General features: G+C 42.0%; 1 protein-coding gene across 2 annotated transcripts; it reads right to left on the minus strand.

Moving 5' to 3' along the window:
* Positions 1–49413: 49413 nt before the first annotated feature.
* On the minus strand, positions 49414–121692 carry FUT10 (fucosyltransferase 10). Of its 2 annotated transcripts, XM_070407384.1 has the most exons (7): positions 121658–121692; positions 120635–120806; positions 111888–112241; positions 104476–104770; positions 57447–58282; positions 50890–50965; positions 49414–49959 (listed from the first exon to the last, which is right to left on the minus strand). In XM_070407384.1, exons 3-7 carry the CDS (start codon positions 111966–111968, stop codon positions 49787–49789), a joined length of 1461 nt encoding a protein of 486 aa, XP_070263485.1. In that variant the 5' UTR covers positions 111969–112241; positions 120635–120806; positions 121658–121692; the 3' UTR covers positions 49414–49786. The 2 variants fall into 2 exon arrangements, with proteins under 2 accessions (XP_070263485.1, XP_070263486.1); XM_070407385.1 differs by lacking the exon at positions 50890–50965.
* Between the last annotated feature and the right edge of the window lie 204 nt (positions 121693–121896).

The following is a 121896-nucleotide window of genomic DNA, read 5'->3' on the forward strand; positions in this document are numbered from 1 at the left end:
TCTTCACCTGAGGATACTTTTTGTATTGACTTTTAGAGAGAGAGGGGGAGAGAGAGATGTGAGAAAGAAACATCGATCGGTTGCCTCCCATTTGCGCCCTGACAGAGAACAAACCCACAACCTAGGTATGTGCCCTGACTGGGAATCAAACCCACAACCTTTTGGTGTACAGAACAATGTTCTAACCAACTCAGCCACCCGGCCAGGGCGGATTATTTTTGAAGAAGAGAACTTCATCATCCTAATGCTACAAAGAGACCTCGGCTCCTGACGCCTTTTCTAACAAGGGGCCATTTCTCTTGCCCTGGCTGTCCAGGTTTTATGAGACATAGGTTATCTTTCCCTTCTAGCCCGTAAGCTCCCTGGAGCTCCATACTATGATATCCTCACCCACGGTGACTCCCTTTACCAATAGCCCATCCATTATTTAAACCCTCTTCCAAATCTGGCATCCATGCAGTAAAGCTTTCCCAATGATGATGGGCTTATGGGTTACCCTTTCTGATTTATTAACTGTAAGGGCTTTTTGTGGAAGAGCATCAAGAGAGTGGGCACATCAGGCACTGGGACAGGATTAACAAGAGTGGGAAGCATGATGTTTCACAGACAACTCAGCCATGAAAGTACATTGCCAAGTAGGTCCTGTAACTGGTGTGTACAGAATTCTTTGACTGTCTTAGAAAAAATAGCGCTACACAAGTGCAGCATTCTGTTTCTGACTGCATCAGTTTTTCTCTTGATGCTTTGATGATAGTAGTCTGCAGCTATACTTGTAAAGTGGAAGAACAGAATCACTCCTGCCACATGCCTCACTTTGTACACAGATACACTTAGAAGGGCCGTGACTTGTCCATGTCACGAACGGAAGGAATGACGGAGCCCTGGTCCCAACTCTGGGTCTATCATTCTTCCCACTGCATCACACAACCTCCTATTCCTGCTGATCCTTGGGATTTGATATCTTTACAACAGTGATGCAGATATTTTTCTTCTTTTATAAATTCAGGTCCTTTTAGTACACTTAAAGAAAATAATTACTTTAAGTGTGTAAAACCGAGGTCAAAATGCTTCTAGTAGCTAATCCAGCAACTAGTCTTTCCCAAGAAATGCTTTTACTATCCTGTCTTCCTTGAATCACTCAAAATGAACATATGCCCTTTTTCATCTAATTTTCCAAGTAAACACCATCAGTCACCTTGAAACAGGTTACTTCCTGCTGATAAGCAGCCTTGACGAGGCTATAAGCAATCCGTTTTAACCACCTGGTCATTAATCCCTAGAAATGCCCTGTATCCAAATTCTTAATTGCTGAAACAAATGGTTTCCATGGGTGATTAAACATCCGAGCAAATCCGCTGCATTTGCTAATGGCAAGAGTAGTTCTTTGTGCCACTATTCCCACACTTCCCCCCCCTCCTCAATCCCAGGGGAGGCTGATTGACAAGTTAAGAGAACAATGATGGTCGCAAAGAAGAGTTTTGAGGGTGAGGGGACAGTGTTCTCATCCCCTCCTCAGATGCATCCTGAGACAGCAGGTGAAATGATGAAGTATGGGCATGTAAGAAAGAAAGATCTGGTGGGGAAACGCTTCAGTGAAGTATCTGTCATGGCTAAATGAGGGTCTCTGCTGGGAAGCTTTAAATAGAGGGAGACACATGATTTGGGGACACAGTTCTTGTAGAAATGGTCTCTTAGCAGTCATGGTATACCCACATCACCGTTTAGATCTGCCTTTCTCTACTGGCTCTATCACCTATCTGCCCAGCTCTTTGGTTTTTCTGGAGGCTGTACCCTCCCTTCCCCTCACTTCTACTCCCACAGTCACCATTCATATAGTTCCCTCAGGAGCAGCCAGTTTACACTGTGTGACTCTAGCCCCAGGTTGACTGGTCCCGCTGTGAACCCTGATCTTACCTAAGCCAATCATAGCCCCTTCATACAATTTTGGACTTGAAGCCAAATCTGAAAGCCAATATCTTTTCATTGCCTAAAACATACGTGCTAAAGCTCAGAGCACTTCAGGACTGTTTCCTGTCTTGCCTTCAGGGGAAAAGGAGACAGTCAATTTGGAGAGAAACTGGGATTAATAAATGAAAAGGGAAGACAGAGATGGTTGTCATGATCTTTATTGCTTATTCCAGTTGTTCCTGGAGTCTGCAACCCTGACCTTAGACTCTTGAGAGCCCCTGGCATCTGAAAAATAAGTTCTTTTTTTTTCCATTAAGCTAACTAGGAACCTGTCACTGCAATCCAAAAAAATCCCAACAAATATGTTCGTTTCTTCCCTTTGATGGTGCCTTTATGGTGGATCATTTAAGTCCAGGGCCTCTCCTTTTAAGTAATATATATATATTACAGTTAGAGATGCTAGTATTAGTTTTCTTGCAATGTTGGTTTTTCCAGTGTCTACTTGTGCGGAGGTGGATTATCTTTGCTGCCAAATGTCAAGAACACTCAGCTCTACGTGGCAGCATAGCCAGTGCTAATAGGCAGGTGATGTTAGGAGTGCAGGCTTTTTCATCTTCTACCTCCTGTCACCAACCTACTACTTATTGTGTGATCTGGGTCATTATGGGGATCAGAGAGGTTCTCTATGAATGGATAACCTTTGACCTGAGCTTGAAAAGGCACTTTGCCTACTATGAAGCTGCTGGCAATCATGAGAACAGGAGAGATTTCTAAGATTCCCTATGCATGACTAGTTTCCATCTTCTCTACTTTGCCTTGGTAAGCACAGAGCGATTGTGGCTACTAAGGGGAAGCATCTCCTCCCTGAGGTGACAGCTATGGTCAGTAAGTGAAAATAATATGGAACGGTCTAATGGGTCTTGAAAACTGTTTTACTGAAGCACATGTTTGTGAATATGAGAAAAGGTGACAAAGATTAAAGTATAACAATGAATTCCATGTTTTTTCCACCATCCCCTGCCACACACACACACACACACACACACACACACACACACACACTGAGTGGCCAGATTATTATGACCACCTGACGTTTGTAGGCAAATTAGCTATAATTTCACGCTGAAGTTGCTAGAGGGCCAGACCATTATAAATAGGGAAGCAGGTTGTTTAGCACAACAGTAGAAGTGATTTTTTTTCTGAAGATATGGGTAAACAACACGATTTAACAGCCTTTGAACGTAGGATATATATATATATACTGAGTGGCCAGATTATTATGACCACCCCATCAGTACTTCGTTGGGTCACCTTTTGCCTTCAATACTGCGGCGATTCTTCTTGGCATGGACTCCACGAGATGTTGAAAGGTGATGCGAGGAACCTGACACCATGCCTGATGAATAGCACTGTCCAGTTCTGTGAGGTTTGATGGTTGTGGAACCAGCTGCCTGACGGCTCTTTTAACTTTGTCCCACAAATGCTCAAGTGGATTGAGATCTGGTGATTGTGGGGGCCACCTAAGCAAGGTAAAGTCTCCCTCCTGTTCTTGAAACCACTCCTGAACAATACGAGCACCATGGCATGGCGCATTGTCTTGTTGGAAGAAGCCATTTCCATTGGGATATGCCATGAACCTGACAGGATGAACGTGATCATCAACGATACTTAGGTATGTTGTGCTATTCAGACGTTGTTCCACACGAATTAAAGGGCCCAAATCATGCCAGGAAGACATGCCCCAAACCATAACACTGCCCCCACCAGCTTGAAGGGTTGTACTCATGCATGAGGGGTGCATGCTTCCATGCTGTTTCCACCAAATTCTCATTGCCATCTGCATGATGCAACTGGAAACGTGATACATCGGACCACATGACTTTTTTCCAATGCCCGACTGTCCAATCCTTGTGTCCTGTGCAAATTGGAGACGTTTTATCTTGGTAACTGCAGACAGCAAAGGAGTTCAAACAGGTCTTCGGCTTCCATATCCTATATGATGCAGTGTACGGCTAATTTGCCTACAAACTTCAGGTGGTCATAATAATCTGGCCACTTAGTGTGTGTGTGTGTGTGTGTGTGTGTGTGTGTGTGTGTATCCCATGTTCAAAGGCTGTTAAATCGTGTTGTTTACCTATATCTTCAGAAAAAAATCACTTCTACTGTCGTGGTAAATAACCTGCTTCCCTATTTCTAATGGTCTGGCCCTCTAGCAACTTCAGCACGAAATTATAGCTAATTTGCCTACAAACATCAGGTGGTCATAATAATCTGGCCAGTCAGTGTATAAAGACAGAAATGAGATGCCATTGTATGTTTGGCATTAGCTGGAGCAGCTGGGGCTGGTGGATCATGTCCAAGATGGCTTCTTCACTCACATCTGGGGTCATGGTACCACCTGGTCTGTCTGTCTTTCTCTCTTTCTCTCTCTCTCCCACCCTCCCTCCCTCCCTCCATGGCATACCTTCACATGATTTTGGCTTCTCACAGCAGGGTGGTCTCAGAATAGCTGGACTTCTTACTTGGTCACTGGATTTCCCCAAAGATGTTCTTAAAAGTTCCAGAATATCGGAGGAGACCAAGATGGCGGCGTAGGTAAACACCGGAGACCGCTGCCGCAAACAACCATTTCAAAAATACAACTAAAAGACGGAACGGACATCACCCAGAACCACAGGAAGGCTGGCTGAAGAGAGACTCTACAACTAGAAGGAAAGAGAACAGCAAATCGAGGCTCAGAGGCGGCGCAGTGTGGAAAATACAAAGGTACCGAGGTGCGCGCGCAAAGCGGGCTGGTGGCTGAGGGCGCGGTTGTTGTTTTCTGTCAGGAGTGAGTCTCAGACTCTGGGCTCCGGATCCGGGCGAGTCTCTAGGGACCCAGACTCAAACGGGAGAAGCGGGATTATCCGGCATCAGTTGGAACCTGAGGGCAGCTTTCTCTCCGAGGTTTGCAGCGGCTGCCGGGGTTCTGAGAAGCAGAGCCTCTGGGAACGGGACTGAGCGCGGCCATAACTGCTCCCTCCGCCCGCCCTGTTGATCCCGCCCCACCCAAACCCTGCGTACAGCCATTTGCCGATCGCCTCAGGCAAAGGCTGGATTAGCGCCTCCCCAGAAGGCAGACGTTTTCCATACAGCTGATTCCTATAGCCAGTCGGCCTGGTGGTCAAATCCCTCTAGTGTTAACTACAACAATTAAGGCTTGGCTAGAACAAGACTGTGCACAGAGACCACAAAGGGGTGCACCAAGAAAGCATAAAAGATGCGGAGACAAAAAAACATGACAGAAATGGAGGATATGGAGCTAAGAATCGCAATTTTGAGGGCTTGCCATAAATTTGTGCAGAGCCTCACGAAAACTAATGAGACCCTCGATGCTACGATAAAGAAATTAGAATGTAAGCATACACGGACTGAAATAAAGAATATTATACCCAATAGCAGACCAGAGGAGCACAATAATCAAACCAAAGATTCCACAAAAAACACCCAATTGGAAAAGCAAAATGAAAAAAGAATCCGAAAGTGTGAAGATAGTGTAAGGAGCCTCTGGGACAGCTTTAAGCGGTCTAATATCAGAATTATTGGAGTGCCAGAAGATGAGAGACAGCAAGATATTGAAAACCTATTTCAAGAAATAATGGCAGAAAACTTCCCCCATCTGGAGAAAGAAATGGACTTACAGGTCCAAGAAGCGCAGAGAACCCCAAACAAAAGGAATCCAAAGAGGACCACACCAAGACACATCATCATTAAAATGCCAAGAGCAAAAGACAAAGAGAAAATCTTAAAAGCAGCAAGAGAAGGAAACTCAGTTACCTACAAGGGAATACCCATACGACTGTCAGCTGATTTCTCAACAGAAACTTTGCAGGCCAGAAGGGAATGGCAAGAAATATTCAAAGTGCTGAATACCAAGAACCTACAACCAAGAGTACTTTATCCAGCAAAGCTATCATTCAGAATTGAAGGTCAGATAAAGAGCTTCACAGATAAGGAAAAGCTAAAGGAGTTCATCACCACCAAACCAGTATTATATGAAATGCTGAAAGGTATCCTTTAAGAAGAGGAAGAAGAAGAAAAAGGTAAAGATACAAATTATGAACAACAAACATGCATCTATCAACAAATGAATCTAAGAATCAAGTGAATAAATAACCTGATGTACAGAATGAACTGGTGATTATAATAGAATCAGGGACATAGAAAGGGAATAGAATGACTATTCTTGGGGGGAAAAGGGGCGTGGGAGATGCGGGAAGTGACTGGACAAAAATCATGCACCTATGGTTGAACACAGTGGGTGGGGAGTGAGGGTGGAGGGTGGGGTGGGAGCTGGAAGGAGGGGAGTTATGGGGGGAAAAAAGAGGAACAAATGTAATAATCTGAACAATAAAGATTTAATTAAAAAAAAAAAAAAAAGTTCCAGAATATCACTCCTGCCATGTTACATTATCAAGCCAAGTCACTAATACCAGCCCAAACTCAAGGGGAAGGAAATAGACTGTACTTCTCAATGCCTGTGAATGAGGAAAGGAATTGAAGGTGGCCATCCGGAGAAAAGCTACAAGTGTTCCTTACTACCTTTCAAAAACAAAGAGCTCTCCTGGAATTCTTCCACCACTCCACCACATCTCAGCCTAAATGTCATTTCCTCAAAGTGGCTTTCCTTGATTGTCCTATGTACATGGTTATTTATAATAAGAAATATATACTTGGTTTTCACACTGTTTCTGGTACAGAGATCCTAAAAACCTTAAAAATTCCCAATGAGAGAGATCAATGTGTCTTTTGTTATGTTAATGAGTGGCTCCTGGACCATACACAAGCACAGGGACTGGTTGCCAGGACAGCTAACCAGTTGATTAGGGGGCTGGAATTTTCATTCCTATCCCCTAACCCCCATGGAGGGAAGAGGGACTAAAGTTAAGTGAATCACCAATGGCCAATAAATTTTATCAATCATGCCTTTGTGATGAAGCCTCCATAAAAACCCAAAAGGAAAAGGACAGGATTCAGAGAACTTCCAGATTGGTGAACCCTTGGATTCACCAGTAATGGTGCCCAGAGAGAGCATGGAAGCCCCACTTCCTTTCCTCATAACTTGTCCAATGGATCTCTTTCCTCTGGCTATTCCTGAGTTACATCCTTTTATAATAAACTGATAATCTAGTAAGTAAAATGTTATCTGAGTTCCATGAGCAGCCCTACCAAATTAACTGAACCTAAGGAGGGCTTAGAACACCTGATTTAGAGCTAATCAGTTAGAAGCACAAGTGACAACCTGAACTTGCAATCAGCAACTGAAGGGAGTGGGGGGAAGTCTTGGGGAACTGAGCCCTTAACTTTAGTATCTGATACTGCGTCTGAGCAGATAGTGTCAGAATTGAGTTGAATTTTAGGAGATCTAGCTGGTGTCTGAGAATTGCTTGGTGGTGTGTGGAAACCTCCCCCACCCCCCGCATGCATGAGCGCGCGCGCGCGCGCACACACACACACACACACACATACATACACAAATACACACACACACATTGGAATTGGGTCTAGAGCCTCCTTTAGCCTAGAATACATTAGGTACTCCTTCTGAATGCTCAAATAAAAAATGCACATATAGGAGGAACCAAAATGGTGGCACAGGTGAACACCTATACTTGCTGCCTCACAACCACATCAAAATAACAACTAAAAGGCAGAACAACTACCACCCAGAACCGCGGGAAACCTGGCTGAGTTAAAGATCCACAACTAAAGAGATGAAGAAAGCACATTGAGTCTGGTAAGTGGTACGGAGGCGCAGAAAGTGCTGGCACCTGGATGTGCTGCTCTTTTAATCGGGAGGGAGATACAACCTCCCGCTTGCTCTGAACTTCAGTTCCGGGCGAGACTCTGGGGGACTCAGACACATACAGGGAGAAACTGGACTGTCTGGCATTGGGACAGGAATGTGAGGGTGGCTTTCTCTCAGAGGTGCTCACAGCAATCATTGTTCCTGCAAGGGGTGCGGGATGCAGAGACCCGGGGACCTCTCCAGTGCAGGGCTGACTGGCAGCCATTGCTATTTGCTCCACCCTGGTAATTCCCAGAGACCCCGCTCCATCCAATTTACAACCCCACCCAAGCTATGTGCATCGGCTTTTGCATATGAATGTCCTGTCCTCTCTCTGCCTAAAACCTGTCAAACTGCAGCTGGGTCAGAGAGCCCCAGAGCTTCCAAAGGAAGGCCCAAGGCTGGCAGCAGCAGCCTGCTTTGCTTCACAGCTGGGCCTCCTCTGGGCACTTCCAAACCCCATCCAAAGAGGAGGAATCTGCAGCTGTCTCTGTAGCTACTGCTGGAGGCCCCAGACAGTGGCTGACCTTGCACTTCCTTGGTGATCCAAGAGCCAGTGTTCCCAGTGGTCACAGTGAGACCATACAGCTCTTCACATCCATAAGAGACACACTCAAGGGGCAGACTTGGTGAGCACCAAAGCCCCACTGAAGCAAGTCCTGCCCCATAAGGGTGTATCCTGCACAACAGATCTTCCAGTGTAGACACAGCTGGTCATCACAGCCAATTGGCCTGGAGGTCAATTCCTCCCAGTGATACCAACAGCAATCAAGGGTTAACTACAACAAGACTGTGCAAACAGCCCACAAAGGGGTGCACCAAGAGCATCCACCTCAGGTGACTAGAGAGGCTGAGCCACTGGGCCCTATAGGACACCTACCACACAAGGCCACTCTATCAACTCAAGGAGACTTAGCAGCTACCCACTACATAGAAACAAACACAGGGAAGCAGCCAAAATGCGGAGACAAAGAAACAAGTCACAAATGAAAGAAATGGATGAAAGCAAACTACTGGATATAGAGTTCAAAACCATGGTTATAAGGTTACTCAAGAGTCTTGTAGAAACCTCCGAGAAATTTAGTGAGACCCTCTAGGACAGGGGTCCTCAAACTTTTTAAACAGGGGGCCAGTTCACTGTCCCACAGATCGTTGGAGGGCCGGACTATAGTTTAAAAAAAACCTATGAACAAATTCCTATGCACACTGCACATATCTTATTTTGAAGTAAAAAAACAAAATGGGAACAAATACAATATTTGTATTTGCATGTGGCCCGCGGGCCTTAGTTTGAGGACCCCTGCTCTAGGATATGAAAAAGGACCAATCAGAAATTAAGCATACACTGATTGAAATAAAGAACAATATACAGAGATCCAACAGCAGACTAGAGGATCCCAAGAATCAAGGCAAAGATTTGTAATACGAAGAAGCAACAAACACCCAACCAGAAAAGTAAAAAGAAAAAAGAATCCAAAAATATGAAGATAGTGGAAGGAGCCTCTGGGACAACTTCAAGCAAACCAACATCCGAATTATGGGGGTGCCAGAAGATGAGAGACAGCAAGATATTGAAAACCTATTTGAAGAAATAATGACAGAAAACTTCCCCTACTTGGTGAAAGAAATAGACTTACAAGTCCAGGAAGCGCAGAGAATACCAAACAAAAGGAATCCAAAGAGGACCACACCAAGACACATCATAATTAAAATGCCAAGGGCAAAAGACAAAGAGAGAATCTTAAAAGCAGCAAGAGACAAACAGTTACTTACCTACAAGGGAGTACCCATACGATTGTCAGCTGATTTCTCAACAGAAACTATGCAGGCCAGAAGGGAGTGGCAAGGAATATACAAAGTGATGAATAGCAAGAACCTACAACCAAGATTACTCTACCCAGCAAAGCTATCATTCAGAATTGAAGGTCAGATAAAGAGCTTCACAGATAAGAAAAAGCTAAAGGGGTTTATCACCACCAAACCAGTATTATATGAAATGCTGAAGGGTATTCTCTCAGAAGAGGAAGAAGAAGAAGGTAAAGATAAAAAATTATGAACAACAAAGTGACAACAAATACGTATCTATCAACAAGTGAACCTAAAAATCAAATGAATAAAAAACCTAATGAACAGAACAGACTGGTGAATGTAACAGAATCAGGGGCATGGAAAGGGAGCAGACTGACAATTCTTGGGGGGAAGGCGTTGTGGGGGTGCAGGAAAAGATTAGACAAAGAGCTTATACCTATAGACAAGGTCAGTGGGGTGGGGGGAAGGCCTGGAGTGGGATGGGAACTGGGTGGAGGGGAGCTATGGGGGGGGGGGGAGAAGAACATCTGTAATAATCTGAACAATAAAGATTTTTTTTAAAGGCACATATAATAGCAATTGCTACTACCCTTTACTAAGATTACTTGTTTAACTATGTGTCTGGCTCCTTCACTAACTGCTGTTGAAAGCACCTGTGTTGCTCACAACTGCATCCCCAATACCCAGCCTCAATAAATATTAGCCAACCATGGATGCTGATTGTGTCTGTAGTAAACCGTAATGAAACTATCTTTTGACTTCAAGAGTTAAGACTGAACCCATGGTCTTTGTCTCACTCTTTGATTTTTTCCTCCCTTAAACTTTTCCCCAAACATACAGAAGCATGTTTTCAGGTTAATAACACCATCAAGTCCTGAGCTCACTTTTTTTTTCAGCAGCAGCTCCTGTGGGCTTGAGTAGTAATTACCATGCAGAAGACAGAGACGGGGTGGAGGCATAAACTGCTCCTGAAAATGAATCTACCATGATGCACCAGCCAGAAGCTTAATAGGGAGCATGATCTTCAATTTGCTGAGTGTAGCTCTACAAGGAGCCCTGAGCTGGGCTTGTGACATGTCATATCTCAGAGGATTTCAGCTACTGCTGCTGCTGCTGTTGCTACAGGGATGGATTGATGACTCCAATAAGAGATTTGAACACAGTCCTCTTACAAACCAGAAGGGTCATTGGGCTAATTAGGATTGAAGCCATGCGTATGTGTGTGCCATACATAATAATGTATGTATATTATATATGTAGAACAAAGGATAGAATGTTTGAGGATAAAGCAAAAGCCAAAAGGACAAAGACAACAGGCAATCTAATCCACTTAATGGGTCAAGGAGCTCAGATCTGAGCCGCAAATGCATCATTTGATAACGGTAATGAAAAAGACAGCAATCTATATCTACAAATAGCATTAAGGCAGATTTGGTTTAGAGGCCAAACTAAGTTGATGTGAAATTTATGAGACTGGCTGTCTCTCAGAGATGTTTGATGGGGGTGGAGGGAGTGTGCATTGAATCCCTTCGTTTCTCCTTTGGACCTCAGGGAATTAGGTCTTGTCTCCAAGGTGGGACTTTCAGATGTGGGGCTTTGTTTTGTTTAAATGACAATTAATCATTCTGCCACATAAGCTTGTCTTAATGCTGAGGATGTAAATTTTACAAGTGGGTGAGGAAGTGGTCCCTTTGGACATTACATTTCCCTGTGCAAACTGTGATTCTCCTGCTCGCAGGGGAGTGCATGCACACACACACACACACACACACACACACACACATGCATACACAGAGTTAAAAGTTGCAGGTGCTTGCGCTGGAATTTGCAGTAAGGCATGTGTCTGAATCATGACTCAGCAGCTAGCCCTAGGAAATATCTGAAATGTGTATCCTAATGTCTTATAAAGTATGTTTTGTGTCTGTGAATCCCATTACAATATTCCTGTGCAAGATGCTATTGGAAAGGTACTTTATTTTCAACCCAAGTTCTCATACATCCTCTACAGTAATCACAGTACACTGCATTGCAAAATATGCAGGATGCATTAAGCTTTTTCCTCCTTAGGATGCCTCAGTCAATATCAGGTAGCGCTCACAAAGGGTAATGAAGTCTGCTTTCAACACAGCAATGTTCCTGCAATTATGTGCTGATTGACCTTCACTTTGTGCTGTGCCTGCAAAGAAAGGGGACCCTGATATATTGTACAGAGCAGAGCTTGTCCCTGAAGCATGGGATAGGAGTTTCACTCTAGACTTGCTCCTAATTCAAGGTACAGCAGACCAAACCAGAAGTTTAAGAATGGATTTGGACAGAGACAGAGAAGCATCAATCAGATCGTCAAAACCTCAGAGGGAACGCAGGAAAGGGTGAGAGGGAGGGGGAGAGATCAACCAAAGGACTTGTATGCATGCATATAAGCATAACCAATGGACACAGACACTAGGGGGGTGAGGCCGGGTGAGGGGGCACTGGGGAGATAAGGACACATATGTAATACCTTAATCAATAAAGAAAAAAAATAAATTAAAACGAATGAATTTGGGGGAACAGTTTTTAAAAAGTCACCCCAGGATTTAGATCTCCATCTGTTTTATAAGAAATTTTATGAAAAGTGAAGTCACTTTATTGACTTATTCCACAAATCTAACCTAAGAATACATTCCCTCATGAAGGAAATATGAATTCTACATAAGATGCAATTGCATAGATGAGTTCTCGCCCTTTGTAATGCTCCTTACTGTGCAGGTCTCTCTGCTTTGGTTAGGGTAGGTAACTGTGGTAACAAGTAGGCTCACGAGTATATGATTCAAGTAAAATCGGCATGTATTTCTTGCTCACCTAACAGCCTCGGGCAATTTCAAATCATCAGGATTGGTGGTGATGGGAGGCGTTCCCTGCCGTACACAGTTACGCAGAGACCCAGGCTGAGGGAGGTTTTGTCAACAACATATGATAGTCCCCCTGGAGCTCTCCATCTCAGTATGCTGGAAGGGAAAGGAGCATGGAAAACCCCAGGTAAAAAGTTGTACGGACTCTGTCCACATCACTTCTGCTCACACAGTGTAGCTAGAAATCAGCCAGCCACACCTGGCTGCCAGGGAGGCTGGGAGATGTCACCTAACTGGGTGCCCAGAAAGAAGAGAATATGGGTCATGGTCAGCAACTAGTCACTTCTGCTATACTCCTCCCCTCCCTGTTCTTTTTTAAAAAATATATATTTTTATTAATTTCAGAGAGGAAGGGAGAGGGAGAGATAGAAATATCAATGATGAGAGAGAATCATCGATCAGCTACCTCCTGCATGCCTGCCCCCCCGCTCCCCCATTGGGGATCAAGCCGAACCTAGGCATGTGCCCTGACAGGGAATCAAACCATGACCTCCTGGTTCACAGACTGATGCTCAACCACTGAGCCACACCGGCCAGGCTCCTCCCTCTTCTTTTAGTGGTGGAGTTCCCAGCTTCACGGGGTCTGTCTCGGTGTTATAAGATACTTCCATTAAGAGGAAAATAAAAAAAAAAAAAAAAAAAAAAAAAAAAAAAAAAAAAATGCAAAAAAAAAAAAAAAAAAAAAAAAAGATACTTCCAGCCGAAGCCGGTTTGGCTCAGTGGATAGAGCGTCGGCCTGCGGACTGAAGGGTCCCAGGTTCGATTCCGGTCAGGGGCATGTGCCTGGGTTGCGGGCACATCCCCAGTGGGAGATGTGCAGGAGGCGGCTGATCGATGTTTCTCTCTCATCGATGTTTCTAACTCTCTGTCTCTCTCCCTTCCTCTCTGTAAAAAATCAATAAAATATATAAAAAAAAAAAAAAAAAAAAAAGATACTTCCAGGATACAAGGATTACCATCTCTGGGATGCTGTCATGTCCAGCCAAAACTCACCTCCTAAATTCAAGAAGGAGATTTCCAAAACTCCACTATACATCTATCTGATTATCAAATGAGCACTTCAAATTTGACACACATGAAGCCAAGTGTGTTATCTGTGCTCATCTATAAAACAGAGATACTAATAGTATCTATTCATAAGGTTGCTAAGGATTAAATGACTTACTATGTGTAAGCCACTCAGAAAAATGCTGGTGCATAGTGGATGCTTAGTAAATGTTGGTTATTTTTATTATTTTTTCTCCCTTCTTCTTTTCCCACAAATATTTTCCTTCTCATGTTTCATAACAGGATCACCTACTTAATACATAAAGCTGGAAGTCATATTTGACTCCTTCTTACTCAGCTCTGACCATTATCCAGTCATTTTCAAATAACTCTCAGAGCTGGGCCTGACCTCCATTCCCACTGTCGTGTTCTGTCTCAGGCACTCATTACTTCTCAACTGAACTATTGCAAAATCCTGCTGAGGCTCACCCTTTCTGTTGTCTCTTCTTCCCCTACTCTCCCTCCATAATATTGTGAGATAATGTACTTAAAATATTCTAAAATATGTTCTCAAACACTTCAAGGGATTTTTATTGTCAACAAGCATAAAGTCCACAATCCTAAAAGCTGAAAAGGTGGGTTGAGCCAAACTGGGAAGGTCTTGAATTCTAGCCTAGTTCTCACATTCCTCACCCCCTTTCTCTGTTCCAACCACAGCTGACTACTCATGCTCTTCACTCTCTGAGTCGTGTTGATTCTGGTCCTTGTATTTAGAAAAACCACCCTTTTTCTTTTCCTCATATTTCTCAGCCCCAATTCAAATATCACCTCATCAAAATGGCAGTCCACATCTGATTTATCAGGCCTTCCTCCACTTTCCCTAGCACTTTATTCATACCTCTATCACTTGTTAATTGTGATTTGTCCTAAAGTAAATGGGGCCTGTTTCCTCTATGGGATTCTGAGTCCTTGAATGTTCCCAAGCAGAGACAGTCTCACCACCATGATACTTTAACTTAATTTTTAAAGTTTCTCAGCTTACTGGGATATAAATATGAACCTTTTAATTTTTACTCCATTAACTATCTTCAACTGAGTTGTGTTGATTCCCTCTTTCCCTTGGGGCAGTAGCCCCTTAACAACACAGAGCATGTTCAATAATTTCCAGGACCAGTCAGATACCAAAAAGTCTTGGGATCTGGATCCAAGACACTGGCTCCTCCTTTTTCCAGCCTTTTATTCCTCCAGTGTTGGGAAGAGGAGGGAAGGACAAGTCTCCTTGCATGGTAAGGGTTTCTCCCTGGACTCACATTCAGTCAGTCAGTTCAGTTCCCGCCAATGCTGGCTTCCAAGTAAGTGGTATGAATGGTGTTCTTAGAGAGAATTTGGCTTTAGCCCAGCACCCTCTGTAATTGAAGTTCTCTCCCAGAAGGCCACCACCATCTCTGTACACCCCAGCTGCATCTCAGGGTACAGCAGTGTATATGTTTGCTGCAGTGGCTCACTGGGCAAGCCCACAGCTGCTGCTTCTCAATTAAACCTGGTACTCTTCACGTAGAACCGCCTGGATTGCTAGAGTCCTCTCCTACACCCTCTAAGGCAGCGGTTCTCAACCTGTGGGTCGCGACCCCTTTGGCGGTCGAACGACTCTTTCACAGGGGTCGCCAAAGACCATCCTGCATATCAGATACGATTCATAACAGTAGCAAAATTACAGTTATGAAGTAGCAACGAAAATAATTTTATGGTTGGGTCACAACATGAGGAACTGTATTTAAAGGGCCAGAAGGTTGAGAACCACTTAAGGCCTAGAAAGAACTAGGATAAGGGGCAACTTGTCCCATCTCTTCCCCAAACACTTTATACAGGGTTCTACAATCCTTTCTTGTTAATATGGCCTACTCCAGTGGCCTTTCATCCTCAGAAATTTCTAGATTTAAACTCTCTTGTTCAAGTACATCCCCAAACCTTTGGAGATTCTGGGGCTCAAAAGGACATTGTAAGTGCTGCCCTAGGATATTGGCACTCCTCCAGGAACCCTGAAAGCATTCACCTTGAACAGGGGCATCCGAGAGCTTCTGGAAGGCTGACAGCTCAGCACATGCCAGTTGTGGAATGAGATGCCAATCTTCATGTCTTCCAGCCTCCAAGTTATTTCCAGTCATTCAAGAAATTCTCCTAATGGGCTTGGGGCTGTGAGACAGTAGTCTCTCGCCTGGAACTGTGCTGCTCACTTGGTGAAGACTCCCCACATTCCTGTCCCCCTCTCATAACAGGGGGTTGGGGGAGACAACGCCAGCATGGCTCTGGTCCCTCCCAGTAAGTCCTATGGAGACAGTACTGGCCTCACTTTCTCAAGAGGAATGTGCTGTATATAGGGCCTTTCTCTGCTTTGGGCCTTGGCTACAATTCTGGGGCAGATGAAAACCCATTTCACATACTGTTAAGTGCCTAATATGTAGGTACACCTCTGTTGGCCTTATCACTCTTTCTATAATATATTTTTCTAAATGTACATCTCCCTGCAGACACTGGTAACTCTTTAGAAGACTTGATCTTCCTCGTTTTGTTTTGCCATTTCTCAGCACAGTACTGAGCACTGTGTGGGTACACAGTAAATATCTGATGCATTATTTCCTAATCCCCATGAACACTAAAGTCCCAGGACTATGCAATGCCAACCTCATTTTTCAGAAGACAAACCTTAGGTCCAGAAAGATGAGGTCACTTATCCAAGGGCACACTGCAAGTTCAGATTCCATTTCACATACAAATTCATACACTTAATGGTGCAGCAGAAGCAGAAGCAAGCCAAGTCTATTTGATGACTGGCCTTTGGAGAAAAGAAAGTGGGTAATGGAAAACACTGCACAAATTCCAAAAGTTAATTTTTGCAGATGAAGCACATTTCTCTTTCCCTGGTCTGGTAGGTTTGCCAGCATGTGCCGTGACTAATTCCTGTTGGCCCAGCCCAGACTTCCTGTTTTCAGGGCAGCGTGACAGATTTGTTGGTATAATTTGGCTTTAATTCGTTTCAGGCTGATGCTGGAAACCAGAGGCTCTGTCATGTCTTCATTGCAACATTAACTCCATTTTTCTTTCTTCACTTCTTCTATTAATAAGCAGAGGCCACTCAATAGGGCAATCTTAACTGCCCGCTCAAGGTGACAGCCAGAAGTATAAATAACTCTTCTTATTTCGCCTTTTATTCTCTTCCGGGAAAAGTCATGGTTTATTCTCTTATCTCTCCAGTGGATCCAAAGCTGATAAACTCATTCAAGACACTCATTAAATGTTGTTGGGTTTTGCTTGGTTTGTGTTTTGTTTTGTTTTGTTTTGTTTTGGTGAAACAGAATTTGCAGGGCCAGCTGCCAGAGAAGGAGCAACACCCCCACTGCCATCCGATGAATTCACAGAGATTCAGAGTTGAGACAAGGTTTCCTCTGAGCCCCGTTGCGTATACATTTAGCTCCATCTATGAAAGATCCTGAGATATTATCCAGGGAAATTTTTCTTCTGCGTTGTCTGTAAGCACAAAAAGCTGCTCACTTATTCAGAAGTCTCAGAATAGAGGTGAAAAGCAAGAGAGATGGAGAGCAGAAGCCAGATGTGGGTGGGTCCAAAAAGGAACTCCGGACAATCTGTGATGGAGCGTGGTCTCTAGGCACATACTTTTCGGGGAGCAATTCATGAGTCAACAGTCCCTTGGCACAGGTACCTGCCTGCCTTGTGCACCTTCATGCATTGGGTAAGGACTGATCTAAAAATCTACCCCCACCCCCAACCTTCCTTGGTAGAGAAATAAAAGACCCAACCTTTTGTCCCTGGTGAGCCCTTTGCCTAACTATGACTCAATTACCATGTCCAGGGAGGCCCAGAACACCAGTTGGCCGCTCTGTGTCATATACCCACACCCAAGTCTATGAAATAAAGGAGAACTCAGTGAATGGCAGAGGGACACTCAAGATATGGGAGAGCAAGGCAAAGGGTAGGCATTTCCCTGAGAAAGGTATGCTGGGAATATATCTATGCATTAATAGAAACCTCTACACACTTTTAAAAAATGTTTTTATTGATTTTTTAGAGAGAGCAGAAGGGAGAGAGAGATAGAAACATCAATGAGAGAGAAACATCACATCGATCAGCTGCCTCTTGCATGCCCCCTGCTGGGCATCAAGCCCGCAACCCAGGAATGTGCCCCGACAGGAAATCAAACTGGGCCTTGCCAGTGTGGCTCAATGGTTGAGCATCATACCTCTCTGTACATAATCTGACATTCAACCACTGAGCCACACTGATGGGGCCCTACGCACTTTTTTATTCATAATCTTAAACTCACTCATGAACATATTACGTAAGATCGTTTTGATATTTCACCTAACATTTAGGTATCTTATGTAATGTCTAGAGACTCTATTGACTATAATTGTAACTATATTATACTTTTCCAAAGACTGTGAGGCTATATGTACAATACCCAGGAACTGCACTCACTGGCTACCTACTGAGCTTTTCCAGTGATGCACCACATATTAAATTTCTGTGTCAAGTGTCCTGTCTTTTCATTCCCAATTAATTCTTCTCTTCCCATCTCTAGGAGTCACATGGAAAATTTTTAGAAATAAATATTTCAGAATAAAACAGATGGAGAGAATGTATTATAATCAATCAGTCATAGTTATCTATGGAAAAATTTGGAATATAGGACATTTAGAGGGTCTAAGAATAAATTATTATGTTTATATGTTTTCAGAAAGTAAAACAATGGTAGAATTAGACAAAATCTAATCTCATAATGTCTATTAAAAGAGAAGCTGTTATCTTTATGTAGGAGCTGGAAAGCTGGGAATTTCCTTCTTCTTAATACTTCTTATTCCCATTCTGCTACTGGACCAATAACCATTACTTTTATCACACAAATTCTTGATACTGCAAAGGAAACATAAGGCTGATTATCCCATTCCTCACATGATGTGATTTGGAGTCCCCAATGCTTCAAGCAATGTTACAGAAAAACAAGAGCCGACGCACCCGCCTCATTTTCATTTCACTCATAAGCAAATGAGGGCAGCCAAGAATTATGAGTGTTTATAATGAGGTGTTCTTGTAAGATTTAATATGTTTCTAGTCTGCCATCAATATAACACTAGCTGCTTGGTATTTCTTATAAATTGGTCTTTCTTCTTCAAATAACATTTTAGTTGTTTTCTGGCCAAAGATTCACTTAAGCAAAGCATGAAGGGAGAATAAAAGAATAACAATCCTTTTTACCTTCTAAATCACCTCACAGCAAATACTTAACAATAACGGGAGAGATGAGAAGATACTGGGGTTTAGTGATTAGAGGGAGCTCTCATCCTTAAATAGAGGAGCATTGCTTTGAGGAAGGCAAGGGTGGAAAAGGGGAAAAAAGGAACTGCAATTCCTTAAATGGTTGTTTCATTCTAAGCACTCTCTTAGATATGGGATTGACAAAAATAAACACACAAAAAATTTCATCCTTCAAATAAATCACAAACTATGACAGACATACACATTAACTAGAAGAGCACAGAAGATGTCTATTAAATGCCTGTTGGCCTGATAAATTACTTACACTAAAATTCAAATTCTCAGGGAGAAACCAAGATGGCGGCATAGGTAAACACCGGAAATTGTTGCCTCGAACAACCACTTCAAAAATACAACTAAAAGACAAAACGGACATCATCCAGAACCACAGGAAGGCTGGCTGAGTGGAAATTCTACAAGTAGAAGGAAAGAGAAAAGCACACTGAGACTCAGAGGAGGTGCGGAAATAAAGTGCAGAGGTACGGAGGCACATGTGGAAAGGGCTGGCAACTGAGGACACGGTTGTCTTTTTCAATCAGGAGGGAGTCTCAAGCTCCCGACTGCTCTGAACTCCAGTTCCGGGCGAGTCTCTGGGGACCCAGACTCGTACGGGGAGAAACTGGACTGTCTGGCAGCAGGCGAAACTCGAGGGCAGCTTTCTCTCAGAGGTGCTTGCAGCGATTACCGGGAAACTGAAACGCGGGGCCTCTTAGGGTAGTACTGAGGAGCAGCCATAGCTGCTTGCTCCGCCCTGTTGATCCCCTGAGACCCTGCCCCACCCAAGCTGTGTGCAGAGGCTTTTGCATAGGAAAGGCCTGGCCCTTTGCAATCTGAAAATTACCTAACAAACTGCAGCTAGATCAGAGAGACCCAGAACATCCAAAAGAAGGCCCAAGGCCCCACAGCAGCTTGCATTGCTTCACAGCTGGGCCTCATCTGGACACCTCCAAACCCCAAACAAAGAAGAGGAATCTGCAGATCTCTCAGTAGCTCCTGCTGGGTAGCCTCAGGGAGAGGCTAAATTAGCACCTCCTTAGAGATCCAAGTGCCAGTGTACCTAGTGGTCAGAGTGGGACCATTCAGATTATAACTCCTCAGATCCATAAGGGACACACTCAGGGGGCAGACTCAGTGAGCACCAAAGCCCCACTGAAGCAAGTCTTGCCACAAAAGGGTGTCTCCAGCACAGAAGTTCTCCCTCCATAGACACAGCTGATTCTCACAGCCAATTGGCCTGGAGGTCAATTCCTCCCAGTGATACCTACAACAATCAAGGCTTGACTACAACAAGACTGTGCACAAAGCCCACAAAGGGGTGCACCAAGAGTGTCCACCTCAGGTAATTGGGGAGGCTGAGCCACTGGGCCCTATAGGACACCTAGCACACAGAGCCACTCTATCAACACAGGGAAGCAGCCAAAATGCGGAGACAAAGAAACAGATCACAAATGACAGAAATGGAGGAAAGCAAACTACTGGATATAGAGTTCAAAACCACAGTTATAGGGTTTTTCAAGAATTTTCTAGAAACTGCCGATAAATTTAGTGAGACCCTCAAGGATATGAAAAAGGACCAACTAGAAATTAAGCATACACTTACTGAAATAAAGAATATTATACAGAGTTCCAACAGCAGACTAGAGGATCGCAAGAATCAAGTCAAAGATTTGAAATACGAAGAAGCAAAAAACACCCAACCGGAAAAACAAAAAGAAAAAAGAATCCAAAAATATGAAAACAGTGTAAGGAGCCTCTGTGACAACTTCAAGTGAAACAACATCTGAATTATGGGGGTGTCAGAAGAAGAGAGAGAGCAAGATATTGAAAACCTATTTGAAGAAATAATGACAGAAAACTTCCCCTACTTGGTGAAAGAAATAGACTTACAAGTCCAGGAAGCACAGAGAACCCCAAACAAAAGGAATCCAAAGAAGACCACACCAAGACACATCATAATTAAAATGCCAAGAGCAAAAGACAAAGAGAGAATCTTAAAAGCAGAAAGAGAGAAACAGTCAGTTACCTACAAGGGTACCCATACGACTGTCAGCTGATTTCTCAACAGAAACTATGAAGGCCAGAAGGGAGTGGCAAGAAATATTCAAAGTGATGAATACCAAGAACCTACAACCAAGATTACTTTACCCAGCAAAGCTATCATTCAGAATTGAAGGTCAGATAAAGAGCTTCACAGATCAGAAAAAGCTAAAGGAGTTCATCACCACCAAACCAGTATTATATGAAATGCTGAAAGGTATCCTTTAAGAAGAGGAAGAAGAAGAAACAGGTAAAGATAAAAATTATGAACAACAAATACACATCTATCAACAAGTGAATCTAAAAATCAAGTGAATAAATAATCTGATGAACAGAATAAACTGGTAAATATAATAGAATCAGGGGCATAGAAAGGGAGTGGACTGACTATTCTTGGGGGGAAAGGTGTGTGGGGGGTGCGGGAAGAGACTGAACTAAAATCGTACACCTATGGATTAGGACAGTGGGGGGGGGGGTAAGGACAGAGAGTGGCGGGGGCGGGGGAACCAGGTGGAGGGGAGCTATGGGGGGAAAAAAGAGGAACAACTGTAATAATCTGAACAATAAAATAGACAAACATGGTAATTGACCGTAAAAAAAAAATAAAAAATAAAATAAAATTCAAATTCTCATGCCACACCATACCTGTCAAATTCTAGCCCTACCACTAATGAGCTGTGTGTTGTTGCACAGGTTAATAACATCTCTATGCTACTGTGAACTACTTTGCTGGTAGTATTTGCTCAGTGTCTGGAAAATAAATGTAATAGTATTGTTATTGTTGCCTGCCTCTCCCTTCATCTCCCACCATGCTCCTTCTTCCTCCCTTCCTTAAAGCTTACACTCCGGTCAGACCAAACCAGATGCTGATTCCCAGACTCATCATGCTACTTCAAGTCGCTAAGTTTGTGCTTTTCATTCTATTTTGTCCATCTAGAGTGGATTTCCCAAACCAGTTGTGAAGCCTGTGGAGAAGGCATTGTGGTTTTTCACATTTCTAATTCAATCACCTAGCACACTGCCTGGAACAGGGAAGACATTTCACATCTACTTGTTCAGTTGAATTAACTATGTGTTAAACTAAATAGTGTGAATAAAACTATATACATCAAAGTAGGGAAAGAGTGAAGGATTCTTCATATGGAATAAATCATAAAATGTTTCCCACAGGATCAGACAGTTTAACTTGCAAGCTTTGAAGGATAAATTCTTCAGTTGATTGAGGTTTGGTGTGTTTACCTGTTATAGTTGCCTTAAGAAAACACAAGACATTGCATAGCATAGGTGCTCTATGGGCAGGGAGCTGAATGAAGAAAAGAATGGAGACACATCTTTGTTCTCTAAGCAACAAATTCTTTTCTTATTAAGAAAGCACAACTTAAAGGAGACATATGTACTACTCTTTGTAATATTTTAAGCAATAAAACAAAATTTTTTTTTTTAAAAAGCACAACTTGCCTGGCTGGTGTAGCTCAGTGGTTTAGTGTTGACCTATGAACCAGGAGGATTTCCAGTCAGAGCACATGCCCGGTTTTCTAGCTCAGTCCCCTGTGGGGAGCATGCAGGAGGCAACCGGTAAATGACTCCCTCTCATCATTGATCTTTCTATCTCTCTTTCCTAAATATATTTTTTTGAAAGAAAAAGAAAGGAAGGAAGGAAGGAAGGAAGGAAGGAAGGAAGGAAGGAAGGAAGGAAGGAAGGAAAAAAGAAAGAAAGAAAGAAAGAAAGAAAGAAAGAAAGAAAGAAAGAAAGAAAGAAAGAAAGAAAGGAAGGAAGGAAGGAAGGAAGGAAGAAAGGAGGGAGGGAGGGAGGGAGGGAGGGAGGGAGGGAGGTTGGTTAACATGATTGGAAACTTTTGAAAAAAACACTACTTGGATTTTTCAGCTTCATGTTAGTTTTTCCCCTGCATCAATAATATTATTTTTGTAAACTCGTGGGCCTGGAGGAAGGAAGGGGCCTTAGCCATTTCTCAGGCTTTAATAGATAAGCTAAAAAATAACACTCTCACTACCATTAAATTCCTCCATTATCCAAGTCGACTTAGCGCCAGCTCATATTTCCCATAGACAACAGAGATTTCTTCTCCAACTTCTACTTTATCTTCAGGTCTGAGCTTGTACAGAAGCAAACCTTCGCCACCTGATGTTCTGAAAGATGGGACTTTTGACAACCAAACTAGAGCACAACCATCATTCAGAACCTCCTGAAATCTAGTTGAATGGAAGTCCTACAATCAGAGATATAAAGAAGAAGCCATCCCTGGCCAAGCAGCTCAGTTGGTGAGAGCATCATTCCCATACACCAAGGTTAAGGTTCGATTCCCAGTCAGGGCACATACAAGAATCAACCAATGAATGCATAAATAAGTGGAACAACAAATCAATGTTTCTATGTTTCTTTCTATCTATCTATCTATCTATCTATCTATCTATCCAGCTATCTAATCTATCTTTATCTCTATCTCTCCCTAAAAACAATCAGTACATAAAAAAATTTTAAAAAGAAGGAGCCACATCGAAACTGGTAGGAAGGGCAGAGGTATGGAACAAGGCTGGTCCCATACCATGGATAGCTGATGAAAACTGGGAGGGATATCTCAGCTTCAGAGGCCCCCCTAAAAAGTGAAGAATCCCAACCACACACCAGGCCCCCAGCCCAGGGTTCCAGTGTCAGAAGAGAAGTCCCTATAACTTCTGGCTGCAAAAACCAGGGGGCTTAAAAACTTTCAGCAAAGTGGGAATAGAGGGATCATACCTCAACATAATAAAAGCCTTATATGACAAACCTAGAGCCAACATCATACTCAATGGGCAAAAACTAAACTCATTTCCCCTAAGAACGGAACAAGACAGGGATGCCCACTTTCACCACTCCTGTTCAATATAGTACTGGAAGTGCTAGCCATAGAGATCAGACAAGAAGAAGAAATAAAAGGCATCCAAATTGGAAAAGAAGTAAAACTGTCCTTATTCACAGATGACATGATACTGTACGTAGAAAACCCCAAAGACTCCATCAAAAAACTACTAGATCTAATAAATGAATTCGGCAATGTAGCAGGATACAAAATTAACACCCAGAAATCTATGGCTTTTTTATCTATATAATAAAGAGCCAGGGTTGGAACAACTGAAGGCTCGACCAGACTAGAAGTCAGTGCTGGGTGGCAATCCAGCACTGACTGGGGCCACTGCGGGGCCCTGACCCAGCACTGACTGCCTAGGGGGCTGCGGATCAGCCCTGCCTTTCTGATCAGGCCCCGTTAATAGGCCCAGAGACGCTGACTGGCATAGAAACTGACCAATCAGAACAAAATCTGGGTGAATGTAAGAGCCAATGGCTGCCCAGGAGGCAGAGCTTTTGACGCTGACTGGCATAGAAACTGACCAATCAGAATCAAATTTGGAACCAATGGCTGCCTAGGAGGTGGAGCTTTTGACATTGACTGGCATAGAAACTAACTAATCAGAACAAAATCTGGGTCAACTGTAAGGTGCCAATGGCTGCCTAAGAGGCGGAGCTTTGGACGCTGACTGGCATAAAAACTGACCAATCAGAACCAAATTGGCCAGCAGAGTAGGGCAGTAGAGGGCAAGATCAGGCCTGCAGGGGAGGGCAGTTGGGAGCGAGATCAGGTCGCAGGAGAGGGCAGTTAGGGGTGATCAGGGAAATTATACCATTTGCAACAGCATGGTTGGAACTGGAGAGCATTTTGCTAAGCGAAATAAGCCAGTCGGAGAAAGATAAATATCACATGATCTCACTCATATGTGGGATATAATGATCAACATAAACTGATGAATAAAAACAGACCCAGAGACAAATGGCAGGGGATATGGGGGTGGGGGAGGGGTGTTAGAGACTTGTATGCATGCATATTAGCATAACCAATGGACACAGACACTGGGGTGGTGGGGGCTTGCCCATGTGGGAATGGCTGGTGGGGGGGGGGGCAATAAGGGAAAAAGGAGATATATGTAAAACTTTAGACAATTTAAAGAACAAAACAAAACAGGGGCTTGTGGTTGAGTGAGATGAAGGGCTGGTGGAGTCCAGGCAGTTCCTCTTAATGGGCCTGTGCACAGACTTACTCTCCAGTGGTGGGGCAGTAGCTTAAAAGGAACCAGGGACATACAGAGAGGAACTGAATTATCTGGCACCAGGGCAAAGGCTTGGGGGCAACTTTCTTCCAGAAAGAAGTGAAGGCTGAGACCATTGTTCCTTTTCTGAGCCCTCCCCCAACAGAGCAAGAAGGAGGGTACCATATATGAATCTCCATCAGCTAAGCTCAGCTCACATTATTCACCTACTCAGAGCACACTCCACCCAACTTTCTGGTCCACTCAAGCTGTTTCCATACAAATGGCCTGTCTTGGCTCATGCTTCAGACTTTCCTAAAATCTCACAAACAAGCAGCATCTGACCTCAGTGTGTCCAATACCTCTCACTAAGTGGCCCCAAGCCTGGCACTAGCAGCAGCTGGTCTTGTATCACAGCTTGGCTGTGGCTGGACACCTTCAAGCCCAGCACAAGTAATAGCCATCTTCAGAACACTTTGTAGCTCAGGTGGCCTGGGAAGAACAGAGGCGGGGGCTGACCCTGTACTTCCCAGGAGGCCCCATAGCAGTGCACCAGTTTCAGACTACATCAAAGTACCACCCAACCACCTCCATAAGTGACACACTCAAGAGAAAGACTCAGGGGGCACCATACCCCATTAAAGTAAATCCTGCTCTGTAGGATAGGCCCCTGCATAGCTGATCCTCCACGGTGTTTTGTTTGTCTCAGCCAGTCTTTGCAGTTAATCAGCCTGCGTGCAAATCCCTACCATTTATGTGCCAATAGTAATCAAGGCTCAACTACAACAGTGGGGTGTATACAGCCCACATGGGGGTGGAGGGAACCTGGAATGCCCAGCATTGGTGATCAGGGAGGCTGTGTCACTGGACCCTACAGAACACCTACTACATAAGGCCACTCTACCAAGCCCAGGAGACATAGCAGCTCTACCCAATACACAGAAACAAACACAAGAGCTGCCAAATGAGGAAACAAAGAAACATGATTCAAATGAAAGAACAAAACTCCAGAAAACGAATGAAATAAAATGGAGACCAGCAATCTACTAGATGCAGAGTTCAAAAAATTGGTTATAAGAATGCTCAATGAACTCTGAGAAATTCAACATAAAAAAGGACGTGAAACCATAAAAAAGAATCAATCAAAAATGAAGGATACATTAACTGAAATAAAGAATAATTTATCGGGAATCAATAGTAGAGTAGATGAAGCTGAGAATCAAATTAGTGATTTAGAATATAAGAAAACTGCCCAATCATAACAGGAGGAAAAAAAGAATCCAAAAAAATAAAGATACTGCAAGAAGCCTCTGGGACAACTTCAAGTGTATCAACATTTGCATCATGGTGGTACGGAAGGACAAGAGAGAGCAAGAAATTGAAAACCTGATTAAAAAAATAATGACAGAATGTTTCCCAAACCTGGTGAAGAAAACAGATATACTAGGTGTATCAGTTAATAATGCAGGTTTTGTAATCAAAGAAAACACGATAATTTCAAGAGAAACATCAAAAGTGCTTTATTCAAAGCAATGCCCATCGCTAGCTACACAATTCCCCCATCTTTCAGGTAATTTGTGGATACTGTCCCAATAGAACTTTTCTTGTTTTGAGGCAAACCATTCAGAGACCCAATTTTCCACTTCTTCGTATGTTTTGAAGTGCTGCTCAGAAAGTGCGTATGCCATTGATCAAAACAAGTGGTAATCTGAAGGAGCAAGGTCTGGTGAATATAGTGGGTGGGTTAATACTTCCCAGGCAAGATCTTTCAACGTGTCTTTAACTGGTTTTGAAGTGTGTGATGGTGCATTATTATGAAGCAAAATTACTTTGCTGTGTCTTCTGGCCCATTCTGGTGGTTTTACAATCAAAGCGTGGTTAAAATTGATTATTTGTTGTCGGCAGTGATCAGTATTAACAGTTTCACCTGGGTTTAGAAGCTCATAATACACCATACCTTCCTGATCCCACCAAAAGCTGAGCATTGTCTTCTTTCCGAAGTGATTTGGCCTTGCAGTCGATGTTGATGGTTGACCTGGATCAACCCATGACTTTGTGCATTTGGGATTCTCAGAATAAATCCACTTTTCATCACCAGTCACAATTCGATGCAAAAAAGACTTTCTTTCATGCCGTTGAAGCAACATTTTCCTGATGACTTTTCGGTTTTCCATTTGTCTTTCCTTCAGTTGATGTGGCACCCATTTTCCTTCCTTTAAAATCTTTCCCATTGCTTGTAAATGATCAAAAATTGCTGAGCAATGTTTAATCTTTCTGCAAGTTGTTTTTGAGTTTGACACACATCTTCATCCAATAATGCTTGTAATTGTTGGTCTTCAAACTTTTTTGGTTGACCTGGATGTTCTTTGTCTTTCATATCGAAATCATAACTTTTAAAGTGTTTAAACCAGTGTTGACAAGTATCTTGAGATGGAGCATGTTCACCATAAGCTTCCCAAAGTATTCAGCAGCACTTTTCTTCAAAATAAAGTAATGAATTAAAACTTCCCATGTGGGGCGTGGCTACAGTGTTTGGACAGGTTCAAGCCTTGGACTGATGGGAGGGCACAGTCCTCTCATGGCCACATGCAAGTCCCAGCTTGGATGGCAGGGCCCTCCCAGCACAATTATAGCCAACAGGTATGGTTGTAAGCTTGAACCTATGGTCTGAACACGTGGCCCCATGTGCCTGAGTGATGTGGGCTTGATAGAGTTCAGGTGCATGTATTTGAGTAGGATTGAAACCCACGAGAATGTTGTAAACATCTTGATCACACCCTTACTGTGCCTCGTGGCATCTGCTATAAAATAAAGACACAGTTTGTGGGCGTTGGCACTGTCTCTCTCCATCAGAGAGGGCAGCGTCCCACCAAGACCCAGCTTTCATTCTATTGTCTGCCTATTCTTAATCTTTTCATCGCCCCCACTCAGGTTCACCCTTGGCCGTGCTGGTGTAGCACATTCCTACAAATGCTCTTCTTTTTGGCACGAAATTTGACATTTTTAAGTGTAAAAATATCTATGATGTTAACACCTTCAGCAAATTTGACATATGAAGTTTTGAAGCTTGTTGTCAATAAAAAAAATAACATACATATCAAATCACATATATATCAACATATGTGTAACTCCATCTATTGAAAAAAAATCTGCCTTATTAACCAGTACACTTAATACAAGTCCAAGAAGCACAGAGAGTCCCAAACAAGATGAACACAAAGAGGCCCACACCAAGACACATCATATTTAAAATGCCAGTGGTTAAATACAAAGAGAGAATCTTAAAAGCAGCAAGAGATAAGCAGTTAATTACCTACAAGAGACCCCCATAAGATTGTCAGCTGATTTCTCAACAGAAACTTTGCAGGCCAAAAGGGAGCAGCAAGAAATATTCAAAGTGATGAAAAGCAAGGACCTACAATCAAGATAACTCTACCCAGTAAAACTATCATTTAGAATCTAAGGACAGATAAAGAGTTTCCCAGACAAGAAAAAGCTAAAGTAATTCACAGCCACCAAACCAGTATTACATGTAATGTTAAAGGAACTTCTTTAAGAATAATAAGAAAAAAAAGATAAAAAATATGAATAATAAAATGGCAAACATTACATATCTATCAACAAATTGAATCTACAAGAAGATCAGTTCTTTTCTATTTATCAGTGAGCAATAGAGTTATCCATTGAAAGGCAGATGCAGTACAAGACCTAAACCAAGACAAATCACCAAATCCTGCATTAGGTCTGGCTCTAGAGCAGTGGTTCTCAACCTTCTGGCCCTTTAAATACAGTAAATTATTTTCGTTGCTACTTCATAACTGTAATGTTGCAACTGTTATGAATCGTAATGTAAATATAATATGCAGGATGATCTTAGGCAACCCCTGTGAAAGGATCATTCGACCGCCAAAGGGACCGCGACCCACAGGTTGAGAACCGCTGCTAGAGTATGGCTAGGGTTGGACCAGAAGACTTAAAGGTCTGAAAAAAGTGAGCAAGGGGGCCCTTGCAGAAAGATCAACTAGTCCAAAGACCGGTGTCAATAGGAAATTGGTATTTTGTGGGGACAGCAAGGAGAACAAGCAAGAGGAGGAAGCAAGAGTGGCAAAAAGATGATGAAAGCAGAGAGATCAAGGGCAATAGGAGACAGAACCCGACAATCTGGGATGTTGGAGGCCGTTGTAGAGTTTTTGAATGAACAAGGCAGACATACTCCCTTCCTTCATAAAGAAATAGCCTACCAGGGAAAGGAGATATCTAAAACAGAGTTATCGCCAACATGATAAGCATGAGAAATAAAAACACAAGTATTAGAGAATCATATAACGAAGTACTTAGAGCATCTAAGGGGTTTAGAAAAGGCTTATCAAGCTCTTTTAAGAAAGTACCTGTCTGGAAATAGAGGAGCTGGGGCAGGGAGAAGAACATTCCATGGAGAAGCAGCAGAACCCAAGGCCCAGAATCATGAGAGAGTGAGTGCATTTGAGACAAAAATCCCAGTGGAGCTGAGCATTGAGTCTAAGGAGGAAAGAGGTTCTGAGGAGGGAGACCACAAAGTAAGAGAGGACTGGATCTTAGGAGCCCTTGTAAAACATTATAGAGATTTTGGTCCATGTCCTAAGAGCAAGAGGAAGCCACTTAAAGCAGGGGAGTGATATAATCAGACAGGAGTTTTGGCTAATGATTTAGTATGGCTGGATACAGTGTGGAAGAAAGGGAGCTGGCAAAATAAGTTAGCTGGGGTCTGGTTATGCAAGAAAAGACCTAGAAAGCTTCTTCTTTCCAGGAAAAAAAAAAAAAGAAAAAGAAAGAAAGAAAGAAAAATGAATAGGAAATCTAATAGGCACTAAGGAAAATGTCAAACTTCTCTCTCAAAAAGTGTCTCTCTTCCCCACTACTTAGAGCATCTAAGGGGTTTCATTCTTTTGCCCAATGAGGTTGAAAGTTATTTTTTCATCTTGTTTTCAGTTTCACGGGAACTACCAACATACGGGGCTCTTATACTAGTGTTTCTCACACTTGAATGTGCATAAAGATCTTCTGGTGACCTTATTAAAATGCAATTGTTATCCAGTGGGTCTGGGGCAGGGCCTGAGATTCTGCATTTCTAACATGTTCCCCAGTAATGCCTATGATGCTGGTCCATGAACCACACTTTGAACAGCAAAGCTATATACAGTTCTAGAGCTAAACAAAAGGAATTCCAGGCTTTCTGAACATGTATATAATAGAGTTAAAAATACAAAACAAGAAAACAAACAGAACCAGCAGATTACGACTCTGTTATCGTGCTGCCCGTTTTCCGAGAATCTGGATGTGACATGTTTTTCCATAAAGATATTTCAGGAGATGTTCAGTGTGTAACTTAACTGGAAGCACTTCAATTCCAACAATTCTAGGGGAAGTTCAAATCTGGAGGCCTTCTGACTGTGGCCCTACACCACAGCGACACCTGCTGGTAAATTGATGAATATTTAAAGCACATTTATATAAGGAAACACTGAGAAAAATAAAGTGAACAAACTTTTTCACAGTTGTAACTTGGCCTTAAGTGCATCTTCTAGTTGGAAAAGAAATCTTTTAAAATCAGGTGTCTGAGCTACCTTGATAAGAATTAGGATCTGAGCATTGGTATGCTGATAAATGTTTGACAACCAGCTTGCTAGAAAAAAGATACATTAGTAATTACATATAAAATAAATTTTGCTGATATAAAGGATGTGCAGCACATTTTATAAATAATAAAGTGTATAGCATGTTTTGTTGCAAAATCTATACAGAAATTGATTCTCACAGAATCCTTTTGCTTACTAGTACTTTTGCCAAACTCTTGTGTCAGTGGCTAACCTATAATTTCAATTCAACTATGTTTTGACAAAATCAGCCTATGAAAAATGTTCGAGTAGTAGGCAATTTAGCAAAAAGCCATTCATGTCATTGATGGCATAAATGTAGTCCTGGGTAATTGCTGGTTGATGTATTTGTTTATATTAATGAATAAGACAACAGTGAAACACACAAACATGTTAGGACTTCACTCATTAGTCATATGAAAATGATTTCTTTGTGAAACTGGATAATCTGTTTTGAACTCTGGAAGACTATTTCTTCAATTTGGGAGCTATGCATATTGTAACAGCTACAGACATAACACAATTTTAAGTTTAATATGCATTAATAATGTTTTCCCATCGTATTCTTAAGTCTAGACAGTCAACAGAACAATAAACCCAGCCCTGATTTGTGGCATTTTCCAACTTCCATGTTACCATGACTGGTTCCAAGCTACTGATGTGCCATCCCTGACTGTGAAGCTGGGAAGACATGAACATTATTCTATACACACTCGTCTATATTTTTACCATACAGACAATAGATGGAAATCACCTCCAGAGTACAGGGAGCAGGAAGTTGAAGGAAAATAATTAGTAAGTGATACATTTTGAATGCTTTTATTTTTGTTTTTAAATAACTTACTTAATTGTAAATTTCTATCATTTAATTTTTTAATATATTTTATTGATTTTTTACAGTGAGGAAGGGAGAGGGATAGAGAGTTAGAAACATCGATGGGAGAGAAACATCGATGGGAGAGAAACATCGATCAGCTGCCTCCTGCACACCTCCTATTGGGGATGTGCCCACAGCCAAGGTACATGCCCTTGACCGGAATTGAACCTGGGGCCTTCCAGTCTGCAGGCCGACGCTCTATCCACTCAGCCAAACCAGCCAGGGCTATAATATAATTTTTAACAGTGGCTGTTTTTAACAACCAGCTCACAAAATTTCTTTAAAAATTTAACATTTGTCTCACATGAACCAGTAGGAGCCTGCGGCAGCACACCACTAGACCTGTGGCGCGGGACAGTGAGAATAACAGAAAGGGATTCAGGGAGCCTAGGGATTTTGACCTAAAAAAGGTCTATGCCAGCTCTTGACCAGGCAGACAAATGGCAGAGGAAGTCATAGAGTCACAGTGGAATGTAAAAGAACTATTCCTGAAGTGAGAAGAGATCTGAGAGAAGTAAAAACAAGTCCTCCTACCCGACAGTGGACCTTGTTAGGGACATCAAAGGGACAAGGCAGGGGGTGGAGACAATGACAAGGTTGCCAAAAGGGAAAGGAGGGTGGTGAGGAGAGGATCCTGGTGCAGGCACTTGCTCCAGAACCCCTGATGCTAGTACTTAGGCCCCTGTTTGACAATAGGATAACCAAGATGTTAGAAAAGGCAGCAAAAAAATATTTAGCCCGCTGTTTCCCAGCAGTAAGAAAGAGAAAGAAAAGGGGAGATATTGACCTGGGAACTCCACATCTAAGCATGTAGTTTTGGAGAAACGTACGTTTCCTCTAAAAGCAGAGTAGGCTGATGAAGACTCTGCCTTTCGTTTGATACTTGCAATGAGTCTTCATCTATGTACTCCCTACCTAAAGGACAGAGTGGCTATCTTTGCTTAATTAGGACTTAGTCATCTTAAAATTAGAAAATCTGTCCAAAAAACAACTAATCAGGGAAGGATTTTAGAGATAAACTAGTCCAGTTCCCACATTTCACAAGTAACTATAAAAATGAATTGAGACTTCTATGCCCAAGAAGATGGAGAAGTACTTTTACATATTCCTTCTTAAAGGTATAGCTAAAAACCCTTCACACTATATATAAAACAAACATAAAAAGATGCTGGAAGATGGTGAGAAGGTAGAACGGCTAGGAAACTTGACATCCAAGAAATGACACAACAGAGAGTTCCTGAGGTTCCTGTTTTCCTAATGCATCCCAGACTTGGAGCTGAAGAAGCAGGCAACTAGAAAATACCAAAGTACAAGGAAAGGGACAGCCCACCAAGGCAGAAAACTGTTAGAAAAAAAACCTTCTACTCTGCCAACAAACGCAGAAACTGAAATAAAAAATGAGAGAAGAGATATTACTACCAATTTTGTAGAAATAAAAAGGAGTATAAGAGAGTACTATGGAAATTGTATACCAATAAATCAAATTAGACAAAATGAAGTCTCAGAAACATACAAACTACTGACATTAAATCATAAAGAAACAGAAAATCTGAACTGACCTACGAATTAGTTTGCTAAGGCTGCCATAACAAAATATCATAGACTGGGTAACTTAAACAACAGAAATTTATTTTCTCACCGTTCTAGAGGCTGTAAGTCCAAGATCAAGGTGTTGGCAGGGTGTTTTATTTCTAAAGTCTCTCTCCATGGCTTACAGATGGTCAATTTCTTGCTGTGTCCTCGCATGCTCTTTTCTTTGTGTACGTATATATGTACTGTCTTTGTGTGTGTCCTGATCTCTTCTTATAAAGACAACAGTCATATTGGGCTAGGACCCATCCTAATAACCCCTTTTGAACTTAATTAGTACCTAAAAAGGCCCTATCTCCTAATACAGTCACACTCTCAGGTATTAAGGGTGAGGGCTTCAACATATGACTTTTGCAGGAATACAATTCAGCCAATATTAGCCTATTCTATATAATACAGATGTGATATGCAAATTAACCCACATGCCATCACAAGATGGCTGCCTACGACCAGGCCAGCAGGAAGGTTAGTGAGGGACGACCAAAGACGGAACAAGCGGGCTACGTGGGGTGACCAGGCCAGTGGGAGGTTAGTGAGGGATGACCAAATGACTGAATAGCAGGCTGCATGGGGCAACCAGGCCAGCAGAGGGGGCAATAAGAGGCAATCAGGCCGGCAGTGGGGGGGAGGGGGAAGTTAGGGGCAACCAGGCCTGCGGAGGTTGCAGTTGGTGGTGACCAAGCCAGTGGGGTGGGGGCAGTTGGGGGCGATTAGGCAGGTGGCGGGGCAGTGAGGGGCGACTAGGCCAGCAGGGGGGGCAGTTAGGGGCAATCAGGCCAGCATGCAGAAGCAGTGAGGGGAGATCAGGCCGGCGGGGGGGGGGGGGGGGGGGGGGAGGAGGGGGCAGTTAGGGGCGACCAGGCAGGCAGGCAGGTGAGCTATTAGGAGCCAGTGGTCCAGGATTGTGAGAGGGATGTCCGATCCCCGGGATTGTGCCTAAACCGGCAGTCAGACATCCCCCAAGGGGTCCTAGATTGGAGAGAGTGCAGGCTTGGCTGAGGGGACACCCCCCACCCCACCCCCCCGTGCATGAATTTCATGCACCCGGCCTCTAGTCCTATGTAATAGAAGCTTAATATGCTAAGTGTCCGGTCATCCGGTTGTCTATTCAACCAATCAAAGTGTAATAGGCTAATGATATGCTAAGGCCACTCAACTGCTCACTATGATGTGCATTGACCACTAGGAGGCAGACACTCAATGCAGGAGCCAGGCTCATGGCTGGAGCCAGGCTCGTGGCTGGAGCCAGGCTCATGGCTGGAGAGCGCAGCGGCAGTGGCAGGCCTAAGCCATCAGTTGGACACCCCCCGAGGGTTCCTGGACTGCAAAAGGGCACAGGCCAGGCTGAGGGACTCCGCCCCCCCCCAAGTGCATGAATTTCGTGCACCGGGCCTCTAGTAACAAATAAAGAGATTGAATGAGTAATTAAAACTTCTCAAGAAGAAAATAAAAGCCCTAGACCAGATAGAGGGCTTCATTGGTGAATTCTACCAAATACTTTTTTAAGTTAACATGAATATTTCTTAAGCTCATAAACTTGAAGAAAAGGATAAACTTCAAATTCAATCTATAAGGCTAGCCTTACCCTGATACCAAGCCAGAGAAAGACACAAGAAAATAAACTGAAGGCTAATATACCTGGTAAATACAAAAAAAAAATCCCCAACAATATACTAGTAAACAGAATTCAACAACACATTGAAGGGATTATGTACCATGAGGAAGAATAATTTATTTCTGGAATGCAAGGATGGTTCAACATATGAATATAAAGCAAGGTAACATAATACATTAACAAGACTAGGGGAGAGAATCCCAACTGAGGCAGAAAAAGCATTTAACAAAATTCAATACCTTTCATAATAAAAAAAAAATCACCCAACAAATTATGAATAGAAGAAAAATCATCACAATATAATAAAAGCCATTTATTAAAAAAAAATAGCTAACATCATACTCAATGGTGCAAGATTGAAAGCTTTTCTTGTGAGATGAGGAACAAGACAAAAAGACCCACTTTTAGCACCTGTATTCAACATAATATTGGAAATTCTGGTCTGTTTTTTGGCACAATTAGGCAAGAAAAAAATAAACAGTTAAAAATTAAAAAGGAAGAAGTAAAATTATCTATGTTCAAAGATGACATAGATCTTATATGTAGAAATCCTAAATATTTCATAAATAGGAAAACTGTTAGAATTTAGTAATAAACTACTTCAGTAATGTAACAAGATACAAAGTCATCACAAAATTATATACAGTAACAATGAACAATCTAAAAAGGAAATTAAGAAAATTAATCCATTTAAAATAATATATAAAATACTCAGTAAAAGACTTAACCAAGGATACAAAAGACATACACTGAAAACTACAAAACACTACTGAAAGAATGTAAAGACATAAATAAATAGAAACACACTAAATAAGATATGATCAAAAATAAGGTCATAAAATGACAAATTCAAAATAAAAAAACATGTGTTTTGCAAAAGACCTTGTTAAAATGATGAAAAGGCAAGCTACTGAGTGGGAGAAAATGCTTATAAACTACTTATCCACAAAGGACTAGTATCTAGAATATATAAAGAACTCTCAAAACTCGAAGGTAAAAAAGGAAACAATCCAATTAGAAAATGTACTAAAGACATAAAGAGACATTTTCTAGAAGAAGATATAAAGACAATAAAAAAAGCCCATGAAAAGATGTTCAACATTAATGGCCACTAGGGAAATGCAAATTAAAATCACCATGACATTTTACTATGCACCTATCAGGATGGTTAAAAAAAAAATAGTGGGAACACTCAATCCTGGGGAAGATGCAGAAAAACTGGATCACTCATACATGTTTGGTGGGAATGTTAGTCACTCTGAAAAAAATTTGCCAATTTCCTTAAAAACTAAATATGAAACTACCATATAAACCAGAAAACTGCACTTCTGAGCAATTATCCCAGAGAAATGAAAACTTATTGCCACACAAAACACTATGTCAAATTTAATTTTAAAATATTTCATTGACTTTCCAAGGTTACGCAGAAGTGTAAAAGCAGACCTCTGTCCAGTACTCTATTTTGTCACTATACATCCCTGTCCATTATATGTGAAATGACATTTAAGTTTTGTCTTCATCTGATGGGTAGCAGCTGCTTGAAATTCTGTGTTGAGAAATATTCTACGGCCTTGGAGTTCCAAGGTCAGCAGGAAGTTCCCACAATTAATTAGAGGTGTCTGCCATGAATAACCCAGCAAGAACATACACGCTTACTATTTTCCCAAATTGAAATATGCTGCCTCACCAATCATAAAATGTTAAAACCAAAAGAGGTATAACAATTACTTTAATAATGAGGAAACCAAAGGAGTAAAATATGAGAGAGCCAGACCCCAAGTTTATTGCCTGACCTCTCCATTGTGCCAAGTCCATCCTTGCTCTCTCAGAAGTAATTGACTATCAGGGGTGGGCAAACTTTTTGACTCGAGGGCCACAATGGGTTCTTAAACTGGACCGGAGGGCCGGAACAAAAGCATGGATGGAGTGTTTGTGTGAGCTAATATAAATTCAAAGTAAACATCATTACATAAAAGGGTACGGTCTTTTTTTTTTTTTTTAGTTTTATTCATTTCAAACTGGCCGGATCCGGCCCGCGGGCCATAGTTTGCCCACGGCTGGACTAGATAGTTCAAGTCCTTGAGTTTTCTCTTTGTGCAGAGGGTATTTTACTTGTGCAGTTATTTCTCACAAACAGCTGGGGTTGTCCAGGGGAAAATGGGAGCTCATTATAGAAAATATGCAACTCCAAAATTTGGAGCAGATTCACTTTCATACCCAGGCTGAAGTTTCCAGAGAATATCTGGCCTTATTCTAAGAAGTATATTGTGGGAATAAGTAGAGCAGAGAAACATAGAAAATGGTGTGGTAGGATCTTCAAACCCTTCTGCCTACACAAGTCATCACCCCAGAAATAACAGGCTTCATTTTTTCTATGAGTTATTTTTGTCCTGTTACTATCAAAGAGATTACTAAATATGAATAAAGGGAGAGTCAAATTACAATTTCTAGGTTTGGATACTGTCATGTTTTAAAAGGGGGGAAGCAGCAGCTCTTAGGCCCTTTGCCACTGAGAAGAAGCTGTGCGGAGAGATCTGAACTCCCTGCTGGCTGCTTTGGTTCCGTGTGCCCTGAGACCTTGCAGAATCTCTGCCGGGAGCCTCACTGTAACTTCCCTGAGTAACCACATGGGGATGGTCAATGAACATGTAAGGATTTGAGGATAAGGCTGGGGTGAGCAGGCTTGATACTTGATCTTTTGAGTGAAACAATAACAGCTCACAGTGCACCTTCTGAAAGCTTTCCATGGCCCTTACCACTGCCAGCCTCCCACCTTATCGGCAGGCACCAAACGCTTCAAATTACTGCAGCTAATTGGATGAAAACGGAAATGCATCCTTCTAATGTAGTGAGAGATTAATGCCCTGATCTTTTTCCTTCACTCTCTGAAGCAAAACAAAAACACAGATGAATGTTGCGACGCGGAAAAGTAAAGGAGCTCTGCTCCGGAGCCACAAGAGTGAATGAATGTTCCAGCTAAAATCTAAGCTGCTTTTGAGGCTATAGACACACATCAAAAGGACAGAAAACAACCCAAGATAGCAGTTGCCAAATTATCCCAGAGACAATCTGCAAATCCCTTGCTCAGCAAGAGTTAGCAGTACAATTTACCTTCCTAAGTATATGAATAAGTTACTTTGTACCTAAAGATAATTTCATTTATGGCCCGGTTTTATAACATTTTTATAACTGTGACACCCTATATGGGCTCCAGGAATAAATAGAGCTGAATAATAAGAGGCGTCAAAATAAAGATTTAATGTGAAATTGTCTAATGCAGTGGGGACTCGCAATTTAGCCAACAGGGTGTATTTTTCATGAGCATTCTGTTATTCCAGTAGATTTCTTAGGGACTAACATAGTTTTTATTAAAAACACATTTGCCGTTGTTTCAGGAAAGAAGACTCTTTTGACAGCAACCTATTTTATCTAAAGAGATGCAATTAAAAATGTATACAAAGTCATTTCATCATTTTATTAAATTACCCTGAAGAAAAGAGCCGTGTTACCATAGAGTGACTGAGACACTAAAATTCAAAGAAGTTTCAGAGTGAGATAAATTGAATTTGCATCATTTAAAAGAGAGGTCTGAGATCAAGATGCTGGGTGACCTTCTGACAATTCATCACCATGTGTGGTGTATTTTAATATGTTTTTATACTCCATTTTCGAGGAATGACATGTGTGAGTGCCTGAAGGAAGTGTCATCATGATGGCAGGGGGAACAGTAGGGAGTGGAAAGAGAGAAGATGATAATAATGAGGCAATTACAGAACTTGGTATTTATTACATTTTTAAATAATAGCCCACCATTCAGTGCAAAGAAAAGGAAAACAGAAAACTCTGTGATAGGTACTCAAATACCCTAATTGTGAGCTAAATGTCCTTTCTGGAATACGTACCTTACTGTTTTGGACAACTAGATCAACGGATGCCCATCTATAAGCTGAAGGCCTGGTTCACACTGTCAGGAACCTAAGCCATCTCTATTAAGCACCAATTAAAAGCAGAACCTTGAAACTGATGGTTGCCAGAGGGGTGAGGGTAGGGGAGGTGAAAAAGTTGAAGGGATTAAGAAGTACAAACTGGTAGTCACAAAATAGTCATAGGGATGTAAAGTACAGCATAGGGGATATAGTGAATAATATTGTAATAATGATGTACCTTGCCAGGTGGGTACTTGAAATATCAGGGGAGTACTTTGTACAGTAAGTATATGATTGCCTAAGCACTATGCTGTATACCTGAAACTAATACAAAATAGTGTTCTATATAATAAAAGGCCAATATTCAAATAAACCAGACCGCGGGACAACCAAACAATCAGTCGCTATGATGTGTGCTGACCACCGGGGGTGCATGCGGAACATGGCAGGCATTGGCAGCAGGTGGCAGAGCACAGATCATGGCGGGATGGTGGAGCAGGTGAGCAGGGTCACCAGGCCAAGGCGGGGCGCCGGTCGCTGTCATTGGGGCAAGCCTCTGGTGGTTACTGAAAATTCTTTGCTCCCACGCGCTGAGATCCTGCCCGGCGCTCGCACCTGCTGCTGGTGCCCGGCGCCAGCAAAGATAGCTCTGCAACATCAGCAGGTGCAAGCGGAGGCTGTCAGCCCCGATCGCCCCTGAGGGCTTCTCCACCTCCCCCTGCTTCTGAGGGGCAATAGGGGCAGCAGCCGCTGCTCGCACCCGCTGATGGCGCCTGCCCCAATCGCTCCACACAGTCAGTGGGTGTGAGCGGGGCCGGTGCAGTCAGCGTGTGGGAATGGCGGTGACGGAAGCAGGGCTGCCGGCAGACAGGGGACTGGGGGCCGCTGTGGGAGGGACCAGGCAGGGACGTGGAGGATGGGCCGAGACCTGCCCCTGTGCCCACTGCAGCCTCATGGCCCACAGTTCCTTTCAAGGTGCACAAATCCGTGCACTGGGCCCCTAGTTGAATATAAACTGTAATTGAAAAATAAAATTTAAAATATATATTTAATTTTTTTTTAAGTGGAACCTTGGATTATACTCTCCATGAATGACCATGAAATAGACATAGTATTCATATGATATAAAAAATGTACCAATTCCATGACAACAAAATGCTGCCATCCATTTTATTTTGTCAGCTTAATGAAGCATAAGTACGTCCTTTGGAATAAATCTGTCTCTTTAAAAAGTATATTGTAGAACAAAATATCATGAACTTTGATCTAAATCTGGATTCTGCCACTTATTTTCTGGGTAAGTTCAGTTAAGTTACTCGGCACTCTGAATCTGTTTTCCCATTTGCAATATCAGATAATATTTTCACTTCACAAAGTTGCTTTGAGACTCCAACCACATCACAGCCCAGCCATATGTAAAAATGCTTGGAACATGGTCAATACATACTGAGCTATAGAGAGCATGCAAAGACATCAATTCCAGGACAAGATAATCTAGTAGGTGAGATACAATTTGGAAACATCCTAAGGCATCGTATACACACTCATTATAGAAATACAGACGGCCAAGATGAATATTATAGTTATCCAAATCCAGCAAAGGGTTAGGGTTAATTTCTAAAAGGTTTTAGCCCTGACTAGGGAGTATGATCTTGCCATAATATGTGAAATTATAGTACACGGTTGGTATTTCTAAGGCGTACATATCTCCAAAGAACTTCTTGAATGCTTTATCTCACTTTGTGATACAGCAATACAACCTATTCTTCAACAAACATGTATCAAAAGCCAGCTAATTTCCAGGTGTTCCTTCTCCTGAGCCTGTCACCATCTGCACGGAAACATAAGAACCCGTCCAGGCTCTTCTACCCCCTGAGGAAAACAACTATCCCCACCTTGCTCTCTGCAATCAGCACTCTGAACTGACACGGAGCTTACTCTTTCAAATGTGCTTTAAAAAAAGTGTACATTGTTTGGTTGCATTTTCCCTGGTTGTTTAGTTTCTTCTCATTTATTTTCTTCTCTTTTAATGTATCCCAGGTACTACAAATAGTGCTCGGTCCTGTACATTATATCAACATGTCTACCACAAGCAATTAGACTTGACAAATTAATTTTTCAGTCTTGGCTTTAATTTATGTTTTAAAGAGTGATGCGTTGAATGAGAAGCATCAGCCCAGGAAAATATTATCTGTGCTGGGAGCTAATTTTAAATGAAAAATATTTTAAATTCAGACATTTGTAGATATTCAACCATATTTTCACTTACTCATGAGCAGGTTTGTAATTAAGGCAGAACATGCTACTTAACATAAATCATTAACTTTGGTAACAAAGTATAGGCAGGACTCAAATTCATAAATGAGATTCATTTATTAACTGATTTTTCCAGGCACTGTGCTGGGCACTAGGGATATACGGGGGGGAGGAGGGAGGAGGATAGGGGAAGACACCAGTTGATCTTCAAGAAATCTAGTCTGTAGGAGACAAACATGTAACTGGTCATTAAAATTACAATATAATAAGTCCTTTTATAAACATTTCCAGATAGATTTTTCCCATATGTCAAGAGGGTGCTAGACTCAGAAAAGAGAAGGTAACAGGAAATAGGTATCTTGTCAAGATAACCTACAGAACAGGCATATAAGATTGCAGATGCTACTCAGCCCAGAACACCTGGGAGGCCTCTCTCCTTCCACCTCGGGTGGTATCCGCAGAGGCCTTGACAGAGCTCAAGGACATACCCCTGCAGGGAAGAAGCAGGGCCCGGAGTGGGGAACAAAAGACAATGAACATGCTAACTCCAAGACCAGTGAAAGAAACTGGAGGAGATCCTAATGAAAAGTGGCAGAAGGTTCACTCTCAAAGCTCCAACTCCTCATTAAAACTCTTAACTGAGCTAGAATGTAAAACATAAACCAAAAGTCAAAGACTGTTAAATCGTTTCTTCCTCCATCCCTGTAGGTGTGTGGATGTGCACACATGTGAGAATGTTCTCATGAGCTTAACCTATCAACTCTTAAGAACATTTTGGGAATGGGTTGTTTGTACTGCTCCCTCCCTTTCCACTGGAACGTTATCTGGGTGATTACAAAGAATTAATATACAATGTTCAATGCACAAGAAGAAGAGAGAAATAGTCTTTTAAAGAACTAGGGAAGGCTTCACTGAGGAAATTATTTGAGCTGAGTCTTGAAGAATAAATAGGGATTCATCCAACCGATATTCCAGGCAGAGGAAATAAAACAGTGTATGAAAAACAGAGGTATGAAGAAAGCAGAGTGTGCAGGCAACATATAGTTGGGTATAGGATAGCACAGGGGCATGCTAATGATGGAGAAGAAAGAGGTAAGCCTGGAAACTTAGGTAGGGTTCTGTCAGGACATACTCTCCCTCAAAGGGAATGAGTGGCTATTAAAAGATATTGCACTAGGAAGTGTTTAATTTACCAGAGAAAGGTTTTATTGAGAGAATGGACCTGAAGTGAGCAGAATATGTAGCTCACACCAAATAAACATATTGGGAAAAGTCTATGCAGACGTCATCTGAGCTGGGAGGTGGAGGATGTGGGGTATGACCTTGGAAGAGACCATAGAACTCCTGGAACTTGGTGGGACTAGACCAGCCGTGGGCAAACTACGGCCCGAGGGCTGGATCCGGCCCGTTTGAAATGAATAAAACTAAAAAAGAAAAAGACCGTACCCTTTTATGTAATGATGTTTACTTTGAATTTATATTAGTTCACACAAACACTCCATCCATGCTTTTGTTCCGGCCCTCCGGTCCAGTTTAAGAACCCATTGTGGCCCTCGAGTCAAAAAGTTTGCCCACCCCTGAACTAGACTATAATCTGTGAGGTTCTACACCAGGGGTGGGCAAACTTTTTGACTCGAGGGCCACAATGGGTTCTTAAACTGGACCGGAGGGCCGGAACAAAAGCATGGATGGAGTGTTTGTGTGAACTAATATAAATTCAAAGTAAACATCATTACATAAAAGGGTACGGTCTTTTTTTTTTTTAGTTTTATTCATTTCAAACGGGCCGGATCCGGCCCTCGGGCCGTAGTTTGCCCACAGCTGTTCTACACCAACAGTGGCAGAAGGGACAGATGTGGATACCTTAAGGGAGTAGATTACTAACTGGGATGGATTAATATGGAAAGAGGAGGCAAGGAAGGAATATAGATGAATCTCAGGTGTGCCGTTTTGGTGATTTGGCAGATTTATGGGGAAAGATCTTGATTTCCATTTCATTAAGGTCAAGGGGCCTGTGATGCATGTACGTCAAGTTTCCCAGTGGGTAGTTTATCATGATTAGAAGCATGGCTTTGAGGGAGGGAAAATATTTGGTGTCAAAAAGCAGATTAGTGATTGTCTAGGACCAGAAATGCTAAGTATTGGATACAAAGGGGAACTAGGGAACTTACTGGAGTGATATAAATGTTGTAGCTGTCTACATTTGAAAAAAACTCACTGAACGTGAAATGGGTGTATTGTATTTTGTGTAATTACAATACAATAAAGTTAATTTTAAAAATGGTTTAATTCATAAGTATATTAATGAGAGTTGACAATGTGAAGCAGACAGTATAGATGAGAAAGATTACCGAGTGAGGTAAGAAGAGGACTGAGCCCTGACCGCTGTGGCTCAGTTGGTTGAACATAGTTCCATGCACAGGAAGGTTGCCGTTTTGATTCCCAGTCAGGACACAAACTCAGATTACGGGTTTGACCCCAGGACGAAAGGCAATGCTCGATTTTTCTCTCTCATATTAATGTTTCTCTCTCTTCCTCTCCCTTCCTCTCTCTCTAAAATAAATAAAACATTTTTTTAAAGAAGAGGATTGAGGCTAGAACTGTATATAAAGGGTAGAAGAGGAAAACTAGCAAAATCGTTAGCCGGTGTTTAGTGCTTGGGCATGAAACAGAAGAACATTGTTTTAAAGGCCTTTGGGGCTTTATGTCATCTAGCTCTGCTTCATCTTACATATGAAGGAACTAGGGTTCATGTTGAGCTGAAATGCTTTGCTAAGGTCACAAAGTAGTTAATAGCAAAGGCAAAACTAGCCCGGACTCCTGGGCCTGGGATGGTTCTGTGCTAAACTGCTCTATCAGTAGGACTCAATTGCAAAAGGACACCCTACATCACAAAAAGTGCCAACAGTGTCCCATTGGAGTTGTTCCATATATTTATTTCTCTTAATTACTGCTTTCTGTGTGCAGGGGTCATCAAAGAGCCACCGGACCTTACAAGCTTGTAAAAAGCCTTGGAAGACAAAACCGCCTGGTGAGGAAGGAGAGGGGTGCTCCCAGCTGCCACCACCTGAGATCTTGGAAGTAGAAAGGGATAAGGTTAGATCTAGATATGCACCACCATGACTGCAACTAGAAGAGGCGTTTTTCATCACACAAATACACACTTACGAAGCAGGGTCTCTAGTTTTATTTTGTTTTCCTGGCATGATACACATTGACAGGCACTTTCTGACAATCAAATCAATGAACATGTCACGCTGACAATTAAGAAAAAGTGTAAAGAAGGTATTTAACATTTTATCAAGCCAAGCACCACCTTTCAATTTTTATTTTCTTCTACTTTAAAACACACACAAAATGAACCCACATAAGTACACTTGCCCTTAATATGAGAAGAGAGACAAAAAGTTGACTTCGCTGGTAAATACCGAACAGATGGAACCAGAAGTGTCTAGGGGAGAGGAAATAGAGACAAACATGGTTGTCATGGTTTCTTTGAGATGCAATAAACAAAGGGACCCAAATGGACAATAAAATCCCCCATTGGGAAAAACCACATGTTGCTCCTTTCTGTCTTGGTTCGATAACTGCCAAGCTCCCTTTGAATATCTGGAGTCAGTGGGAGATGAGAGCACAGTGATGCTGTCACTCACCCCTGGCTATTCTCAAATTATATTTACCCCGGGACCATCCTATCCTCCTATATAACAGACATCAAACAATTAATGACAAGCTCAGATTAATCAATTGTCCCAGTGGGCAGTGCCCTGAAGAAATATGTGCTACATGTAAACACGCAAGAAGCTGTGCACAGCCTGCGACCAAGTTCTCAGTTTAATTGGGAAGCAGCGAGCACATATGAGGGGAACATAAAAGATTTATGCATCCTGGTGGACACATTCAGGTTCCCCGCCTCTGGAGTCCCTTTGCAGTCATGTCCAAATTAATCTAAATCCAACTCCACTTATATTCTAAGTAATAAGTGAATCGTCTGAGAGCTTGATACATCTGCACTGTCCAATGTTTCCCCATAATTTGTTTGTGGGGTGTTGAAAAGGAGGCAGTGGGGACGGGGAGGGACCCCTTCACAACGGCTTTTTTGAGAGTCACACTGAAGCCAAGCATAATGAAGACTGTCCCTCTATGATGTTAAACAGGCAAATGTTGGAAACATTCAAATGTTTGGCTGAACTCACGATCTGTCTAGAGGTTCCGATCAAGTTGACACAAGGTCTTTTCCAAGGTCATCAGAGTCTGCCAGCACTGAGATCAGACTCTTGAAACCCTGAGTTCTCCCCTCCCCGCCAAAACAGATTCTTTCTATTCCACACAAGATTAGAGCTTGTTTCTCCTTGTTTTCCTTGCCCTTCTAGAGTGACCCTCCAGATTGCTGAAGGGTTGTGCAACTTGAGCGGAGGTGCCATGTGGAGGTGAGGAATGTGGCTGTGTTCCTGAAACACTGGGGTGATGGGCGGGAAGACCGGGCACTTGAGCCGGCTGCAGCCGCAGGAAGGCTGGCCTGACCTTGGCTCAGTGACATGTCCTCGGAAGCCAAGAAGTCGCCGAGTGATTTTTAGGTTTTTTAAATTTATCTCTCAAGTCTGTCCCAAAGCCCAAAGCTTGCAACATCTTATTTCCTGTTTGGGGATTTCCTGAAACTGAAACTGAGATGTTGGCCTCTGTAAAGAAATCCATAGAAATACTTCTCTGGAGCTATGACTGCGCATCGGCTTCACCGTACAACTCACCTTGCCAACTCAACACTCTTTTTTTTAAAATATATATTTTGTTATTTCAGAGAGGAAGGGAGAGGGAGAGAGAGATAGAAACATCAATGATGAAAGAGAATCACTGATCAGCTGCCTCTTGCACGCCCCCTACTGGGGATCAAGCCCATAATCTGAGCATGTGCCCTGACCACGAATGGAACCATGCCCTCCTGTTTCATAGGTTGACACTCAACCACTGAGTCATACCCACCAGGCTCATTGTTCTTCTTATATCTCCTCACAAAGTGCATTTTTCATTCTTTTTCTTCATTGTCCACACCCCTCTGTTCCTTGTCATTGTCATTCCCCCTAACTTTCTGGTAATATAAAGCCTATTACAGTGATGGCGAACCTTTTGAGCTTGGCATGTCAGCATTTTCAAAAACCCTAACTTAACTCTGGTGCCGTGTCACATATAGAAATTTTTTGATATTTGTAACCATAGTAAAACAAAGACTTATATTTTTGATATTTATTTTATATATTTAAATGCCATTTAACAAAGAAAAATCAACCAAAAAAATGAGTTCGCGTGTCACCTCTGACATGCGTGTCATAGGTTCGCCATCACTGGCCTATTATAAAGTTTATTCTGGGGTGCTGCTTTTTCAAAAGATGGATTACAATATGAGTTTTAGGGAACTATGTTATCCTCTGTAATTACAAAACTGAGGGAAAGCATCAAAGTAGAAGGAATCACTGACTTGATGAATGGTGTCTGGGTCTTCGACCTGGGACTTGTATGAGGGGGATGGGCATAATAACTATGGCATAGGAAATGACATCACATGCTATTTTCTTTGAACTTGAAAGCCGGTTTTCCATAATTGTCATCATGGTTTACTACAGTGTCACTTCCAAGATCCCAGCATCATTTTTTCTGAGTTTTTGTTGTTCACACAAATATACCATCATTACTTCATGGTCCTTCCTATTCTACTCAAATTTCTACTTCTTCCCATCATAGGTTTTGACTTTTCCATAAATAGGGTGCTTGGTGAAGATGCTACTCTTTCCAAACACAAAAAATTCCTCCAGAACGAAGGGAACCCACTTGCCTTGCATCGCCATATGTGAAGGGATTGATGGGGAGGTCCCTGCCAGAGCAGGGCATCTCCACCCAGGAGACTGGAGATCGCCACTACAAAAAGCAGCTAGTGGCAAACCTTCTCTCCATTCAGATAAAAAAGTTTAAAATTTCACTCCACCATGGTTACATGGAGTTTCGTTTTGTATTATAAAAGTAAGGGGCAGGGGGAGGGGAGAAACTACCTACCTCAAGTAGTTATTGTGATAACTAAGTGCTATTATATAAGACAGCCTCCAGCACAGTGCTCACCAGAGGCATAAATCATGTCTTGGGCTTTCTTTTAATAGTAGAACAAAAACACCTCATGTAATATAGTTAACAATATGGCCTTTAACTAACAACCCCCTTGCAGGCCTTTCTCCTTTGATATTACCAGATAAAATGGCAGAGAAATAATTTCCTTTCTATCCCCAATACCACTAAACAGCGTTCTTCCTCCTTCAAAGAGTGTGCTTTCCTTGAAAACACAGTGGCTTTGAAATGGTTGGTTACTGTCTTACTAAAAAACCACCTACACAATCAAATTTCTTAGATTTTAATGAACAAAGAATGGTACACAGAGAAGAACTTCAAAGACCAGTCCAATCACTTCCTGTTAGGCACAAAAGCTAAGGTCCAGGGAGGTTAAGAGATTTGTACAAAACCAGGGTGGGAAGAGATCAACCAAAGAACTTGTATACATATATGCACAACCCATGGACACAGACAATAGTGTAGTGAGGGCTTGGGGGCGGGGGGGGGAGAGGGGGGGAGAGGCAGACTAGAAGGGGTCAATGGGGAAAAAGGAGGACATATGTAATACTTTCAACAATAAAGATTTAATAAAAAATAAAAAGTAAAAAGAGAGATTCGTACAAAATCATATTTAGTTAATGGCAGAGCTAAGATTGAGAAAGAACCCAGTCATAGGGCAACAGCAATGTGACCCTTCTTGCCTCCAGGCACGGAAAGCCACTGGTCTGCTATAAAAGGGGGGTGGGGCCGCAGGAGCCCCTAAACTTCCCCCTTATGCCACATCAGGGACATGAGTATCAGATCTCTTCCTGTCCCCTGGAGCTTACATCTTTCCACAGTAAAGAGTATCGAAGCCATGCCACAGTGGGTGGCACCAGGCTCTAGCATCGTAAATGCGAGTCCGTGCTTTCTCCTTGTCTTCCGTGGTGCCCCAACAGATGCTCTAGACCAGTGGTTCTCAACCTTCCTAATGCAGTTCCTCATGTTGTGGTGACCCCCAACCATAAAATTATTTTCGTTGCTACTTCATAACTGTAATTTTGCTACTGTTATGAATCATAATGTAAATATCTGATGTGCAGGATGTATTTTCATTGTTACAAATTGAACATAATTAAAGCATAGTGATTAATCACAAAAACAATATGTAATTATATATGTGTTTTCCGATGGTCTTAGGCAACTCCTGTGGTGAAAGGGTCATTCGACCCCAAAAGGGGTCGCGACCCACAGGTTGAGAACCGCTGCTCTAGACAAAGCAGCTTATCTTGGTCTGTGACAGGATCAGAAATGACAGGGAATGCTCACAAACCAATGGGCCCACCACAGCAGGCCGTCTATCATCCTGAGAAAAGACAAATCAGCTTCCACATAACTGGAGCTCCCAGGGGCTTTCACTTCCACCCTCACATTGATCAAAATGCACAGGCTGTCCAGCCGGAATCATACACTTACTATTCTGCTCAGCGGTATAGGGACGGTTGGGAACATCTCGCTGATCACACACACACACAAGAAGGAGAACCGTCTTCACAAAACATTCTGCCGCTCTGGGGATTGGAGGACACAGGGCAAAATGAAAATCAGAAAGTTAACAGAGGTGACTGAGAGTATGGAGAAGCCAGAGACGGGCCATGTCCTTTCGACTTGAAGAGGAGACGGATCAACTTCACACAGCTTTTAGAACTCACTCACATCCCCGAAACCAACAGATGGAATCTCTCATTGCCAAGTTCTCATGCATTTCAGTTCCCGCTCAGCATCAGGACACGGCGTTTGCCAAACGCCAATAAACTGCAACAAGTGAGGAACCAGGAATCCCTCCCTTTCAGCGAGGAAAGCAATCACTCTGCATTACGTGAACTTCCACAAAACGCAGCAGGTACATGGGTGCAAACATGCACAATGAAGGTGATCAGTGTCCATGAAAAATACAGTAACCTCCCCTTATATCGGGGGATGCCTTCCAATGCCCCCAGCGGGTGCCTGAAACCACAGACAGTACCAAACCATATATATATATATACACACACACACACATACATACACACACACTATGATAGTTTAATTTATAACTTAGGCATTGTAAGAGATGAACAACAGTAACTAATGACAGAATAGGGCAAGTGTAACAATATACTGTACTAAATGTTATGTGAATGTGGTCTCTTTCTCAGAATATCGTATCGTACTGTACTCACCCTTCTTCTTTTGACGTGAGACGATAAAAAGTATTAAGTTGAGAACTTTCCGCTTTTCCCTGCAAGGCAGCACTGCACGGCTTCCCTGTGGCCCGCCCCAGCTGGCAGCACCGCCACCCCCGCGCTCCGGGGACATTAGTGACTAAAGTAAGGGTGACTTGAACGCAAGCCCGTCGGCACCCGGCAGTCCAGCTGATAACCCGGCCACGACGACCTAACGCGAGAGCACGTCTGCAGCGTAAACAGCGTAAACAGCGTGGAGACGCTGGAAAGGGGATGATTCACGTCTGCCAGGGATGAAGGCCTCGCGAGATTTCATCAGATACTCAAACGGCGCGTAATTTAAAACATATGAATGGTTTATTTCTGGATTTTCCATTTACTATTTTCAGACTGCGGTTGACTGTGGGTAACTTAAACCATGGCAAGCGAAACTACAGATAAGGGGGTGGGGGGGAGGACTACTGTATTTACCTTTTGAGTATAAAAAATATAGGGGTAACCCCTGAGGGTAGTTCATTTCTATTATTTCATCGGGCTCATTATGAGTACTGCGGCAATTCTCATCCTAAAGGGTAGTAAACAGAGCGGATATGATATTCAAATATTAAGGCAACCTAGAAAGTAAACCTCTGGAACTCTGTAGTCTATATCATTCTGATACTTATTTAAGTTAGTCCTTGAATACTAGGCCCCAAAACTCTTGAGCCGAAAAGTTTTGATTCCTATCGACCAGCCACCTTAGTGCCTGGGCTTCTCTCTTGGACTGTTGGAAGCTGGGTATCCACATCTCTCGAGAAGCGCTCTGACGCGGAGCCACAGGTGAGAAAGCAAACACTGTGGGCTCCGGGCAACTCAGGTGCGTAACATCTGCCTTCCATCTTTTGGGTGGTAAGCCCTGCATTGAGAGAAGGGGAAAAAAGAATTAAAAACATATAAGGAAGCCAAGTCTCATGTTCCTGCCTCGCAATAACAGAATCCAGCACGTACTTTCCCTAAAGCAAGTAACTTCACTCCATGGAGTCTCAGTAGTTACACTGCTGAATAGTGGAAAGAGATGGAAGATATCTAACATTTATTGAGAATATTCTGTGCACTAGACACTTTGCTAAGCATTTTATGCAGGTTACCTCATTTAATTCTTATGGCAAACCCTATGTAGAGACCAGTACCCTTCAAAAGTGTCAAAGTTATTAAAAATAAGGAAAGAATGAGCAACTGTCACAGATTGGAAGAGACCAAGGAGATGAGATGACTAAATCTGGGATCCTGGAATTAGTGCTGCAACACAAGGGATATTAGTGGAAAAGCTGTGAAAAATGACTGAAGTCTGTAGATCAGTTAGTAGTAGTGCACCAATATTAATTTCTTAGTGTTGACAAATGTGCTGTGGTTATGAAAATGTTAGTCTTAGGGAAAGCCAAGTGAAGGGGATACAAGAACTCTGCGCTCTATGTGTAACTCTTCTGTCAATTTAAAATCATTTCAAAATTAAACATTTTTTTAAAAGACAATAAAAAATGCCTTTAAAATTCTGAGAAAAATTGGTGTCCATTTTAGTAGCTTACACACAGCTAAACTATTGCTTAAATGTTAGAGTAGAATCAAGACATTTCAGATATCCCCCATGTACCCCTTCTCAGTAAGCTTTCTGGGGGTATATGATCACCAAAACAAGAGAGCAAACCAAGAAAAGGGGAGAAAAGCATGCAGGAAAGAGAGGTGGCAACACAAAAGAAAAAGACACGAAAGGCAATTCCCAAGATGCTGTGGAAGGGAGATCTCAGGCTGACCCCTACACTGAATGTGGAAGGCAGTCAGTACATACTGGAGGAATCAGGATGCTCTGTGAGAGATTTCTTCAACAAGATGGAATGAACTGGATGACTGGTATATTTGAACATCTTCAAAGGAGATTTCACCAATCAATAAAAATTAAATTAGTGATAAGTACGTAGAAAAATAATAAACAACAAGACAATTATTAACTAGAAAGAAACAAAAGCTATACAGGCAAGGGAAACAAATGATAGTATAAAACAAGGTTCATCTCTGAATAACAGTCATAACCCCATAAACACTGAATATTTAAAAATACTGTATGAGCATGTTATTTACTGAGTAAATACATAGGTAACTAGGGAGGTAAGTGAGTGCTTCTGGGGAAGGACAAAAGTGGAAAGTAAAAGACTACTCTTTTTTTTTAAGACTACTCTTTTTAATGCTTTTTTAATTATTTAAGTATAATTACATACAATATTATATTAGTTTCAGGTGTATAACAGATGATTCAATATTTCTATGCCTTACAGTGTGACCACCTCACTTAGTCTAGTAATCATCCTGTCTTTTGAAAAAGAACAATATTGGAAGATTGACACTACCTCATCTGCAAGACTTATCATAAAGCTACAGTACCCAAATACAGACGCATTAATCAGTCCAGAAATTGACCCATACATATGTTGAAAAATTGATGTTTGAAAAAGAAGCCAAGGTAATTCAATCAGGAAAGAATAATCTTTCCAACAAAATTGTGTGGATATAATTGGATATCCAAGTAAACAAGCCTCAACTCTTACATCATAATGCATTATAAAAATTAACTCCAAGTGGATTATAGACCTAAATGTGGAAGTTAAAATTACAAAATTTCAGGAAGAAAATCTTAGTGACCTTAGGTTAGACAAATTTTTTTAAAACAGGTCAGAAAAAGCATAAATTCTAAAAAGATAAAATTGATGAACTGGACTTCCATCAAAATTTTTAAAACTTGCCCTAACCGGTTTGGCTCAATGGATAGAGAATTGGCCTGTGGACTCAAGGGTCCCAGGTTCGATTCCAGTCAAGGGCATGTATCTTGGTTGCGGGCACATCCCCAGTAGGGGGTGTGCAAGAAGCAGCTGATTGATGTTTCTAACTCTATCCCTCTCCCTTCCTGTCTGTAAAAAAATCAATAAAATATATTTTTTTAAAAATTTTTTTTAAACTTTACACTTCAAAAGACACTGTAAAGAAAATAAAAACATAGTACTGAATGTAAACTGTAATTTTAAAATTAAATTAAATTAAATGAAAAGAAAAGCCACAGTCTGAAGAGAACTTTTGTTAATTACAAAATTAACAAATGAGTTGTATTCAAAATTATTACAACCGAAGATTAACAAGAAAACTCAATTTTCAGAAAATGAGCAAAATATTTAAAGAGACCTTTCACCAAATAAGATATTGATGCCAATAAAATATTAAAGGATACTCAACATCATTAGTTACTAGAAAAATATAAATTAAACCACCATGAGATACCACTATATACCCATCAGAATGGTAAAAAAATTTTAAAACTGACCACACCAACTGTTAATGAATGGAACTCATAGAATGTAAGATAGAGCAATTTTGGAAAATGGTTTAGTAGTTTCTCAAAATGTTAAATATACATCTTCCAAATGATCTAGGCATTACACTCCTAGGTATTTATAGAAGAGAAATGAAAGCATACATCCTTACAGAGACTTGTACATAAATGTTCGTAGCAGCCAAAACTGGTTTGGCTCACTGGATAGAGCGTCGGCCTGCGAACTGAAAGGTCCCAGGTTCGATTCCAGTTAAGGGCATGTACCTGGGTTGCGGGCACATCCCCAGTGGGAGATGTGCAGGAGGCAGCTGATCGATGTTTCTAACTCTCTCTCTCTCTCCCTTCCTCTCTGTAAAAAATCAATAAAATATATTTTAAAAATAAATTAATTAATTAAATAAATAAATAAATAAATGTTCGTAGCAGCTTTATTTGTAACAGCCAAAAACTGGAAACAAGTCAAATGTCCATCAACAAGTGAATAGATAAGCACATTTTGGTATGTCCAAACTTCAGAATAAAGAGAAATGTAATACTAATATGTTGTGGATGACTGTCGTTATTATCATGTAGACTGAGAGAAGCCAGGCACAAAAGAGTACACATTACATGATTGCATTTATATAAAATTCTAGAAAACTGCCTAGAATTTTGTCAAAAGTGACAAAAAGCAGATGGGTGCCTGAGGCAAGGGGTGGTGAGAGACATGAAGAAACTTCTGAGGGATGACAGAAATGTTTGTCATCTCAATTGTGGTGATAATTTTACAGGTGTATGCATATGTCGTAACTAATCAAATTGCACCCTTTAAATACTAGTATATGCAGTTTATTGTATGTCAATTACACTACAATAAAGCTATTTTTTTAAGTTTATCCCAATTCCATGAAGTTATATTTCTCATGATTACACGTTGTCTCCTACTTTAGCCTCTTCGAGGACATGAGCATTTATCAATAAACGTTCTTTAACTGACTAAAATTAACTCATGGGTGACTTCTTCAATAATGGAAGACTTTCTCCTACATAAATAAAGCAAACTACACTGAGAATAAGCCTACTCAGATTCACCAGGATGTCAGACTAAGGTTGGCCCCTTGATTGCTGCCTCCTGGTAGTCATGCCCAGTGTATTCCCCTCCCCTTGAGTGTAGGTATCACTTGTCACTTGCTTCTAACCAACAGAATATGACAAAGATGAGAGAATGTCTATAAGTACGTGCATATGATTACATTTTTAAGATTGTAGTACTGCTCTTGCAAGAATCTCTCAGTCCCCTGTCTGGCTTAGAGGAAGTAAGCAGCCATGATGGAGAAGCCCACATGACAAGTGTAGGGGAACTCACTTCAGAGATGCAATATGGCTCCACCAGCAAAGGCATCTAGGAGATGTTGAACCCTCTGTGACTGTTGGACTCTCTGTGACTATTTAACTCTCTGGAACCTCATGCGTGGATGACTACCCCAAAAACCAGAATGCCACTCAAAGACAAACATCATGCCCTCAGGAAGGAGGTTAATGAATGTAGAGAGTATAGTAACTTCCTGATGTTATCTTTTAACTTAGTGATTCATTATTCTACCAGGAGGTCTATATGCCAACTGGTTTTGCTGTTAACCTTTGCTATTAACCCCCTTTTAAAGGGGACCTTGTCCTGGGAGGAGTATGAACTTTTCCTGGCCTGCCCCCACTAGGGAGCAGCTGTTTTGCCTGTGTATGTAAGTTTCTTCTATTAAAGCTCGTATGAATTTGGATAAGGCTATGTGTCAGTTATTTGGAATTGATCCTAAATTTAGACTTTGGGGGCTTTTCCCAACACAAGAAACTCGAGAACCTGAGAGCAGCCTCCAGCCTACAACTGGCCCCAAACAGATGCTCTCAATCCTACAAACTCAAGAAATTGAATCTGCCAACAGGCCTGTGAGTTTAGAAGCAGACCTGTTCCCAGTTGAGCCTCCAGATGAGAACCCAGCCCTCATTAACAGCCCTGATTGAATCCTTCCAGGGCACCCAGCTAAGCCATGACCAGAATCCTAACCCACAGAAACTGTGATATAACAAGCATATGTTGTTTTAAGCTACTACGTTGGTGGTAATATTGTTTACACAGCAATAGATATCATACTGGGTAGTATGTGTCTGAGAAGAAGAGGCGGGCAAAAGCAGAATAAAGGGGGAATATATTTGATATTCTAATAGTATTTTCTACATCCAAGTACAATGATTTAAACTACTATCAATTGCAAGATAAAAAATAATCACAGAGGAAATCAAATTATTTCTTTCAACTGAAAAGGAAAATGTGAAGAAACATATTTAAGTAGCTTACTTTAAGGCAGGGCTGGGGAACATCTGGCCCATGGGCCATATAAGGCCTGAGAAATCATTTGGTCTGGCCCTACCAAGCCATTGGGGATGAGTTATTTAAATGTTTGACCAAATATAGCAGGCTAATTGTTAAGTTGATAATTTTGTATGGCCTGAGAATGATGTTATAAATATTCAAATGGCTCTTGGCAGAAAAAAGTTTCCCCACTCCTGCTTTAAGGCATGCCTTACAAAAGCTGTAACAAGTCTTGTAAAATAAATGCAAATGAAAACAACTGGTCCAATATCCTATTTACTTTCATGGTATGTTTTGGTTTGCTTTTCAATAACGAGCACATTAGCATTAGAGAACTATAACAGGTTCACTGAAATGCAAGCAAAGCCTAGTTATCATCTTCACTGACCAGCACTGTGGGAAGACTGACAGCAAGGTGGAGGAGAGCCTATTCTATGTATGTTTCTTCAAAGACTCCGAAGAGAAGGACATTGAATCACACCACCCTCGGGCATGCTAAAATATCAGTTAGCTGTTTTTGTTGGAAATACAGGAATGTATGATTCTCCTATATCTTTTAAAAAGCTATTTACCAATATTGTTATCCCTTCTTTTCCAGTCCCCAGTAATCCTTCCAAAAGGGCTTCTGTGAAGTGCTGAAACAGTTAGGGTTTGTGTGAGTCATTCAGTTTTCTGTGAATATAATTTCCAAACCTGAAAAGGACTGTTAAATACAGAGCAGGCAAATCATCACCCTCAGAAGTTCTATTTCTGCCTTGGCATGTTTTGAAAATAAATAATTGGTATAGCATGGGCAATTAATATGATCTCTACTTCCTCGTGTGTTTTTGCAGTAGTATGTGTATTTTGTTTTTGCTGTTATGTGGCCCTATAAATTAGGTCATAAAGGAAGTCATTGGACAGCAGGATGCATTCTCTGAGAAGAATGATGTAATATTAAGTGTTCCTGTTGCTGACCAAGGCACTCAGTTTAAAATAAATTATTTTATGAGCAAACATTTGTCACATAAAACCAGATAAAATAATTTAAAATTTCATAATAATTAAAATCAGGAAAATAATATTTTAAATACATATCTAGTATACAAAAGCTTTATATAGTATACACAAAATACATAAAAATAATTCCACACACTGTTTAGATTTCTGTTTGACCAGAAACTAATATGCTGGTCAAAATCAACATTTGCCTTTGGAGAATTTATTTAAACCATTATGTGTATATGGGAATCAGGCAAAGGACTGATAGGTGATACCCAAGTGCTATGTTGGGGCCTCTCATCTTTAAAAGATTTCAAATGTAGTAGTTGAAACTAATTTTTCTTTTTCTTTCAATAAATTACCTTATAAAAGTTCAGTTATATGTAAAGTGGGGCCATGCCTGGTATAAGTGACTAAACAAACAAATGTTAAAAGCATCTAGAACTCTGAAGACATGACTAAGAACTTTATTTATACGAATTCGTGCACCTTGAAAGGAACTGTGGGCCGTGAGGCTGCGGTGGGTACAGGGGCGGGTCTCAGCCCATCCTCCTCGCCCCCGCCCGGCCCTTGCCGCTGCAGCCCCCAGTCTCCTGTCTGCCAGCAGCCCCACTCCCACTGCCGCCACCACTCCCACACGCTGACGGCACTGGCCCCACTCACACCCATTGACAGCATGGAGTGATTGGGGCCGGCGCCAGCAGTGGGTGCAAGCAGCGGCTGCTGCCCTCATCTTCCCTCAGGAGCAGGAGGAGGTGGAGAAGCCCTCAGGGGAGATCAGGGCCAGCAACTGTCGCTTGCACCCGCTGACAGTGCAGAGCAATTGGGACCAGCACTGGACGCCGGCAGCAACTCCGGCACTGGCTGCAGGTGCGAGCGGGGCCAGCACTGGCTGCAGGTGCAAGCACCAGGCGGGACCACGGCATGTGGGAGCAAAGAATTTTCAGTAACCACCAGAGGTTCGTCCCGATGACAGCAACCAGCGCCCCGCCTTGGTCTGGTGGCCCCGCTCACCTGCTCCACCATCCCACTGTGGTCAACACCCACCATGTTCTGCGCTCTGCCGCCTGCTATTGACGCCCACCATGGTCCACGCGTGCCCCCTGTTGGTCAGCGCACGTCATAGCGACTGGTTGTTCGGTTGTTCCACCGTTTATTAGCCTTTTATTATATAGGATAATTTAAGAAAAATAATCTTTTAAGGATTATTCCCATAATCCTTTGAATATTCTCTATACATGAAAAAGCATGAGGAGAAAGAACAGGAATCAAAGAAAGGGGAAGGTTAATTTATTGTGTATGTGAAGTAAAAAGTGAGGCATGAGTATAAGGCGTCTGGCCAAAACCACAGCATTGACAGAAAGGTGAAAGATTAAAGGACAAGATTCAAAACTTTGAAGTTTTTAAAAATTTTTTGGCCTCTTTCCTCCTTCTGCAGCCTCCCGTCTCACTGCCAGCACCTGCAGCATGGTGTCCTCCAGAAGAAACAATAAAGAGACTCTAAGGCCTGAAGGAAGAAAGACATGAAAGTGAACTTCATGGAAATCTCAAAGGATAGGAATAGTCAACCTGCCTACAGAGCCTGGCCACTCTGACGGGAATGAGGAGCAGTAATGAGGTAGCTGCCACAGAAGGACGACAAATGGCAGACACCATCAAGATGGCCCCCTAGCACCTCTCTGCCAAACCTTGAGTCGCTTACCTTTTCCTGAAGCCTAATGTTATCCCACACCTTGCTGCATACCATGCATTCAAATGCATCAATGTAGTTGTCTTGGTTGATGTCTTGCACTCCCCATGTTCTTTCCCTGAGAGCTGTGAGGAGTCGCTGGTTGGAGATCTCACCCTTCAGCTTCCATTCCATATAGGCCTCGTACAGTCTGTCATCAGAGTCCAGCTGTCGGATGTAAGCTGCCAGTTCTCTAGGGTGAGAAAATTCCGATACGAGAATAGCACTTCTATTACTTGGAAGCCAGTCCGTGACGCTGGGGGATCCATAATACACAGGGACTACCCCCAGTTTCAGAGGTCTCCAGAACTTCTCAGTGATGTAGTCGTCACAAATTGCATTCTCAAAAGCAAGGATGAACTTGTACTGTGCGATGATCCTATAGAAGCCATCGGCATCCATGGAGGCTGGATTTTTCAGCTGCCGAGGGAGATCTTTGTTGTGTAAACACTCGCCATAGGAATCCACCTCAATGTAAGTCATCAGCTCTCGAACATAGCTGTCCCTATCCGATGGCGGGTCACAGTCTGACTGCACATACACCAGCGGAGCGAGTCTTTTCCGAAGGCTGTTTTTAGACGGCAAAGGGACCAGGTATCGGTGAGACTTCAGGACCCCTATGCCCTCCAGGTACTGGGTGGTGAGTGGCAGGTGGGAATGCCGACTGAATGTGGCAGTGTAGTTGAACAAAGTGATGACTGGCTTATGAAAGAGCTTATAATTGTTTTTTGGAGACTCTTCATGAAAAAGGGCCCAGTCATGATGGGCTTTCCGGGGCAGAGGTAAGCTATCTATGTTAAAGTCAGTACCTAGGAGAAGAGAAGAAAATATGAGTATGTCCCAAAGAATCTTGGTGCAAGGTTTGAGTCCACCTGGTAAGATTAGAATACAGAGAAGTCTGAAGCTGCAAATAAAAAGCATGTTACAGTGTCTGCAAAGTGCCTGGCAGGCAGTCATACAACTCTCACCCCAGAAACTGCTTCGGGAGGGAATCACTAAGGACAGGACCCTCTCTCTCGTGTAATGAAAAGGGAAATGGGAGTGGTGTCTAGCCGAGATCTAATGGGAGAACTCATTCCACTGCCTCCTACAATTGCCTTTTCTTCCTGAGGTTGCTGCCTAAGAGAGGACGTAAGAAATAAAGATATAGACAGTTCTTAAAAAAGAAAAGAGTAAGAGAAAGGAAGCCAACAAGAGAAAAGCAATCAGCTTGGCAGATTGATTAACTGAAAAAAGGTGAAATCATGCAGAAGTAGCCAGAACAAATATACAGGATAGATTTTTTAATCCAAATGATCGATTTCAACAAAGTGCAGTTAATCAATCTTAGTCAAAATGGTAGACAAGAGGCTTTTAAAAACGAAAGAGCTGATAATAGCACTATGTTACAGACCACTGCAGCATGGACATGAATTAACAAGCACATCAAGAAATAAAGAAGGCATAACAGGATTATAATTATGAGTGACTCTAGCTTCCACGGGATTAACTGGGGAGCCTCTGAAACATGATCGCGTGCAGACAGAAGTGATGGATGTGGTAAGCAATTGTTTCCTGACTGCATGGGTGGAGGCCCAATCAGGACGAATCTCTTTCTCTAACTGAGAAAGAAGAATTAAGACAGTATCACAATATAAAATACAGAATTTCTAAAGTGTTCCTGACATAGATAATTTTCTGGCCCCTGATTTGTGTTTTTAATTGTAAGGAAAGAGGAGAAAAATCCATCTTCTAGCACCCACTGGGAAGAAGAGCACCAAATAAATGCTTCTAGTGAAGTAAAACATATCGTCCAGTAGAATTCATAAAAGTTATTTAATGCCAGTGCACACTATCAAATAAATATATACTCCATAGTACCAACAGTACATAAATAAGAAATCAATTAATCAAAAAAGGCTTTTAAACAATTAAAGATCAAGTAAAATTATGTTGGAAGACATACACTGAACACAGAGATATTGCTAAAGAAAGTACTACTGTCTTTTTTTTCTTTTAATCTTTATTGTTGAAAGTATTACATAGGTCCTCCTTTTTCCCCATTAACCTCTTCCAGCCTGCTCCTGACTCCAGGCCCTCACCACCCCATTGTCTGTGTCCACTGGTTATGCATATATGCATACAAGTTTATTGGTTGATCTCTTTCCACCCACCCTCCCCTGCCTTCCCTCTGAGGTCCAACAGTCTGTTCATGCTTCTCTGACTCTGGGTCTATTTTTGATCATCAGTTTGTTTCATTAGATTCCACATATGAGTGAGATCATGTGATACTTTTCTTTCTCTGACTAGCTTATTTCGCTCAGCATAATACTCTCTAGGTTCATCCATGCCATTGCAAATGGTAAGAGTTCTTTTTTTTATTGCCGTGTAGTATTCCACTGTGTAAGTGTGCCATAGTTTTTTTATCCACTCATCTGCTGATGGACACTTAGTCTGTTTCCAAGTCTTAGCTATTGTAAATTGCGCTGCTATGAACGTAGGGGTGCTTACGTACTACTGTCTTGAAAACAGGCTTTTATTCTCAATGATCAAGAATGAAAGACTAACATCTAAATGTGGTTATATATTTATTTACTTGGCATTTGCTATATCTGACCATTAGCATAAAAAAAGAATACTCATCCACACACCTGAGATCTAATGGCACACAGAGTTGGGATGGTCAGCAACGGTTAATAGAGAAACATGAGTACATGAAAGAGAAGAGAATTTTAGGCAACTTACTGCATTGCAGTGGTTGATGCTCAAAAAGATTCTACGCTGGTCAAGTAACCAATGATGGGAACTGGAACCCATAAAACTTGAGTTAGAACATAAAGTTTCCACCGATGGCACAACACAGAATCAAGGCCATCTGCCTAGGAGAGGAAGAACTACAGTCCAATCCATGCAAGTCAGAGTAAGATTCTAACTGTAAGATTAGAGACTGGAGGAGACTGATTAAAACAAAGCTGGGTCTGGAATTAATGGGGGGATCAGATACAGATGTCTTGAGTAAGTGACTCAAACACCAGTGGCTGTCTGTTGCTACTAGTTATGTGGCACGTGGCTGATTCTTCACCTAGCTCACCCTGGATGTGCCACAGGAAAGATCCAATATGCAGAGCAGGGAAACAGAAAGACACAAAATCTGCCTCCAGAGCTTTGGATAATGGAGAGGACTTGAGTTTCATCTCTGCTTGTCTAAACCAGTAAAGTACAGGAGAAACCACATGGCTATGCTAGACCTTTTCATGGCCACTATGTGGGTCCACTCAGACTGTGTGATAATAGGAACCAAACGTGAAATAGGTGCCAGTTATAATGAACCTTTCATTAACTTCAACTAGAAGATGAGGGCTTACAAACTCATTATTCCTTTTCCAAGCTGCTACTGAAACCTTGATGTTGGAAGGATGGGGAGAAGAGCATTGAGTTGCTCCCATATGCAATCTGCAGTAGCAAAAAAGCCTGCCGAATCTAAGCAAGAAACATTGACTTATATTCATGTGCTAAAAAGCAACACGCTTCTTAAAAATGAAGGCTGAGGTTCTCATATGTCCATCTGAATTTTGTTTAATTTGTAGCAGTGGCTTTATATCTTTAATAGTGAAGAAAGGCCTGTTTAAGAGGAATCTAGCCCTAGGTGGATTGGCTCAGTGGATAGAGCATCAGCCTGTGGACCAAAGGGTCCCAGGTTCGATTCTGGTCAAGGGCACATGCCAGGGGTTGTGGGCTCCATCCCCAGTAGGGGGCGTGCAGGAGGCAGCCAATCAATAATTCCCTCTCATCATTGATGTTTCTATCTCTCTCTCCCTCTCTCTTCCTCTCTGAAATCAATAAAAATATATTTTTTTTAAAAAGAGGAATCTAACTTTCTACAAACATTTCCTTTTTTTTTTTTCTTTCTATCTTAAAAAGTACTTCCTAGCCCAGCCAGTGTTGCTTAGTGGTTGATCATAGACCTATGAACCAGGAGGTCACGGTTTGATTCAGGTCAGGACACATGCCTAGGTTGCAGGCTCGATCCCTGGTAGGAGCCATGCGGAAGGCAGCCAATCAATGATTCTCTTTCATCATTGATGTTGCTCGCTCTCTCTCCCTCTTCCTTCCTCTCTGAAATCAATACAAATATATATATTTTTTAAAGTGCCTCCCAGTTACTTCCCTAAGATACACAACACACATTAAAAATTAGCTCCCTAACAGACCTAGAATACTTCACTGAGGATATCCTGGCATAAAATATGAGTATTGATATTGAGCAATTCCTAAAAGGTATTGGATGTGGCTCAGGAAACAAGTGAGTTATTTAAATGCCCACTATAACAAGAGTTGGAACATGGATCTTTAGAGAAATTAAAATCAACTAACCTATGGTAAAAGTGACTAATTTACATGTGATTGGTTTACTAGTCCTCTTCATTGTAGCTTACATTTAACAAAATCAGATTCAAACTTTCTTCTCTCTGGGTTATTTTGTTTACTAAATACTGACAAATTTATTCGTTCCTTTAAATAACAGCTGACAAATAGATCTTAAGCACTAAAGTGCATCGCAAAGGAAACTGCGACTTGGAATACAAATGGAATAAAACTAATGCTGGCAAATGATGCCAGATTGCTGACTACGGAGACTGAATTTGAAACAGCAGATAAGCAGCGGCGATACTTTACAGTACATGTTTCTGTGTTCCTTTCCTTCTTTTGTGAGTCCCAGACAAACTGGTGAAAACAGAAAAGCAACACATGTTATTAACCCCACTGGACTAACAAAGTTTCAGTCATTTATCTGGAGCTGAAAACCCCTGGTAGGACCAGAATTTTCAGACTGGCTAATGGTGAAGGAGCAGAGGTATTACTGGCCCTGCTACAACATGGAATCTATTGCATAACTTATCCTTGGCTCCCCAAGTGCACCCACAAAAATATCACCCAACTTAAACCTAGTCCACTTAAGAAGACAGCATGCCTTAGTGTCCCATAAAGCAAGCCAGTCAGAGAAAGACAAGTATCACATGATCTCACCCATATGTGGAATCTAATGAACAAAATAAAGTGATGAACAAAGTAGATACAGAAACATAGAAGCATGGAACAGACTGATGAATCTCAGAGGGAAGATGGGGGTAGGTGGGACGGGTGGGAGAGATTAACCAAAGAACGCATATGCATTTTGCATAACCCATGGGACACAGACAATAGTGTGATGAAGGCCTAGGGCAGGGAGCGGGTGCAGGACAGGGCGAGGGGGTAGGGGTGTCAATGGGGAAAATAAAGGGGCATCTGTAATACTTTCAACATTAAAGATACATTTTTAAAAATTTGGTACCACAAAATATACTCCCAATAGAAGGAACTAAAACTTTTGAGGAAAAGCAGCTTAAGCCAAGGAGCTGCTGCTTACACTATCATCGAGCATTTGCATCATTCATTGCTATTTTCAAAGCCATTTCACATGAATTTTCTCAACTTTCCCTCACAATCCCATCAGGCCATTTATGTTCTCTAGATGATTAACTAAAAATGTGCAAGACGTGTTGGTACCTGGGAAAGGATCCTGTTATCTCAGGCTAAATTCTAACCACTAGAGTCTCCTGCCACACATGCGCCCCTGAGGACATAGCCTGGCTGTAACCAGTTCAGAGACTGTAGCAGGCCACGCAACTCAAAACACTCTCATACTAACTTCTAGACCCGTGTTCTTTTCTCTTTCCCATTATCTCCCTTCATGAGTCCTTTTACCTGCCCCTTAATCAATTCTATGTCACAGAGCCCTCTCTCAATTATCCATGTTATAGCCCTCTATCAATTATACATGTGCAATTAGGCATCTGTCCATTCTACCCCCGGGCCTGGGAATTTCTCAGGCCCCTTATTGAGCCTGTGCTGCAGGCCAGTCAATAACTTTGCAGCCTCTTCCTAACAGTGCAGGGCCTGAGGCAAGAGTATAAAGACAGTCTCACCTACCATATGTCTAAACACGCTATAAATCAATTTAACAAGTTGTTAGATGCTTTATCTTTCTACTTTAACATTTAAACATCAGAATTTTATTTCAATGTGTAAAGCCATGGTTCATACCAAATAGGGACACTTATATTCAAAACTAACGTCCTTGCCTGCTACAATCCATAATTTTCTTTGGAGCTTGGCATGGGGTAAAAAGAGAAGGGAGAGGATTCTCCTTCACTTGCTGACTCATCCTCCCTCAATCTCTCAAACCGCCCCTTCCAATCACTTAAGTCGGCCATAGGTGAAACCCATATTCTCTTCCTCAAGGGCAGTGATGGCGAACCTCTGACGCGCGAACTCATTTTTTTGGTTGATTTTTCTTTGTTAAATGGCATTTAAATATATAAAATAAATATCAAAAATATAAATCTTTGTTTTACTATGGTTGCAAATATCAAAAAATTTCTATATATGACACGGCACCAGAGTTAAGTTAGGGTTTTTCAAAATGCTGACACGCTGACCTCAAAAGGTTCACCATCACTGCTCCAGGGCCTAGAGGAAGTGGTTGACAAACTCATTAGTCAACAAAGCCAAATATCAACAGTACTTCTTCAAAATAGACTCACCCAAGCCGAAAACCGACTTCTGCACATGGGCCACAAAGTTTCAATCGCACTGTACGTGCGCCCGCACATGGTATTTTGTGGAAGAGCCACACTCAAGGGGCCAAAAAGCCGCCCGTGGCTCGCGAGCCGCAGTTTGCCGACCACGGTTCTAGGCAGTGGTTCTCAACCTTGGCTGCACATTAGAATCACCTGGGAATCTTTTTAAAATCCTGATTTCTGGGCCTCATCCTCCAGAAATTCTGTTTCTTTGTTACTAATGTTGTGGCCCCACCCCATAACAAAGAAACAGAATTTCCGGAGGATGAGGCCCAGAAATCAGGATTTTTAAAAGATTCCCAGGTGATTCTAATGTGCAGCCAAGGTTGAGAACCACTGGTCTAGACATTAAAGTACCAGGGGATAGGCCGTTATTGCTGACCCCTGGACACCTGCATAGGTCCCACTAAATCTAGGCAGATAATTAATTGGGGCATAACTGGGACAGGGGATAAGGGTGGAAGTTGAGCTCAGCTCTACACTGAAGCCTCTCTCCTCTATTACAGTAGTTCAAATAAAGTCTGTCTTGCCATTTTTAACAAGTTTCCAGTGCAGTCACCCCTGGACAACCTTTAAGCCCGTTTGCTCTTGGGAGGATAAACCAGGAAGTGGCCAGTGCAGGTTCTGGAGTGGGCTCCAATTCGGCCTTTGGGGCAGGGAATTCGGGGGTCCTGGTACTGGGAGTGTGGTGTTTAAGGTAAGGAGGGCCTGTGACCATGGCCCATTGACTCCTCGCAGCTGGAGAAAGGCCAAAGCAGACAGACCCTTCTTGGCCAGGTCTAAGGGTTCCATTGTTCAAATGTGGCCACTCATCCTACCCAAGCGTGGTTACTTGGCCTCTGGAATTCGTGTTCTACATTAAACGGGCCTGATATGCCTTTTGTGATTCCTTAAACTGAGGACACAAATTCAGATTTTTTTTTTTTTTTGGTATGTTGTGTTCTGTATTGTACAAGGCTGAGACCCTGTGAATATCATTTCTCAAGATCCCTCGCCATTAGGTCCCACCAGCAGGAGCACCGTCGGGAGACTGAAAGGTGGAGGGGGAGAAGAAGCATCATCCTAAAGCCTCTCATGTAGTGGAGAGAGCCCAGCTGGGGACTTTGAGCACAGCTGTGGTGGAGACCCAGGTCTTGTGAACAGTGGTGACAGCCACAGGAGCCATGGCAGTGACCTGGGAGTGCTGGCTCATGGGTTCCTGCTCAGCTCCATCAGTGGATCCCTGGAGACCAGCCATCCTGTACTTTGGGTAAAGTAATTTGCCCCTGAAATGTTTCCTTTTTATTCATTTTGCATAACCTTCCACCTCCTCCTTCTGCTCCAATTAGCCCCCTTCAACCCCTTTGGAATCAATTCCCGTTATAAATCCCCACTGTTTGAAATTCCTACAATAATGTGTTTTCCTATGAGACTGATTAATACAGAAATCCATTTCAAAAGCTTGGGACTTCCATCTGATTGCAACTTATTATTGCAAATTATGTTGCAAGTTTTCTCTTGCTTCTTGACTTTTCTAAAAATATTGTTTCTTCACAATTCTTCCCCGTTGTCACCACCATCCCAGGTCCCTATTTTCCCCTCAGAGAATCACTAGAAAGATTTATTTCTTTCTTAGTCCATCTGGTGAGAATGTGGGAGCAGAAAAAAACTCAAGTTTCCCATTTAAGAAGGGAAAATATAAAATCAGAAAATGAGACTCCTTGTAAGAAAGGATCCATCAAATTACTGGAAACCAATAGCACATTCCTCATTCAGGTACTATGTTATAAATTCCTTCTCTGAGCTGCTAATTAAAATATACAGACTACGGATGACCCAGGTAGCTACAAAGAATGATGAGGTGGAGGTGAAGTCTTCTGTATAACTGTATTTGACCTCATTCTAAGTTTTATCACAAATTACAAATCCTCTCCACTGTGTTTCTTGACATTTAATGTAAAAAGAGATAAAGACTTTCCTTGTTGCTAAACTATTTTACTACAGAGCCTTTTACCCATTGGACATGAAAACCTCTAAGGCCAGATGATGTTAAAGCTTATGAAACAATGGGCAAAACACAATTGTAAGGGATAGCAATAGTTCATAAATCACATCTATTGTTAATCACCCAAGCTGTTGCTAAACTCACAGTGACCTCATTGAGTTTGTTTTAATTTCCTGTCTTGGATTAAATCATTTGTTTCATAAAGCTCAAACAACTTCCAGTGTTCAAGATAACCATTACAATGGCTACCTCCCTGCTATAAGCTTGACAACATATTAAAGTATTCTGACAGTGTCTAAATCTCAACACAAAGGGAAATTCCATTGCTTCCACAGTAATAATTAGAAAAAGTGAGAATGCGGTGCTGTGAACTCCAAGAAGAAACCAGAGCAGGAGAGACAGTTTTCAATCCAACTTGAGGCACTTACTCCCCAAGAGAGATGGGAGCTGATGTCACCAAGGGCTTGTTAGCAAAGTCGCTTCAGGGTCCTCATGGTTCTGCTGAACTCTGACATTCACAGCAAAGCTCCATAACCCTGGGTTAGGCTTTCTGGTCTGTCCCAAGCATGTAAAAAATGACTCTTTGATATTAAAAGCCCGGTTAGGGTGTTTCTGCATCTCATATTCTGATTCTCTCTCTTGCAGCCAACATACCTGGAAACAGAAGACGCCACCACCCACTCCAAGAAGCACAGCCACCAGTGAAAAGCAAGTTTTTTTCTGAGTCCTACTACTTGGAAAGTATTAAGCTAGGAACTCTGGGACTTCGAAGATGAACAAAATAAGCCCCAGGGATCTTATGATTATGAATGTAAATGTTAAAGCATTAGCTGAAATTCAAAGTAGAATAACACAAACACAATTAGCCCTGGCAGGAGAAAGAAAGGAATCATTATTTCTCACTGGTCAAAGCGTTTGGGGCTGAATTTCTGATAAGTACATAAAGAAACCAAGCAATTAAAGAAAATAAATACGACCCAGTTATTAACTCAGGGCAAACAAGAAAAGTAATCAGTGTACTATCTGGTTCACCTATGAATATCATTTGCTTAGCCATAATAATGTAGAGTAAATATTGATCTATGAAATGTGGTAATACAAGTGAAAGGTGAGGATACAAGAGGGTGAGTGTGTCTTGAGCAGGACAGGGTAAGAAAGTAAATGCTCATCTTCCAAGATTGAGTCAACAGATAATACCTACCACTGAAAAGTCATGAAACAGTAATATCTCCATGTTACTTAGAGATCTGGTGCTCACTACCCAAAAGGTCAGATAAAAGTCCTGCTAGTGGTAACCTCGGGAGATAACTATTTGCTATGTAAACTTATAGTACATGTAGCTCTGATAGAAATGAAAATAAAGTGAGCAAAAGATTATATGGGAAAAGTGTCACCATGCATACAGAAACCCAAGTCCTTGCCCTCTGTTAGCAGTTTCTTGTATGTTCTCCATTTTTTTAAAAGATGGATGGATGGAAGGAAGGAAGGAAGGAAGGAAGGAAGGAAGGAAGGGAGGAAGGAAGGAAGGAAGGAAAGAAGGAAGAAGAAGGAAAGAAATCACATATAAATTAAATCTAGAAAAAAATAAACTATAAGATGTATTATTTTTTGTACCATTATTTTTTATGTCACTAAGAAAAGAATTTCCAACTAAACTATGATATAATGCTTTCCTATACTTAGAATTTTTTATGTATACTTATTGAAAATGCTCTTTTAGATTTGCTTATAGATTTTTTAAAATATATTTTATTGATTTTTTACAGTGAGGACGGGAGAGGGATAGAGAGTTAGAAACATCGATGAGAGAGAAACATCGATCAGCTGCCTCCTGCACACCTCCTACTGGGGATGTGCCTGCAACCAAGGTACATGCCCTTGACAGGAATCGAACCTGGGACCCTTCAGTCCACAGGCCAACACTCTACCCACTGAGCCAAACCGGTTAGGGCTGCTTATAGATTTTTATCATTTATCACTCTTGTGAACGCTTAGGAAAAAATATAAGTTAAATTGTTAAAGTATCTAAAATGTCTTCACATTCAGAGTCCAAACTCTGAATCACTTCTGAATCTTTGATGTCAGGGTTTTTTAATTAATATTTTTCCCCTGTGCCCTTAAGACTGTTAGCAATACAGCATTGCTTAACCGAGTGCTCCTCTTGTCTCTGAGATGTTCTTCCTAGCCACTCACACCCATCTTCAAGCTTTGATGCCTGTGCTTTCTTGGCATTACCAGATGTCAACGTTTTCAGACTTGAAAACGTGACTCATATTCTTTCCTCAGAAGATCCTTGAATGGTTTGCTGAGGGCAACATCAAAGGCTGTAGGTGTCCCATCCTGCCAGAGGGAAGGACGAACCAGTCCCCGCCCCCACAGGCAATCGCAACTGCACCCCTGCTGCTGCCCGGCTGGCAGCGATTGCAGGGAGGCTGTCCACTGCCAAACACTTGCTGACTCAGAGATGTTAACATTTGAAAAAGAAAAATGCTTTTTAGAGTCCAGGAGATTTGTTTCACGTAAATGAGAACATACTACACATACTGTTGTCAGCCTGGCATTGTCTGTGAAGAGACATGTCCATGGAGAGAGAGATCCTCAGCAGGGCAGATGCAGCTGCCCTATTCTTTCTCGGGATCATGTACTGCGATCGCATTGAGTGCATGCAGTCACTTCACTATCCTCCCGATTCTTCCACTTTGTGGGACAAATCTAAACTCTGAAAGTGGGTCAAGAAACAGCAACAACTAAAACATCAGCGCACACTCTCCAGGCATCTATCTGTCTTAGACTCTAGGTTGAAGGGACATTTTACAGAAGTTAATCCTGAGTCCAGCAGTCAGTCTCCAAGCTAATTATATCCTCTGAAGGATCAAGACACCACATGAGTGCTTTTGCCAGAATGAGTCTATCCACCCGGTAGGTATGGAACTGCCAAATCATTAATTATATTCCACTTAGTCTCTGGGCCACATCTGACCTTCATTGAAAGCTATGACCTGGAAAAATAAACTCTTATTCTCAAAACCTCCTGTGTCCCGCTCCATTTAATCATCTTAGAGTCTCTCTCTACCCAAGAGAGAAACAGTGAAGAATACAGCCCTGTCCTCCACAGTCAGCCATGTCTAAGAGACCCCATTTTAATTTTCTAATGTTCATATGTTTCATCACAGAAACAAAACAACAACAAATTTGGTCAAGGATTTTAGGTCCAAATCCTTAGTCATACAATGTATAAATTGTATTTTATAGGCCTCAGTGTGATGTTATAAAAAATATGAAATCCAGCTCTCCTCTGGCAGTCAAAAAGAGTGAGGCAGTAAATACATAAAGCAAAGAACATAAACAATGTCCGCTAATTTTTATTTCATTTAAATACTTCATGAAATTTCTAGTATAATACATGTTCAACACAAAAATTCTGTTGTATTAAAAATATAAAAGAGGGAGGAGAGGGCAGAAGGAAGAGAAGGAACATCATACATATTCCCAAAGCAATGCTAACATCAGGTGTTCATCAGTGTGTCAGTATGTCAGTGTGGAAGAGTGAGTATGTAAGATTCAAATAAGTTACTTACTGTAACCCTTCAGTACAGTCACTACTGATGTCTTAAAAAAAGAATTTATAGTGATATCAGTTTATGTTATATTGCTCATACTCAAAGACAGATGACATTTGTCCCAAAACACCTCATCCAGTAGGTCAACGAAAGAACAGAATGAACCCCAAAGTTGGAAATGAAAATCCCCTCAGACACTCCAGTCTTGACCAGGGAGGCCTAGCAGGCAAGGCGCCTTTGAGGCTCAGTTCATCCCCATCCTCCGAAGCTCAGCTCAAGCAAGCAGCCAGCCAGCAAGTGAGCAGGTGCACAGGGGCAAAGCATAAGACAGTGAGAAAGCGAAGGTGCTCAGACAGGGATATCACCACCCCAAGTTTGGGGGTTGTTGGATGTGCTCAGCTACGGGAGGTCACAGAGCTTTGAGCTGCCACAGCCCTCAGAGGACCATGTGGAGAACTGGCGGAGTAGAAGGATGTCGTCAGTGACTGTTGAACTGCTGAACAAAACAGGTCTGCCTTCCCCAGACTTCTGGCTGATCCAGTAAACAAATGCCTGGGTTGCTGAGCCACTTTGGGTCAGGATTTTCATACCTGCAGCCTAATGCACTTGAGTGGTGATGGTATTCGTCTGTGGCCTAATGTCTGAGAAGTCTGCATGTTGCTGCCTTGAGAAAGCAGCGCTGCAGATGAGACCTTTCCTGCTCTTTTTCTAAAACAGGTTAAATTGCTATTGACTGTGGATCTTTAAGAGGTGAATGCTTTTGCAGGAAGAGCTTTCCAAGCTGCCCAACTTCTCATTTTGGTTGTTCCCTACTCAGTTATCCTGTGGCTTTTTGTATTGGCCTGAACTACAGCATTTATCATACTCAATTGCAATTATGTGCGGACTGTCTGGCCCCCCAGGCAGGCAGCCCTTCCAGGACCCATGACTTGTTCATCCTGGCCTGTAGAGCCTAACACAGAGCCTGGAATGTAGTAAGTACTCAAATACATTTGGAGAATAAATAAATACATTTTTAGATTTTATTTTGCAAAAGTCAGACCTTAGTTTATTTTGCCAATAAGAGGTAGACAGCAAGAAGTAAAAGGCAGAAATGGGGTATTAACACCAAGTACAGTGGGGCCTTGACTTACGAGTTTAATTTATTCCGAGACCGAGCTCGTTAAGGAGCTCGTTAACTCAAATTACTCTATCAACTCAATGCAAAAAATCTGCCGAGAGACAGCTGGTATCTCAAAAAACTCGTAAGTCAAGGCCCCACTGTATCTGTCAAGGGGATAGAGCTCAAATGTGGAATCACTTGGCATTCTAAAAAAGAGTCTTAAAATTGGGACAACGTATTGAAAGCCATTTACACAAGTGTTAATCTGCAAATCATATCAGCCCCATCAAACGCAAAGAGGAATTTCAGTTCACATCCCTATCTGTTTGATTTCATGACTCGCATCTCCACCCAATAAGGTTAATAGGTTTCTATAAACATAACAGGGAGAAATAGGTGAAATGCATTGATGAGAAAATTGCTACTTCATCTTAGGAACTTTCTCCAGCCTCATTTACTCCAGCAAGTACAGTAGTTTTATTTTAATTACTTATGATAACACTTCATGGTAGACTAGTAAGTAATACCACCACCTCATAAAAATAATGAAGTCTTAGCAGCACTGTGGCTTTTATTAATCCAGTTAATTCTTTGCAAAAAATTTGTGACAGTCAATGATTTGAAAAAGAATTAGTGAGTTATAAAAATAAAAAATAGGATATCAAGAAAACGCTAAAAAATTGGACTCTTAACTTGAGCTTTGGTATGGGAGAGTTTTAAGTGTCGGTGATTTCTTGACTATTCCATGCTGACCACATTTTCATTTGTGTTTATTATATAGAAACATCTTAGCAGTCAGTCATGCTAATTCTGAGCTCATGTGAAGTCTATGAAATTATTACTAGCAAATAAATCAATAAGCCAAGTGTCTTAAATTTTTCCGAGAAGTTTTATACAAATCAAATATATAAGTAAGCAATAAAAAAAGATTTACTAAAAGCAGAAAAATGAATTTGCTGTCTGAGCTTGCAAAATTTAATTATCCATTTTTATTTTGTTTCAAATTTTTCACATGTTAATAAGAATTCAAACTTTGAGGGAAACTCAGTACAGCCTTTTCTAGGCCAATTTGGCAGTATGTACCAAAATTTTAATTTAATTTATCCATTGACACAGCAACACCATCCTCAGATATGTAGTGAAATAATAGCTCAGCTGAGCAGAGACATATAAGTATGTTCATAACAACAACAAAACAAAAACAAAAACAGCACTAACCTAAATAATCACTGACAGGGGAGTGGTTAAATAAATGTAGGTACCTCCATACTGCTGAATCAATGTAGCTTTTAAAATAATGAAGTAAATTTATATAGTCTAACCTTTAAAAAAATCTTTAAATCATATTTTTAAATGAAAAAAACACACAATTTATACCTATGGCATTATTCAGTTTAAGAAAAAACATACAAAACTACAGGCTGAATTCAAGTATACATAAAAATTCTGGAAAAATAGCCATTAATCTGACTGGGACAGGGACTGAGAAGGAAAAGATAAAAGTTCATGTTTTTAGCTTGCTAGACTTCTTTATTGTTTAAATTTTCCTTAGTGGTATAGTCAGACATTATTTACATAATTTTAAAAAATCAAAAAATTAAGCCCTGCTGGCGTGGCTCTGTGGTTGAGCGTCAACCCATGAGCCAGGAGGTCATGGTTCGATTCCCGGTGGATCCCCACGAGGGGGCATGCAGGAGGCAGCCTATCAATGATTCTCTCTCATCATTGATGTTTCTCTTTCTCCCTCTCCCTTCCCTCTAAAATCAATAAAAATATTTTTTAAAAAAGTTAAAGAAATAAAGAAACACTTCTCTGAAGAGAAGCATTAAAAATCTCACAAACTTTGTGTAGTATGTAAAGGCTCAGAGATATACTCCAAACTGCCGTATCATCCCCACTGCTACTTAGGAAATGTTACCCTTGGAGTCATGCATGCTTTTAAATATCATAGTTCAGAATTTATATGGAAAATTATATGACACCATTAACTTCCAGGGATTTCATATGCCCCAAAAGAAACCTGGCAGGTTATAGATTATATGAGCATTAACAGGTGAACGTGTTCTGTGAACACCGAGATAATGAATTATTTCAGATAAACATGAGCAATCAGCACACATCCTCAGAGAAGCCATGTTAGAACAAAGCTTTGTAATTCTATCAAAAAATCGGTTGGTTTTTAAAATTAAACATATCAAAATAATCAAGCTGGAGCACATCAAACCAAACACCTTGAAATAATAATAATTATTAATTTGTTAATCTTAGTGCTTTCAAATATGTACTTCACAATCTTGATTACATTTCAAAGTATTAAATGTTGCCAATGTCAGAGCTCTTAAAATAGTATTCTGCAAAGCAGAAAAGTAATAAAACATAATATGTCCTTAATAAAATAGGAAACCAAACTATACAAAATGTTTAAAAGAAAACCTCAGCTGAAATCAGGTAAGTGAGGCATGTAAGCCCAGCTGGAGACGCTTCCAGGATTCTCCAGAGGTTGCTGCTGAGAGCCTCAAGGTGAAGAAGCATAAGTGCCCATTTTTCTTGCCCACCCTCTAATGTTTAAAGCTCACACCTCTAGTGTCCTAATGTTCTTTATGGTACCTACTAGAGGGGCCTAGGGTGACCAACTGGTCCCAATTAGCCTGGGACTTGTCTGCTTTAACCCAACCAAAGAACTTGTATGCATATATGCATAGCCCATGGACATAGACAATAGGGTGGTGAAGGCCTGGGGCAGGGAGTGGGGGTGGGCTAGAAGGGGTTAATGGGGGGGGGGGGACGGACATATGTAACACTTTCAACAATAAAGATTTTTTTAAAATAAATAAATTTTAAAAATAAAACCCTGTATCTGAGGAGCTCCCTCAGTCCTGGGCAATTCTGACAGTCAGTCCCTTCCCAGACCACTTTCTCATCAAAGAAAAAATTGTCCGGGCCCTCAACAGCCTCAGTATGGGCAGAAGAGGCATGAATTATGTTAAGTCTTATACCTGGTCATATAAATACAATATGGGCTAAAAATCAGAGTTTCATCTCTTCTTGATCAGAAAATAAAGGAATCTCAAAAACATACTGTGCAACAGAGCCAGGGACACACACACAAATGAGTGCATAGTATACAATTCCACTTATATGAAGTCTCTACATTAGCAAGACTAACCTAAAGTGATAGAAATCAGATCAGAGGTTTCCTGGGGCAGGGGTGGGATGGGGTGGTGGAGAGGGTGGAAGTTAGGGGAGACTGACTGGCTTACAGAGGAGCACAAGGAGTGGGCAAATGCTCTATACCTTGATTGGTAAGTTGTCACCAACTGCTGACTTACAATGTGTACATTGGTATATGTAAACTTTACCTTTCAAAAGTTTGTTTTAAAAAGAGAGGAAAAAGAGAAAAGAGAGGTCTTCCGCCACCCTCAAGACTCAGGACAGAGGGGACAACCAAGATGGCGGCATAGGTAAACACGGGAGTTTGCTGCCTCGAACAACCACTTCAAAAATACAACTAAAAGACGGAACGGACATCATCCAGAACCACAGGAAAGCTGGCTGAGTGGATGTTCTACAACTAGGAGGAAAGAGAAAAGCATACCGAGGCTCAGAGGAGGCGCAGTGCTGAAGTAAAATACTAAGGTTCGGAGTGCATGTGGAGCGGGCTGGAGGCTGAGGGCGCGGTTGTTTTCAATCGGGAGGGAGTCTCAGGCTCTGAGCTCCAGTTCCGGGCGAGTCTCTAAGGACCCAGACTCATACGGGAGAAGCGGGACTGTCTGGCATCGCTCAGAACCCTAGGGCAGCTTTCTCTCTGTGGGGCTTACAGCGACTACTGGGACACTGAGAAGCAGAGCCTCTGAGGGCAAGACTGAGAGCAGCCATAATTGCTAACCCCGCCCTGTTGATCCCGTGGGACCCGCCCCGCCCAAGCCCTGCAGGGAGGCTTTTGCTGGATAGCCTCAGGCAAAGGCTAGATTAGCACCTCCCTAGAGATCCAGGAGCCAGGAAGCCCAGAGGTCAGAGTGGGACCATCCAGCTTTAAGCTCCATGGAACCATAAAAGACACACTCAGGAGGCAGACTCAGTGAGCACCAAAGCCCCATCGAAGCAAGTCTAGCCCCAGAGGGGTGTCTCCAGCACAGAAGTTCTCCCACCGCAGACACAGCTGATTCTCACAGCCAATTGACCTGGAGGTCAATTCCTCACAGTGATAACTACAACAATCAAGGCTTAACCACAACAAGACTGTGCACAAAGCCCACAAGGGGGTGCACCAAGAGTGTCTACCTTAGGTAATTGGGACACTTAGCACAGAAAGGCACTCTATCGACACAGCGAAGCATAAAAAAATGCCGAGACAAAGAAACAGGACACAAACGACAGAATTGGAGGAAAGCAAACTGTTGGATATAGAGTTCAAAACCACAATTTTAAGGTCTTTAAAGAACTGTTTAGAAGCCCTCGAAAAGACTGGTAAGACTGCCGATAAATGTAGTGAGATCCTCAAGAAATCTAATGAGACCCTCGATGTTGTGATAAAGGACCAACTAGAAATTAAGCATACACTGACTGAAATAAAGAATATTATACAGACTCCCAACAGCAGACCAGAGGGTCGCAAGGATCAAGTCAAAGATTTGAAATACGGAGAAGCAAAAAACACCCAACCGGAAAAGCAAAATGAAAAAAGAATCCGAAAATATGAAGATAGTGTAAGGAGCCTCTGGGACAGCTTCAAGCGTACCAACATCCGAATTATAGGGGTGCCAGAAGATGAGAGAGAGCAAGATATTGAAAACCTATTTGAAGAAATAATGACAGAAAACTTCCCCTACCTGGTGAAAGGAATAGACTTCCAAGTCCAGGAAGCGCAGAGAACCCCAAACAAAAGGAATCCAAAGAGGACCACACCAAGACACATCATAATTAAAATGCCAAGAGCAAAAGACAAAGAGAGAATCCTAAAAGCAGCAAGAGAAAGAAAATCAGTTACCTACAAGGGAGTACCCATACGACTGTCAGCTGATTTCTCAACAGAAACTTTACAGGCCAGAAGGGAATGGCAAGAAATATTCAAAGTGATGAACACCAAGAACCTACAACCAAGACTACTTTATCCAGCAAAGCTATCATTCAGAAGTGAAGGCCAGATAAAGAGCTTCACAGATAAGAAAAAGCTAAAGGAGTTCATCACCACCAAACCAATATTATATGAAATGCTGAAAGGTATCCTGTAAGAAGAGGAAGAAGAAGAAAAAGGTAAAGATACAAATTATGAACAACAAATACACATCTATCAACAAGTGAATCTAAAAATCAAGTGAATAAATAATCTGATGAACTGGTGATTGTAATAGAATCAGGGACATAGAAAGGGAATGGACTGACTATTCTTGGGGGGGGAGGGGAGAAAGGGGTGTGGGGGTGAGTGAAGAGATTAGACAACAATCGTGCACCTATGGATGAGGACAGTGGGTGGGGAGTGAGGGCAGAGGGTGGGGTTGGAACTGGGTGGAGGGGAGTTATGGTGGGAAAAAAGAGTAACTAATGTAATAATCTGAACAATAAAGATTTAATTAAAAAAAAAAAAAAAAAAAAAAAAAAGACTCAGGACAGATTGCAACAATATCTCTTAGGGATGCTGCTGGAGGGATTCGTGAGACCTGGGGCAGATCAGAGGGCGACAAGCACTTTCAACTCTACACTTACGGGACTCAAGGGAGCAGCACGTTACCCCTCCCTGTGTCCAATAAATTCAAGATCCATTCAGAATTTGTATAGTCCTTCATCACAGGAAGTTGTACAGATTCTTTCTGTGTAAATATAGAAAGAAAAGCATAGCTAGTGTTCCCCACTTTACATTATTTTGTTGTTGTTCTAACTATGAATTCTTCAAGACTAGAAGACCAGAGGCACAATAGAAAGGAAGGTGGTGTAGGTTTCAGTGTCTCTAAATAATGCACAGAGCAGCCCAACATAAGCAGCTTCTAGCACAGAGAAAATCCCAGCTGTCGGAACCTAATCTAATGGAAACATGTGAAGTGGCTCTGGTTCAAGAGGTATCCCTTCTGACCTTGATGCCTTCTTTACTTACTTCGATATAAGTAACATCTGAGAGTTGGCTAGACACTAGGAAATAGAGGCACAGACTTGCAGGATGGAAGATCAGAGGACCCACACAGATGTCTTTCAAGGAATCATTATGTGACCACTGCACAGGGAAATAGTCCTTGAGTATTTGATTTTTAGAGTGTTCTCTTGCCCTGGTCCAAAGCAACCATCACTTTTCTGTTCCCTGCTTCTTCTGTGATTCTGACGCGGCCCAGAGGAACGGTACACACTGCAAACAGTTGCCATCTGAGGCTGGGATGGATGGAATCTGCCTTGTTGCTGAACAGCCCTGAGAGAGGAGCATAGTACCCACAGGAGGGAGATGCCACCTACCGGTGGTGATTGTGGGAGAAGAATGCAATCCAACCTTTAAAAGGCCTGTAGGAGCCCTAACCGGTTTGACTCAGTGGATACAGCATCGGCCTGCGGACTCAAGGGTCCTGGGTTCGATTCCGATCAAGGGCATGTACCTTGGTTGCAGGCACATCCCCAGTAGGTGGTGTGCAGGAGGCAGCTGATCAATGTTTCTAACTTTCTATCCCTCTCCCTTCCTCTCTATAAAAGAATCAATAAAATATACTTTTTAAAAAAAATACCTCAATAAATCTGAATTTAACGCTCCCCCCCCAAAAAAAATAAAAATAAAATAAAATAAATAAATATCTATCTATATAAAAGGCTAATATGCAAATTAACTGAATGGTGGAATGATTGGTTGCAATAATGTGCACTGCCCACCAGGAGGCAGACGCTCCGTGCAGGAGCTGCCCCCTCGTAGTCAATGCACTCCAGAAGCCAGGCTCACAGCTGGCGAGCGCAGTGGTGGTGGTGGGAGCCACTCCCACCTTCGAGGTAGCTCTAAGGATGTCCAACAGCTGGCTTAGGCCCGCTCCCCCCCCCCCCCAGGGCTCCAGGACTACAAGAGGGTGCAGGCCAAGCTTCGGGACCCCTTCTCCCCTTGAGTGCATGAATTTCATGCACCGGGCCTCTAGTAATAAATAAAAGGCCTATAGGGAAGCATCCATGAACTTGCACTGGAAGTCTCTCAAGTGAAACCCAGAGTCTCCCATTTGATACAGACCTGGCGAGGGACAGGACTCGTTCGCTGTTGGGTATGTGTGTGCCTGTACATTTCCACGTGCCAAATGTCTGCTGATTCCTGTTAGCCAGGAACGTGGCTCTTTGCACTGCACCAGTAGAGCCAAATGTCTTCACAGAATCACTTCCCGGCTGGGAAATGGAAAGTTATTGGGTTGACTCTCCCATCTGATGGTCTGTAATGAAGTCTCGCACAGAGCGGAGGTCCTGGCCCAGGGAAACATAGGAGCCAAGTCCATCCTCTGCGACCCGAGAGCTGAGCTGGCATGCAGGGTCCCCCGTGCAGCACCGTCTGCCCAAGCCGGATCCTCCAGGCAAGCCGCCTGTTACTCATGACCACCGAACAGCCATCTCACTCAGGTTTCCTACCATAGCGTCAGGTCCCCTTTGTCTAATAATGAGCAGTGGATGGTGGTTGGGTGTGATGGTCCAGGCCCTTCAGATGCCAAGCCTTGAAAATGAATCCTCCCCCAGTAACTTGGAGCTAGTGCTCAGGAAAAATAATGGCACCTCCGAGATCTTTGAGCTTGCATGAAAGGAATTAGAGGATCAGAACCGGGGAATGACGTTATGAGAAAAACAGCACGTTCTCTGATCCAAGGTACATGAGAAATTAAGACACAATAACACCAAATCAGGACACGGGAGCAGGACAGGGAAATGCTGAAGTGGTTTTAATCGACAGCACAGCTGGATCGAGGCCACGACGCACCAGAGCAGTGTTTTTATTTTATTTTCATCCGTTCCCTAGCAGATACGCTGAGGAGCTTGTGCTGGTTTCAACTTGACTGCATGGCTCTACCGCAAAATAAAAAACTGCACAGTACCACTAGCTAACTGGAAAAAGAACCTTCCAAATCCTCATTTTGGATTTAAAACAATATGCCAAACTGAGCGGGAGTCGTCTGGAACACCATTTTAGGACCTGCTCTAAATAAAGTACATGTGAGTATCACTGGGCAGCATCAGAGAGCTCAAACTCAAACCTTTTGTACTGGCCAAGACATTCACCATCTGCCACTCAGAGCAGGCACAGACAATTCCCAGGTCCTCACTCACTGCTTGGACGCCAAGAGTCACATCTCCTCGAGCACATCCCACAGGCAACAGTTAACATAGGAGCATCGATTAAAATATACTAATATAGCCTGGCCAGAATGGCTCAGTGGTTGAGCGTCAACCTATGAGCTAGGAGTTCAGGGTTCGATTCCCTGTCGGGGCACATGCCCAGGTTGCGGGCTCAATCCCCAGTGTGGGACATGCAGAAAGTAGCCGATTAATGATTCTCTCTCATCATTGATGTTTCTATCTCTCTCTCCCTCTCCCTTACTCCCTGAAATCAAGAAAAATGTATTTAAAAAAGAAGAATATCTTGCCTTAAAAAAAATATATATATACACACACACACACACACCTTTTATCATCTTTAGTCTAAAGACTTAGGGCAGTAAAATCATCAATGGTAAGAAAACTTACAACTTTTGAAATCATTATGGAGTTACTTTTTTGAATTAGGCTTCAAAATGTCTCCAAACATCTTATGTCTAGGGCCAAGGGAAACAAAAGTGAAGAACTGGAAATAAATTGCAAGCCAGTGTGAAAACTTAAAAAGGCCTCAAAAACTGAGCTCATCAATGACTACACAACTGGACCTGCAGTTGGACCCAGTCAACTCACTCTTCTACAGCAAGGCCAGGCGAGGCAGGACTCTGAAAGCACTGGGCCTGCCAGCATTCACGGGCATCAGCACGGCTGCAGCAGCACAGCACAGAAAGCTGCCTGGCCATACTGTTGCTCCAGTCTGAGTAGATCCACTGGCCTGAAGCCCATCAAGCTAACCTACTCAAATGAACATCTCCTCTCATATCACTAGACCTATCTCCTAGGAGACCAAGGTACCACGGCACTGGAGCAAGGGGTCTGTGTACAAGTGAGTGGAAAAGCTCAAAACAAAAATAGATTTTCCTTCTTGGAGACATAAGACCATGATGGTTTTGTTTATATTATTTATTCATTTGATTACTCATTTACATGTTTAAGTCTGGCACTCATATGTCAGAAATCACTCAGTCCTTCTCTAGTCACTCTGGAAAATGTACTAATTGCATCAAATAAGTCAGGAGAACGTAAGTGAACACTGTCACAGTGATGCTGTATAAAGGCATTGGCACACTCTGCCAGAGTCCCCGTCAAAATAACGCAGGTTCCAATGTCACAGTCACCCACGTAGGATGCACCCTCAAAAATGAGCTACATAGAATATCCCTTCAAAGGGCATAAGTCCTATAGTATTAAACTAAAATCTGACAAATAAATCTTCCTTAACTTAGCTACATTCTGCCTTCTTTTATTCCTGAACAATGCATTACCTTATTTCCTTCTCTGTTCATTTTTTAATCCCCAAAAGTTGACCTGGATGCTAACAAAGATTCTCTCCTTGACCAAACTCTAATGAGGCTCCTCTGAACTCTTCTTTAAACTAGGGCCTGACACTTAATTTTCCGTGTCTGTCTCTGCATTGTCCAATTTTAGCAAAAATCCTAAGTCAGTTGAGCCAGAATTCTCCATTCTCCATATCTCTCACCCTTAGTATCTGACTGAGCTTCTCATCCTCCACTCCACCCCCCAGGTGCTATAGGGTCAGCTTGGCCTGCCTTCAGCAAAAATCCTGTTAGGTAGGTTTAGCCAGAGCCCCCCTCACCCTTGATGTTTTCTGTTAGTAATTTTCCATCCACCAACCCCCCACTCAGCTGTAAGTTCTCACTTGCCTGCACTGTCTCTCCAATCTCTCCTGCTCAGGGTGGGACCCCATTGCCACAGTCCATACCCTATCTCAGCAGGCCTCCCTTGAGTAAAGTCTTCCTTACCGTCTTTAGCAAGTGTCTGGAATACTTTTTTTTTTTTTTTTTTTTTTTTTTTTTAGCAACACCTAACCTCATAGACAAAGTAGAGCTTGGGACTCAGTGCCTGGCCCATTATGGTAAACACCAGTTCATCTCTTCCCCATCTTCAAACTCCACCAAAGGAAAAATAGTTGGATAAATTATAAATCACAAAGAAAAGAAAAAAAGATAAAACATACAGGGACAAAGAAGTGGGAAAAGGCTGAGTCGCAGGAAGAATTTCTGAAAGATGTGGAGCTGGTGAGCTCTATGTAGGACAGTGCTCTGGAGGAGGAGGAAGGAGCCGACTGAGCCCAGGAGGCTTGAAACACAGGACTAGGAGGTGGCAGGGACTGTGGGAGGCAGGGCTGAGCGATGAAAAAATTAGGAGTAATGAAAAATCTAATTATGAAGCCGTAAAATCCCAGGTCTCCTCCCTCTTACAGGTAACCTGTGACAGATAAACTCCAAGCCAGGAGAGTGGAGGTGTGCTCTCACAGTATTTTCAACAAGTGTCCACACTTGGTTGCACTGAGTACAACAGAGGGCAGGGTGGCATTCACGGCTATAAATAGGAGAATGAGAGGAAAACAGGGGAAGTGAAGCCCAGTACCTATCCCCACCAGCTCCTAGAACGTGGACAGCCAGGTTTATGCTCTTCAACTCTTCTCTTCAGAAACTGAGCAGCTCCTGAAAAATGACCCACACTTACTGTACTAATATTTAGTGGTTCCCCTAAAGGGAAGAAGCAGGTTAAATCCTCCTCCTACAAAACCTTCATCCTATATAATAAAAGCCTAATATGCTAAGTGTCCAACCATTTGTTCGACCGTTCGACTAGTCACTATGACACACACTGACCACCGGGGGCAGATGCTCTGACCGGTAGGTTAGCTTGCTGCTGGGGTCCAGCTGATCGGGACTGGGCAAGATGGGCCAGACACACCCTGGAGCCCTCCCATGGTCCCTTCCTAGCGCGATCGTGCACTGGTGGGGTCCCTCAGCCTGGCCTGCACCCTCTCCCAACCCAGGACTCCTCAGGAGATGTTGGAGAGCCGGTTTTGGCCCAATCCCCGCAGGCCAGGCTGAGGGACCCCACCAGTGCACGAATCCATGCACTGAGCCTCTAGTGTCTTATAAGCATCTCCCAAACTTTCCAATCAGCTTTTTCATGCTTGACTCTAAAATGAAAACCATCAAAGATCAACAGATAACATATAATACACCTCTAAGATAAATCAGAGAGAATTAAATAAACAAGTGAAACTTAAAACATGGGAAATAATCTTAAAGCAGTATTATTTCATTAATCAAAGAACTGTTACATTATTTCATCCACACACAAAAAGTAAAAGAAAAGAAATTAAAAGCAACATAACAAAAATTTTAATGGTAATAGAAGAGTTGGGAAATAAAATAAATCTCATAAAAGCAGAATAAAATGGCAAAGTGTTAGAAAAGAGAAAAAATTTAAATGTAGAAAATTAATCTATGAGGTCCAGTATACACTTAGTAGTAATTTCAAAATAGAGATCAGCCTTGAATAGTGTGGGTAAGTTGGTTGAGCACCATCCCATGAAACGAAAGATCGTCAGTTCAATTCCCAGTCAGGGCACATGCCCAGGTTGCAGTCCCAGTAGAGGGATGTTTCTCTCTCCCTCTTCTTCCTTTCTCTCCAAAATCAATAAAAGCATTTTTAAAAGAAATAGAGATCAGAAAAGAATATATGACTAATACTACCAGAAACAAAGAATAATCACCGGTATAAAGTATGAGATACGTTGTCAGAGTTGAATGACACAGCCTCCAAACTGAAAGGTTACCAAGTGTTTGTCCCAATGAAAGAAAAAGATGCACATTGAGCCACATCATGAATTATGAATGTACAGATGTACATGTGAACAAGACTGACTCCATATTTTGCCCCTGATTTCTTTTTGTTAGCTTTTCATGCTGTGAACTCTGACTAACCTATCTATTCTCAGCCAGCACACACAAGCTTATAGTTAATGATTATCTGTGTTCTGTAAGCTTACACAATGTAACCATAAAGATTCTTGTCAGTAGCAGCCAGAAGGGCATTTATTGTTCACCGAGATAAGCATCAAACTGGTGTCAGCCTCAATTCTAAGCAATTTCCCATCATAAGATCACCAGGATGTATGGTTCTGGCATGCTCTGTCCCTTTGCCTTGTCAGTCACTGGTGCCTTAGCTATACCATAAAATATGTAGTGAACTGTTTGGTGGCAAAGTTTATCTCCACAGCTGAGAGTTCTGAATCGCCTTTGGCTCTGATCCTATCCCTGAAAGTAACTTACGCTACAATACATTCTGTTACATTCTGTGGAGTTGCCTGCCTTGTTTTTCTGTCTCAAGACACCTTCTCGTTTCAGTGGCCACTATATCTTCGCGCTACCATCATACAATGAATTTTTAGAGAACTGGCCATTTGTAAAGAAATAGGAAGCAAAATACTACCAGATACAAAGAACAGTCACCTGATATAAAGATGAACCGAGTTCCAGATACCAGCACTCTTCAGTTAGTATTTCTGGTTCCTTTCCTTCGAAGACAAAGCTGTACAAGCACTCACCCGAACCAGCAATCCAATCTCCCCTAATTACATTGGCCTGTGTGACCGGCTGGTCACAAAGTTCACGTACAAAGGAAGAGGAATCAGAATGACATCAGGCGTCTAGCAGACAGTGCAGCCACCCCTTCAGCATCCTGTGGGAAGATGATGCACAGCCTCACATCCCAAACTGCCCTTGGACTGGTCCTAGGAAACTATTGAACATGGGCTGCAGCCACTCAAGGGAGTAAATCGAGACAGCGGAAAACAGACCTAGGAAATAGGAAATCCATCATAAAGCAGAAAAAAAACCAAAAACCCTATCATATCTGAAATTCCAGGGTTAGAATGCTCAGCGAGATTAGCAAACAAGTCCAGTTTAAGGCTGGAGGGGGCCTCAGAAAAATGTTTCCTGAGAAGAAATAAAATAGACAATGTGACCAAATTTTAAATGTTATTTATGAACCTAAACGTTATTTACACACATAAGAATGCTACATACAGCCGAAACTGATTTGGCTCAGTGGATAGAGCGTCGGCCTGCGGACTGAAAGGTCCCAGGTTCGATTCCGGTCAAGGGCATGTACCTGGGTTGCAGGCACATCCCCAGTAGGAGATGTGCAGGAGGCAGCTGATTGATGTTTCTCTCTCATCGATGTTTCTAACTCTCTATCTCTCTCCCTTCCTCTCTGTAAAAAATCAATAAAATATATTTTTTTAAAAAAAGAATGCTACATACACATACAAGTATTTGATATATCTGATGGGATACTGTTAAAATAAAATTAATAGTAAGTAACACTAAGCAAATTTTAAAAGATAATTATGAGCTCTAGGTAAAAAAAATATATATATCAAAAAAAGGAAATGTAATCACTGGCTCTACGTTGAGCAATATTTCACAGTCATAAATTATTGTTTAGAATAATTAGGAGGGGAGAGGAATGCAGGGATAAACACAGACAAGAAAAGATTGATAGTAGCTGAAGCTGTGTGAAAAGTACCGTAATGAAAATGTAAAATTATAACAGTCACATAGCAAACAGTGGTTTCTGATGTCATAAAATTTAACTATATTAGGTAGATTTGGTGAGAGTATAAATATATATGTCTGGGGAAATTCATTAACAATAAACCAAATAACCACTTGTCTCAAGAAATATAAGTATGCACCCATTATATAGAAATATGAAAAAAATTCCAGAAGAAGCTTCAGGAAAGATAGAGCAGATGTGAAGAGAACTTGTTCTTTTAATGAAAAAAACGTTTAATACTACATGATTTTTAAAAATTAAATTTGTTATTTTGCTAAAAATTAACAATCTTCATCTTTTTAAGATATTTTTGTTATGGTGGTGTATAATTTTAATGTCTTTACCCTTTATTTATTTAATGAATAAATGAATTTATTTTATTTATTTTCCCCTTTATTTACTTAATAAGTAGGAATTATGGTGATGTATAATTTTATTTAATAAGTAAGAATTAATAATTTAATTATGGTGGTGTATTTCCCCTTTATTTATTTAATAAGTAAGAATTGTTTAATTCTTAATTTAAAGAATTAAAGGTGATATTTGAGCATGAATAAAAAGCATAACTAGAAATAGCAAGAATTCCATAGCCTGTTCTATTACGAGGTTTGGCTGTACATACTGCCCTCTAGTGTCACTTTATGAGAAAGCATCTTAAATTTTATAAACTAGAAATTTACTTAAATCTCCAAACTTTACATTCTTCCTTTGTCTTGGGTCTTAGATCCTCTCCAGGTTCAGTCTCCTATTTCTAGGACCCAGAATTCAGGTCTATTTGTTTTATAGTACAGAATCATTATGGATTCAAAAGGTTTTGACGGGAAGCGTCTTGGAACCTGGTCATGATGAACAGAGAAATATGTTCTGTGTCCTAAACACCTGTTCATTCTATTGAGGCAAAGAACCCATTTGATTGCCATGTCCTCGGTTCCTTGAAGATGCATGCCTACGGGATCAAATACAGTGCTAAGTAGAAGATTGACAGGTAGTGCTCAAAAATCATAATGAATCTGGCGAGTGACTGACTTCAGAACTCAACTTGGCATTGGTGGGCAATATAAGTTCTTTTAAGTGGCGAAGAGTCACATGGGAAAGTGATAACTGTTGCCATTAATAACTGCTTAAACCAAATATTTAACAAATATAGACAAGGCAACACAGACGATATGATTTAAATCATTCCTGGAAGATTAAATTGCTAAGGCTGTAAGAGATTAAATAATTAAAGTTTCACCCTGATGCTTTCTCCCCTTCTGAGAGGGGGAAAAAAATAGACAATGCTTTGCACTACACTCCTTTCCTTGCAATGACAAGGAAAGCATTATTTACTATTTGATAAAATCATACATTTTTTCCTGCCAAAACTTTCATAATGCTCAGCTCCAAGATTGTCCCCTGCTATTAGATAACAGGGAGAGTGCCCTGTGCTTCCCTGGACGTCGCTGCTTCCCATTTCTCCTCCACCCGGGGCCCCATGCCTTTCATCCCACTCTGACTTTGCTAATCACACAGCGATGGGCTTGGACTGGGGTGTCTGAGCCAAACTGAGTCAATACCTCCAATAGTGTGGACAGTGTTCTACCCAGGAGTATTCTCTCAAAGGGTTTCACAAGAACTTGCCTTCTCTGGTGGTTACATTCAAGGTCAGAAATCCTTTAAGTTTACATTCATTCTTTTCTTTTCTTTTTAATTAAATCTTTATTGTTCAGATTACATTTGTTCCTCTTTTTTTTTCCCCCCATAACTCCCCTCCTCCCAGCTCCCGCCCCACCCTCCGCCCTCACTCCCCACCCACTGTCCTCATCCATAGGTGCACGATTTTTGTCCAGTCTCTTCCCGCATCTCCCACTCCCCTTTCTCCCCAAGAATAGTCAGTCCATTCCCTTTCTATGTCCCTGATTCACTATAATCACCAGTTCATTCTGTACATCAGATTATTTATTCACTTGATTCTCAGATTCACTTGTTGATAGATGCATGTTTGTTGTTCATAATTTGTATCTTTACCTTTTTTTTCTTCTTCCTCTTCTTAAAGGATACCTTTCAGCATTTCATATAATACTGGTTTAGTGGTGATGAACTCCTTTAGCTTTTCCTTATCTGTGAAGCTCTTTATCTGACCTTCAATTCTGAATGACAGCTTTGCTGGGTAAAGTACTCTTGGTTGTAGGTTCTTGGTATTCATCACTTTGAATATTTCTTGCCATTCCCTTCTGGCCTGCAAAGTTTCTGTTGAGAGATCAGCTGACAGTTGTATGGGTATTCCCTTGTAGGTAATTGAGTCTCTTTCTCTTGCTGCTTTTAAGATTCTCTCTTTGTCTTTTGCTCTTGGCATTTTAATGATGATATGTCTTGGTGTGGTCCTCTTTGGATTCCTTTTGTTTGGGGTTCTCTGCGCTTCTTGGATCTGTAAGTCCATTTCTTTCACCAGGTGGGGAAGTTTTCTGTCATTATTTCTTCAAATAGGTTTCCAATATCTTGCTGTTTCTCATCTTCTGACACCCCTATAATTCTGATGTTGGTGCGTTTGAAACTGTCCCAGAGGCTCCTTACACTATCTTCGTATTTTCGGATTCTTTTTTCATTTTGCTTTTCCGGTTGGGTGTTTTTTGCTCCTTCGCATTTCAAATCTTTGACTTGATTCTTGCGCTCCTCTGGTCTGCTGTTGGGTGTCTATATAATATTCTTTATTTCAGTCAGTGAATGCTTAATTTCTAGTTGGTTCTTTATCACAACATCGAAGGTCTCATTAGATTTCTTGAGGCTCTCATCAAGTTTATCGGCAGTTTCTAGCAAATTATTGAAAGCCCTCAAAAGTGCATTTTTTAGCTCTATATCCTCCATTTCGGTCATGTTTTTTTGTCTCCGCATTTTTTATGCTTTCTTGGTGCATCCCCTTGTGGTCTTTGTGCACAGTCTTGTTGTAGTTAAGCCTTAATTGTTGTCGGCAATACTAGGGGTGAATTCACCTCCAGGCTAACTGGCTATGAGAGTCAGCTGTGTCTGCAGTGGGAGAGCTTCCGTGCTGAATCTCTAGGGCAGTGCTAATCTAGCCTTTGCCTGAGGCTATCCGGCAAATGCCTCTGTGCAGGGCTTGGGCGGGGCAGGTCCCAGGGGATCTACAGGGCGGGCGGGGCGAGCAGTTATGGCTGCTCTCAGTTCCATCCCCAGTGGCTCTGCAACCGCTGCAAACCTCGGAGAGAAAGCTGCCTTCCCGCTTCTCCCGTTTGAGTCTGGGTCCCTAGAGATTCGCCCCGATCTGGAGCTCAGAGTCTGAAACTCCCTCCCGATTGAAAACAGCAACCTCGCCCTCCGCCGCCGGCCCACTCCACATGCACTCTGAACCTTAGTATTTCACCTCCGCACTGCGCCTCCTCTGAGTCTCGGTATGGATTTCTCTTTCCTTCTAGTTGTAGAATCTCTCCTCAGCCAGCATTCCTGTGGTTCTGGGTGATGTCCGTTCCGTCTTTTAGTTGTATTTTTGAAGTGGTTGTTCGAGGCAGCAAACTCTGGCGTTAACATATGCCGCCATCTTGGTTCTCCTTAAATTCATTCTAATGTTGGATCATAATCTGTGAGCAGAAATCCTAGTTCCTAAATTAGTATTCACTTGTTAACACTAAGAAAACATCACAGTTATTTGCATCCTTCCATATAAAATCAAGATAACAATTCTTGCAATTTTTGCCCTCATAAACATGCCATAAGAACTTGGACACTTCGAATTCTGAGTCTGTAGGCAATCAGAGATTATAAACTGCCAGTTAAAATGCAATCTTTTATGTTTATGGCACACTTAATTTCCCAAGAGCCAACAAGTCCATAAATAGGGATAATTGTTGCCAGTATAAGTTCTGAATCTAACAATATGGCACATAATTAAATGGGTATATTTCTCTTTAGGTACAGCAAGTAAAAAAAGAGTTATTACCAAAATCTTTAAGAAGTTATCAGGAAAAAAGAAAAAAGGAAAAAAAGGAAGTTACCAAAGTAGCCCGACTGGCGTGGCTTGGTGGTTGAGTGTCAACCTATGAACAAGAGGTCACAGTTGAATTCCTGGTCAGGACACATGCCTGGGTTATGGACTCAATCCCCAGTGTGGGGTGTGCAGGAGATAGCTGATTAATGATTCTCTCTCATCACTGATGTTTCCATCTCTTTCTCCCTCTCCCTTCCTCTCTGAAATCAATAAAAATATTTTTTTTAAAAAAAGAAGTTATCCAGGTATCTGAGAAAGAACATGGGTTTTTGAGCCAAGGGAGTTGGGACTAAAAACTCAGCTTGCCCACGTGACTTGGAGCAGATTACTGTAAGTCTGAGCCACAGCACCCTCACCTTTCGAATGAGGAAAATATAGACCATACAGGACTACTTTGTACCTGTAGTACAGAAGGTACTTAGGATATGTTAATTTCTTCTTCTTTTCCCCAGTGCCCCATGTCCATACCCCATTAAGAGATAAAACTACCACTGCAGGCCATGCTCTATGCTTTCAAAACAAAGCTGTGGCCAGCAAGAAAAAACTGGCTTTCCCCCTTCCTTTACTAGCCCATCCTCATACTAATAGCTTTCTGGTACATAGAAGCAGGATTCCTTTCAACCCTAAAGAGGCCTGATGAGAAGCAATACCAGCCCCAAATCACATTGGAGATCCCTTTCTAGTCCCCTCTACCTAACTCCAGTTACTCATTCTGGTTCCATTTTCCTTCTGGATTATCTGTTCTTTTGCTTCTCAGTTTTCACTTGGAATTTTTTCTCTCCCTTTCTTCATTCCTGATTAAACAGCCTGACAAACTGGATTTTATAACCTAAAAGACAAGAGGCCACTCCTTTGGCAACTCTCTGCTGCCCCCTCTTGTTGTAAAATGGAACAGGCTGCTGCTCTAGCCACACACAAAAAAAATCTCATTTCAGGTTTCAGGAACACTCAGCATTTATTGAAGGCCTACTGTGTACCAGGCACGTGCTAAGTATTGGAGATACAATAGTGAGAAAACTCAGAAAAGAGCTTCCAGCACAGTGGGAAACACAGGCGTTAATCAATGAATCATGTAAGTAAGGGTAATACCAGAACTCAAGCATGTGTTATGAAATGCAACGATAGGGGATTTGAGCTTATCAGAGAGGTCAAGGAAGGCTTCCTGGAAGTAGTGACACAAGCTGAGATGGAAGGACGAGTGGGATAAACAGAATGAAGAGGGAGGAGGAACATTCCAGAGAGTCATAGCATGTGGTACAAAACATGGTAACTATAAAGGACCAGAGGAAAACCAGTGCAGCCAGAGGAAGAGCCGAGGACGGGCTCAGAAGAGGCTGAGGGGGTGCAGCTGGGTGATCTGCAGGCCACTGGGGTGGTCCTACTAAGAGAGTATGGCAGTTTAGAGTAAAAGTGTTATGGTAGAGGCTGGGAAAGTGAAGAGATTTCAAAAAAACTTCAGAAAATATTTTCAGTATTTAGGAAATATATCAAAAGAACTGTATGATGAATTGGATATCCATAGAGAGAAAAGGGGCACAGGGCTCCTAGGATTATCCCTAGTCTCCTGACCTGCATAAATGGATGGACATCGCAGCCACTAGTTGAGGCTGGAGGTGAATTTTGTGGCCCATAAACTGGATACCAAGCAGACAGTAGATTATTCAGGTTTGGAGCTCAGAAGAGAGGTCTGGAGTGAAGATGGAAGTGCGTCTGTTATCTGCAGCCCCCAACGAGGAGGAAACTCCTTAGAGCAGCAGTGCTTAACTACAGAGTCAGACCCCACAGGGGAATTTGGGGGATTTTGCAGAGGTCGAGAAATGAGGGCAGGTATCTTACAGTGACTGTGGGATTGCCACTGCCATTCAATGGGAGGGGACCCGGGATGCTACATACCTTGTAAGGCACAGTACAGTTCACAGAGGAGAAATGGCCCAGGACCCACATGTCATGAAAGTTAAAAACCTGTTTTAAATGATCTGTGCCTGGAAACTAATTTCATCTTCAAATTCCAGGCTTGTATTTCTTGCTTAGTTTCAACTTACATTGACTTTTCCAGGAATGTGAATTAAAGGAAAAGTGAACTGTTGTTTAGTATTGACCCAGAGCTTCTGACCATTTCAGAAAATCGCACCACTGCCCATGGCACTGAGTGCCAGCACACCATCGGTCAGGGCACCCATGGTCACAGTCAAGGACTCTACACAGAGGCACAGCATTTGGCTACTTCATTGTGCTTTCTATATGGCCAAGCACACACATATGAAAATACCCATTAAGCCCTAGCCGGTTTGGCTCACTGGATAGAGTGTCAGCCTGGGGACTGAAAGGTTCTAGGTTCAATTCCAGTCAAGGGCATGTACCGTGGTTGCGGGCACATCCCCAGTAGGAGGTGTGCAGGAGGCAGCTGATCGATGCTTCTCTCTCATCAATGTTTCTAACTCTCTATCTCTCTCCCTTCCTCTCTGTAAAAAATCAATAAAATATATATTTAAAAAAAAAAAAGAAAAGAAAATACCCATTAAATCTGAGTGATTTTCCTTTATGTTACAAATAGGGCATTATATATTTTTAATTACATATTGTTATAAGAAGGAAGCATTTAAGCCCTAGCCAGTTTGGCTAAGTGGACAGAGTGTCTGCTTGCAGACTGAGGGGTCCTGGGTTTGATTCCAGTCAAGGGCACATGGGTTGCAAGCTCGATCCCCAGTGGGGGCGTGCAGGAGGCAGCCCATCAATGATTCTCTCTCAACACAATGTTTCTATCTCTCTCTCCCTCTCCCTTCCTCTCTGACATCAATAAAAATATATTTTTTTAAAAAGAAGAAGAAGGAAGCATTTAAGCTGATAGAATGGTGACCCAGCTCAGAAAGACAAAGAATGCTGGGTTGGAGAAGCAAAGAAAAAAAGAGAATATTTAGGGAATGAATACACAGTTAACAATGTCAAATGTTACTGAGAAGTCAAATAGAATGAGGACTAGGAAATGTCTCCAACTTGTTTAGCAATCTGGAGGGTTTGGCAGTAGAGGTATCACTCATAATTTAGCAGAAGCTGTCTAAGTGGAGAGATGGGGCCAGAGCAGAGAGTTGAGGAGTAAGGATGGGGTGAGAAGATGGAGGTGACTATGCCATGCTTCTTGGACAATGTAGGTTATAACGGGGCAATGATAGGTGATGAGAAGGTGAGCAGGGGGTTGTACTCGTGTCTAAGGGAAAGGCTTGTATACATACATTTGCTAGTATGACCGTTGTCTCTCCAGTGGAAACTGCCGATGCTGGCTCTCTCCACTCAAGGATCTTCAGTTGGTTGAAGTTGGCAAGACAGAAAGGGGAAGAAGGTAGGATCACAGGCTACACCTGGAGCTGGAGTCTGAGCTCAGAGTGGTCCCCCTCTTGCTGTATGCAACATTTTAGAGAGCCCATCAAATTCACCTCATTGGATTTTATGAAATTATGTTCAACTCTGTGTGTTCTGAATTAATCCCTCACATTCTAGCTCTTATAAGTAAGTGAACAGGAAAGGGAGTAGGAGAGACTGCCCTAGACAGAAAGGTCATTACAAAATTATACAAAAATGCACTAATTCGTATAGCTAATCAATAATCGTAAGCCTATGGCTTTATTCATTCCCTCTAGGTAAAAAGGTCTGTTAGGTTTCTCAGATTCTGCTCCTCCCCGGCCCGTACCTATTCTCCATGACTGTGTCTGCCAATGGAAAAGAGGTCCTGGAACCTGGGCAGTGTCCTCTGATTTCTCTGACCTCAGAGTGGACATCCTGCTGCTTTTGCAGCTAAAGTTAGTCCCTGGTATAACTTGTGATCTGGTCCAGGGGCCCTGCAAGGGCCTGGGGATGCTCCATTGATGACTTGGTCACCCTCTCTGCTCACTGGGAGTACACTTCTTGAGGAAAACCACATCATTTATGGTACATTGGGACACTTTTAAGAGTGACAGAGGGCATTAACTGGAGAGGATGCTGGGACGCAGGTGAAAACAGGGTTGTCCTGGACAAATGGGAGTGTACATTCGCCCTGTACCTAAGTCTCTGCCACATATTCTGCCAGATGTTAGCCAGGCTTCACCTCCAGCCTTTGCTGGTGGTCACTTTGCATCTTCACATTAAACAGACACATCCAAGCTTCTGAGAATACAGAAGCTTGGAGAGCAGACCAGAAGCCCCCTTCCTGGCCATGCCAGTCTGACCAATTTAATTATGCTAGACTGCATACTTCACCTCCAGACCTGCCTGTCTTAGTGGTTTCCCCAATTTATTAAGATATTTCTAACATCTCCTCTTCAAAATTTGACCCCCAGGCAGAATTTGGGGTTGACAAGGGAAAACATAAAACACAGATCTCTACCTGCCTCCTCTTTTCTTTTAATTCTTTTTGCAGCAACACTTAGGACAAGAGAGCATGATGCTTTCTCCCCTTCCTTCTTCTAAGGCTAGTGACCAAGCTGTCATAGCTGGAAGGAGCCTCTTCTCAACAGGAGAAATCCATGAGCTGAATCCCTTAACTCCTATTATGTTAAAACAGGAGCTAGAGAAATGTACACAATCCCCTCAAGAGAACAGTCTGACTCTAGAAGGTTGTTCTTATCTTACAGGAAGTATCCTATTATGAATGTCAAAGTTGAATATAAATGTCAAATTTTTCTCCAGTAACAGTCCTCCTAAACAGGTGGATACCCTGGATCAGGAGAGGGGACCGAAACCTACTCAAAAGGAAAGAAATCCTTTTTACCCCCAAAAAACCTCTATCAGTTTAACTTTTAAATCATTGATAATCCCATTATTATTGCTTTTTATCTTTACATTAGCTCATCTGAATATAAACATGATAACAACCCTAACATGTATAAAACTGTAAGACAAACCACATGAGACAAAACTGATAGAATGCAAGGAGAAAGAGATTAATCCACTATTTTAGTTGCAGACTTCAACAGCTTTCTATCGGAAATGGACAAATCCATCAAGCAGAAAATCAGTAAAGACATAGTTGAACTCAACAACACCATCAATCAACTGGATATAATTGACATCTACACACTACTTCATCCAACAACAATAGAATACACATTATTCTCAAGCTCACATGAAACATTCATCAAGAGAGACCACATTATGGTCATAAAACACACTTGAACAAATGACTAGAAATCACACAATGTTTGCTCTTAGACCACAATGGGATTAAACTAGAAATCAAGAACATAAAAGTAACTGGAAAATCCCAAATATATGGAGATTAAACACCACACTTCTAAATAACACAAGTTGAAGAAGAAACCTCAAGAAAATATTTTGAACTAAATAAAAATTAAAACACAACTTATGAAAATTTATGTAATAGAGAGAAAGCTGTTCTTAAAGGTATATTAATAGCATTGAATGCATATATATTAGAAAAGAAAAAAGATCTAAAATCAATAACCAAGTCTCCACCTTAGGAAACTGGAAAAAGAAGAGCAAATGAACTCCAAAGTAAGCAAGAGAAACGAAATAAAAAGAATTAGAGCAGAAATCAATGCATTGAAAATAGGAAATCAGTGATAAAAATCAATGAAACCAAAAGTTGGTTCTTAGAAAAGATCAATAGAATCAATAAGCCTCTCGCCAGGCTAAGAAAAAAGAGGACACAAATTATTGATATCTGAAATGAAAGAGGGGCTATCACTATAGGTCTCATGGACATCAAAATGATAACAAAGGAATACTATCAACATAAAAATATTATGTTAACTGTCATTATTTATTGACCATCTACCATGCTCCAGGCAATATGTTGTGCATTTTACATGAATTCTCTTTAAAAATAACAAAACCCTTAAATAAAATGGAATTGTTATCCTCACATCAAAAATGAGAAAAGAAGCTTTAAGATTCAGTAATGATATCACAGATGTAACAAGTGGTGAAGATGAAGTCAGCCTTTCTCTTACTGACTCTCAAACTCCAGGTCTTTCCATAACCATAGAATTTCTTAAGTAAATTAGGGGTATATTGTTTGATGATGGCATAGCTTATCCCGCCCTCTCCCTACCATAAATGCCACCATTATCTCTGCAAAGTATACATGTAAATGTATCAAATTCGACCTGCCTTTGTTTATCAAAAGAGAAATTCTTTTGCCAGTCTGAGTATTTAATAATAGTTTGACTAATGTAAAACAACTTTGCCTCTTTCTTCCAAAGAATAATGTGATATAAAATAGAGCATGATGGGGTGATACAAAGAAGAGATATTCTTTCTATAATTGATGACAGAAATTCATGAAACTATTGAAGAAAAGGAGGAGACAATGATAGAAATGCTGACCAGTAAATAAGTCATAGGAAGTATGAGTATAAGCAACAATAAGAAGACACACTTGATCTTTGTTAGAAAGAAAAATATAATCCAGTTCTTACTTAAGCCTAGAAAATTTTTCTCATGTACCAAAACTCACCGTCCCCTACACCACCAACACCATTACCAACCACCATCTAATACACTGACTTTGCCTGAGAAAACCAACTACTTGCATGAGCATAATGGTAAGCTAGCTCCAAAGACTAATATTACCCTTGAAGAGAGAGCACTGAATAAGTTTTATAAGATGAGCAAAAGCAGAAGTGACTTGGTTGCCATGAAAAGCAAAAATGCTCATTTCAGCCTGGCCGGTGTGCTCAGTGGTTGAGCATCAACCATGAACCAAGAGGTCACTGTTAGATCCCCAAGTTGCGGACCCATTAGGGGGTGTGCAGGAGGCAGCCAATCAATATTTCTCTCTCATCAATGTTTATCTCTCTATCCCTCTCCCTACCTCTCTCTCTCTGAAAGCAATAAAAACATTTTTTTAATGCTCATTTCATCTTTATGCCTTCAACTCCTCTCCATATATTGGTGACCCAAACAGAGAGTGTTTAGAAAACTGGATTTAGAGGCTAAAGTGGGAAGCTTGGGTAATACAGTGTGCATATTTGCCTTCATTTAAAATTATGGGACAATTTAACTAGGAAGTTTGCAAACTACTTAATGTCATGTATGAAAATAAAAGTTAAACTGTAGTTGCCTGGAGAATAAAGAGAATATGGGCCACACAAGCCAATGAGTCTCTGAAATTAGGATCTTCATAGTTACTGATCAAAGGGGGACTAAAGGGATTGTTTTAAAGCAGCGGTTCTCAACCTGTGGGTCGCGACCCCTTTGGGGGTCGAACGACCCTTTCACAGGGGTTGCCTAAGACCATCGGAAAACACACATATTGTTTTTGTGATTAATCACTATGCTTTAATTATGTTCAATTTGTAACAATGAAATTGGGGGTCACCACACCATGAGGAACTGTATTAAAGGGTCGCGGCATTAGGAAGGTTGAGAACCACTGTATCCAGGACTGTGTACTATGGCAGACAGCTAAGTCAAATGACCCTGAAGCCCTCTTTAACCTCAACAGGTTTACACTTTTATGGTAACATGCAATTCACCCCAGAAAATGTGCATCCTGGGTCTGGGCACTGCTGGCTGGAGACAGCTGATACGGATCTCTATCCTACAGGAATCAGGCTTTAGCTCAGCATCAGCGAAGTAACAAGGATTGTATTTCACGCGAAGGTCTGTGGCTCTGACACTTTCAGACATGGCCAGATGCTGTATCAGTCCAATGGCCAAGTGCTCCTGAAAGATTCACTTGTGCCCATGTGGCTGAAAGAACTCTCTAACGGCATAATTCCTGTGAACGAATCATCAGAATTCACACCTGCAATTACAAATAGTTTTCCAATTTTAACATAAAACATCCTTGGAAACTTTGTCACAAGGCAAATTTCCTAAAGAGGATTTTATTTTCCCAAAGGCATATGTTATAATTGGATATTCTGTTATCAAAGACTAAGCATCTCATAGCTCACAGGCACACATGGGAAACAACAGGATATAAAACCAACGATACATCTACAAATTCCCATGACGGAACTTGGAGATTTTATATTAAGTCATAAAACATTAGTGGTGGAAGCCACCTAAAAGATCATCTGAGAGCTGTTCCCATTAACCGCCCCCCCCCCCCCCCGCCCCGCGCGCGCACACACACATACACACTCAGATTGACCACATCATTTCTTCCTGGGAAGCTTGATAAAGAGCGGAGCCCTGAACCTCATTTCCAGAGATGTTAATTTGTCATAGGGTGGGACACAAAATGCTGTCTTTTTCTTTTCATTTTTCCAGGTGATTCAGATGTGCATTTAGATTGGAGTACCTCTACCAATGAAAGACAGTTCCAAGCCATGTTTCGACGTGGCCCCTCCAGAGACTTCTTACAGCTATGTTTTCTGATCAACTTGTACCATCTTGCATTTCTTTTCTTCCTTCCTGGCATCACTTCCCTTTTCCCTCACTCTTGCTCTCCCTGGGGCTGTATCCCTAATAAAGTTCTAGTTCTAGGGAACCCTAGCTGAGACAAAGAGTGAACTGAATTATCATAACTATTACCCCACAAAGTAAGGCAATTCTATTAAAACTAACAAACAAACAAAAGGACTGCCCACTCTCAAAAGACTCTTGGGGTGGGTGGGAGGGGTGATCCATATAAATGACACTAGGTATTTTTCTCCTAGATTTACTGATTAAATGCCAATGGCTTCATCAGTAAATGGATGAGTCTGAGGAATCTGTATTTACATCTTTAGCCATTAATGTCTCTGAGAGTGAATTATATGACTACCATTCGCACACTAAGATTTTAATCACTGCTCCTTACAAGCAACAGAAATACAGAGTTGCCAATGATTTGGATATCAAATTTAGATGTCTGTACTCAGGAAAACGGAATATGCAGATGTCAATAACCTGAAGGATTAAATATTTATATTCCTGTGGAAGCAAAATATCTAGTGATCAATAATTTACTGACATCTTTTCTTCACCCAGCAGGAAGGAAATGAATAGGTGCATTTATGATTTTTATGCATCACAGTTGTGGTAAGTTGATTACATGAGGTTGGACAAAGTGTCAGAGAGGCCAAGAAGTTAAATGAATATGCACGTTAATTCTTCTCTTTGGACAGCTGCATCTATGAAAATAGATACCACTAAGACATCAAGACATCAATTCTATCTCCAAATCACATCGCAAACCTGCCCATTTCTTTCTTTCTCCATTGTCTCCCTCCCTAATCCAGGGTACATCACTTCCACTTATTTACTAGAAACTGTGATTGTTTTCACTTTCATATTCCAATTCATTCTCCATGGAGAAGCCAGAGGGGTCTTTTCAAAACAAAAATCAGAACAGAACATAAATCAGATCACAGCAACCCTGCTTAAACCTCCTATTTTCCCACTGCACTTAGACTTTATCCAAACCTGTTACCATGTCATATGGAGCCCTTTATCAGCTGACCCCTATCTCCCATTCAAATCTCATCGCATACGATCTTCCTTTGCACCCAAGGTTTTCTGCCAGTGACCTTCCTTCTGACCCTATCAAACTCCACTGCACTCTTATTTGCATCAGCTGTCCCCTGTGCACAAAATTAATCCCCTCTATCTTCACAGGACTCTCCTCCCCCCTTTCAAGTCTCAACCTTAATGTTATATTCTAAGGGAGGCCTCCCTGGTCACTCTGTCTAAACCCAAAATGCTTATTCCTATCTATTACCATCCTACTGACATACTTCACAGGCTCCATGAGGGCAGAGCCTGTTGAGTTTACCACTCTGGCCCCAGCAACTAGCATATGGCTACACATATACCTGCATAAATGAATGCAGAACAGACCCTGACATCAGCAAGAGACATTTTCAGATTCTATCAAATCACAAATATTGTAGCATATGATTTCCTTTCAAAAATGGAGCTATGGGGAATTTCACACAGATCCAAACCACAAGTTCATCCCATAGCCTACTCTATTTAAATAGCTATCTTCTGCCTAATAACCATTGTTCCTGAACAATGGCTTTGTCTTCCTTTCTATTATCATTACTAGTAGTTTACTTCCTTTGGAGAGGTGTTTTTTTTTCCCACTAATAAACAAAATGTTTAATATTTCAAGAGATTTCCGGCATATGCAACAAGTCTATAACACAAAGCCAGTGGAGAGGGGGACACTGGCTGTTCTTGTCCAGCAGGTACATGACTCTCCCTTGCAGCCCCATCTCTCAAAGGCCAGGAGACTCCAACCTGTGCCCCAGAACTAGCCAGATGAATTGAATATAAAATCAGGTCTGCTATACTTACTCTCCACTTTACATTGTTTTCATTTTGTTTTGTTTTTTTAATTTTTAAGAGCACAGAGAAGCATATCAATTAAAGCTGCATCGTTTTAAAAGATGTGGTTGTCTTGGCTGAAGAATGGAGCTACCAGCTTGTGTCAAAGGACTCCTGGGTGTCGGAGAGTCTGCCTAGAATTGGATCGGTGCCGGCAGGTCCATTGGCCCAGATTGCTGAAACCACAGTAATGAAGCCTGTCACTGCCTCCCAGTGCCAGCCAGAAGGAAAGAGCCTGATTTCTGGCACTGGTCACTCCTGCGCTTCCTCTCAGATTTTTTTAATATATTTTTATTGATTTCAGAGAGGAAGGGAGACGGAGAGAGAGATAGAAACATCAATGATGAGAAAGAATCATTGATTGGCTGCCTCCTGCAAGTCCCACTCTGGGGATTGAGCCTGCAACCTGGGTATGTACCCTGACCGGGAATCAAACCCGTGACCTTCTGGTTCATAGGTCAATGCTCAATCACTGAGCCACACCGGCTGGGATCCTCTCATATTTTTAAGGTTCACCTAAGAAATGCTTTCAGATTTTCAGCCACTTTTGCTCTTCCTTTAAACTTTATATTATCACATACCATTGAAGAACAGAGAGAGTTAAAAAGGATGGGAGAAGGTGAGTCAGAAACAAAGCTTATAGGGGGGATAAATGGTAATGGAAGAGAAAAGAAAAGTAAAGAAAAGAAAAGAAAAGAAAAGAGAAGAGAAGGGAAGGGAAGGGAAGGGAAGGGAAGGGAAGGGAAGGAAAGAAAAGAAAAGAAAAGAAAAGAAAAGAAAAGAAAAGAAAAGAAAAGAAAAGAAAAGAAAAGAAACTAAGAGAATTCTCAGCCATAACTGAACAACCCTTAAAATCAAACATTATGAGGCTTACTATAAAGCCTTTGTCCTTATATCAAACTAAATCTAGTAAAATTCAGTTGATTTATTTTTTCCTGGAATGACTTAAAATCAAGTAATATTAATCTGTAATTTTTTCATAGAAGGAAATGAGTACCTTAGCTAAAAGAAATATTAATGTCTTTGTACTCTTAACACTCTCCCAAAAGGGATCTTGATAAAGCAAAGAGTCCTGGAAATTGGATAACTTATTAATAACTGTGCTTACTGTCTTTGTACTTAATTGTCTCCTCAGACAAAATGTCTTTGTTAATTAAATTGTTATTTATATCATGTTAATACTGCTTGTAGCTTGAAAAGTGAAATCATTTTATCTGGCCAATGACACAGGAGAGCAGTGCCCTGCCCACCCACACCCTATCTCCATATGCCAGAGTCACTTACTCCCATTCCTTCACGTGTTTTCTTCTGTACGTGCACTTCAAATACATATAAATAACATGCTTACCATGCTATTCCTTGGTTTTTCACTGTTAGATAATAGCTATTGTCTTGCTGCTATGGAAGATGTAGATTTAACTCTCCTCTACCACCCTCTCCCCACACGTATTTGTCTTCCTTCCTCATCCACTTTTGATTAAGTGAATAGCCAGTACTTTCATTATTACAAGTATAATTATTTACTGCTACACCAAACCAGTGCATTAGTCACATTTTATTTCATGAAAATTTATTTTGTTTTGTTTTCAAACCTCTGTGTGTTTACTTCATTCCATCCATCATGCTTATTCATCATATGGGCCATGAATGAATGGATGACTGAATGAACGAACAAATGAAATGTCTAAAATGAATGAGTAAACAAAAGAGTACTAGTAAATGCCTGCATGAAGCCTGGAAGAGGGAGAGATGAATAACAGGAGTCACTGTTTATCTAGCATCTCCAAAAGATGCAGGCTTACAGCCTCTGGTGTAGACAGTGGGTTAAGACATTGATAAACAGACCATGGGTTGTAGAATCAGGTTTGGGTGCATGCTATTATCTGGGCCTGTTTCCTCATCTCTAGGGTAATACACAGTATTGTGATTGTTTAGATAAGAGAATACATGGAGAGTGTCTCGGGTGCCTGGCAGAGTAGGTACTGATAATGACAGTGATCATTATTATAATCTGTTGGGGACAGAGGAAGCTAATCAAGCTATCTCCTCCAACCCTCAAAACCATCAAAATATTTACTGTAATAATTCTAAGGTTACTAAGCAACCTTATGATTCTCACTCCATTTTTTAACCAACTTGGTGTTGGGGAAGAGGTACCCTGAATAATGAGCAGTAAGACTCCTGCTACTGTGAAGATACACTAGTAAGTCAGCTTCTTGGCGTAAGCACGAATCTCCTATTTAGATCGACATCATTCAGTTCATTAGTCTAACTAATGCTTGGTGATCTGAGACATTGAGGGGTGAGGATTCCACCAGAGGACTGACCCTTGAGAGGCCCTGTCCAAACAGCTGGGCTCCCACTCCTACATCCCTCTTTTTAATTACACATGGTCGCCCTCAAACACAGAAATCCCCAAGTGTCCTCTGAAACAAAGGAAGTGTCTATTGTGTTTGCTATCACTTGTTCTAAATGTATTTTATTACAAGTCTCTGAGAACTGGTAATCCATAGACAGTGTGTATCTTTATCGCTCAGCAGACCTTTCAAAACCAGAGTACCTTGTTCATTAACATGTCAGGCCACAGAGTTTGCTACAATGCTGATTTCTGTTGCTCTGCTCATGACACTTCTGTGTCCACACTCTCCTCTTGTATCCACAATCTCTTTTCTAAAAACCTTCCCCATAACTCATGTCCTTCAAGTAGTCCTCCAGAATACTACCCATTGCTGATCATTCCTTTATGCTAAGTCTTCTCCAAGGTTGAAAATATAATTTGGGCTGTATTATCTCATACTTTCCCATTAGGAGAAATTTCTGGCTCCAACCACCCAAGTAAGTGACCTAGAACAAGCCCTTTACCTCTATGCCTTAATTTCTTCTTCATCAAAATAGATGTAATTCGTAACTATAAGAGCTATTTTGAAAAGCAAATGAGATTACATTCAAGAAAGTGCTTGGAAACCAATGGGTAGGGGGAACAAGGAGGCTGCTCCTAGGGGTGGGGCTGCTAGGACTCCCACCAGTTACATAGGATCCAGTCGGTACGGCTTTGTTTTATAATCGTCCCTTGAGAAAGACCAGCCAATATCCTTCGTCTTCATGACCTTCAGACTGTAACAAGCTGTGCTAACATCTATATTCCTAAGGAAGTAACATATTTCAGTAGCTACTTTACTTCTTTCTCTCTGTGAGCCTATCCTATATAATAAAAGTCTAACATGCAAACTGACTGAACGGTGGAATGACCAGCGGAACGATCAGTCGCTATGACACACACTGACCACCAGGGGCAGATGCTCAACGCAGAAGCTGCCCCCAGCCCGCAGGCCCCAGGCCAGCCAAGGTGGGTGCGAGTGAGGGCCCCCCCAATCGCCCCACCAGTCACCCCACAGATCGGTCCTGATTGCCGGCCAGGTCTAAGGACCCTATCCATGCACGAATTTCATGCACTGGGCCTCTAGTATTTACTAAAATTCCTAATTAGAAGCTCACCTAAAACATAAGCAGTTCCCTCCCCTAACCACTCATTCTTATCAAAAATACTCCAACCCCTCCATGGTACACACATTTCAAGAGAACTGTTTAAAAACAGAGTTGTGTTTTGAAATCACAACAGTGACCGTGACTAACACTAACTTTGGTAACTCTATGGACTTTTGGTTTAAAAAATAATTTATTCACTTGTGACTGCTTAATTTTTGTTTGAGGGAATTGTTAATGTAGGTAAAGCCTTGCATTTCACAAATGGCTCAAACCAGACTCAGCATTCATCATATTTCACTGGTGAAAGTCCTTATGACCTCCAGATGTGTTTCTATTAAGTAAATGAATCATCTCTAGGAAGAAGGAAAAGAAAGTAGGCTGCAAAGAAAACAAACAAACTAAAAAAATATTTTGGTTCACAAAAGCGTCAAAGTCACATAATCCTTTGGGGTTTCCGTTTCCCTTAATTAGGTCAGCTTTTGACACCTGAATCATTTTCCCTGCCTTTTCTTTTTCAATCCTGCAGCACCAAAGGCCCATTTGCAGTTTTAAGTGACCTACTTACCAGTAATTAGAATTTGGAACCCTCTGCCAGAAAAGTGTGTTGTCTTCATTCTGTTTTGCTCAACAGATCTTATTAATGAACTGAATTTCTAATTCAGTCTGTTTTTTAAAAAATCCATACACCCTAAGCAATTCCAAAATCCAAATGTCCAGGTTTAATTATACTCATGAGTGTACATTCAAATATATTATCAGGTGTCAGGGAACCTCTGCTGCTAACTCCTACATAGTCCTGGCACATCCCTAACCTTCCTGAGCCTTGGATTTCTCACCTTTACAAAGAGGAGTTTAGACTCTCTCAGGTTCTTTATGGCTCTAAGTCTCTATGAATACTTCCTGAGTACCTACCATGTACAAGGCACTATGCTAGATATAGGAACCAAGGTAGGTACTAAGATGAATTGATGTTTCCCTACCTTTGAGAACTTTATATGCTACTGGGGAAGAAAAGGTCATACAGGGCAAAACCAAAGCCGTAGTTACCTTGTTTGTGATTGGCATTGTGCCTGGCATATTATAGCTGCTTAATTTAGTGACATAAGAGAGATATAAAATACTCTATGGCCATTTAGAGAAGAGAGGCAGCATTTAATGGAGGAGAATCAGAATGGTTCACAGATGTTATTTTGGGTTCGTTTTTAAAAGGCCATTCAACTCTCTGTGGCTCCCTGATACCATCCCCTAATTTGATACAAAATCTTAAGCCAACATTTGAGGTTCCCCATGCTGTGGCCCCAATCTATCCTTCAATCTTTATATCTCTCTCTTACACAAAACTATGCTATAGCCTTACTGTACCTCATGTATCAACCATAAATTTCTACCCTCATGCCCCCATTCATGCTCTTCATACTGAAATATCCTCCAACCACAATGTAATCCAATTCCATTATCCCTCAAAGCCCACTGCAAATTTCCTTTTTTATGAAGGAGGTCTTAGAAAGCCTTTCCCTCCCACTCATCACCGAGGAGCCCTGTGTTCCTAAAGGCTGCCAGCATCTTACTAACTCCACCTAATTCAGTCTGTTTTTTAAAAAAATCCATACACCCTAAGCAATTCCAAAATCCAAATGTCCAGGTTTAATTATACTCATGAGTGTACATTCAAATATATTATCAGGTGTCAGGGAACCTTGGTTCTCTGTGCAACTCTGCTGCTAACTCCTACATAGTCCTGGCACATCCCTAACCTTCCTGAGCCTTGGATTTCTCACCTTTACAAAGAGGAGTTTAGACTCCTGTAGCTGGGTGTGGTTGCCCTTCCATCCCAGCATGACATATAATCAGCCTAAAGAGGGGTGAACACCAACTTGCTCTTGAAATCTGATGCTGAGAGACCTTTTTATTTTTATTCCTGGTTAATCTGACCAATGAAATAAAGAACATTGGGCTTAGCTTATGCCCATTTAAACATCTGCTATGGTCTTCAAAATCTCTTGGCAATTATCATGTGACATTCTGAATTGCTATCAGCAATATTATCCACCCAACTCCCTAAATAGTAAATTCAGTAAGCATAGGACCCAACTGTGAAAGGTGAGAAAAAACATCTCTTCTCCTCTGTCAATACCTGTGGCCCAGCCAACCACCTCCACGCTGGTCAAGCTTATTTATTTATCATATTTGCTAAATGCACAGGCCTTCCACAGAGCAAATGCAAAGGAAATCAGGCATGCTGAAGTGTTTTCTAGGGGATTCCACCATCTCTTCCTTGGAAAGTAAGCAGTCGTGCAGCTTTAGAGAAACAAACAAAGGCAGAAAGGCAAAAGCCCCACTTACCATAGAAGAGGAACGCTCTGGTCATGGGATGATGTAGATAGGTCCGGTTGATGGTGAAGAAGCAAGCATCTTCTCCGCACTGGCCCACCCTGCCGGTTTCCCCAGTCAGTGGGGACCACCAGAGCATGATGGGGAAGCTATCAGTTTCCAACGTTTTCTTCCTATTCAGGATCAGAGCATCTTTCTTAGGGAAAGCGTAGAGTTGTGTAGGCTCGTCCTCCATTTTTGCATGCCCATCTCGCAAATTGGAACTTTTAAACTTCTTCCTTTCAAATTTTCCCAGCTCAACTACTACCTAAAAGAGGAGACAGTTATTACCAGAGTTAGACCATTTAATTGCCTTTTGCACGTCTCCCATCCATCTTGATGATCACTCTTTATTAGGGTTCTATTGCTGCTGTAACAAATTACCACAAACAGCCATTTAAAACAATGCACATTAATTATCATATCGTTCTGGAGGTCAGAAGTCTGAAACCAGTCTCACTGGGCTAACCAAGGCATCAGCAAGGCTACGTACGATGTTCCTTTCTAGGAACTCGAGAGAAGAAGGGATCCATTTTCTGGGTTTCCTATCTTTTAGAGCCACTCACAATTCTGTGTTCACAGCCCCCTTTCTCCACCTTCAGTGCCAGCAATGTTGCATCTCTCTGACACTCCTTCTGTTGTCACATCTTTCTCTGAGCACAGCCAAGCAAGGTTCTCATTGGGCCCACACAGAAAATTCAGGATAATCTCCTCCTCTCAAGGTGTGTCCCCTTAATCCCATCCACAAAGTCCACTTTGCAAGGTAACATATTCTCAGGTTCCAGGGATTAGGGCAAGGACCTAAGCTCCAAAATACCACCAAGGATGCTTAGTCCTACTGAACACATAGCAGATACGTTTCTCCTCTATTTCATAGGCATATGTAGTTACTTTTGTCTCAATGAAATCTATGAGAGTCAGGGCTATTACCTGGCTATGACTGAAGATGACATTCTAGGGAACATGAGTTAAATTTCCAAATGGTTTTTCATTATTATGTGTCACAACTAAATGTATCATAACTTGGGTCATATATGTCTAATGATACCCACTATGGCATCGAGATGGTGAAGTAGACCATGAGCACTGGGCTCCCTCCTATAAAAAAACAAGTTTGTGTTTATTTCAGATAGTCTGGATCACCGGACAGCTAGGCCATCAGTAACAGTAATGTGAAGGGCAGGTGGGCAGAGTGGAATAAGTGGAATAGTTGCTCTCCAAAAGTGCTGCCGTTTCATCAAATTTCAAGGTGTGATATTGATATTGATAGAGCATTATAAAAATACTAGAGGCCTGATGCATGAAATTCATGCAAGGAGCTGGGCCCCCGCTGCTGCGGCTTCATCTGGAAAGTTGCCCGGAAGGTAGTCCAGTCTAATTAGCATATTACACTTTTATTATTACAGATATCAGAGAGGACATGACCTGCATTGCTCTCTCACTCTCAGCAGTCAAGGGTGACACCTTCTGTATGCCCACAGATGTGATATAGAGTTTCTAACTCCCTGGGGAGGGTCCATGACTTCCACTAGATTCTCTGAGGGATGCAATAACCAAAAAAATGTTAAGAGCCTCTGAGTGAACACCAAGTAGTGTTCAGTAGAAGTAGTATTCCAAAAGGAGAAAAAAATGATATTGGCTTTAATAAATCATTGGTTTTTATGATTTATTAAATCATAACAAATGAGGGTTCTCCACCTCCCCCTGCTCCTGAGGGGCAATTGGGGCAGCAGCCGCCGCTCGCACCCACTGATGGTGCCAGCCTCAATTACTCTGCACCATCAGCAGTCAGTGCATGGGAGCAGCAGCAGCAGGAGTGGGGCTGCTGGCAGACAGGGGACCAGGGGCCATGGTGGGAGGGGCTGGGCAGGGACATGGAGGATGGACCAAGACCCTCCCCTGTGCCCACCACAGCCTCTCGGCCCACAGTTCCTTTCAAGGTGCACGAATTTGGGCACTGAGCCCCTAGTAACATAATAATGTGCCTCTTCCCCAGGAGTTTGATGGAGCAGAGTTGACTCATAGCCAGAAACTATATTTTCACCCAACCTTCACTTCGAATGTACAACGAACAACTTAACAACTTAAAGAAAGCCATGAATATAGCTCCTAAGACAAATTTTTCTGTTTCTCATCAGTGTCTATAATGTGAAGTATAAGTTTATTTTCAAACAATAAGGATTGCTTTAAGGAGAGATTTTTCTGCCAATCAGCTTTTATCACTATCAGATGGTAGAAAATATGGGGGATAGAGGAACATATTACAGAAAATCATGAGAACAAAATCAGCCAAATCCAAAATCTGGGAGATTCAAAAGGACAAAAGACCCAGTTCCTTCAACAAATCCATGACATGGAATCAAAGGTGGGGCAAAAGAAACCTTTATAGGAAAAAAAAATACACACAAAACTTGCAACACACCAACTAAATGCCATGTGTGGGATTTGTTTACCTCACATTCAAACTAACCCATTATAAAAAAAACTTTTTTGATGCCCTAGCCAGTTTGGCTCCGTGGATAGAGCATCGGCCTGCGGACTGAAGGGTCCCGGGTTCGATACCGGTCAAGGCACATGCTCGAGTTGCGTGCTCAATCCCCAGTAGGGGGCATGCAGGAGGCAGCCAATCAATGATTCTCTCTCATCATTGATGTTTCTATCTCTCTCTCCCTCTACCTTCCTCTCTGAAATCAATAAAAATGTATTTTTTAAAAACTTTTTTGAGATAATCAGGAAAGATTTAACACAGCATGGGATATAGATGGTACTGAGTAATTATTGTTAATTTTTGTTGGATATGACAACAGTTATATGGTTATTCTGAATTTTTTAAAGTTACCATCATTAGGGAATCATACTAAAGTAAATCCAGGGGAAGTGATATGATGTCCTAGATTCACTTCAAAATGCTCCAAATGTATTCAATAATTATTTCTGCAATTAAAAGTAAGTAAAATTAAAAAAAAAAAAGATTTACAGGATATCCCCAAAAATGTATACACACTTTAAATGATTATAAAGTCAATGTTTATTAACATACAGTTCATTTTCAAAATTTAAAAGAATCTACAGAAATGAATAACTATTTTTTGTCAATGTCTGTGTTCAAACTGATGACCATTCTGATCCAGGTGCTGCTGGTAATTCGAAGCAATGGAATCTAAAACATCAAGAATCATTTTGTTCGGTATTTGTGTGCGTCCTCAATTCATCGATTGTTGCTGTTTTGTACCATAAACTTTATCTTTTATGTATTCCCCATTAAAAAAAAAAAAGACTAGTGGCACTTTAGGATAAATTTTCTTTGTTCAAAGTTTAGTCTGGCTTCACCCATTCTTTCAAATCAACTAAACATGAAAAGGAGTGAACATTGAGTTATCAGCTATAAAAGTGTGTATACATTTTGGGGGTGTGTGTGTGTATAAAGAATTTATAGGGCCGAAACCGGTTGGGCTCAGTGGATAGAGCGTCGGCCTGTGGACTGAAGGGTCCCGGGTTCGATTCCGGTCAAGGGCATGTGCCTTGGTTGTGGGCACATCCCCAGTGGGGGTTGTGCAGGAGGCAGCTGATCGATGTTTCTCTCTCATCGATGTTTCGAACTCTCTATCTCTCTCCCTTCCTCTCTGTAGAAAATCAATAAAATATATTTTAAAAAAAAAAGAATTTATAGGTTGTATACACAAAATATACTAGTAGTTAAATGTGAGTGGAAAACAATGTCTCAGATGAATGATCTCTAGAGAACCACAATGGTTTGGCTTAACTATAGGTCAGCACAACATTTACATGTTTAAATAATTTGTTAATTATAAGATCTGTTATGGGCTGAACTGTGCCCCTCCCAAAATCCATATGTTGAAGCAATACCCCCCCATGCCTAAACCATAGGAGACAGGTTTGTTAAAGAGGTAACGAAGTTAAAACAAGGTCATCAGGGTGAGCCCTAATCCAATACGACTGGTGTATTGGATTAGAGGAGATGAGGACACAAACAAGGACCGAGGAAAGGCCATGTGAAGCACAGGGGGAAGACGGCCATCCACAACCAGAGAGGCCTCAGAAGAAACAACCCTGCTTGCTGACACCTTGCTCTTGGACTGCTACCCTCCACAGTGAGAAAGAAATTTCTGTTGGTTAAGCCACAGCGTGGTACTTCATGGTGGCAGCCCTAGCAAACTAATACAGAACCCACAACATGATTTTTTTAAATGTATCCTTCCTCTACCCTACCAACATAGCAAATTATCCGCCTAGCCTGCAAACCAGTAATGTCAGAAATGGTCCTAAATACACTGGCATTATATATATTCATTTTTAGTGTTTAAAAAAAATAGCAGCAAGAAACCAAGATGGCGGCATAGGTAAACACGGGAGTTTGCTGCCTCGAACAACCACTTCAAAAATACAACTAAAAGACGGAACGGACATCATCCAGAACCACAGGAAAGCTGGCTGAGTGGATGTTCTACAACTAGGAGGAAAGAGAAAAGCATACCGAGGCTCAGAGGAGGCGCAGTGCTGAAGTAAAATACTAAGGTTCGGAGTGCATGTGGAGCGGGCTGGAGGCTGAGGGCGTGGTTGTTTTCAATCGGGAGGGAGTCTCAGGCTCTGAGCTCCAGTTCTGGGGGAGTCTCTAAGGACCCAGGCTCATACGGGAGAAGCAGGACTGTCTGGCATCGCTCAGAGCCCTAGGGCAGCTTTCTCTCCGTGGGGCTTGCAGCGACTACTGGGACACTGAGAAGCAGAGCCTCTGAGGGCAAGACTGAGAGCAGCCATAATTGCTAACCCCGCCCTGTTGATCCCGTGGGACCCGCCCCGCCCAAGCCCTGCAGGGAGGCTTTTGCTGGATAGCCTCAGGCAAAGGCTAGATTAGCACCTCCCTAGAGATCCAGGAGCCAGGAAGCCCAGAGGTCAGAGTGGGACCATCCAGCTTTAAGCTCCGTGGAACCATAAAAGACACACTCAGGAGGCAGACTCAGTGAGCACCAAAGCCCCATCGAAGCAAGTCTAGCCCCAGAGGGGTGTCTCCAGCACAGAAGTTCTCCCACCGCAGACACAGCTGATTCTCACAGCCAATTGACCTGGAAGTCAATTCCTCACAGTGATAACTAGAACAATCAAGGCTTAACCACAACAAGACTGTGCACAAAGCCCACAAGGGGGTGCACCAAGAGTGTCTACCTTAGGTAATTGGGACACTTAGCACAGAAAGGCACTCTATCGACACAGCGAAGCATAAAAAAATGCCGAGACAAAGAAACAGGACACAAACGACAGAATTGGAGGAAAGCAAACTGTTGGATATAGAGTTCAAAACCACACTTTTAAGGTCCTTAAAGAACTGTTTAGAAGCCCTCGAAAAGACTAGTAAGACCGCCGATAAATGTAGTGAGATCCTCAAGAAATCTAATGAGACCCTCGATGTTGTGATAAAGGACCAACTAGAAATTAAGCATACACTGACTGAAATAAAGAATATTATACAGACTCCCAACAGCAGACCAGAGGGTCGCAAGGATCAAGTCAAAGATTTGAAATACGAAGAAGCAAAAAACACCCAACCGGAAAAGCAAAATGAAAAAAGAATCCGAAAATATGAAGATAGTGTAAGGAGCCTCTGGGACAGCTTCAAGCGTACCAACATCCGAATTATAGGGGTGCCAGAAGATGAGAGAGAGCAAGATATTGAAAACCTATTTGAAGAAATAATGACAGAAAACTTCCCCTACCTGGTGAAAGGAATAGACTTACAAGTCCAGGAAGCGCAGAGAACCCCAAACAAAAGGAATCCAAAGAGGACCACACCAAGACACATCATAATTAAAATGCCAAGAGCAAAAGACAAAGAGACAATCCTAAAAGCAGCAAGAGAAAGAAAATCAGTTACCTACAAGGGAGTACCCATACGACTGTCAGCTGATTTCTCAACAGAAACTTTGCAGGCCAGAAGGGAATGGCAAGAAATATTCAAAGTGATGAATACCAAGAACCTACAACCAAGACTACTTTATCCAGCAAAGCTATCATTCAGAAGTGAAGGCCAGATAAAGAGCTTCACAGATAAGAAAAAGCTAAAGGAGTTCATCACCACCAAACCAGTATTATATGAAATGCTGAAAGGTATCCTGTAAGAAGAGGAAGAAGAAGAAAAAGGTAAAGATACAAATTATGAACAACAAATACACATCTATCAACAAGTGAATCTAAAAATCAAGTGAATAAATAATCTGATGAACTGGTGATTGTAATAGAATCAGGGACATAGAAAGGGAATGGACTGACTATTCTTGGGGGGGGGAGAAAGGGGTGTGGGGATGAGTGAAGAGATTAGACAACAATCGTGCACCTATGGATGAGGACAATGGGTGGGGAGTGAGGGCAGAGGGTGGGGTTGGAACTGGGTGGAGGGAAGTTATGGTGGGAAAAAAGAGTAACTAATGTAATAATCTGAACAATAAAGATTTAATTAAAAAAAAAAAAATAGCAAAGCAGTCAGTGTGTCAGGGAAGACTCGGAAACAGCCCAAAGCACACACTGTTGGTGGCAAACTGAAACCAAGATCCAGATGAAGGTTTAGCTCCAGTAACCGTACCTCCTGTCACATTCCTGAAGCTTAGACCTATGAACCAGGAGGTCATGGTTTGATTCCCAGTCAGGGCACATGCCCAGATTGTGGGCTCGATCCCCAGTAGGGGGAGTGCAGGAAGCAGCTGATCAATGATTCTCTCTCATCACTATCTCTCTCTCCTTCTCCCTTTGTCTCTGAAACCAATAAAAATATTTTTTTAATGTCACTTTGGAGCAGAAAGGGTAGGTAATTATTATTATTATTATTAGTGGTAAATGAATCAAAATTATACTTCTCAGATAGGCAAAAAATATATTTTTTGGTGTGCCATAGAATATTAGTAACCGGTTTATTGTGCCATGAGATGAAAAAAAGTTGAAAATCTTTGGTCTGGTAAATACATCAATAATGACAGAGTTATTGATGCAGATGTCTGTGTTCTGCAGAACAGCTATCTTGTTCTCAAAACAGCCACTGATTCCTCAAGAATGCTATCTTTCAGACGTGATCACAATAGGGGACTTTGAGAAAGCCATCCAATTTGACCTGATAAGACGGACTGAGCTCTACTTTCCTCTAAAACTATACCCTACAACAGTCATACACTGATCCCTAGTTACTGATTTTGTTTCCACCTGACACATCCACTCACTAAACCTCACTTTCATCGGTTAAAAAAGAATCTCCAGTGCCTTAGACAGGAAACCCTGATCCTGAGAGATAAAGCAAAAAGTAAAGTTCTTGGAGAGAACAAGGTGGGGCAGGAATGGTGGCGAAGGTCCAGGAATCAACACTGCACAACCCAAATTCTGGGTACCTGGAGTGTGACAAGCAGAAAGATGGTCGCTGTGATGCACAGGCAAGATGCCAAAAGCTTCCTCCTCTGAATCCGCACCATGCTGCCCTGCCCTGGGTGGACTGACAGAGGGCGAGCCTGGTTACCAGGTGTTCTCTCGTCGGCCCACAGCCTGAGACCATTTCATGTGGAGGAACCATCTGGGTGTCAATTTCCTCCACTGCCATTCCTGCTGGGACCTGGTCTCCATGACGGACTGAGATCAGAGGTTCCGAGTGGGCCTGGCTTGGCATTGAGAGGGAACAGCATGCAGTCTTCTTAAGCTATCATCAGAGCAGCTGGAGATTCTTCAGACCAGAAGGCATCAAAAAAACTCTGTAATAAACAAATCATCTTTTAGCCATAGTGCAGACTTAATAAATGTAGTCTTTCAGGGTTATCATGTAAAAACCCAAAACTTTAAAAGGAGCCTTTGAAATCATGAAGTCCTCACTCGTAGATAAGGAGACCAAAACCAGAGAGGTGAAGTGACTTGCTCAAGGTTATACAGCCCATTGGAGCACAGTGAGAGGTCTACAACCAGGTCTCGAGTCTGAAATTCTGTTTCCACTTCATTTTCTCTGCCTCCAGAAGGTTGAATTCCAGAAGCCATTTACATGTAATCCCTTCCTCCTATCTAGGTTTCAAAGGAGGAGAGAAGTGGAGTCGAAATTATCAGTCCTAAGGACTATCCACCCACTCCTGTAAAAATTAGGAAGAAAAAATAAATAAAAGTTCAGGCTTTGATCAAAAATAGATAATGATCCATTGGCCCCCAACTCCTCCCAAGGAAAATAACTTCAGCCACAACATAAAGAATTATGATTATTGATTTATGTGTTTCATCTTTAATGGTACATGTAATAAAGCAGTGGGTTATGTGGGCAGTGTGATTCTCTGGAAGTTTTGAAATAAGATTTTCATCTATCTGAAATGGATAATCTTTCCAAAAGTTTTAGAAATGAACTAAGTCCCACAGAACACCTTTTATGCCCAGGGTTCTATAAGTCAAATGCCTTGGGCAAGTGACACTGTGGAGTTCAGAACAGAGCAAGGATCGCTCTTCCTCTAGACCAGCGGTTCTCAACCTGTGGGTCGCGACCCCTTTGGTGGTCGAACGACCTTTTCACAGGGGTCGCCTAAGACCATCCTGCATATCAGATATTTACATGACGATTCTTAACAGTAGCAACATTACAGTTATGAAGTAGCAATGAAAATAACTTTATGGTTGGGTCACAACATGAGGAACTGTGTTTAAAGGGCCAGAAGGTTGAGAACCACTGCTTCTAAACTATAGAGCATTGTTAAAAAAAAAAAAAAAGGGACGTTTAATTGTATATTTCTCAGCTATAAAATTAAACATATAATTAGGAACCTAAAAATGATGTAGAATTCAGGCTAAAAACTTTGGTCTTAAAGGTATGCTCTCCTCTCGTGGATCTACCTTGATTTACTTTTAAATCCAATGTTTTTTTTCCTCTTAGCAACAAAATGACTTCGTCTAAGAAATTGTGAAAAGTACATTTTTCTTCTTTCATCCATGGAATTCCTGCGACCCACAGTAACGAAGAAAATGAACTCGAGAGTCAGTCTGTGGGGATCCAAATCTCAGCTCCCCAGCCAGTTTAACCTAGCCTCTCCATGACTGAATTTACAAAACGTAGATAATAATGCTACCTAATCCAAGAGTTACTGTGCCAATTTTCTATAAGACTGCTAAAACACTTGCTTCGCCGTCTGGTACACAAATGTCCAATAACTCTTCGCTACCTTATTTTTTAATATTATTATAATTTTTATTATTATATCTTTAAGTGGATGTTGGAGCCAGCAGCAAGAGCACTGTACAGCTCTGCTGGTCTGACAGGCTCTGACTCCATGTATTCTTCTCAATTCTCCTATCCAACTACGCCAGGGCAGGTCCTTCTTGAACACTGCCTAGTGTACAACTATTGGGAACTTAGTCCAAGTTCCTCCTTTATCTTCTGCTCACTAGACACAGCTCAATTCTCGGCAGCGGGGCAGACAGAGAAGCCATGATCGGTTGTGGGTATATAAGAATGAGTCTTGCCCTAGCTGGTTTGGCTCAGCGGATAGAGCGTCAGCCTGCGGACTCAAGGGTCCCGGGTTCGATTCCGGTCAAGGGCATGTACCTGGGTTGCGGGCACATCCCCAGTGGGGGGTGTGCAAGAGGCAGCTGAATCAATGTTTCTCTCTCATCGATGTTTCTAACTCGCTATCCCTCTCCCTTCCTCTCTGTAAAAAAATCAATAAAATATATTTTTTAAAAAAAGAAAGAATGAGTCTTTATTGCAGAAGCCAGTGGTCACATAGCCATCAGACAAGAGCAGTCCCTATAGCAAAGTCTATACAGGCAGGCAGCCGGACACCAGCTGGTAAATACGTATCTTTCCCATAAAGCAACATCAGTCTCTGTACCCACAGCTATTATCTGAGCAGCAGCACGCTGCCTCTAGACTCACCACCTTACATCGTAGCAGCACCTGAGCTCTCTGGCTGAGGAGCTTCTCCTGTCTCTCCTGCCCTGCTGCTCTCTCTAGCAGACTTCTTCACACACTCCATCCTAGCTGCTGTCTCTCCATACTCCATCCGACTAGCTGGTCAGTAACCTACTTTTACACTATTTAGACAAAGTAGGCTTCATGCCAATAGTTACATCAATCATATTGGCTACTGAAGAGCACAGTGTAACATGTGTTGCACCCACTCATGGTATCTTGGCCTGATTAGGATTCCCAGGCTCAGAGTCCTTGGACATTCCGATTCGGCTCATGCCCAGAGCGGCCTTTGGCCATTCTGATGTATTGATAACAAGGCCTCTGTGGTCCCACTGGCCTTGACCAGCCGGGGACCCTGGCATGGTTCCCACAGTGGAAAATGAAGTTGAATTCATATAAAATATGTTTCTTCCCAATCAATAGGAACATCAAAGGAGCAATACTCACTTTGCCAAGAAAGAGATTGCAACTATCTGTTGAGTGACCTATTATGAGTAAGGCCCTTCCTAGATACCCAGCATGGGTGAGCTTATTCAATCCTCTCAACTCCATGAAGAAGCAATGACTTTCCTCACTTTTAAAGGTGAAATGGAATTTGAAGGAAGGGAAGTAACTTGCCCAAGACTAACCTTTATAAGTACTACAACCGGAAATCAGTCAGACTCTGAAGTTCTCAACACTAAGACTACAAAATTCCTACCAGATAATGCCAACACTCACAGATTATCTGCCTGAATCACAGAGGAAAAACAAACAAACAAAAAACCCACGTAGAATAGCTCTGTCAGTTGGTATACTAAAGAAAAAAGTAATAAAAATCTGTAAGAACCTGAAAAGCACCTCTCCTTCTACTCAGTAGGCCTTACTAGCTATTAACTACATAAAACATGGAGCTAGCCTTTGGGTTCCAATCCTGGCTCTGTCATTTTACATAATATAAATTTGGACAAGTCACTAAATCTTTCTAAGCCTCTGTTTCTTCATAGCTAACTATCATTATTTCCCTTGCATAGCAGAAATATCAAATGATCATTTTTTATGCAAAAGCAGCTTATTATAGCCACAATTAATGTAACCTAGATTAGGTAATGAAATAACATTACCACCATAAGTGGGTATAAAACTATATCATTTTTTAAAGATTTTTAGATATATCACTCCCCTCAACCTTACTGATCGCCATCTTATAAAGCAGGCAAGGTGGGTATATTCTCAGTTCCCACAAATAAGGACACCAAGTCTTGGCGAGTTTAAGTGATTTGACCAAGATCATAGCTCTTAAAGGTTGAAGTGGGTCTAGAAATCAGGTCACCTGACTGCGAGATCAGTGGAAAAGAAAGAGGAAAAACAGTGTCAGTCTGTTAAGAGTACACAAGAGTCAGGAATACGGGAAAACAAAAGATGGAGAGAATATGTGAGGATGTAGCCTGGGATATTTTTACAGCTACCACACAGCTCAGGCCTAGCCTAGGGGCTCTAAAGTCTTTACATGGCTGTATGAACTATGACAGAAGAATTTAAGGTTACAAAGTCCCTTCCATCCAAAGACCCTCAATTGCGGTTATATACCCAAATCCGAAAATACGGCAGGGTCTCAGGGACCAAGCTGTGGTTAAATGCCCACTTCTAAAGAACAGAGCCAGCTAGTGGAGATGGAATTATGATTGACAGCATGCAGCCACGAACCAGGCCTTGAGGCATATCAATCTAATATATGGTATTAATTCCCCAGGAGCTTGTCATCAAGTCAGCAATCCCCCAACTGGTGAGACAGATGGGCTTGCAAAGAGCACCGTGAAGGCCAGCAAGCTCCAATGCAATGGGACCCCAGAGGAGAGCTCCCTTCTGTCTCCTCACTGCACACGGGGTGAATCTGAGTCCTCCAAGAGGGTGCCCCGGAGCACTCCTTCTGGATGGAGCGATGTGTTTGCTCAGACAGCCACCCATGGTAGACAACATGTGAACGGTTCTCACTCACCAACCCTCTTGACCTGGAGCTAAGCTTCTGACATGCACTGTGTGTGCAGCTGGTGTGCACTGCCTGGGGCTGGCCATCTGCTGCCCAGAGAGGGATCTGGAGCTGATTGTGACTACTCCTGTCTTACAAGTGCTATTCCATCCAAACCAGCAACACTTTCACCCTAAAATAATTCTACATTTCTCCACTTTATTTTGAGTTAAAATGCACAGAAGAGAGAGACTGAATATCTTAAAGTGAATTAGCAACCTGAGGATGCCAGCTTCACATTTCAGCCATGTGGGCTAGTCCAAGGTGTAGGTTAAGGGTCTCAGAATGGGACTGAGAGATGATCCTGCACCCCTGGGTGTAAGATGAGAAACCGCCCCCAGGCGATGCAAAGGGCTTTCCTGCCCTGGCAGTTTCAGTGTCTGGCAAGGGAAAGAGGTAAGGCAGGAGGCAGAGCTTTCAGGAGACTCCTTTGATCTCTCCCCTCTAGTTACTGCTGAATCCATTGGGATAAGAAGAGACTGTCTTAACTGAGCATAAGGTTCTACCAGGTGGTCTTTAGAAGGAATGTATCTAACTCCCAGACTTAAATTATTCACACTAAAGTATAATTTCTTAAGTACGTTTGACTCTCCCAAAATATGTTTTCATTTATGATGCATAAATCCTCAGAGCACCCCTCGGATGGTGGCTGTCGGGGAAAGACAGGTGATGCGGTAGGCTTGATGGAAAGGTCTAAGGGCCTTTGGACAACTCTCCAGGCACTTTGTAACTACTGCCCTTCAGCTCTACTTGTCATCATTAACACTCCTCGTTTATTCCTACTTGGTTACTCCAAAAGCCTGGTAACTGACGTTCCCACCACTCTGACCCCTTGCACTTTCCATTTAGCTGGAGTTGTTTCTGTAGTGTAGATGGGCTATCTCTCCTCTGATTAAAATCCTTCAATGGCTTCCCCAAGATTTCAAGATACATCTTGAATAAATCTCTTTAGTTTGGGAAATAACACCGGCAAGCTCCCCACCCAGGAGACCTTTCCCTTCCCCCTCTTCTTCCCCAGGCTCCTCACCTTTACCTTTCTCTCTCCCAAACCCCCAGGGCCCCTTCTTTTGCCTCTGTAACTTTCTAAATAAACTTTCCCTTATAGTTTGAAACAAAGAAAACAACACTACCTGGACCCCTCTTCCCTTTTCTAGCTTCCTTTCCTTTCCCCACACATGCCCTTTGTTCCTGCTATTCTTGGAATGTAGTTTCCAGTTGTGTGCTCTGGTCCCTACCTACATCCATACCTCTTTCACTACCCTAGCCATTCTCCAAGACTTTCAAGGCTGCACACTTTGGGAAGCCTTACTCCTCCCCAATACCAAGTCCGGGAGATCTAGATCCATATCCTCGTGTGCTTGTTTCCACTACAGCAGTAGACAGATGCAGGAAGCTGGGGGATTTTAGGACACTTCTAAAGCTGCTTTACTGGGTGCCTATCAGATTAATTGTCGAACATTAAAAAGACGACTTTGTTCCTTTGCAGACTTCCTTGGTGCTGCAACTGTCCCTTGGGCACCTCACAAACGTGTGATGATGGTTCCACGGTTTCCACTTTCACCCAATTTTCTTTACCACCATTTATTTGTGTTCCTGTGTTCCTCACTCTTTTTTAATGGACTTCATATTTTGCTGAGCATTCATTTTTATGTAAACAGTGTTTTGAGTTGCAGATTTCCATCTGGGAAGGTCATCCTCTTCAGCCAAGTACACATTTCAGGCAAGACAACTAGAGAATAATGGGAGAGAAAGGGGTACTGGCAGCCAGGTGACTCAAACAAAACAGGTGATTAATGGGGGGACAGAAGTTGCAGCCCAAACACCTTCACATTTCTATTACGGAACTGAAGGTGATGCTATTCTTAAATTCTAGACACACAGCAAAGCACTCAAATCATGTAGTGCTGATACACTCAATTAGTGAATCTATTTCATATAGAAACTAAATAAAAATATACTCCCAAACAAAACAAAATGGCCGATATAAAGCTCCAAAGAGAAGTACTCAGGAGGCCTAGGTTTTTTAAAAGACACAGGGGCACAGACTGAAGATTCCGTATCAGGAAGAACTGAGCCAGCTCCTCAAGATCAGGGCTCTTTCTCATCTTTGTCCTTCGAAGGTCTTCTTGTTGCTGTTCTTTCTCCAATAAGGGCTTATGGTTACCTGTTACAATTGTCCTATTTGGCCCATCTGAATCAAAAGCTCTCATCTGCTTTGATCATTGAAGTAATCATGAATGAGGACCTGGTTAAATGACACTGACTAAACAAGGCTAACACTTCACACGACTACAGACAAAGCGCTGGCCCAGATCATCTCAGGTTTCGTCCTGAAATTAAGCTCTCTGATCCCGTAAATGGTGTCCAGGAGCAAAACTCTCCAAGGAAGAAAGATTGATCAAGTAAAGAGACACCAACCAAGACAATTTGTGTCAACATAAGCTAAGATTTCTGGAAATATAAAACAATAAATACTTCTATAGAACAAGTTTAGGGTTACTTGATCTTCGTTCTCCTTTTTAGTAATTCAACTTTTGAAAACACAAATTTCATTCTCAAAGAAATAAGTATCTGAAAAAACACTGTATATAAAAAGTTGTTTTTAATTTTTAAAACTCGTGTTCAGGAATTATAACAAGCACTTATTGCAGAATGCTGTTAATTGAATTAGGTATTGCATTTCTTGCTGAAATCAACTCTTTACATTTCAAATTTAGGAAGCATTTAAATATGTGTTAAAATGTCTGCATATCAATAACGTTATATTGCTTCTCAAACTTTTTTTAATTTCCTAAATTTAACCAGAGTTTGAATTTTTTTCAGAAATGTTCTGTTTGTAAGATAAAACTTGAAAACATACTACTTTTTAAAATTGAAGAATAAAAGATGAGCCATAGTAACGGTAACAGTTGAGATTGTATATTTAATTCACTATTAGACACTGCCATCTAGCAGGAAGCCAGCAAATGAAGAGTTACTACAGCAATTTCAGACACTGAAAGGACCTAAGTGATGCTCTGACGCTAGACATTGCCTCTGGCTGGCAGACAGAGGGGAAAGTTGGAAAACTGAGGCGAGGGTGCTGACTAGATGGTGGCTCTGCCACTCTGGTGTGCAAATACCTGGGCTGCTTATTCAATGCAGATGGCCAGGCGTCACCTGAGAGACCACGGTGGACCACGGAGAACAACGTCCTAGCTGTAGTGTGAGGTCACTAGCAAGCCCAAGATGGGTCACAGCTCCGGGGGGTGTCCCAGTTTGAGAGAAGGACAGACATATAAGGGAATGAGGTCCTGAAGACCAACTTGCCATACACAAAACTGTGCCCAGCCCTAGGGCATGGAATGCATTTCACAAATGAAATCAACAATCCAAGCCACAACTCATAGAACATTCTCCCCAACTATTTTGGGGAGCTGGTACAGTGCGGAGGGAGCGGCCTGTTGAAGCCATGGTGTTAAGAAAAACACCATGCATGGTATATATTTGCTATATATTAAAGACTCATTAAAAGATCCCCAGAAGCTGTCTTAAAATCGCACCAATGTGATTTCTCTATCTTACACAAAATGAGGTCTGTTCTAGGACACTAACTGCACACAAAAATACCCAGAAAATGGCTTAGGTATCGGTACCCAAAGCCTGCTGTGCAGGGGGCTCTCCCAGGGCACTTTCTCCATTAAATGCACTGTGCTCTGCACCGCTGGGCAGTGGGAATCGCTGCCTCAGCACAAACTCCCAGCAACAAGTGACTCTCAGTGAAGACCTGGGGAGAGGGGGCGGCAATTCACCGTCCACACTGGCAGAGTTAGATTCTGGCGTTGGTGGGACTGGGAAGATCCTGGCAGACGGAAGGTACCAGAAAGCCTTCCTTCCGAGGAGTTGGAACCATTTGACCCCACCCCCTGGGCTCCAGCGGGGCCCCTGCGTGTCACCTGCCTCCCACCCGGGCTTTTTCGGCGGACAGAGAGGTTTCAAAGTCGGGCAGAGTCCCTGGAAAGCAATGCCCAAGGTTTCCAAACACAGCACACAACTCCGTCTTCCTCTTACTCTCCCTCTGGGCACAAAGAGGTTTCCTTTTGCCGTGAGTCCCGCGGGCTGCGCCCCAGCCGCCGTGGGCACCAGAAAGGCCTGTGTTGCTCGGCACCGAGACCCTGCCCCCACCAGGCTTCCACGGGAGCCAGAGGATGCGCACTCACCTCTTCTCGGTGCAGGAGGCTCGCTCCGCGCTGGGCACCCGGGTTTCCCACTTTCAGTTCGCACCCCTGGAGCTGTGGCGAAGACTCGGAAAGGAGATTTGTGGAAGGCAGGATACCTCTCGGCGCGGTCAGGCCCAGCGATCCTGGATCCAGGTTTTCACGGACGCCTCCTCTTTAAAAGCAAGTGGGACCTCGGTTCCAGGCCGGCCCTGCAGCACAGCCCTTCCCCAAAGTTCCTGGGAGGCTCCGGAGACCTTTTTCTAGGCCAGGGGTGGGCAACCCCTGGCACGCCAGTAACTTTTGCTGACACGCGAAACACTCTTATAATCTTCCATTTACAATATTTTTCTTAATATCGATTTTTTTATTTTTCAAATAAATTCAGTGTCGGTGCATCTTAGATAAATAATTTTACATAACATGTATACATTAAAAAATAAATGTATTTTTCATCATCATATACTGTGTTTTTGTTGCTCAAATGAATTTTATTATTTCTTCAAGGTTCTTCACATACGTACACCTTAAGAGATATCAAGTAGGCGTAACATGTTCTCAAAAAATTAGGGTTGGCACGCAGAAGAATTTTGAGTCAGAGATTTTGCTGGTTTTGGCACGCACTCACAAAAAGGTTGCCCACCCCTGTTCTAGGCCCTAGAATCTAGGGGCACTTTCTGCTTTTCCAACTTGAGGAAGGCTGCAGCGTAGTCAAAGCCACCTGCAGGGGAAAAGTGAGAATCTGCTAAGCAGAGCAGAGGCCTGAGCGCCGTTAGTCAGGGACCAGTGTTTGGTAGCCGGAGTAGGATGATCATTTGGGTGTTGTTTACTCGGTAAGTAAAACTTACTTCAAGCTACTGAGTTCCAAATCCAGATAACCCAACGACAGTGACGTTGCCCTGGTCTAGTAGGAGGTGGTAATGCTGGGGAAGCAACGCAAGACCCGGGGAGGGCTGGGACTCCACTCGGGGCAAGGGAGGCTCCCAGGGTCAACATCCGAGGAGGCACTGCAAGCGCTGGACTCACCGGCAGGAACCTGAGCATGATTGCTGCCCTGGTCCCTCAGAGCTCTGGTGCCAAGTTCCTCAATTGTCCTCTCTGTAAAAATGGGTTGCTCGTCATGGCATCAACTTCCTGAAAACCACAAATACAAAGGACAACATTGATAAGTTGCACATTTGCAATGTATTTGTCTAACAAAGAATGCGTATCTAGAATACATCAAGGAGACTTACAATGCAATAAAAGAAGAATCCGCCGAAACC

This window comes from Myotis yumanensis, unplaced genomic scaffold (genome assembly GCF_028538775.1).
Source record: "Myotis yumanensis isolate MYYU_CA2020_CCGP unplaced genomic scaffold, mMyoYum1.0.hap1 SCAF_3, whole genome shotgun sequence".
Taxonomy (NCBI): Eukaryota; Metazoa; Chordata; class Mammalia; order Chiroptera; family Vespertilionidae; genus Myotis; species Myotis yumanensis.

Bases quoted from the DNA above. Each gene is read 5' to 3' on its own strand.
- FUT10 (XM_070407384.1), bottom strand. From the start codon at position 111,968: ATGGTGCGGATTCAGAGGAGGAAGCTTTTGGCATCTTGCCTGTGCATC. The intron at 50,966-57,446 runs GTAAGCGACTCA...TCTCCTTTGAAG, and splicing joins ACATTAGGCTTCAGGAAAAG to ATGTTCAAATATACCAGTCA. The intron at 49,960-50,889 runs GTATGTACTGAC...CTCTCAATGCAG, and splicing joins AGAGCATCCTGATTCCTCCA to GGCTTACCACCCAAAAGATG.